Source organism: Budorcas taxicolor, chromosome 3, assembly GCF_023091745.1.
Source record: "Budorcas taxicolor isolate Tak-1 chromosome 3, Takin1.1, whole genome shotgun sequence".
NCBI classification, from domain to species: Eukaryota; Metazoa; Chordata; class Mammalia; order Artiodactyla; family Bovidae; genus Budorcas; species Budorcas taxicolor.
In genome coordinates this window covers 22,648,411-22,772,639 of record NC_068912.1, presented here as the reverse complement: position 1 = coordinate 22,772,639, position 124,229 = coordinate 22,648,411, and the positions used below count along the sequence as shown (strand labels likewise).

The window sequence follows — 124,229 nt, the reverse complement described above, 5'->3', positions numbered from 1 at the left end:
CCTGGTGTCAGCAGACTGGCTTTCCTGTGTGTAGGCAAGTGGACCCAAATTTTGGTTCGGTAATAGATATCTTATTGTTGTTGATTTCCATTTTAACTTTTCTGTGGTTATTAAGAACACATTTCATGTGATTCTAATGCTTTGAAATTGACTACTAGTTTTATGGCTCAGTATATGATATATTTTGTTCATTGTTCCATATGCACTTGGAAAGATGATGTAATCTACAGCTGTTGATACTTGTAGTTTCCTACAAGTATCAGTTAAGTTGCTTGGTATTGTTATTCAAATGTTCTATATCCTTACTAATATTTCGTCTGTTTATTCTATTGATTACTGGGGAGGTATGTTAAAATCTCCAACTCTAATTCTAGGTTTGTCTTTCCCATACAATTCTGTCAATTGTTTGCTTAGTAAATTTTGAAGTTATATTATTAGGTGTGTACACATTTAGGATTATGTATTTCTTCTATGGAATTTATCTTCTAATTATTATGAATTTCTTTTTTTCCCTCTGTTACTTCTTCCTTAACATCTTCTTTGACCATTAATAATATAACTGCTTTAGTTTTCACATAGTTGCTCTTTTCACACAGTATCTTTTTCCGTGTTTTATTTCCAGTTACTTATATTTAAATCAATTATATTTAAAGTCTCTTGTACTCAGGATATTTTTGGGTCCTTTAAAAAAATAGTCTGAAATCTTTTTCTTTTAAAGAGCTATTATTGTTGTTTAGTCACTAAGTGGTGTCTGCTTCTTTTGTGACCCCATGGACTGTATTCCGCCAGACTTCTCTGTCCGTAGGATTTCCTAGGCAAGAACACTGGAGTTGGTTGGCATTTCCTTCTCCAGGGAGTCTCCCCGACCCAGGGATGAAACCTGTGTCTCTTGCACTGGCAGGCAGATTCTTTTACCACTGAGCCACTTGGGACATCCTAAAGAGCTGCTGCTGCTAAGTTGCTTCAGTCGTGTCCAACTCTGTGCGACCCCATAGACGGCAGCTCACTAGGCTCCTCTGTCCCTGGGATTCTCCAGGCAAGAATACTGGAGTGGGTTGCCATTTCCTTCTCCAATGCATGAAAGTGAAAAGTGAAAGTGAAGTCGCTCAGTCGTGCCCGACTCTTAGCGACCCCATGGACTGCAGCCGACCAGGCTCCTCCGTCCATGGGATTTTCCAAGCAAGAGCACTGGAGTGGGGTGCCATTGCCCTCTCCATCCTAAAGAGCAATTAGTCTACTTAAATTCACAATTACTGATATGGTTGGCTTAAAGTATACCATATTTGCCTTTTAATTTTTTCCATCTGTTACTTGTTTTTGTAGTTGTTGTTGTTGTTTCTCCTTTTCAGCTTGCTTTCAGGTTAGTCAAGTATGCTTTAGTTCTCCATTTTCCCTCTTTTATTGTCTTTTTACATATAATATATACTTGCTGCTGCTACTGCTAAGTTGCTTCAGTCGTGTCCGACTCTGTGACCCCAGAGACGGCAGCCCACCAGGCTCCCCCGTCCCTGGGATTCTCCAGGCAAGAACACTGGAGTGGGTTGCCATTTCCTTCTCCAATGCATGAAAGTGAAAAGTGAAAGTGAAGTCGCTCAGTTGTGTCCGACTCCTAGCAACCCCACGGACTGCAGCCTACCAAGCTCCTCCGTCCATGGGATTTTCCAGGCAAGAGTACTGGAGTGGGTTGCCATTGCCTTCTCCAATGTATACTTAGTATTACTCTAATGATTACAACATGCATCCTTTATTTATTACTTTCTATCTTGAAATGGTACTTAATCATTTGACAGTGTACTAAAGCCTTACAATAGTATAATCATAATTTTATTGATCTTTCCTGAATATTGTGTTATCAATGTCATATATGTTATGTCACCATGTTATGAACCTCATGATATATTGAAAGTATTGTTTTAAGCAGCAAATAGTCTTTTAAAAAGAGTATGAAGTGAAAATTTTGAAATGTTACCATTTATACCATATAAAAATATCAAATTCTTGGGAATAAACCTAACAAACGACATACAAATCCTCTATGAAGGAAGTGGAAAAAATATTGGAAGAAATTACAGAAACCTAAATTAGTGGCATAGGATACCATGTTACGAGTCAATATTGCAAGGATGTCAGGTCACTGCAATTCAGTCTTCAGATTCAATGTAGTTCCAATCAGAATCTCAAGGTGTAGAAATGTGTGTGTGTGTCTGTAGCTGATTTTAAAAACTTAGCCTCAGTTTAGTTCAGTACAGTTGCTCAGTCGTGTCTGACTCTTTGCGACCCCATGAATTGCAGCACACCAGGGCCTCCCTATCCATCACCAACTCCCAGAGTTCACTCAGATTCACGTCCATCGAGTCAGTGATGCCATCCAGCTGTCTCATCCTCTGTCCTCCCCTTCTCCTCCTGCCCTCAATCCCTCCCAGCATCAAAGTCTTTTCCAATGAGTCAACTCTTCTCATGAGATAGCCAAAGTCCTGGAGTTTCAGCTTTAGCATCATTCCTTCCAAAGAAATCCCAGGGTTGATCTCCTTCAGAATGGACTGGTTGGATCTCCTTGCAGTCCAAGGGACTCTCAAGAGTCTTCTCCAACACCACAGCTCAAAAGCATCAATTCTTCGGCACTCAGCTTTCTTCACAGTCCAACTCTCACATCCATACATGACCACTGGAAAAACCATAGCCTTGGCTAGACAGACCTTTGTTGGCAAAGTAATGTCTCTGCTTTTCAATATGCTACCTACGTTGGTCATAACTTTTCTTCCAAGGAGTAAGCATTTTTTAATTTCATGGCTGCAGTCACCATCTGCAGTGATTTTGGAGCCCCAAAAAATAAAGTCTGACACTGTTTCCACTGTTTCCCCAACTATTTCCCATGAAGTGATGGGACCAGATGCCATGATCTTCGTTTTCTGAATGTTGAGCTTTAAGCCAACTTTTTCACTCTCCTCTTTCACTTTCATCAAGAGGCTTTTTAGTTCCTCTTCACTTTCTGCCATAAGGATGGTGTCATATGCATATCTGAGGTTATTGATATTTCTCCCGGCAATCTTAATTCCAGCTTGTGTTTCTTCCAGGCCAGTGTTTCTCATGATGTACTCTGCATAGAAGTTAAATAAGCAGGGTGACAATATACAGCCTTGACCTACTCTTTTTCCTATTTGAAACCAGTCTGTTGTTCCATGTCCAGTTCTAACTCTTGCTTCCTGACCTGCATACAGATTTCTCAAGAGGCAGGTCAGGTGGTCTGGTATTCCCAGCTCTTGAAGAATTTTCCACAGTTGATTGTGATCCACACAGTCAAAGGCTTTGGCATAGTCAATGAAGAAGAAATAGATGTTTTTCTGGAACTCCCTTGCTTTTTCATGATCCAGTGGATGTTGGCAATTTGATCTCTGGTTCCTCTGCCTTTTCTAAAGCGATCTTGAACATCTGGAAATTCATGGTTCATGTATTGCTGAAGCCTGGCTTGGAGAATTTTGAGTCTTACTTTACTAGCGTGTGAGATGAGTGCAATTGTGCGCTAGTTTGAGCATTCTTTGGCATTGCCTTTCTTTGGGATTGGAATGAAAACTGACCTTTTCCAGTCCTGTGGCCACTGCTGAGGTTTCCAAATTTGCTGGCATATTGAGTGCAGCACTTTCACAGCATCATCTTTCAGGATTTGAAATAGCTCCGCTGGAATTCCATATGTCATCAGGCAAATGCAAATTAAAATCATGATAAGATAATACTACATATCTATGAGAATGGCCAAAAGCCAAGAACACTGATGACACCAAATGCTGACAAGGCTACAGTGCTACAGATACTCTTTCATTGCTGATGGGAATGTAATATGGTACAACCACACTGCAGGTTTCCTACAAACTATGCATATTCTTACCATGTGTCTGGCAATTATGAGTGTCAGTATTTACTTGAAGGAGGTGAAAACTTTCATCCATACGTAAACTTGCACTCAGATTTCCATGCTGAGCCCCCAGCCTAATTGAGGTATGTGTGTGTGCTTAGTTGCTCAGTCATTTTGGACTCTTTGCCACCCAATGGACTGTAGCCCACCAGGCTCCTCTGTCCCTGGGGATTCTCCAGGCAAGACTACTGGAATGGGTTGCCATGCCCTCCTCCATGGGATCTTCCCAACCCAGGAATTGTACCCAGGTCTCCTGCATTGTGGGTGGATTCTTTACTGTCTGAGTCACCAAGCAATTGAGGTATAATTGACAAATATAAAATTATATATATTTAAAGTATATTCCATAATGATTTGCTGTATTTATACATTGTGAGATGATTACCACAATCAAGTTAATTAAGACTTCCATCACCTGACATAATTACTTTGTATGTGTGTGTGTGTGTGGTGAAGAATGCTTTACATTTACTTCCTTAGAAAATTTCAAGTATCCAATACAGAATTATTAATGATCACATATTATATACATATACCATGCTGTAAGTTAGATCCTCAGGACGTATTCATCTTATAATGGAATGTTTATACCCTTTGACCAACATCTTCACATTTCCTCTATGTTCTAGCCCCTGGTAACCACCATTCTATTCTATTTGTATGAGCTCAACTTTTTTTTTTAGATTCCACATATAATAATTCATGGTATGTGATAGCATACAATATTTATCTTTCCCTTCTGGTGTATTTCACCTAGCATAATGCCTTCTAGGTTCATCTGTGTTGTCAAAAATGACAGGATTCCCTTTTTGTGGTTAAATAATACCCTATTGTTATGTGTATATAACATAGTTTCTCCATTTATATGTTGGCAGACACTTAGGTTGTTTTCATACACAGCCTATGGTGAATAATGCTATAATGAATATGAGCGTGCATGTCTCTTCCAGATACTGGTTTTACTTCCTTTGGATACACATGAAGAAGTGGAATTTCTGGATCTTATCATAGTTCTATTTTTAATTTCTTGAGGAGCTTCCATACTGTTTTCCATAATAGCAGTATGAATTTACATTCCCACCAACAATGTGCAAGAATTCCCTTTTTCCACAACTTTGCCAAAATTTTTTATTTCTTACATATATTTCTTTTGATAATAGCCATTATAACAGGTATGAGGTGATATCTCATTATGGTTTTGATTTGCATTTCCCTGATTGTTATTGGTTCAGTTCAATTCAGTTGCTCAGTCATGTCCGACTCTTTGCGACCCCATGAATCGCAGCATGCCAGGCCTCCCTGTCCATCACCAACTCCCGGAGTTCACTCAGATTCATGTCCATCGAGTCAGTGATGCCATCCAGCCATCTCATCCTCTGTCCTCCCCTTCTCCTCCTGCCCTCAATCCCTCCTAGCATCAAAGTCTTTTCCAATGAGTCAACTCTTCTCATGAGGTGGCCAAAGTACTGGAGTTTCAGCTTTAGCATCATTCCTTCCAAAGAAATCCCAGGGCTGATCTCCTTCAGAATGGACTGGTTGGATCTCCTTGCAGTCCAAGGGACTCTCAAGAGTCTTCTCCAACACTACAGTTCAAAAGCATCAATTCTTTGGCGCTCAGCCTTCTTCACAGTCCAACTCTCAAATCCGTACATGACTACTGGAAAAACCATAGCCTTGACTAGACGGACCTTAGTCAGCAAAGTAATGTCTCTGCTTTTGAATATGCTATCTAGGTTGGTCATAACTTCCCTTTCAAGGAGGAAGCGTCTTTTAATTTCTTTGGTAATGAGCACCTTTTTATATATCTGTGTGGTGTTGGAGAAGACTCTTGAGAGTCCCTTGGACTGCAAGGGGATCCAACCAGTCCATTCTGAAGATCAGCCCTGGGATTTCTTTGGAGGGAATGATGCTAAAGCTGAAACTCCAGTACTTTGGCCACCTCATGCGAAGAGTTGACTCATTGGAAAAGACTCTGATGCTGGGAGGGATTGGGGGCAGGAGGAGAAGGGGACGACAGAGGATGAGATGGCTGGATGGCATCACGGACTCGATGAACGTGAGTCTGAGTGAACTCCAGGAGTTGGTCATGGACAGGGAGGCCTGGCGTGTTGCAATTCATGGGGTCACTAAGAATCGGACATGACTGAGTGACTGAACTGAACTGAACTGACCATTTGTATATTTTCTTTGTAGAAAAGTCTATTTAGGCTCTTTGCCTATTTTAAAAATCAGATTGTCTGTTTCCTTACGATTGAGTTGCATGAGTTTCTTATATATTTTAGATATCAACCCCTTATCAGATACATGGTTTGCAAATGTTTTCACCCATTCTGTAGGTTGTCTTCTCATTTCTTGGTTATTTCTTTGCTGTAGAACTTTTTGGTGTGATGCCATCTGCCGGGAGCCAGTGTGAGGAACTGCCCCCGTGGCAAAGGTCTTGAGGAAGGAGGCTTGGCATACGCAAATGTGGGATCGAGCCTCAGGAGACCCCGTGTTCCCAAGCATCTACCCCCAAAACCAGAATCTGCCTACTTTACTGCTTTATGCTCTCACCTACACCTCTGACTTTACGGGGGGCTATCCCCCACCACCTCTCTCTGTAAAGGAGTTAACTTAGGACTCCAGATAATAAATCTCCTGGGCATGACAAGGGTGTCTCAGGCCAAACCTCTCTGCTGGCAGACTAGCTTGTGTGACAGGATTATCCACACTCTTGCTACTATGTACATGATTATTTACAACCTATCAACCATAAACAGCACAGAGAGTTTGGAGTATTTTCAAAGTCTTAGTTAGCATTGGGTTTTTCTAAAGATAAAACTCATGTTGGTGCAGGGTTTCATTGCTGAGTTAATGATTGCTGCCAGGCCTCCATATCCTTAGGCACCTGGGAGTATGTTAATCAATGTAATTGGAATGTAGAAAAGGAAATATAGTAGTTTTGATGTTAGCAATACTAGACTTTTTGAGTTAGTGAATTTTCTCTTTTGTTATAGATCACTGTACTCCTCTTTCTTTGTTTTAAATCACTGTGTCCTTGCTATGTAAAAATGTAACTTTATCACTATCTTAAGACTAAATGGATCTTAAGGGGAACAAGTTTTCTGATCGATTAACCTTTATCAATAGAAAGAAAGGTGGGGCCATAAAAATGTTAATCGGTCTCCAGACCAGAAGATATTGTAAAACAAATGTAAGACCCTTGTAAGAACAAAGATATGCTGAGAACACATTTATCTCTATGTATAACTAAAAGTATAAAAGTGGATTTGGAAAATAAAGAAACGGATCAGTTCCTGGAAAGACTGGTTTCCCCCTTGTGGTCTTTTCTCATTCTCTTCTTTTCTGGCTGAATTCCCATCTGGAGCGTGGAGGCTCGCCATGTCTACTTACGTGCCCTGGCTTCTAAGACCCACGCGAGAGGGAGCCCAAGGCAGGGCACCCTCCGCTATTCAAGCAGGTGCCGGTGGCCTACGTAGATGGTGCAAACGCCTTGTCTTGGAGTTCTACTGGTTTTTCATGTAAACCAAGTTATTCAGCCTCTTTTCTCCACTTATTCTCCACTACACTATTTCTTTCTAATCTCCCTCCATATCTTTAATTAAGCAATTAATTCCTCAGACGCCGACTCCGTCCCTGCTTCAGATTCCTTGGATCCACCGGGACTGGATCCTGGCAGTCGTCCCAGTTGTTTATTTTTGCTTTTATTGCTTGCACTTTTGGATTATCTAAAAAATCATTGCCAAGACCAATGTCAAGGAGATTCTCCCTATATTTTTTTCAGAGTTTTATGATTTCAGGTCTTCTATTTCAGTCTTGAATCCATTTCAGGTTAGTTTTGTGAATGATATAAGAGAGGAGTCCAATTTCATTCTTTTGCAATGTGGATATCTAACCTTCCCAGCGCCATTTATTGAAGAGAGTAACCATTTCCCATTTTATGTACTGGGCACCCATGTCAAAGATTAGTCAACTGTGTATATGTGAGTTTATTTCTGAGCTTTCTATGCTCTTCCACTGGTCTATGTGTCTCTTTTTATGCCACTACCATTGTGGTTTGATTACTGTCGGTTTTTAAATATAGTTTGAAATCAGGACGTGTAATTCCTCCAGCTTTGTTCTTTTTCCTCAAAGTTGTTTTGGCTATTTGGAGTCTTTTGTGAATACAAGTGTTTATAGCAGCTTTATTTGTAGTTGCTGAAACTTGGAAGCAACTTGGATGTCTTTCAGTAGGGAAATGGATAAATTGTAGTGCATCTGGACAGCAGAATATTGTTTAATTTTAAGAGGAAATTAAATACCAAGCCATAAAAAAGACATGGAGGAAACTGAAATGCATCTTACTAAGTGAAACTAAAATGAAAAGACTACTGTGATGGTTAACTTTATGTCAAATTGACTGGGCTTTAAATAAGGTATACCCAGATAGCTGGTAAAACGTTATTCCTGAGTGTGTCTGTGAGGGTGTTTCTAGATGGGATTAGCATTTGAATTGGCAGATTGGGTAAAGAAGATCACCCTTACCCATGTGGGTGGGCATTATCCAATTCATTGAGGTCTTGAATAAAACATAAAGGTGAAGGAAGGGCAAATTTGCTCTCTCCTTGAGCTGGAATATCCATCTTTTCTTGCCCTCACACATGGGTGCTTCTTGTTCTTGGGCTCTTGGACTGCACTATGGCTTAAATCACTGGGGCTTCCCTGGTTCTCAGGCTTTCAAATTTAGAACTACACCACTGGCTTTCCTATGCTCCAACTTGCATATGGCAGACATTGGGATTTCTCAGATTCCATAGTCAATGAACCAATCCCTCATTATAAGTCTCTTACTCTCTCTCTCTCTCTTTATATATATACATATATATATGCACACATACATACATATATATGTATATTATATACATACGATTAGCTCTGTTTCTCTGGAGAATCCTGGCTAAAACAGCTACATGCTATATGATTCTGACTATACAACATTCTGGGAAATGCAAAAGTATGAAGATACTTAAATGACCTGTGGTTGTCAGGGGTTTGAGGGAAAGAGGGATGAATGAGTGAAGCACAGAGGAGTTTTAGGGCAGTGAAAATACTCTGTGTGATACTGTAATGGTATATCCATGTTATTATATATTTCTTCAAACATATAGAATATACAACACCAAGAGTGAGCCCTAATGTAAACTATGGACTTTGGGTGATAATGATGTGTCAATGTAGATTCTTTGATTGTAACAAATGTACCACTCTGGGGATAGTGATGATGAAGTAGGCTATGCTTGTGTGGGAGCTGGGAGTATAAAGGAAATCTCTATACCTGTTATCAATTTAGCTATGAAGTTAAAACTGCTCTAAAAAAGCAAAGTCTGAAAAAATGGAATCTTAAAAAAATTTTTTTCAGTAGTTCTCTTTGTTTAAAAAAAAGAAGACATGCTGTACTAAACTACAGTTATGTTGTGTTGGTGTAAGAATAGTCATATAGTTGAATAGGACACCATAGAGAATCCAGAAACTGGTTCATGCACATAAAGACATTTGATTTATGATGAAGTTATCACTAGAAAGCAATTGGAAAAGTAGCTATCAATAAATGGTGCTGTGTGGAAAATACCCACAAAACTTGATTCTTATTTCATATTCTACAAAATATTGATTCCAATTTATAGACATAAATGTATTAGAAATCTTAGAAGGTGTAACAAAATAAGAAAAAGAAATGAGAGGTATTTAAACTGAAAGGAGGAAATGTCCCTACTTGCAGAGAACACATTTGTCCATGTAGAGGATTCCAAGGAATCTACACAAAAAGCTACTAGAATCTACAAGTGATTAGCAAGGTCACAGTATTTAAAAGGTCAACATAAAAATATATAGAAATGAAGGTTGATTTTTGTTTAAAATGATTGAAATCGCAAAGTCAAAAACAGCACCAATAGCTCTTCATAAATGAAACAGGTATAATTATAATATAATATATAGGACCTTTATTTCGAAAATAAAAAAAAGAATGTTGATGAAATAAATCAGAAGACCTTAATGAATGGTGAGACATTGAGGCATACCATTTTCAATGACTGAAACATTCGGTATAGTTAAGATGTCCATTCTCCCTAAGTTGATATAATAATTTAATGCAATCCCAATTAAAATCCCAGCAGAATTCTTTGCAAATCTTTACAAAAGATAATTCTAAAGTTCATATGGAAATGTGAAGAAACTAAAGTAGTCAAAACAATTTTGAAAAGCCAGAACACAGTTGGAAGACTCACATTAAGATATATCATGAATCTAAATAGAGAAGACAGTGGTATTGGTAAAAGGAGAGACACATAGATGAGTGGAACAGAACAGATTCCAGAATTTGACCTTTTGTAGTGAGAATTTCTAATAATGTACTTTCACAGCTTTGAGAAATTTCATAGAAATAGCACCTGGAAAAACAGCATATATCAGGAAACTGTATTGATGATCATTTTTCATGTTTTTCTTAGGATAATAACCTTGTTTCAGAACCCAAGGCCAGACTCAGAGGGAGTATGATGGGCATCATGAAAGCACGGAACTTGGAACACTGGGTCAGCGTTAGGTAAGAACACTGCCTACACACTTGCTGATTGTTTCCGAGACTATCCCAAAAGAAAACAGCCTGGGGTAAAAACAAGGAGATCTGGACTATGTCAATGTAGCGTCTTGGGAAAGATGAATCAAAGAAAGTTTTGTAGTCTGCCATTAGGAATAAAAGCTGGACTCAGAGTGGACTCTGAACCTCAGTCCGATAGAGAATGCAGGTCCCCTGACCCATTGCACCAGATTTCATGTTCTGTTTTCATTCTCATTGCTCACTCCTGGACCTTTAGGGCAACAACCTTTGTAAATTCAGTCTATTGATTTTTAGTGAAGGCGTAGAGGCAATTCAATGGAGAAAAGACAATCTTTTGCACAAATGATCCTGGAAAAATGAGGCATCCATATGCAAAAAAAAAAAAAAGTTACCCTTGACCTATGTCTCATAACTTATATAGAAAATGAATTCAAAATGGATAGTAGACCAGATATAAGATATAAAACTCTTAGAGAAAATATTGAAGAAAATCTTCATGACCTTGGATAGGGCAAACATTTCTTGGTTACAAAACCAAAAGCATGATCCATAGAAAAACAAATTGAAAAATTAGACTTTGTTAAAACTTTTTCTCCTCCAAAGACATTAAGTGAATGAAAAGCCATGGACTGGGAGAAAATGTACTGATCATTCATTTGACAAAGAACTTTTACTTGGAATATACAAAGAACTGTTAAAACTTGAAAAAAATATAATTTAAAAAAAGAGGGCAAAAGATTTGAACAGACACTTCCCGAGAGGGCTTCCCTGATAGCTCAGTTGGTTAAAAATCTGCCTGCAGTGCAGGAGACTCTGTTTCGATTCCTGGGTCAGGAAGATCTGCTGGAGAAGGGATAGGCTACCTGCTCCAGTATTCTTGGGCTTCCCTTGTGGCTCAGCTGGTAAAGAATCTGCCTGCAATGCAGGAGACCTGGGTTCAATCCTGGGTTGGGAAGATCCCCTGCAAAAGGGAAAGGTTACCCACTTCAGTATTCTGGCCCAGAGAATTCCATAGACTGTATAGCCCATGGGGTTGCAAAGAGTCGGACATGACTGAGTGACTATAACTCATTCACTTTCACCAGAGGAGATACATGGATGGCAAAAAACACATGATGAACCCATTAGTAATTACATAAATGAAAACTGAAACCAAATGGGAAACTCTTGCATACCTACTATAATGGCTAAATTTTTTTTTAAATGACAATACCCAGTGCTGGTGAGGATCTATAGCAACTTGAACTCTTCTACCTAGCTTGTGAGAATGCAAAATAGAATAATGATTCTGGAAAACAGAATCTGGTTGATAGTTTCTAAAAAAACAAATACCTGCAATGTTACCCAGCAATCCTACTTCTATTAATAAGTATGTATTCTAGAGAAATGAAAACACATATCCACACAAAAATTTGTACACAGGTTCATAGCAGTACTATTCATAACGGCCAAAAACTGAAGACAACTCAAAATGTCCCTCAACAGATGAAAAGATAAACTGTGGAATTGTCATACAATGTAGTGGTACTCATCAGCAAAAAGAAATAAGCTATTAATACACAAACACCATGGATGAATCTGAAATGCATTATGCTAAGTGAAACAAGCCAGTCTCTAAAAGTAACTTAATGTATATTTCCATTTGCATGATATTTTGGAAAAGGTAAACCTATAGTAATGACAAACAGATCAATAGTTTCTAAGGATTAGGGTTGGGTTAAGAAACTGATTAAGGTGTGTTAGAATTGTTCTTTATCCTGCTTGTGGTGGTGGTAGTTATAAGAATCTATATATTATTAAAACTCAAAAAACAGTATACGAAAAAAAAATCTTTATCCATTCATCTGTTGGTGGATGTAAGTGGTAATTAAAAAAATCTAGAATAACCAACTGAATAACTATTTGTACTAAAATGAGTTCAATAAAGTGGCAAAATATATGATGACACAAACATATACAAAAAAAGTGAATTTGCTACGTGTAAACTTTAAAACAATTAATAGATAAATAAGTTGAAATATACTAGAGGTTGGACTCTTCTTGGGTCAAACTGAAAGTCTACATAACCTACAGTTTAATGGGTGGTAGTGCAATAAAATAGGATAGTTGCTATTTATCCATATATTGTGCCCATATCTCTTATTTGTTATCTATAGTTCTGTTAGTCATAGCTGATGCATTCTCACTCTGAAAACAAACTTATTTTACCTTTTAAACCATATACTAAAGGTCACACTAATGTTATAATATTTTTATAAGTGGAATTTTAAACAATTCATTTTTAATTGAAGGATAATTGCTTTTCAATATTGTGTTGGTTTTTGCCATACATCAACATGAATCAGCCTTAGGTATACATAGGTCCCCTCTCTCTCAAACCTCCCTCACACCTCCTACCCCATCCTTCCCCTCTAGGTTGTCACAGAGCCTCGGTGTGAGTTCCTTGGGTCATACAGCAAATTCCCATTGGCTGTCTGTTTTACATAGGGGAGTGTATATGTTTCCATGCTACTCTCAGTTTGTCCCAACTTCTTCCTCTACTGTGTCCACAAGTCTGTTCTCCACATCTGTGTCTCCATTCAAGAAGTGAAGTTGCTCAGTCATGTGCAACTCTTTGCAATCCGATGGACTGTAGCCTACCTGGCTCCTCTGCCCTGCCCTGCAAATAGGTTCATCAGTACCATCTTCTAGGTTCCTTATATATGCATTAATATATGATATTTGTTTTCCTCTTTCTGACTTACTTCACTCTGTATAACAGGCTCTAGGTTCATCCACCTCATTAAGACTGACTCAAATGTATTTTCTTTATGGCTGAGTAACAGTCCATTGTAGATTCATGCCACAGCACAGCTTCTTTATCCATTCATCTGTTGATGGACGTAAATGGTAATTTTTAAAATCTAGAAGAACCTACTGAATAACTATTTGTACTAAAAAGAGTTCAATAAAGGGGCAAAATATACAAATTGGTATTTTTTCTATACATCAATTAAGAAAAGTAAGAGAATAAAAGATCCCATTAACAATAGCAAGAAAAACTAAACATCTCCTAAGAATAAACCAAAAAGTAATATGCAAGATCTATTTGAAGAAAACAGTAAACCTGACTAAAAGACATAAAATATGACTTGAATAAATATCTTGTTCCCAGAGAGGGAGTCTTAGTATTGTAAAAATTATTGTTTGCCTGTCAGCATTAATTGGTAATGTCAAGGCAACCCAGTAAAAATTTCAGTGGAATTTTTCATGGGCCATGATGAATTGATTCTCAAATTTATATTGAATACTAGAAAAGAAAATATTTGAAAAATTAAAAGAAATACAAAAACTGAAAAAAAATATTTAAAAACAAACTAACATTATAGTGGTTGAAGCAGTGTGGTATTACCTGTATAAAAAGATAGCCTCGTGTATAAAAAGGAATTTAGTTTCAATAAAAATGCTATTTCTAATCAATGTAAGAAAAAATAAATTATCAATAAATAATGTTTATTATCTATTTGGGGAAAAAGTTAAAGTTAGGTCCTGATTTTGCACTGTATCAATTTCCAGAGATAGACATAAAACACAAAACTCTAGAAAAATAGGATAAAATATAGGAAAATATTTGTATAACCTGGGAGAAAAGAAAGGCATTCATAAATAAGACATAAAAATCTAAGAACAGTGAAGGAAAAGTCTTACACATGCAAATTGAAAACTATATAAATAATACTAAATAAGGAATTCAGGGATTTCCTAGTGTCCCAGTGGCTAAGACTCTGCATTCCCAATACAAGGGGCCCAGTTTGATCCCTGGTTGGGGAACTAGATTTCACCTGTCATAACTAAGAGTTCATATGCAGTTTTGAGGGATGGGAGAGCTCCCTTGCATCAAGGTTACAACAGTGTCTCAGAATACAGATATGTGTGCAACATGTGTGCTTATTTTTCAAACCCAAGACCCAGCTTTGTTGGGTGAGGGCATGAGATGGCTTTGGGTTCTTGTCAACCACAGCAGAAGGTGGTTCTTAGGACTGTAGCTTCAGGTACCAAGTCCACCGTGTCTAAAGTTACTCATGTAGGCTGAGTCATGAGAAACATTTGACATCATGACTTTATTACTGAGATTTCTTGATGTGACAAAAGTTAAATTCCAGGGTTGGAAAACTTGAAAGACTTTGGGGATTAGCTATGCATAAACATTATACTGCTGGGTGAAGAGCAGGAAGAGTGAAATCACATGTGACTAATTGTATGGCAAAGTATGACAGTCAAAGGACATTTATCAATAACTAAAAAAGAAAATAAACACAGTCCTGTCAACAAAAGATCTGTGGGCAAATTTTAGTGCATGGCTCAAGTTCACAACCTTTAGATTTTGTTCTCAAAGATTTCCTTAATAATAATTTCAGTGTTATTATGCCCTTACCCTTGATAGTAAAGGCTACCAACAATTTTCTGAAGTGACTGGGCAAGAGTCCTGTAAAGTAGACTTACTTTGTTGATATGCTAAAATGTGAAATGTCTTTAATTTATTTCTCCCCCTGGAATTCTGGATTCTATTTTTCTAATTTTATTTATTTAGTTTTCTAACTTTCTATTTTGTATTGGGGTATAGCCAATTAACAATGTTGTGATAGTTTCAGGTGAACAGGGAAGGGACTCATACATATATCCACTCTCCTCCAAATTCCCCTCCCATCCAGGCTGCCACAGAATAGTGAGCAGAGTTCTGTGTGCTATACAGTAGGTCCTTGTTGGTTATCCACTTTAAGTATAGCTGTGCATACATATCCATCACAAACTCTCTAACTATCCCTTCCCTCCATCCTCCTCCCGGTAACCATAAGTTCATTCTGTAAGTCTGTCAGTCTCTTTCTGTTTTGTAAGTTCATTGGTATCGTTTCTTTTTAGATTCCACATAAAAGGGATGTCATAGGATGTTTCTCCTTTTCTGTCTGACTTACCTCACTTAGTATGACACTCTCTAGGTCCATCCATGTTGCTGCAAATGGCATTACTTCATTCTTTTTAATGGCTGAGTAATATTCTGAATTTTTTGTTTACTATGTGTTATTTGCGTCCCTAGTGGCTCAGATGGTAAAGAATCTGCCTACAATGTGGGAAACCTGGGTTCAATCCCTGGGTTGGGAAGATCCCCTGGAGAAGGAATTGGCAACATGTTCCAGGATTCTTGCCTGGAGAATTTCATGGACAGAGGAGCCTGGTGGGCACAGTCTGTGGAATTGCAAAGAGTTGGACATGACTGAGCCACTAACACACACACATTTGATCCCAAAGTTGTATAATTACATTGAAAGGCAAAATATGGTATTTCCTTTCAAGGGAGAAAGGAAACCCAGTCTCTTTCATCCTAGTGCAGTGATTTTTATTTATTTTTTAGTTACTCACTGACCTAATCCTAATCTGGACCCAAAGGTCTAATTCCATGTGCTCAGGAAGAGATCTATCCAGATATTGTCCAGGATCACAACTTTCACTCAGGCTCCATATCTGGCTCATTAGATGCTGCTAGCTGGTGTACTGCTGTGCTCCAACAGAGCAGGGACATATCAGACAGCAGACACAACTTTTTCATAACCTGTATTTGATCAAACATGTTTTGGTAGGGTTGGCATATGCCAAAATCCATCACTGGCATAGTTTGAATATCATTAATCTTTATTGGTTAGCTGTTACCAGAGGTTGTGCCTCCATGGTTTAAACAAAGCATTAATAAGAATACCGTGTTTATAGAACCTGAACTTACATAACTTGAATGAAACAGAAACTGGGGTCACGCTTTATTCTGGAAGTCAACACTGACTCACTGGGAAACATTGCACAAGTTGCCCAAACTCTGTGTGCCTTAGTTTGCACATTGTGAAAGATCCTCTCTATACCTCACAGTTGTAACAATCCCAGGGACCGCAGCCCACCAGGCTCATGCCAGGGATTCTCTAGGCATGAATACTTGAGTGGGTTGCCATGCTCTTTTCCAGGGGATAACAATCCTAGATCCTGGCTTTTAGAACAGGCACCTCATTCAAACATTCAATAATACTTCTTATGTAATAGACACTCTTCTAGGTACAGTCAAATTTTTAACATATCCAAAAGTGATATCATTTTCTTCTCTTCCTCAAACTACCTTTTATCTCATCTATTTTCTGTCTCAGTGGTGGCACTGACATCCATCCAGTTGCCTGAGACAGAAATACCTGGGAGTCAGTCTCAGTGTTTCTCTTTCCCTCTCCTCTATCCAGTCAATGACAGTCCTCTCAAGTGTACCCTCACCAATTAAAAAAAATATTTTACTCCCTTGCTAACCCCACCTCAATGTTTTAGCCCTTGTGGTCTCTCTGCCTTGAACATGGCCCTTCATGATTTCACAGAGCTGGCTTCTCATCATTCAGATCTTAGTGCAAATGTCATCTTGTTGGTGACACGTTCTTCAACTCTTTCTATACAGAGCTGCGCCTCAGCCCTGCTCTTAATTGCATTACCTGTTTTCTTAACCATCTTATTAGCACTAGTACTACCTGATAACTCATTTGTAGCCCCAATTTTGTAGGTCTCCATCACAGAATCTAAGCTCTCTAAGTGCAGGTACATTTTCTGCCTTTGCTGTTGTCGTTCAGTCGCTCAGTCGTGTCCAACTCTTTGTGACCCCATGGACTGCAGCATGCTAGTATTGCCTGTCCTTCACTATTTCCCAGAGTTTGCTCAAACTCATGTGCATTAAGTCAATGATGCCATCCAACCATCTTGTCCTCTCGTCCCCTTCTCCTGCCATCAGTCTTTGCCAGCATCATGGTCATTTCCAATGAGTTGGCTCTTCCCATTAGGGGGCCAAAGTATTGGAGCTACAGCTTTAGCATAAGTCATTCCAATGAATATTCAGGTTTGATTTGGTTTAGGACCAACTAGTTTGATCTCTTTGCTGTACAAGGAACTCTCAAGAGTCTTCTCCAACACCACAGTTCAAAAACATAAATTTTTTTGTGCTCAGCCATCTTTACGGTCCAACTCGCACATACGTACATGACTACTGGAAAAATCATAGGTTTGACTATATGGATCTTTGTTGCCAAAGTAATGTCTCTGCTTTTTAATATGCTGTCTAGGTTTGTCATACCTTTTCTTCCAAGGAGCAAGCATTTTTCAATTTCATGGTGGCAGTCACCATCTGCAGTGATTTTGGAGCCCAAGAAAACTGAGATGCCGTGAGCTTAGTTTTTTTAATGTTGAATTTTAAGCCAGTTTTTTCACACTACTCTTTCACCTTCATCAAGCAGCTATTTATTTCCTCTTCGCCTTCTGCCATATAGGTGGTATTATCTGCATATCTGAGGTTATTGATATTTCTCCCTCAGTTCAGTTCAGTCACTCAGTGGTGTCCAACTCTTTGCGACCCCATGAATCACAGCACGCCAGGCCTCCTGTCCACCACCAACTCCCGGAGTTCACTCAGACTCACGTTCATCGAGTCCGTGATGCCATCCAGCCATCTCATCCTCTGTCGTCCCCTTCTCCTCCTGCCCCCAATCCCTCCCAGCATCAGAGTCTTTTCCAATGAGTCAGCTCTTCGCATGAGGTGGCCAAAGTACTGGAGCTTCAGCTTTAGTATCATTCCCTCCAAAGAAATCCCAGAGTTGATCTCCTTCAGAATGGACTGGTTGGATCTCCTTGCAGTCCAAGGGACTCTCAAGAGTCTTCTCCAACACCACAGTTCAAAAGCATCAATTCTTCGGCACTCAGCCTCCTTCACAGTCCAACTCCCACAGGGCTATGGAAAAACCATAGCCTTGACTAGACAGACCTTAGTCAGCAAAGTAATGTCTCTGCTTTTCAAAATGCTATCTAGGTTGGTCATAACTTTTCTTCCAAGGAGTAAGCATCTTTTAATTTCATGGCTGCAATCACCATCTGCAATGAGTTTGGAGCCCAGAAAAATAAAGTCTGATACTGTTGCCACCATTTCCCCATCTATTTCCCATGAAGTGATGGGACCAGATGCCATGATCTTCGTTTATGAATGTTGAACTTTAAGCCAACTTTTTCACTCTCCACTTTCACCTTCACCAAGAGGCTTTTTCATTCCTCTTCACTTTCTGCCATAAGGGTGGTGTCATCTGCATATCTGAGGTTATTGATATTTCTCCTGGAAACTTTGATTCCAGCTTATGTTTCTTCCAGGCCAGCGTTGCTCATGATGTACTCTGCATAGAAGTTAAATAAGCAGGGTGACAAAATACAGCCTTGACATACTCCATATTTGGAACCAGTCTGTTGTTCCATGTCCAGTTCTAACTCTTGCTTCCTGACTTGCATACAGATTTCTCAAGAGGCAGGTCAGGTGGTCTGGTATTCCCAGCTCTTGAAGAATTTTCCACAGTTGATTGTGATCCACACAGTCAAAGGCTTTGGCATAGTCAATGAAACAGAAATAGATGTTTTTCTGGAACTCTCTTGCTTTTTCCATGATCCAACCGATGTTGACAATTTGATCTCTGATCTCTGGTTTCTCTGCCTTTTCTAAAACCAACTTGAGCATCTGGAAGTTCACAGTTCACGTATTGTTGAAGCCTGACTTGGAGAATTTTGAGCATTACTTTACTAGCATGTGAGATGAGTGCAATTGTGTGGTAGTTTGAGCATTCTTTGGCATTGCCTTTCTTTGGGATTGGAATGAAAACTGACCTTTTCTAGTCCTGTGGCCACTGCTGAGTTTTCCCAATGTGCTGGCATATTGGTTGCAGCACTTTCACAGCATCATCTTTCCGGATTTGAAATAGCTCAACTGGAATTCCATCACCTCCACTAGCTTTGTTCCTAGTGATGCTTTCTAAGGCCCACTTAATTTCACATTCCAGGATGTCTGGCTCTAGATGAGTGATCACACCATTGTGATTATCTGGGTCGTGAATATCTGTTTTGTATAGTTCTTCTGTGTATTCTTGCCACCTCTTCTTAATATCTTCTGCTTCTGTTAGGTCCATACCATTTCTGTCCTTTATCGAGCCCATCTTTGCATGAAATGTTCCCTTGGTATCTCTAATTTTCTTGAAGAGATCTCTAGTCTTTCCCATTCTGTTCTTTTCCTCTATTTCTTTGCATTGATTGCTGAAGAAGGCTTTCTTATCTCTTCTTGCTATTCTTTGGAACTCTGCTTTCAGATGCTTATATCTTTCCTTTTCTCCTTTGTTTTTCACCTCTCTTCTTTTCACAGCTATTTGTAAGGCCTCCCCAGACAGCCATTTTGCTTTTTTCCATTTCTTTTCCAAGGGTATGGTCTTGATCCCTGTCTCCTGCACACTGTCACAAACCTCATTCCATAGTTCATCAGGCACTCTATCTATCAGATCTAGTCCCTTAAATCTATTTCTCACTTCCACTGTATAATCATAAAGGATTTGATTTACATCATAATCTCAATTCCAGTTTGAGCTTCATCCAGCCCAGCATTTCAAAAGATGTACTCTGCATATAAGTTAAATAAACAGGGTGACAATATGCAGCTTGGCATATTCCTTTCCAAATTTTGAACTGTTGTTTGTTCCATGTCCAGTTCTAACTGTTGCTTCTTGACCTGCATACAGGTTTCTCAGGAGACAGGTCAGGTGTTCTGGTATTTCCATATCTTGAAGAATTTTCCATTGTTTGTTGTGATCCACACAGTCAACGGCTTTAACATAGTCAATGAAGCAGAAGTAGATATTTTCCTGAAATTCTCTTACTTTTTCTATGATCCAAAATATGTTGACAATTTAATCTCTGGTTCCTCTCCCTCTTCTAAATATAGCTTGTACATCTGGAATTTCTCAGTTCACATACTGTTGAAGCATAACTTGAAGGATTTTGAGCATTATCTTGCTAGCATGTGAAATGAGTGCAATTTTGTCATAGTGTAAACATTCTTTGGCATTGACCTTTGCTGAGGTCCAGCCTCAGCAGAGTCCAGGGATATCCTCAGGATGGACAACGTTGGCAAATGAAGAAAGATAGAGAAAGAGATAAGGCAAGAATGACACGGGGTGATCAAGCTTCAGTGAGCGAAGCCCATTTTACTTTATTTTCCTTGGGGCTTTTATACCCTGAGTTGTACATACAGCAAGGTGAAAAATGCAGAGTCAACTCAACATTCCATCAGTAATAACTTTTATAGATATCAGGTGCCTTCTTGTAAGAGTCTTATTGTTTGTACATCATCTTCTGTTCCGGAGGCCTGTTGATATTCCATGACCTCTTCTTGATAAATGTTGGTCAGCCAGAACAATAATCTGTCCTTAAAGTGTTTCTTCTTAAATTTTTAGCCTGCGTCACCCTTAAAGTACAGAGGTACATTTTTATGGAGCAAAGATTCAGCAGGTTTCAGCAAAGAAAGAACTTATTAACTCAAAGTCTAATGTTGCTAATGCTAAAGCTACTGCTTGTTATCTTTACATCTTGACTATATGCACTCTCAGGAACACAATGGATAAGGGATGTGAGAACTTGGCAGCAAGCATAGGCTCAACAGTGCTGCAAGAGTCTGGATAAACCTGCCAAGTAAGCTAGAATGCTAACAGAGGGTTTGAAACACTCCTTTCATGCCCAGGAGATTTATTAACTAAAGCCCTAAGTTAACTCTTACCAGAGAAAGGTGGTCGGGGGACCGCCCCCTGCTAATGTCAGAAGAGCTGGTGAAAGACATAAAATAGTAAGACAGACAGATTCTTGTTTGGGGGTAGAGGCTCGAGCAGGTCCAGGGGGTCCGTCAAGTCCTGAGGCCTTGCTTATCAGGACTCTTCCGCATGACCTTGTCATGGGTCGGATGGCCCAGGGAGTCCCTCGAGTCCTGCATGACCTTGTCATGGGTCAGCTCTCCCGTGCTGGCTCCCGGCAGTGGGTAATAAGCTGAAGGGGTTAAGGGGAGAGAAGGGGGAGAATGAGACCTGAGGGCCGAGGAGAAAGGCATGTAGGACCTGTACCCTGGAAGGAGGAAGGGAGAGGAAAGCCTGATGTGATAGTAAGTCTCGGAAGGTGTGTGGAGAACAGACTGTTGAAGGGGCATGTCTAGAGAGTTTATTTGCTTCGGGTACGAGCTCTGTGATAGCAGCCATGGGCTGTATGCAGGGAGGCCAGCCTTTGGTCACCATGTCAAGCTGTTTTGACAGATAGGCTCTGGGAGCCCAGGTGTCTCTGGCCCACTGACATAGAAGTCCCGGGGCGTGTCCTTGGTTGCAATGGGCAAAGAGAAAGAATGGTCTGGTGTGATCTAGCAGGTGGAGAGTTGGCACTCAGAGGATGCTCTGGGTGAGCTGGTGAATAGGATTGGCCAGCAAGAATGGGTTAAAGAGGGGCTCATCCAGACATCCTTTAGTTGCCTCATAGAGCAGCTTTGCAATGAGGGGGAAGTTAAGGATCCAGATATGGGAAAAGTTTTAGGAGGCCGAGGATAGACAGGAGTTCCCTTTTTGTATTTGGAAGTGGACAGTTAATTAAGGCCTGAATTCTATCTGGGGGAATAGTTCTCTGTTGGTGTGATATGGAGAGCCCCAGGTAGGTGACGTTTGTCCATACTTCTTGGGCCTTGGATCAGGACACCCAATAACCCCAGGATCCCAGGGCCTCAAGGAGTTTGGCAGTATGTTGGAGGCAGAGTTTTCAGGCTGGGCTACAAAGGAGGAGGTCATCTATGTATTGGAGGAGATGGCTCAGGGCTAGGTCGAGGGTCTGTAGGTCTTCTGGTAAAGCCTTTCCAAAAAAGTGGGGGCTGTCTCTGAACCCCTGGGGGACAACTGTCCATGTTAGTTGTTGGGAAATGTGAGTCTTGGGGTCTTCCCAGGTGAAAGCGAAAAGGGGTTGGGGGAGAAGGTGGAGGGGGATGGTGAAAAAGGCATCTTTGAGATCTAATACCATGAAGTGGGTTGCAGTCAGGGGTATGGCAGACAGAAAGGTGTAAGGGTTAGGGACTACTGGGAATGTCGATGTGATGACCTCATTGATTTTTCTAAGATCCTGGTCCAGTCTCCAAGAGTTTGGTCCCTTCCTTACTGCCAGAATAGGAGTGTTGTGTGGTGAATGGGTAGGAATTAGGATAGAGGCTTGAAGAAGATGGTCTATGATAGGCTTAAGTCCCTTGTGGGCCTCCGGGGTGAGAGAGTACTGTTGTTGGGTGATTATAGTTGAGGGGTCTTTTAGGGTAATGTGGACTGGGGGATGATGTTTGGCTATGGATGGGTGATCAGTGTCCCAGACTTGGAGGTCTAAGGCAGGTAGATCCAAGGGAAGGTCAGGGGTGAGGGATAGGGACAGTCTAGGTGCCATCTGCATGCAGAATATAGAGACTATATCGAGGGGGGATATGGTAATAAAGACCCCCAGTTTGGGTAACAAATCTCTCCCTACGAGTGCCATCAGGCACTGAGGCATTATGAGGAATGAGTGTATGAGGGTTGATTTTCCAAATTGACAGAGTAATGGAGGGCTGATTTTTGGCTTTAGGGGAACTCCAGAGACCCCCTTGATTGTGAGTTCTGAGTCTTGAGTTGGGCCAGAGTAGGAAGGTAAGAGAGAGAAAGCGGCTCCAGTGTCTACTGTAAAGGAGGTCTTTTTCCCAGCCACTATCCCGTCCACCCTAAGTTCTGAGCTCGTGTCTGGGCCACGGGCCGGGCGCTGGAACTTGGGCCCATCATTGGAACAACTCTTGTAGGGCTGGACTGGGGTTCTGGGGAGAAGTGGAGATCTCCCCCGGCATGCCAGGGTGTCCCTGTGGACACCCCACTCTCCAGGTCTGGAAGGTGGGGACCTCCCCAGGGGTGCCCGGGCATCCTTCGGGACAGTCCATCTTCCCGTGTCCCCTCTGGCCACAGGTCAGGCATGCTTTTGTAGGGGGCCGTGTGTGGGTTTGGGCATGTTTTGCCCAGTATCCTGACTGGTTACATCGGAAGCAGGGTCTGGCGGGGGAGGGTCTTAAGCCCCGGCTTGGGCAGGGGCTGATCTCTTCCTTTAATTGCTGCCGCCGAAAAGGCATATTTAGCTTTTCTCTCACGGTCTTTTTCTCTCTTAGCCTCCTCCTCTCTATTATTGAACACCTTGAAGGCCACTTCTAGAAGGTCTCTTTGGAGGGTCTCAGGACCCTTCTCTAGCTGTCGAAGCTCGCGTCTAATGTCAGGGGCGGACTGGCTGATGAATTGAACACAAAGGTAGAGTAACCCAGCAGGGGTGGTGATATCTAGGTTGGTATACTTTTGGACTGCCTCAATGACGCGTACCAAGAATAAGGCTGGATTTTTGTCTGCCCCTTGGGTGATTTCCCTGACTTTATCATAATTGACATGAATATGAGTATTTTTCTGCATTCCTTCTAGAAGGCAGGTAATCATGTGATTGAATCTCCTGATTCTTGGGTCACCAGGCTGGTACATCCAGTGGGGATCTAATTGAGGCACCGCCTCACCAACAACTGGGCTATCCCGGTCTTGGTTATGCAAGTGATGGGCATGGGCTTTCGCCACTTGCCAGATATGGTCTTTTTCATCTGGGGTGAGAGTGGCATTTAGGATATAATATACATCACTCCGTGTGAGGTTATAGGCCTGGGAGGGTCTCAGGAATTCTTTTCTGTATCTGGTAGGATTTCCAGAAAGTGATCCTAACTTTTCTTCTATCTGGCTCATGTCTGACAGTGAAAATGGCACATGGACTTCGGTGGGGCCCTCTGGTCCTGCCACCTCTCTCAGGGGAAACATGTGTTGGGTATGTGACTGTGACCGTGTGGCAGGGGGGAAGGAAGGGAGGAGGGGGAGTCGGGGAGATGGGGTAGCAGGGTTGAGGGGGAGTCAAGAGAGGTTTCAGAGTCAGTAGGTGAGTTGCATGAGGGGGGAAGAGAGGGATGGCAGGGTGGCAGGTAGGGAGTGGAACTCCAGGGATGCGGAAGGTCGAGATGGGTGGTTAGTTGAAGAAGAGCCCTTTTGCTTGGGAGACAAGGTGCATAGAAGGACCTCATGGGTGGAACAGGCCTTGCATAGGGAGGGCCCTCTCTAAAGGGCCCAAAAGGCTTGGGCATATGGGACCTCCAACCACTTGCCATTCTATTTAAGGAAGTTGGTGAGATTTTGAAGAAATGTTAAAGTCAAATGCCCCGAATTCAGGCAAGCGGTCTTGAGGCCAGATCTATATACAGAGTTGTTTTAAGCAGTTAGCTTTGAGTTCAGTGGGTAAGAGCGATTTGAAATTTTCAAGAACACAGGCCAGAGGGGAATATTTTGGGACAGATTGGCCAGACCCCATAATTGAAAGGCAAGCAGAGGCTCCTACTGAGAGTTTGAGTCATCACTCGTAGTTGCAGTAGGAGTTATGAGAAGAGAGCTCTGTGTTGAGGTGGAATGTTCCCCACCCTCGCCTACAGAGTGGCCTTAGGCTGGGAATCCTGGGGACCCGGAGAGGACTGGGTTCTACAGCGCCTCTAGAACACTGTCCAGATCGTACCTTAATCTAGGGGCTGGCTTGAGTGGAGTGTTGCACGTAGAGCCGTCGAATGGCAAGACTTCCATATTCCAGAGGTCGTCAGAGAGAGGGGGGGGGCAGTGCCGGAGGCCTGGGGGTATGCAAAGCACCAATAAAACCTTAGCACAAGTCTTGCACCGCTCACGAAGGCGCTAGGTGTCCTCGAGGGGAATTTATGAGCCCTGGCAGAAAGTGAGCTCGGTGTGTGTTCCTGTTCCCAGACTCCAGGAAAAGGGAAAACTGAGAGGGAGAAGGAGAGAGAGAGAGAAAGAGACAAGTGCCTCGCCCTCTCTGGGTTTCAGCACCAAGAATAAGTATAAGAATAAGGTATAGCTCCAGCAGAAAAGGGGAGATGACCTCAACGGAGGCAGGTTACCTTTTTTCAGGCAAGGAGGAGTGACAGTCGGCCAAACGACCAGGCTGAGCACGAGAGGGATCAGGGAGGCATCATATTTAAAGGGAGGTTAAGCGATAAGGGAAACGTTAGTCAGGGTGGACATTTTGGGTAATCTTTGGTTGAGATGGCATTTGTAATTGAACAGGGGGTGGGAGGTTTTGGGCAGGGGGTGATAAGTCCCGGGTGGATGCAACAGGCCCAGAGCATCAGGGTGGGACTTAAAGTTCGGTTTTGTTTTCTCTGAAGTTAGATGATTCAGCAAGGGCCTTTGAGACCGTTTTTTTTTTTTTTTTCTAGGCCCAAAGACTCCTTCAACTCTGTTTCTCTTTCAACTTAACATTTATCACTACCTGATTTTATTTGCTTATCACCAATCTCCTCCTTTTAAAACATACCCCCCAGTCATGTCCAACTCTTTGGGACCCTGTGGACTGTAGCCCACCAGGCTCCTCTGTCTATGGGATTCTCCAGGCAAGAATACTAGAGTGGGTTGCCATTTCCTTCTCCAGGGGATCTTCTCGACCCAGGGATTGAACCCAGGTCTCCCGCATTGCAGGCAGACACTTTAACCTCTGAGCCACCAGGGAAGCCCATTCACTTTCTCCTCCTTTTAAAACATAACCCTAATTTAAAATATAAATAATATAATTTACTTAATTGTTCTATAGACGGAATTAGTGGCCTTTGTCTCCAGGGCCAAAAGAGTTCTTGGCACAAAGATGTTCAGTCAGACATCTTTGAGACAGAATGACTCAAGACTCAACATTAGCTTTGTAATGCTTTGAGGATTTTTGTGAATAAATCAACTGGAAAGCATGTCTTTTGTAGCAATTTTCACTCTTTATTTAAAGGAGGTGGAGATGTGGGAAGTGCAACTTTAATCTGTGTTTACTGAAGGTGGAAGCGCCAAGATTAACCTGAATGGGAATTTAGTATTTTTATATTACCCAGAGAATAGTATGTGGGTCCAGCTCTGCTGCTGCTGCTAAGTTACTTCAGTCGTGTCCGACTCTGTGTGACCCCACAGACAGAAGCCCACCAGGCTCCCCTATCCCTGGGATTCTCTGGGCGAGAACAATGGAGTGGATTGCCATTGCCTTCTCCTATGGGTCCTGCTTAGCTTTGTTCTATTACCATTCCAAGTCAGTTTCCTCAGCTGTCATGTAGGGACAATTATGGTACCTATTTATAGGATTATTGGGTGGGTTACATGAGAAAATCACAGAAAGCTCTTAAGGGAGTAACTCTAACTGCATCAATAAATGCAGCAATTTGTACACTACTAATCATGGGAAATAGATGGGGAAACAGTGGAAACAGTGTCAGACTTTATTTTGGGGGGCTCCAAAATCACTGCAGATGGTGATTGCAGCCATGAAATTAAAAGACGCTTACTCCTTGGAAGGAAAGTTATGATCAACCTAGATGGCATATTCAAAAGCAGAGACATTACTTTGCCAACTAAGGTCCGTCTAGTCAAGGCTATGGTTTTTCCAGTGGTCATGTATGGATGTGAGTGTTGGACTGTGAAGAAAGCTGAGCGCCGAAGAATTGGTGCTTTTGAAGAGTGGTGTTGCAGAAGACTCTTGAGAGTCCCTTGGACTGCAAGGAGATCCAACCAGTCCATTCTGAAGGAGATCAGAATTGGTCTCATTGGAAAAGACTCTGATGCTGGGAGGGATTGGGGGCAGGAGGAAAAGGGGACGACAGAGGATGAAATGGCTGGATGGCATCACCGACTCGATGGACCTGAGTTTGAGTGAACTCCGGGAGTTGGTGCTGGACAGGGAGGCCTGGCGTGCTGCGATTCATGGGGTCGCAAAGAGTCGGACACGACTGAGCGGCTGAACGGAACTGAAGTGAACCAAAATTACTACACCTTGCTGCTGCTGCTAAGTCGTGTCAGTCGTGTCCGGCTCTGTGCGACCCCATAGACCGCAGCTCCTCCGTCCCTGGGATTCTCCAGGCAAGAATACTGGAGTGAGTTGCCATTTCCTTAACCAGTGCATTCAATCAAAGCTGACGCTGAGTCTTGGTGACTTGCTGTCTAACACATAGCTTCAATTTGCTCTCTGTAATTCACTTGAGAAATCCACTGTGGCTATGACATTCTTCGTAAGTTTAATTTACTACCATTCAGAGGTTCTGGCCTACAGACTACAGGGAGTAAGTAAGGATTTCAGGGCCCAAACCAATTTATTAATACTGTAAACTGAACTCTACAATGTTGCCGAAAATCGCTGGAGGGCAGAGCTGTAACCCCAGAAGCCAACAGAGCACATTTAATGTTGTTTAAATAACAAGTGAATGACGAGCGTTTCAGGTGATCAGTCGTTTAGAGCGGACATAAAGCGGACACAGAGCGCACCCGTGTGAGCGGCCCCGCGTGCACCCGGCTGCACACATTCAACAGCCCGTAGAGGGCCTTCGAGCACCCAGAACTCAGAGCAGGAGCGCCCTCTGGCGGCGGCGGCGTCCGGGGGTTCTGGCAGAGAGCGTCGGGAAGGAAGCTCGAGGGGCGGGGCGGCGGCGCGGGGCGGTGCAGGGCGGCGCTTCGCCCGGCTGGATGGAGCGTGCGGGCGCTGCGACCCCGGGGGGCGACATGCCCGGCTTTCTTCTGGCTCTTCAGAGCGAGAGCCGAGCCGAGGCGCCGCGGGAGCGGGTGCAGGAGCAGGACTTGCGGCAGTGGGGCCTCACAGGTCAGTGGCTTCAGGCGCACTTCCGCCCACACCGGCCGACTCGTTGGGACTCTCCTCGCCCGGGCCCCTGTACCCGGCGCCAGGAACGGTCCGGCGGCGCCGCGGGTGGACCTTCCCGTCGGTTTCAAACCTACGGACAGCAGGGCCTTCCCTTCCCGCCTGGCGGCGGGGCTGGGCGGAGAGGAACCCCGCCTGGTGCCGGGTGGCCATTGCCCCGCCGGCGCTGCGCGCGCGGCCGGCGGACGCGGGAGAAACGGAACTCCCCGACCGCTGCTCCCGCTACCCGGCGCGCCGGCCCTGGGGAGGGGGAGCTTGTTGAGGCCCCTGTCCCAGAGGTCTCAAGAAGCGGAGACCGTCCTGGCGCCCAAGGTTGTGGGTTTCAAGTTTGTGTTCCGGTGGGTTTGGAGGCCTAGCCTGGGGCGTTTAATTAGTTGCTTCTGTAAAATGATCAGAACCCGTCTCCGAGCTTCAGTTCTCTTTTTCGTTTACCCGGCTCGCACAGTTCTTTCTCCACTGGTTAATTCTCCTCCAACGTTATAACTTGAAATATGCAACTAAGCAAAGTTCATCAGCGCTTTTCCGCGTGTAACTATTTTGTTTGTACTAGCCCTTTCCTAGAACCTTAGAAGCGCAAAGCTTGCATCCCCTTGAGGTCTTCAGGCAGGGAGGCGGAGCGCGTTTCTGGATGGAGACCACAGGATGGAGAGTTGTTTGTTGTTGTTTAGTCGCTAAGTCGTGTGTTATTCTTTTGCGACCCCCTGGACTGTACCGCGCCAGACTCCTCTGTCCGTGGGATTTCCCAGGGAAGAATACTAGAGTGGGTTGCCATTTTCTCTAGAGAACTCTCCCAACCCAGATATCGAACCCATGTCTCTTGCGTCTCCTGCTTTGGTATCCGGTTGCTTTACTACTGAGCCACCCGGGAAGCTCAGCTCTTAAGGAGTGTTATCCATTTAAATGTGAATTTATGGTCTGATGCTTGTGTGTTTGGTGTAAAGTTTATCTGTTTATAAAGCCAAAGTTTATACGTGCTTGTGTGTTTGCCTGTCCTTGCATGTGTTCTTGGGTATGTTATGATGTGTGAGAGAAGGCTAGATCAAATGTGAAGATTGATACTGGACTGTTGATAATTCACCTGGAGAAATATACACATGGACCAGTGCTGTTATAGTAAAATTGAGAAGATAGGTACGAGATTGCAGGTTTACCTGAAAGAATTAGAGTGAGTGAATGAAGAGGTAAATAGACCAATACGAAAGTTTGGTGGTGGGCATGGATAAGTGTGTAGTGTGGAGAAAGGAAAAAGTAGAAAATAAGTATACTCAGAAGAATAACCATTTAATATTGTAACTTGAAATTCCTATTTCTATTTGAATAAATTAATGTTCTGAGAAACTATTCTTTGGTTAAAAATGCTTACTGAATTTTCATTTTTTAATTTTTATTTTTTGTATTTTTAAAAATTCTTTGGTTTTTTTTCTTCTGATTTTTTCCTTTTTGACAGAAGTAGTACATATTTTCTGTAAAACATTTAGGGTAATATTCTATGCATAAAGGAAAACAGTAATATACATAATTCTGTGACATACTATCATGTTTCCTGCCAGTCCTTGGCGTTTGCATGCATGCATATGTTTGTGTATATAATTTCTTTTTCTCTCTCTTTTCCAGGGTGGGGCCAGGACTGAGGGAGAAGTGCAAAAATGGGCTTTCGTTTTAATGAAACCATAAATTTTTTCCTTATTGTCATTTAGTCTTCTTCAATATATTTAGTGCGTACATGGTGCTAAGTCACTTCAGTCATATCCAACTCTTTGTGACCCTGTGGATTGTAGCCTGCCAGGCTCCTCTGTCTATGGGATTCTGCAGGCAAGAACACTGGAGTGGGTTGCATATTTAGTAGGTACAGGCTGATTTTCTCATTTTTTATTTTGGAGATTAATCTCATTATTTATTTCATTTGCAAATATTTTCTTCAATTTTGAGGATTGTTGTTTCATCTCATTTATGGTTTTCTTTGCTGTACAAAAGCTTTTAAGTTTTATTAGGCCCCATTTGTTTATTTTTGTCCTTATTTTCATTACTGTAGAAGGTAGGTCAAAAAAGATCTTGCAGTGATTTATGTGAGTGTTCTTCCTGTGTTTTCCCCTAAGAGTTTTACAGTATCTGGTCTTTAATCCATTTTAAGTTTATTTTTGTGTATGGTGTTAGGGAGTGTTCTAATTCATTCTTTTACATGTAGCTGTCCAGTTTTCCCAGCATCACTTATTGAAGAGACTGTCTTTTCTCCATTGTATTTACATGCTTCCTTTGTCATAGATTAGGTGACCATAGGAATGTGGGTTTATCTCTGGGCTTTCTGTCCTGTTGCATTGATCTAATATTTCTGTTCTGTGTCAGTACCATACTGTCTTGATTACTGTTGCTTTGTAGTATAATCTGAAGCCAGAGAGTCTGATTCTTCCTGCTCCATTTTGTTTTCTCAAGATTGCTTTGGCTATTTGGGATCTTTTATGTTTCCATACAAACTGTAAAATTTTTTTTTTCAATTCTGTGGAAAATGCCATTGGCAATTTGATAGGGATTGCATTGAAGCTGTAGGTTGCTTTGGGTAGTATTGATTCTTCCAAGAACATGGTATATCTCTTACCTGTTTGTGTCATCTTCGATTTCTTTCATCAGTTTCTTAATAGTTTTCTGAGTACCAGTCTTTTACCTCCTTAGGTAGGTTTATTCTTAGGTATTTTATATGTTTTGTTGCAGTAGTAAATGGGATTTTTTTTTTTATTTCCTATCTTTTATCGTTAGTGTGTAGGAGTAACAGAAACTTCTGTGTATTAATTTTGTATACTGCAGCTTTACCAGATTCATTGATTGGCTCTAGTGGTTTTCTGCTGGCATCTTTAGGATTTTCTGTGTATAGTTTCATGTCATCTGCAGACAGTGACACTTTTGCTTCTTTTTCTCCAGTTTGGATTCCTTTTCTTTTTCTTATGAGATTGCAATGGCTAGGACTTCCAAAACTGTGTTGAATAATAGTGGTGAGAGTAGACATCCTTGTCTTATTCCTGATCTTAGAGGAAATGCTCTTAGTTTTTCACCGTTGAGAATGATGTTTGGGGTGGGTTTTTCATATATGACCTTTATGTTGAGGAAGATTCCCTCTATGCCTACTTTCTGGAGGATTTTTATCATAAATAGGTGTTGAATTTTGTCAAAAGCTTTTTCTGCATCTATTGAGGTGACCATATGGTTTTTATTCTTTAATTTGTTAACATGGTATATCATATTGGTTTGCATTTGTTGAAGAATCCCTGCATCCCCAGGATAAAGCCGACTTGATCATGATGTAGGATCCTTTTAATATGTTGTTGTATTCTGTTTGTTAGTATTTTGTTGAGGATTTTTGTGTCTGTGTTCATCAGTGATATAGTCTGTAATTTTCTTTTTTTGTGATATCTTTGTCTGATTTGGGTATTAGGGTGATGATGGCCTTGTAGACTGAGCTTCAGAGTGTTCCTTCCTCTGCAATTTTTTGGAAGAGTTTGATAAGGATGAGTGTTAGCTTGTCTCTAAATGTTTGATAGAGTTTGCCTGTGAAGCCATTCTGGTCCTGGACTTTTGTTTGTTGTAAGATTTTTAATTATAGTTTCAATTTCATTACTGGTGATTGGTCTGTTTACATTTTCTATTGGTTTAGTCTTGTTTCAGTCTTGGAAGATGGTACCTTTCTAAGAATTTGCCCATTTCTTCCATGTTGTCCATTTTATTGGCAAATAGTTGCTTTAAGTAGTCTCTTTTGATCCTTGGTATTTCTGTGGTGTCAGTTGTAATTTCTCCATTTTTCATTTCTAATTTTATTGATTTGAATCTTGTCCCTTTTTTCCTTGATGAGTCTGGCTAAAGGTTTATCAATAGCCAGCTGTAGTTTCATTGATTTTTGCAATTGTTTTATTTCTACTGGGTTGGCCAAAAAGTTAATTCAAGTTTTTCCATAGTATCTTATGGACAGACTCAAAGGAATTCATTGGCCAACTCAGTATTTCATTTATTTCTGCTCTGATTTTTACGATTGGTTTAGGTATAAGGTTAGTTGTTTGAGTTTTTTCTTAGTTTCTTGAAGTAGGATTGAATTGCTATAAACTTCTTAGAACTTCTTTTGCTTCATACGTAGATTTTGGGTCATTGTGTTTTCATTTGTTTCTGTGTATTTTTAAATTTGCTCTTTGATTTCTTCAGTGATGTCTTGGTTATTTTGTATCATTGTTTAGCCTCCTTGTGTTTGTGTGTTTTGTTTTTTTTTTTTTACATCCAGTACTCTTGCCTGGAAAATCCCATGGACAGAGGAGCCTGGTAGGCTGCAGTCCATGAGGTTGCTAGGAGTCGGACACGACTGAGCTTTCACTTTCATGCATTGGAGAAGGAAATGGCAACCCACTCCAGTATTCTTGCCTGGAGAATCCCAGGGACGGGGGAGCCTGGTGGGCTGCCGTCTCTGGGGTCGCACAGAGTCGGACGCGGCTGAAGCGACTTAGCAGCAGCAGCAGCAGCAGCCCCTGTTATTGACTTCTGGTCTCATAATGTTGTGGTCAGAAAAGATACTTGATACGGTTTCAGTTTTTTTAAATTTACTGAGGTTTAATTTGTGACCCATGATGTTGTCTATCCTAGAGAATGTTCCATGTGCACTTGAGAAGAAAGTGTAATATGCTGCTTTCAGGTAGAATGTCCTATAAATAGCAATTAAATCTGCCTGGTCTATATTGGCATTTAAAGCTGTGTTTCCTTATTTTCTGTCTAGGTGATGTAAGTTGGGTGTTAAAGTCCCCCACTATTATTGTGTTCCTGTCAGTTTTCCTTTTTATGGCTGTTAGCATTTTCATTATGTATTGAGGTGCATAAATATTTTTGTGTTATATCTTCTTGGATTTATCCCTTGATCATTATGTAGTGACCTTCCCTGTCTCTTGTAAGTCTTTTTAAGTCTGTTTTATCTAAGTATTGCTATTCCAGCTTTCTTTTGATTTCCATTTGCATGGCATGTCTTTTTCCACCCCCTCACTTTCAGCCTGTATGTGTCTTTAGGTCTGAAGTAAGTCTCTAGTGTGCTGTGTGCTTAGTTGATCCATCATGTCCAACTCTTTACGATCACATGGACTGTAGCCTGCCAGGCTCCTCTGTCCATGGAATTCTCCATGCAGGAGTACTGGAATGGGTTGCCATTTCCTTCTCCAGGGGATCTTCCCAACCCAGGGATCGAACCCAGGTCTCCAGCATTGCAGGCAGATTCTTTACCATCTGAGCCACCAGGGATGAACCATACATTCAGGTCTTGTTTTTGTATCCATTCAGCCAGTCTGTTTCTTTTGGTTGGAACATTTAATCCATTTACATTTAAGGTAATTATCAATATACATGTTCCTATTACCATTTTCTTTATTATTCTGGGTGTGTTTTTGTAGGTCTTTTTGTTCTCTTGTGTTTCCTGCCTAGAGAAGTTCCTTTACTATTTGTTGTAAAGCTGATTTGGTAGTGCTGAATTCTCTTAGCTTTTGCTTGTCTGTAAAGCTTTTGATTTCTCCTTTGAATCTGGATGAGATCTTTGCTAGGTAGAGTAAAGTAGGTTTTTCCCTTTCATTATTTTCAATATATCCTGCCAGTCTCTTCTGGCCCGCAGAATTTCTTCTGAAAAATCAGCTGATAACTTTGTGGAGATTCCCTTGTATGTTATTATTATTATTTTTTTTCTGCATTTCCCTTGCATTAATATTTTTTCTTTGAATTTAGTATTTGTTTGTTTGATTAATATGTGTCTTGCCGTGTTTCTCCTTGGGTTTATCCTGTACGGGACTCTGCTTCTTGAACACGGATGGCTATTTCTTTTCCCATGTTAGAGGATTTTTCGGCTATAATCTCTTGAAATATTTTCTCAGACCCTTTCTCTTTCTCTTTTTTCTTCTGGGATCACTGTCATTCAAACATCAGTGAGTTTAATGTTTCTGAGACTCCTCATTTCTTTCCATTCTTTTTCTTTATTCTGCTCCTTTGCAGTTATTTCCACTATTCTACCTTTTAGCTCACTTATTCATTCTTCTGTCTCAGTTATCCTGCTATTGATTCCTTCTAGTGTATTTTTTATTTCATTTTTATTTATTTTAATTGGACGATAATTACAATATTGTGATGGTTTCTGCCATACATCAACATGAGTTGGCCATAGGTACACTACACACATGTCCTCCCAACCCTGAACCCCACTCCACCCCTCGAGGCTGTTCCAGAGCACTGGCTTTGGGTGCCCCGCTTCATGCATCAGACTCGCACTGGTCATCTGTTTTACATATGGTAATGTATGTATTTCACTGCCATTCTCTCAAATCATCCTTCACTCTCCCTTTTCCCACTGAGTCCAAAAGTCTGTTCTTTACGTCTGTGTCTCCTTTGCTGCCCTGTATGTAGGATCGATCGTCGGTGCCATCTTTTAAAATTCCATATATATATATATACACACACACACATATATGCATATATATATATGCATTAGTATACAGTATTTGTCTTTCTCTTTCTGGCTTATTTCACTGTATCATAGGCTCTAGGTTTATCCACCTCATTAGAACTGACTCAAATGCTTTCTTTTTATAGCTGAGTAATATTCCGTTGTGTATATGTACCACAACTTTCTTATCCATTCATCTGCTGATACATACATAGATTGCTTCCATGTCCTGCTGCTGCTGCTGCTGCTAAGTCGCTTCATTGCGTCCGACTCTGTGCGACCCCATGGACAGCAGCCCACCAGGCTCCCCCGTCCCTGGGATTCTCCAGGCAAGAACACTGGACTGGGTTGCCATTTCCTTCTCCAATGCGTGAAAGTGAAAAGTGAAAGTGAAGTCGCTCAGTCGTGTCCGACTCTTTGCAACCCCATAGACTGCAGACCACGTCCTGGCTATTGTAAATAGTGCTGCAGTGAACACTGGGGTACATGTGTCTCTTTCAATTCTGGTTTCCTCAGAGTATACGCCTGGCAATGGGATTGCTGGGTTGTATGATGGCACCTGACTCCAGTACTCTTGCCTGGAAGACTGCAGTCCATGCGGTCGCTGAGGGTCGGACACGACTGAGCAACTTCACTTTCCCTTTTCACTTTCATGCATTGGAGAAGGAAATGGCAACCCACTGCAGTGTTCTTGCCTGGAGAATCCCAGGGATGGGGGAGCCTGGTGGGCTGCCATCTGTGGGGTCGCACAGTCGGACACGACTGAAGCGACTTAGCAGCAGCAGTAGCATGGCTGTTGTATTCTGAGTTTTTTTTAAGGAATCTCCACACTGTTTTCTATAGTGGCTGTGCTAGTTTGCATTCCCACCAACAGTGTAAGAGGGTTCCCTTTTCACCACACCTTCTCCAGCATTTAGTGTTTACTGTAGACTTTTTGATGATGGCCATTCTGACCAGCTTGAGACGACACCTCATTGTGGTTTTGATTTGCCAAAGATGGAGAAGCTCTATACAGTCAACAAAAACAAGACCAGGAGCTGACTGTGGCTCAGATTATGAACTCCTTATTACCAAATTCAGACTTAAATTGAAGAAAGTAGGGAAAACCGCTAGACCATTCAGGTATGACCTAAATCAAATCCCTTATGATTATACAGTGGAAGTGAGAAATAGATTTAAGGGACTAGATCTGATAGATAGAGTGCCTGATGAACTATGGAATGAGGTTTGTGACATTGTGCAGGAGACAGGGATCAAGACCATCCCCTTGGAAAAGAAATGCAAAAAAGCAAAATGGCTGTCTGGGGAGGCCTTACAAATAGCTGTGAAAAGAACAGAGGCGAAAAACGAAGGAGAAAAGGAAACATATAAGCATTGAATGCAGAGTTCCAAAGAATAGCAAGAAGAGATAAGAAAGCCTTCTTCAGGGATCAATGCAAAGAAACAGAGGAAAAGAACAGAATGGGGAAGACTAGAGATCTCTTCAAGAAAATTAGAGATACCAAGGGAACATTTCAGGCAAAGATGGGCTCGATAAAAGACAGAAATGGTATGGACCTAACAGAACCAGAAGATATTAAGAAGACTTGGCAAGAATACACAGAAGAACTGTACAAAAAAGATCTTCACGACCCAGATAATCACGATGGTGTGATTACTCATCTAGAGCCAGACATCCTGGAATGTAAACTCAAGTAGGCCTTAGAAAGCATCACTAGGAACAAAGCTAGTGGAGGTGATGGAATTCCAGTTGAGCTATTTCAAATCCTGAAAGATGATGCTGTGAAAGTGCTGCACCCAATATGCCAGCACATTGGGAAAACTCAGCAGTGGCCACAGGACTGGAAAAGGTCAGTTTTCATTCCAATCCCAAAGAAAGGCAATGCCAAAGAATGCTCAGACTGCTGCACAATTGCACTCATCTCCCACACTAGTAAAGTAATGCTCAAAATTCTCCAAGCCAGGCTTCAGCAATACGTGAACCATGAACTTCCTGATGTTCAAGCTGGTTTTAGAAAAGGCAGAGGAACCAGAGATCAAGTTGCCAACATTCGCTGGATCATGGAAAAAGCAAGAGAGTTCCAGAAAAACATCTATTTCTGCTTCATTGACTATGCCAAAGCCTTTGACTGTGTGGATCACAATCAACTGTGGGAAATTCTTCAAGAGCTGGGAATACCAGACCACCTGACCTGCCTCTTGAGAAATCTGTATGCAGGTCAGGAAGCAACAGTTAGAACTGGACACGGAACAACAGACTGGTTCCAAATAGGAAAAGGAGTACGTCAAGGCTGTATATCGTCACCCTGCTTATTTAACTTCTATGCAGAGTACATCATGAGAAACACTGGCCTGGAAGAAGCACAAGCTGGAATCAAGATTGCTGGGAGAAATATCAATAACCTCAGATATGCAGATGACACCACCCTTATGGCAGAAAGTGAAGAGGAACTAAAAAGCCTCTTGATGAAAGTGAAAGAGGAGAGTGAAAAAGTTGGCTTAAAGCTCAACATTCAGGAAACGAAGATCATGGCATCTGGTCAAATCACTTCATGGGAAATAGATGGGGAAACAGTGGAAACAGTGTCAGACTTTATTTTGGGGGCTCCCAAATCACTGCAGATGGTGACTGCAGCCATGAAATTAAAAGACGCTTACTCCTTGGAAGAAAAGTTATGACCAACCTAGATAGCATATTGAAAAGCAGAGACATTACTTTGCCAACTAAGGTCCGTCAAGGCTATGGTTTTTCCAGTGGTCATGTATGGATGTGAGAGTTGGGCTGTGAAGAAGGCTGAGCGCCGAAGAATTGATGCTTTTGAACTGTGGTGTTGGAGAAGACTCTTGAGAGTCCCTTGGACTGCAAGGAGATCCAACCAGTCCATTCTGAAGGAGATCAGCCCTGGGTGTTCTTTGGAAGGAATGATGCTAAAGCTGAAACTTCAGTACTTTGGCCACCTCATGCGAAGAGTTGACTCGTTGGAAAAGACTCTGATGCTGGGAGGGATTGGGGGCAGGAGGAGAAGGGGAGGACAGAGGATGAGATGGCTGGATGGCATCACGGACTCGATGGACATGAGTCTGAGTGAACTCCGGGAGTTGGTGATGGACAGGGAGGCCTGGCGTGCTGCAGTTCATGGGGTTGCAAAGAGTCGGACATGACTGAGTGACTGAACTGAACTGAACTGAAAATCACTGAAGATGGTGATTGAGTCGGACTGAGCAACTGAACTGAAATGAATAATGAGTGACATTGAGCATCTTTTCATATGTTTATTAGCCATCTATATGACTTCTTTGGAGAGATGTCTGTGTATGTCTTTTGTCCACCTTTTGACTGGGTTGTTTGTTTTTCAGATACTGAGCTGTGTAAGCTGCCTGTGTATTTTGGAGATTGTCACTTGTTTAGTTTGCTGTTATTTTCTCCCGTTCTGAGGGGTGTTTTTTCACCTTGCGTTTGGTTTCCTTCATTGTGCAAAAGCTTTTAAGTTTAATTAGGTCCCATTTATTTATTTTTGTTTTTATATCCATTACTCTAGGAGGTGAATCATAGAGGATCTTGCTGTGATTTATGATGAACAGTGTTCTGCCTGTGTTTTCCTCCAAGAGTTTTATAGTTTCTGGTCTTACATTTAGGTCTTTAATCCATTTTGCATTTTATTTTTGTGTATAGTGTTAAAAAGTGTTCTAGTTTTATTCTTTTACATGTATTTGACCAGTTTTCCCAGGACCGTTTGTTGAAGAGGCTATCTCTTCTCCGTTATATATTTTTGCCTCCTTTGTCAAAGGTAAGCTCTGGATAGGTGAGTAGATTTAGCTCTGGACTTTCTAGTTGGTTCCATTGATCTATATTTCTGTCTTTGTGCTAATACCATACTGTTTTGATAGTTGTAGCTTTGTAGTATAGTCTTAAATCGGGAAGGTTGATTCCTCCAGTTCCATTCTTTCTCAAGATTCCTTTAGCTGTTCAGGGTCTTTTGTGTTTCAATAAAAATTGTGAAGTTATTTGTTCTAGTTCTGTGAAAAATACCATTGGTAGTTTTGATAGGGATTGCACTGAATCTATAGATTGCTTTGAGTAGTAAATGCATTTTCATCATATTGATTCTTCTAATCCAAGAACATGGTATATTTCTGTGTTTGTATCATCTTTGATTTCTTTCCTCACTGTTTTAGTTTTCTGTATACAGTCTTTTGTCTCTTTCAGTTCAGTTCAGTCGCTCAGTCATGTCCGACATTTTGCGACCCCATGAATTGCAGCACGCCAGGCCTCCCTGTCCATCACCAGCTCCCAGAGTTCACTCAGACTCACGTCTATGGAGTCCGTGATGCCATCCAGCCATCTCATCCTCTGTCCTCCCCATCTCCTCCTGCCCCCAATCCCTCCCAGCATCAGAGCCTTTTCCAGTGAGTCAACTCTTCGCATGAGGTGGCCTAAGTACTGAAGTTTCAGCTTTAGCATCATTCCTTCCAAAGAACACCCAGGGCTGATCTCCTTCAGAATGGACTGGTTGGATCTCCTTGCAGTCCAAGGGACTCTCAACGGTGTTCTGCAACACTACAGTTCAAAAGCATCAATTCTTCGGCACTCAGCTTTCTTCACAGTCCAACTCTCACATCCATACATGACCATTGGAAAAACCATAGCCTTGACTTAGATGGACCTTTGTTGGCAAAGTAATGTCTCTGCTTTTCAATATGCTATCTAGGTTGGTCATAACTTTTCTTCCAAGGAGTAAGCGTCTTTTAATTTCATGGCTGTAGTCACCATCTGCAGTGATTTGGGAGCCCCCAAAATAAAGTCTGACACTGTTTCCACTGTTTCCCCATCTATTTCCCATGAAGTGATTTGACCAGATGCCGTGATCTTCGTTTCCTGAATGTTGAGCTTTAAGCCAACTTTTTCACTCTCCTCTTTCACTTTCATCAAGAGGCTTTTTAGTTCCTCTTCACTTTCTGCCATAAAGGTGGTGTCATCTGCATATCTGAGGTTATTGATATTTCTCCCGGCAATCTTGATTCCAGCTTGTGCTTCTTCCAGGCCAGTGTTTCTCATGATGTACTCTGCATAGAAGTTAAATAAGCAGGGTGACAATATACAGCCTTGATGTACTCTTTATCCTGTTTGAAACCAGTCTGTTGTTCCATGTCCAGTTCTAACTGTTGCTTCCTGACCTGCATATAGGTTTCTCAAGAGGCAGGTCAGGTGGTCTGGTATTCCCAGCTCTTGAAGAATTTCCCACAGTTGATTGTGATCCACACAGTCAAAGGCTTTGGCATAGTCAATGAAGCAGAAATAGATGTTTTTCTGGAACTCTCTTGCTTTTTCCATGATCCAGCAGATGTTGGCAACTTGATCTCTGGTTCCTCTGCCTTTTCTAAAACCAGCTTGAACATCAGGAAGTTCATGGTTCACGTATTGTTGAAGCCTGGCTTGGAGAATTTTGAGCATTACTTTACTAGCGTGGGAGATGAGTGCAATTGTGCGGTAGTTTGAGCATTCTTTGGCATTGCCTTTCTTTGGGATTGGAATGAAAACTGACCTTTTCCAGTCCTGTGGCCACTGCTGAGTTTTCCCAATGTGCTGGCATATTGGGTGCAGCACTTTCACAGCATCATCTTTCAGGATTTGAAATAGCTCAACTGGAATTCCATCACCTCCACTAGCTTTGTTCCTAGTGATGCTTTCTAAGGCCCACTTGACTTCACGTTCCAGGATGTCTGGCTCTAGATGAGTAATCACACCATCATGATTATCTGGGTCGTGAAGATCTTTTTTGTACAGTTCTTCTGTGTATTCTTGCCAAGTCTTCTTAATATCTTCTGCTTCTGTTAGGTCCATACCATTTCTGTCTTTTATCGAGCCCATCTTTGCCTGAAATGTTCCCTTGGTATCTCTATTTTTCTTGAAGAGATCTCTAGTCTTCCCCATTCTGTTGTTTTCCTCTATTTCTTTGCATTTGTCTCTTTAGTTAAATTTATTCTTAAATATTTTGTTCATTTCAGTGCAGTGGTGAATTTGATTTTCTTAATTTCTCTATGATTTTTCAATTTTAGAGTATGGGAACACAATGGATTTCTGTGTATTAACTTTATATCCTATGACTTTTCTATATTCATTTATAAGTTTTAGTAACTTTCTAGTGGCATCTTTAGGGTTTACTACGTAAAGAATCATGTCATCCACAATGAGAGTCGATTCTTTTCCAATGTGGATTCCTTTTATTTTTCTTCTCTGGTAGCTGTGGCCGGGACTCCAAAACTATGTTGAAGGGTAGTAGTGAGAGTGGGCACCCTTCTCTTGTTCCTGCTTTTAGAGGAAATGCTTTCAATTTTTTGCCATTGAGGATAATGTTTGCTGTGTGTTTATCATATATGACTTTTATTATGTTGAGGTGTGTTCCTTCCATGCCTATTTTCTGGAGAATTTTTATCATCAATGGGTGTTGAATTTTGTCGAAGGCTTTCTCTGCCTCTACTGAAATAATCATATGGTTTTTATTTTTAAGTTTGTTGAGATGATGTATCACATTGATTAATTTGCAAATATTGAAGAATCCTTGCATGAGAATAAAGCCCACTTGATCATACTATACGATCTTTTAAATATGTTGTTGGGGTCTGTTTGCTAGAATGTTTTTTAAGGATTTTTATATCTGTGTTCATCAGTGATATTGGCCTTTAGTTTTCTTTTTTTGTGGCGTCTTTGTCTGGTTTTGGTATCAGGATGATGTTGGCCTCATAGAATGAGTCTGGGAGTTTTCCTTCCTCTGCAGTTTTCTGGAAGAGTTTGAGTAGAATAGGTGTTAGCTCTTTTCTAAATTTTTGGTAGACTTCACCTGTGAAGCCATCTGCTCCTGGGCTTTTGTTTGTTGGAAGATTTTTTTATTACAGTTTCAATTTTCATGCTTGTGATTGGTCTGTTCACATTTTCTGTTTCTTCCTGGTTTTGTTTTGCAAGGTTATACTTTTCTAAGAATTTGTCCATTTCTTCCAAGTTGTCCATTTTATTGGCATACAGTTGCTGATAGTAGTCTCTTATGACCTTTTGTATATCTGTGTTATCTGTCTCAATTTCTCCATTTTCATTTCTAATTTCATGGATTTGAGTCTTTTTTTTCCTTGACAAGTCTGGCTAACAGTTTGTGTATTTTATCTTCTCAAAGAACCAGCTTTTAGTTTTATTTATCTTTGCTATAGTCTCCTTCATTTCCTTTTTATTATTTCTGTTCTGATTTTTATGATTTATTTCCTTCTACTAATTTTGGGTTTTTTGTTGTTCTTCTTTTTCTAGTTGTTTTAGGTTTAAGGTTAGGTTGTTTGTTTGATGTTTCTCTTGTTTCTTGAGGTAGGCTTGTATTACTATGAAGTCCCTCTTAGCACTGTTTTTACTAAATCCCATAGATTTTGCATTGTTGTATTTTCATTATCATTTGTTTCTATGCATTTTATTTCCATTTTGATTTCTTCAGTGATCTGTTCGTTGTTCAGAAGCATTTTGTTTAGCCTCCATATGTTTGTGTTTTTTATTCTTTTATTTTTTCCTGTAGTTGATATCTTAACTGTGATCAGAAAAGATGCTTGAAATGATCTCATTTTTTAAAAAATTTACCAAGGCTTAATTTGTGGCCCAGGATGTAACCTATCCTGTAGAATGTTCCACATGCACTTGAGAAAAAGATGAAATCCATTGTTTTTGGTTTTTGAGATATCAGTTAGGACCAGCTGGTCCAGTGTATCATTTAAAGCTTGTGTTTCCATGTTAATTTTCTGCCTGGATGATCTGTCCATCGGTGTGAATGGGGTATTAAAAGTCCCCCACTATTATTGTGTTATTGTTGATTTCCCCTTTAATAGTTATTAGCATTTTGCCTTATGTATTGAGGTGTTCCTATGTTGGGTGCATATATATGTTTACAATTTTTATGTTCTTTTCTTGGATTGATCCCTTGATCATTATGTACTTCTTTGTCAAAGTGTCCTTTGTCTCTTATAACTGTCTTTATTTTAAAGTCTGTTTTATCTGATATGAGTATTGCTACTGCTGCTTTCTTTTGGTCTCCATTTGCATGAAATATTTTTCCTAGCCCCTGACTTTGAGTCTGTATGTGTCCCTAGGTTTGAGGTGGATCTTTTGTAGGCAGCATATAAAGGGGTCTTGCTTTTGTATCCATTTGGCTAGTCTCTGTCTTTTGGTTGGAGCATTTAACCCATTTATGTTTAAGGTAATATTGATAAGTATTAACCTGTTACCATTTTGTTTGGGGTTTGTTTCTATAAACCTTTTTCGGTGTTTCCTGTATAAATAAGATCCTTTAGCTTTTGTTGAAGAGGTGGTTTGGTGGTGCTGAATTCTCTTAGCTTTTGCTTGTCTGAAAGCTTTTGATTTCTCCTTCGAATTTGAATGAGATCCTTGGTAGGCAGAGTAATCCTGGTTATAGGTTTTCCTTTTTATCACTTTAAGTATATCCTGCCATTCCCTTCTGGCCTGCAGAGTTTTTGTTGAAAGATTGACTGTTATCCTTATGGGGAGTCTCCTTGCAAGTTGTTTGCTGCTTTTTCCTTGCTGATTTTATTTTTTCTTTGTATTTAATTTTTGTTAGTTTGATTAATATGTATCTTGGCATGTTCTCCTTGGGTTTATACTGTATGGGATTCTCTGGGCTTCTTGGTCTTTGGTGGCTATTTCCATCCCCATTTTAGGGAATTTTTCAATTATTACCTCCTCAAATATTTTCTCATGCCCTTTCCTTTTGTCTTCTTCTCCTGGGATGCTTATGATTCAAATATTGGGGTGCTTAACGTTGTCCCAGAGGTCTCAGTGACTGTCCTCATTTCTTTCTATTCTTTCATCTTTTTTCCACTCTGCTTCATTTATTTCCACCATTCTGTCTTCCAGCTCACTTACCCTTTCTTCTGCCTCAGGTACTCTACTGTTGGTTCACTCCAGAGTGTTTTTAATCTCGGTCATTGCATTGCTTATTGCTGATTGACTGTTCTTTATTTCTCCTAGATCCTTGCTAAGCATGTCTTCCGTCTTCTCAGTCCATGTGTCTAGTGTGCTTATCTGTATCTCCATTTTGTTTTCAAGATTTGGATCCTCTTTACTATCATTATTCTGCATTCTTTTTCAGATAGACTCTATCTCCTCTTCGGTTTGGTTTGGTGGGTTTTTACATGTTCCTTCACCTGCTGGGTATTTCTCTGGTTTTTCATTTTGTTTGCTGTGATTGTGGTCTCCTTTCTTCTGGCTGGAGGGTTGTAGTTCCTCTTAGTTGTGGAGTCTGCTCCCTGTGGGTAGGGTTGGACCAGTGGCTGGTGAAGATTTCCTGATGGGGTGAACTTATGTGTGTGTTCTGGTCAATGGAGCTGGATCTCATCTCTCTGGAGGGCAGTGCAGTGTCCAGTAGAGAGTTTTGGGGGATCTGTGGATTTGCTGTGGCTTTGGGGAGCCTGTCTGTTAATGTTCAAGATTGTGTTCCGTTTTGCTGGAGGATTAGCTTGGGATGTCTTGCACTGGAGCTTGCTGGCTCTTGGGTGGAGCTTAGACTCAGTGTAGGTATGGAGGGTTTGGGGTGGGCTCTCATGTATTAATGTTCTCTGTTGTCGGGAGTTTTATGATGGTCAGAAGTTCTGGAGTTGAGCCTCCTGCCTCTGGGTTTCAGTCCTGACATCTAACAGTAGCATCAAGACTTCTCCATCCATATAGCATAGAAGACAAAACCTGTAGGTTAATGATGAAACAACTCTCCACAGCCAGGAATACCCAAAGGGAGTCACAGAATTTATATAGAGAAGAGAATAGGGAGAAAGGAGAAAGAGGTGACCAGGAGGAGAAAAAAGGAGTCAAAAGGGAATAGCAATCAAGCCAATAATCAAATCCCTAAGTGAAAATGGGTACTAAAAATTAGGCTCTTAAAGATACAAAATGAATAACAAAAGATAGAAAAGCAAAAATTAAGAACCTGGAATAAAAATTAGACTCTCAAAAGCGCAATGTAAAAATACAGAATTTATTTCAAAATTAAGATTTTTTTTTTTTGTAGAAAGGTGAAAGTAGGCTATTAAAAAAAGCTAAAGGAGTCATAAAGAACTGTATTAGGACAGTATGAGAGAGAAAAAAGAAAAATAAGAGGAGAAGAGAGGAAAAAATAGGAATTGAAATATGAGAAATTAAAAAATAATAAAATTTTTTAAAATTGAAAAATAATAATGAAGAAAGTTTCTTTTAAATATTGCAATAAGAAGCAGAGGGATATATATGGTGGTAGGTAGATGAATGTTCGTGTGATTCCTCTGTGTTCCTGCTAGTCGAGTTGCCTACTCAGAAAGTCCTCCAGTATATCTAGGAATGTCTCTGGAGCTGTTGTGGGCAGTGTGGAGTCAGTTCAGTGTCAGATATTTCCTTGTTCCAGCTGTAGTTGTTCCCAACATGTACAGTTGCCCCTCAAATGCACAGTCTCAGTTTGACAGCGGGGTTTTAATCTTGCACCTGCTACTTCTGGGGCAGTTCCCCCTGCTTTTCTTTGCTTAGGTTGGCCTCCTCTGTTTGCAAGTTTCTCTTTAGTGTCTGATCTCCACCCTGACATGAAGGGGTGAAACTGGCCACTTATTCAGGCTCACTTGAGCTGTGGAGGCGGAAAGTGAAAGTGTCAGTCACTAAGTTGCGTCCAACTCTTTGCGACCCCATAGACTGTACTTCAGTCTCCACTGTCCATGGGATTCTCCAGGCAAGAATACTGAAGTGGGTTGCCATTCCCTTCTCCAGGGGATCTTCCCACCCAACCCAGGGATTGAACCCAGGTCTCCTGCATTGCAGGCAGCTTCTTTACTGATTGAGCCACGAGGGAAGATGTGGAAAGGCAGAGACACTGCAAACAAGCACTGCTGGCGTGTGTGGGGAGCCCTTGAAATGGGTGGATCAGCCAGGGATTGCCACAGTTGAAGGTGGTGTGCGCCTGCCAGGTCCAAGTGCTAGGGCTCCCAAGTGCAAGGTGCACCATGAGGGCACTGTCCCAGATGGGCCATGCGTCTCCTCAGGGGAGTTGGTCTCAGGCTGTGATACCCTCTATAGCTCTGTGGTGTCCAGGATCCTGGGAACATGTGGGTAGCGACTGGTGGCTTGCTCACAGCTTGGGGGAGATGTGGTGTTTGGGGCTGAGATTGCAGCAGCTCCTTGCTTTCTGCCTCTGGCTACTGCTCACCTGCCTCTCTGCCTCTGAGGAGAGTCTTCATTTATTGTGTTGTTCATCACTGTCTATTTGTTCTTTAATTCTTTAGGTCCTTGTTAAACATTTCTTGTATTTTCTCTATCCGTGCCAAGAAATGGGTCCAGCTCTGGAGTTTGCAGGCAGTTGGGTGGAGATGGGCCTTGGTGCTAGGATGAGGACCTCTGGGAGAGTTCACACTGATTAATATTCCCTAGATCTGAAGTTCGCTATTAGTCCAGTGGCTTGGCATTAGTGCCCCCACCACAGGGTCTCAGATCCAAGCCCTGGCCTGGGAACCAAGACCCTGCAAGTCATGTGGCACAGCCAAAAAAAAAAAAAAAGCAATAAACAGAAAAAAAGCAGAACAAAGGACAAAAAATAAGATAAAATTTAAAACATATAGAACAAGAGAACAATAAAAATAAAAGTGGAACAAGACAGAACCACAACAGCAAAAAAATAAAATAAAAAATAATATAAAAATAAAAGATAAAAAAGAAAAAGGATTCCCTGGTGCTTTCTCTAGCCGTGGTGAGCTGTAGCCTACCCCTGCCCCCCAGGAGACCTCAACACCTCTCTGGTTAGGTCTCTGGACTGTCTGTGTCAGCCCCGCCTTTGCGTGTGTTCCTCTCACCAGCATCTGTTCCTGAAGCTGGCCTGGAGCATATGTGCGCGTACAGGCCTCCATATGCATGCTCAAAGGGCTGTTGACCATTTTTTTTCCCCCCCAACACAGCTTTATTAATACCCCAGGCCGACACCAACAATCTTTCCACATGTGAGGTCCCAGGGGTGAGGGGGACCATGGGGCAGGAATTGACCATTTTTTATTGAGGTTTGTTTTTGCTTTGTAGGCTCTTGCTTGCATTGAAAAATTAAATATGTGTCATGTATAATGGGAATATATTTTCTAATGTGTTATTTGTGTTTTGATTTTGTTGCATGTGTGTATGTATATCAATGATGATGTTTAATAATTCTTTGTAGTCAGATCTTAAGTTTTGCCATTAGCATTCTGCTTAGAAAGGACTCGGAGAAGGCAATGGCACCCCACTCCAGTGCTCTTGCCTGGAAAATCCCATGGATGGAGGAGCTTGGTAGGCTGCAGTCCATGGGGTCGCTAAGAGTCGGACATGACTGAGCAACTTCCCTTTCACTTTTCACTTTCATGCATTGGAGAAGGAAATGGCAACCCACTCCAGTGTTCTTGCCTGGAGAATCCCAGGGACGGGGGAGCCTGGTGGGCTGACATCTATGGGGTCACACAGAGTCGGACACGACTGAAGTGACTTAGCAGCTTAACAGTAGAAAGGACTGCTATTCTGAATTTGTACTTAATGGCCTAAATGTTTTTATTCTAGTATAATTTTGGTTTTTCATTTTACATTAAAATTTTCATTTCCCCAGAAATTTATTAGGAGAGAACTTGACTCTATTCCTTTCCCCCAAATATGGAACAAAGTGCCTGCTTTTTGGAAATTGCTGACTTAAATAAGTGTTTTGTTTCGCGGTAAGCAGTCTTCTTCTTAATGGTGTCAGAGATACATCCCATTCATTTGGTGAACTTTAGAAACTCAGAATACGTTGGATCATAAAGGTGTGTTAGGATTGCATTTTTTTTTTTTTTTTTGGAATATGGAGAAAGCTGACAGTTGGCCTCTTGGTTTTTTCCTTCTGGTAATTTATGGCATTTTCCTCTGACTGCTTTTAAGATACTTTTCTTTTAAGTTTTTAGAAACCTAATTATGATGTGTCTTGGTATATATTTCTTTGGGTTTAGATCTTTTGCCAAATTGTGGAAATTTTTCAGCCATTCCTTCTTTGAGTACTTTTTTAGCTCTGTCCCGTTTCTCATCTCTTTCTGGGATGCCAGTGAATGAATGTAGATCTTTTGTTAGAGACTTGCAGTTCCTTGAAGCTCTGTTTTAGTCTGTTTTCTCTCTGTTCAGATTCAGTAATTTCTATGGTTCTGCCTTCCAGTTCACTGGTTCTTTTCTCTTTTCTATTGTGCTATCAAGTCCATCTTCTGAGTTTTTTACTTCGGTTATTGTATTTGTTAGTATATTATTTTTCTTTGTACTTTCTGTTTCTTTGCTGATGCTTTCTATTTTTTTTTTTCAGTTATTTTAATAAGCCTGTTCATAGTTGCTTGTTTGAGGCACTTTTATCATTGCTGGTTTAAAATAAGTGTAACACCTGTGTCATCTTGATGTTGGCACCTCTGGGTTGTCTTTTTTCATTCAGTTTGAAATCTTCCTGGTTCTTGGTATAATGAATGTTTATTAAAACTGGACTTTTTCTTTGTAATTTATTTTAGCTGCACAGGGTCTTCATTGTGGCACATGGGCTTCCCTAGTTGCGGTGTGCAGAGTAAGTTTCTGTATGTGCAATCTTAGTTTCCTCATCAGGGATTGAACCTAGGCTCCCTGCATTGGGAGCATGAAGTCTTATCCCCTGGACCACCAGGGAAGTTCTTACTTTACATATTGAGACTCAAAGTCTCATTTAAACCTTTTGTTCAGTTGTCTGTGCTGCTCTAACAGGGAAAGGTGGTTGCTGCCTTGTTACTACCAGGTGGAAATAGAAATCAGACTTCCCCTCTGAGCTTTTCTTAATACCTGGGAATAGGGAGGGGGTTTGTCCTTACTTCTGGGTGAGAATAAGAGTACTAGCTCCTAATCTGGTCCCCATGGGCACTGTGCTAGGGGTGGTCTCATTAACCCTAGGCAGTGATAAAAATCCTGAGTCTCCACTGCTGCTGCTGCTGCTAAGTTGCTTCAGTCATGTCTGACTCTGTGCGACCCCAGAGACGGCAGCCCACCAGGCTCCCCCGTCCCTGGGATTCTCCAGGCAAGAACACTGGAGTGGGTTGCCATTTCCTTCTCCAATGCATGAGAGTGAAAAGTGAAAGTGAAGTTGCTCAGTCGTGTCCGAGTCTCCACTAGGCCTCCTTTAACACTGTAGGGCCGGTTGGGGAGGGGGCTCATATGATCTAGTAGGAATGTAAGTTCAGGCTTCCTATGTGGTTTCTACTGACACTGCAGGGGAGGGAAAAGTGAAGTGGGATGTTTTCATTATTGGTGAATGGGATGAAGATCCTGACTGCCTGCTTAGCCATCCCTGGTACCTTCCTGCTAGGGGTGATGGGAACTTCATTGAACCTCTTGAGGGTGGAGGTCTAGGCTCCCATTTGGCCTTTGCTGTTGGGGGTGGGGCCACAGATTTTTCCCTTTAGTGTTTGGCTTAACTAGAGTGGTTATTGTCCAAAAGTTATAAGTTCTGTCTCTCTAGGCTGTCTTTTTCCTTTGGCTATGGAAACAGGCATTTTTTAAACTTTTCTTTGCTGTGTACATTGGCATGTCTGGGTGGTTGGTTTCTTCACCTCTAAGTCTGGGCTATATGAGGCAAAAAGAAACCCAGGGAACTCATAACTGTTGTTTGCTGGCTCCCAAGGTTACTAACCAGTCTGCCTTCTTTGACCCCACCTTTTCAGAGTCATCTTATTATGTTCATTTTCTTTGTAATATTCAGAATTTTTAGTTGCATTATCAAGAGGAATGACGAAAAGAACATCTCTATCTCCCCAAAAGCAGAAGTCTCCAAGGTTCATATTTTAATCTTGAAATTTTCTGGATTTTCCCACATACAATATGGGGATGATACCTAGCATGGGATTGTTACCAGCTTTAAATTGGGTAAATTAATGTACATTGTTTACTATTCTCTCTGGTATTTAGTAAGTGCTTAATATAAAAAATAGTAATCCTTTATCTGCCTTACTTGCCATCAGTATCTTTTTTTCACTTGTCATTTGCCTTTTTAAAAAGTTTTGTTTTTGTTTGCGCTGGGTCTTTGTTGCTGCATGCAGGTTTTCTCTAGTTGCAATGCAGTCGCTGGTCGTGGTGCACAGCTTCTTACTGCAGTGCCTTCTCTTTGCAGATCCCGGGCTCTAGGGTGTGTGGGCTTCAGTAGTTGGCAGCACCAGAGTGCTCTCTATAGAGTGCAGGCTCAGGAGTTGTGGCACAGGAGTTTAGTTGCTCTGCACCATGTGGAGTCTCCCCAGACCAGGGATTGAACCCATGTCCCTGGTATTGGCAGGTAGATTCTTAACCACTGGACCACCAGGGAGGTCTGCCTTTTATTTTTATGGAGGGTTTTTTTTTAATGTACTAAATTATTGTTTCTTTTCTAAATAAAAATTACATATATAAAGTAAATATCTTTAGATAAAAATTATAATTATATACCTACATAAAAAATAACTTGTTAATCTTTTAAATGTTTTACAATTATATGTTGCCCAGTTTCTTTTTAAAGGTGATAAGTTCAAACCAGAGTTTTACTTTTGTTAATAGTTTTTCCATAAAGTATGTTTGGGGGTTTCCCCCTTGGGAAGATATGGCTAGTCTCTGAAACTGGGTTTCCTCCCACCCCCACCTCAGAGAAAGAGAGGCAGCAGGAGCTCTGTGGATTTCAGAGGTCTATTTTCTGCTGTCCTTGTACATTGGTAAACACCTCCTGTGCAACACTTTCCATTCTTAACAGCACTGCTTCTGGATTCAAACTTGATTTAGTCTAGTCCTGTCTTGATTTGTTTTTTCCTTTAGCATCTGATGGCAGATTTAAATGGTTGCAGTTAAGCAAGCAGACACGTGTATCACCCATGTGTTGTTGTTTGCTGTTACGTTGCATCAGTAAAACCTCATTTCCTAGAATGGACACTGGCATGAGACTCACGCAGACTGGAGGCCAGATCCCAGATTGATTTTCTCATCTGTCAAGTGGATCCTGTAACACTGACAGGCTGTTTTAGGGCTTTGACTATAGTGGTGGCAAAGTTTGTTCAAAAAATAGTGTGGAAGTCAGCAAATATTTGCATATCTGTAACTTCTCAGCAAAAGATATGGCCAGTAAGTCGTGGGGTATGGGTAATTAGGCAGGGTTCTTTGGTTGAAGGTCTTGAACATAGCCTGTGTGTGTGCTGAAATGTCTGCTCTTCCAACTTGCTGTTTTGTTTTGTTTTGTTTTGTTTCATTTCTAGGAATCCGTCTACGCCCTTACCAGCTGCAGGGAGTCAACTGGCTAGCCCAGTGCTTCCACTGTCAGAATGGCTGCATCCTGGGGGATGAGATGGGCTTGGGTAAGACCTGCCAGGTATGTCACTGTGGAGCGAGTACTGTTTACCTCTACTGAAATACCTCCTTACAACTCATTCCTGTTTTTAGCTGCCAACTATCGGGATGTATTTTTACACTAGGAGGTATACAGGTATTTTTATTCCTGAGCCTTTGTTAATGAGATCATGACCTTGGACTTGGCTTTTCTCATTATGGGGGTAGTTTTGAACTGTCACTTCCTTTGTTTTAATCTAACCCTTGATATATAGAATTACAATTAATGGGCAGGATTTTCTATATAAAGCAAGTATGCCTGTCCCAGGGATCAAATTGGCTCTTCCCTCTTTCGTAATACTTTACTAGTTAAATGGATCACTTTTAATATTAGTCTCCCTCAGTGGTGGGGCTACCTCCCATTTCTCTGGCATGCTAGAGAGTTACAGAGGAGGTACTCTGTTTTCTAAAATGACCTGGCCTTCCAGTGGTAGGAATCAGACCTACCTCCTTGGGTAGAATCAGACGTGACTTCCTTGGGCATGCATTACCAGGTTTTGTCTTGAGGTTGATCCTGCCAGTAGGATAATCACAAGTACAGTTCATGGTGACAGAGGTCAGTGGTAGTCTTGGATTGATGGAAAGTCCAGACACAGATACCCCTTGGGTTCATCACACAAGGTTTATTCCTCTGTAGTGTACCAAAGAAAGTCAGTGCAGTCAGGGTATACAGCAGAGGCAATTGAGCAGAAACCATGGAAGTGTAAGTTTCTTGATTCCAAAGGTTTCATCATTGAACTCACAGAGTGAGTAAAGTTCCCATTAGTCCTTTTAGAAGGACTAACCTCTCCCCTTAAGTCTGACCTCACATAGTAAACATCAACCTGGAACAGTTCTGCTCAGAGTCTGGTCTGACCATGTTGAAAGTGAAAGTGAATGTTGCTCAGTCATGTCCAACTCTTTGCGACCCCATGGACCATACGGTCCATGGAATTCTCCAGGCCAGAATACTGGAGTGGGTAGCCTTTCCCTTCTCCAGGGGATCTTCCCAACCCAGGGATCAAACCCAGGTCTCCTGCATTGCAGGTGGATTCTTTTCCAGCTGAGCCCAAGGGAAGCCCAAGAATACTGGAGTGGGTAGCCTGTCTATTCTCCAGCAGATCTTCCTGACCCAGGAATCGAACCAGGGTCTCCTGAATTGCTGGTGGATTCCTTACCAACTGAGCTATCAAGGAAGCCCCTGAGCTATCAAGGAAGCCCCTAACCTTGTTGGCAATGCCTTAATCTAGATGTACCTCATTGATTTTGGGGTTATTTAGGATAGAGTATGACTTCTGAGCATGGTTCCCCAAGGTAGCTATTTATCACCCTCAGATGTCTCAGGCAGTAATCCTGGTTCTAGTATATTCCTGAACTGAGAGATATGGAACAAAGAGAAGTATCCCAGTGTTTCTGGGAGGCAGGCCAATGGACTCTTATAATTCAGGTACAGAGCCCTCCACGTAGTCTCCTGTGCAGTATCCATTTATCATGGCAAGCTTTTAAAGAAACTTCTCTAGTCAAAAATGTGTACAGCCAGGTCCTAAAATAGGCTATTAGGCTTTACAGAGATTTCCAATTTAGACCCTGACGTGAGTTTATGAGGCATTCTTTATTGTTAGTTTTCCTCACTGGAATGTGTGCCCCAGGAGAGCGAGGAGTTTTGTTTATTTTGTTAACTGTTCTACACCAGAGTTCAGAATAGAGCCTGGTGAATAGAGGGTACTCCTAGTGCATGGGCTTCCCAGGTAGTGCTAGTAGTAATGCAATGCTTAGTCACTCAGTTGTGTTTGACTCTTTGCGAGCCCATGGACCGTAGCCCACCAGGCCTCCTCTGTCCATGGAATTCTCCAGGCAAGAATACTGGAGTGGGTTGCCATGCCCTCCTCATGCTAGTGGTAAAGAACCTGCCTACCAGTGAAGGTAGACATAAAGAGATGCGGGTTTGATCCCTGGGTTGGGAGGATCCCCTGGAGGAGGACACAGAAGCTCACTCCAGTATTCCTGCCAGGAGAATCCCATGGACAGAGGAGCCTGGTGGACTGCAGTCTATGGGGTTGCTGAGCTGGATAGACCAAAGCAGCTTAGCGTGCAAACATGCATGCATAAATCCATGTGGGGGGAGGTTAGGAAGGAAGGAAAACGTCCTCCTTTAGGAGACCTGGCCAACAGCAGAGGCCAGGGTGTGGTTGGTCGTCTTCAGTCGAATCTTGATTCTTCTTAGCATGCATGTTTAGAGCATTCCTGACTTTGTGCCTTGTTTGCATTGTTTTCGTTGATTTCTGTTGTCTGTTCCTGATGCTTTCCTTTGTGTGAAAGGTTCAGTTACATAAAATTTGAGCACTATTGCTGTTGACTGTTGATGTAATTGAGTACCATAAGTGTCTTCGGCAGTTGTATCAAAGCTTACCTGATATCACTCTAGCAATGGATGACTCTCCTAATGTGTGGAAGATTGTACATTATTTGTTTGTAAAGCCAGTCTTGTTTAATAGATTGTGTTTATACTTTATTCTTTTTGATGCAATTATAGGTGTTCTCTGCAAGGTTGTGGGAACTTTATAATTATTTCTCTTGCGGAAAGGTGATCAAAACTGCCTTCTTTTTCTGTGTTCCAGACTATTGCACTCTTCATTTATTTGGCAGGAAGATTAAATGATGAAGGACCATTTCTGATTCTTTGTCCCTTGTCTGTTTTGAGCAACTGGAAAGAAGAGATGGAGAGGTACAGAGTAGATGTAGTTGAAATTTTTTTTTTACTTTTTTTTTTCTGGGTACTATGTGAAATATGATAAAACAACATATTGTCCTAAGCAGTGAGTTTATTTTTTCCAGAAAACTCTGACCTGAGGCAGTGTAGATAAAGAATGAGGGGCAGATGAGGGAGGGTCCAATGGATGTTTTTATTGCCATTTGGCAATTTGAAGGTCAGTACTCATTTTTAGTAAATTTTGCTGAACTGAGGAAGAAACCATCCTTTTCATAGTGATACATCCTTTTCATAGTGATACAGTGACATTTCATAGGAATGTGGAAAAATATTTTTCTTTTAAGAATTAACACAAGGTCCTTTTAGACGTTCATCTGACCCTTCTCCCTCTTCACATGGGGACTTAGTCACCCTTAGGTTTACCCGTTACTCTAGTTGAGGTTTCAGGGTCTCAGGACTCGTTCTGGCTGCAGAGCATCCTGGGGTCTGTACATCTGCAATCCTTCCATGAAATGTCATTTTCCAGACATGCACCCCTTGTCCATGGCTCTGTGTTTGTGTTCATCTACCTCTTTTCTTGGATTCAGATTTGCTCCAGGTCTTTCCTGTGTAACATATGCAGGTGACAAGGACAAGAGAGCCTGCCTACAGCAAGACCTGAAGCAGGAGTCACGTTTTCATGTGCTGCTAACTACCTATGAGGTATCTGTTTGTTTTTCTACAGCCAGAACTCTTAACCTGGGACCTTAGAAGTTGTAGAATCCTCTGGGATTATATTTAGTTTTTTTGAGGGCTCATGTTATTCTAGGAGGAAAGTCTGTTTTCGTTTGATTCTCACAGAGGTCCTGTGAGCAAAGGGAGTGAAAAACTATCGTTAGTTCGATATTTCTCCCTCTCTCTTGGTGGATCAAGGGGGCGGGATTCCCAGGGAGGCAGCACTTGAACTGTCTCTTGGCCGATGAGTAGAAGAACATAGGATAGGCTGAGGCATCATCTGTTACTAGAGGATAGGAAAGGAAGATGAAGATACTTAGTTCCCGTCTCTGCTCTTGTTCTTCAAGCTAATAATGTCCAGACTCCTGTAAGCAAGCCCTTCCACGCGTTCATGCCTCCCTTTGTCTGTAAGATGCCGCCACCCAGAGGTTATGCTCGGAACTCTTTTACATAGTCAATGAATGAGACAGCTAAATCCGATAGTTTAGGAGAGTTAATAAAAGACTAGCTTATTAATGTCAGAAGTATATCAATATCAGCCTTTACAATGTGTCTTCCTTAATTTTTCAGATTTGCTTGAAAGATGCATCTTTTCTAAAGTCGTGAGTATGTTGCACTACTTCAGAAATTGTCCTGAATGTGTCATGAGAGCTATGTCTTTCCTTCACATTTTTTCCCCTGGTTTGTCATCCATGAGTCTTACCGGGTGTGTGGTATGGCAGGAGTCTTGCAGTCCAAGCCCGTACTCCTTAGCTGTGTATGCGTAGATTCCCTAACTTAACCTATGTGAACCTCAGCTTCTCTATCTGTAAAATGAAGACAGCTGCTGTGAGGATTAAGTGAGATAAGCTGTATGTGGTGGGCGGTTAGTAGATACCAGATTCTTTACATCACAACTTGTATAGATGCCTGTCAGAACTGCTGTGTGGAAATTCTACTACAACATAGGGGAATTATTTGAGCTTTTTTTCTGGAAATATCCTAAAATAGCCATCAGTGCTATGAAGTTAACTTTTTGTTTTTTTAATAATTTTATTTATTTATTTTGGCTGTGCTAGGTCTTCGTTGCTGCACAGGCTTTTCTTTTCTCTAGTTGCGACAAGTAGAAGCTACTCTCTAGCTGTAGTGCACACACTTCTCACGTGGTGGCCTCTCTTGTTGCGGAGCACAGGCTCGAGCTGTGGTACACGGGCTTGGTTGCTCTGCAGCATGTGGGACCTTCCTGGCCAGGGGTCAGACCTGTGTCTCCTTCATTGGCAGGTGGGTTCTTTACCACTGAGCCACCAGGGAGGCCCTAAAATTAGCTTTTTAGAAAGGAATTTTTAAGTAAATTTCTTTCCAGTTATTGGCTTAGAGGTCTCAAATCAGCTCATAAAGTATAGGAAACTTAGGTGTAACTCCTGATTCTATCTGGTACTTTATACGGTGGTAGGGAAGCTGTGTTGCAGTATGTGGTTAAGCCAACAGTTACCTTATAAATAAGAGCTCAGTTTTGGGTGAATAAGAAAATACATTGACAGTTTCATTCTCATAGCATGTGTACTTCTGGTTAGGTGCAGTTTGTTTCTTCAATATTCAGAACTTTTACAGAGTGGTTTATCAATATTAGAAATGTTATTTCATACCCAGGCTCTTCTGAGTTGGATTTTTATATTCATCTTATTTTGAAACACTAAAGACTCAGTCATAGATTTCATGACTTCCATGTAGTGTTTTGTTTCATTCGTGTTTCATTTAAGTACGCATATTTACTTTACTTTTCTTCAGAAAAGGATATGCTTTCCCTCTCACTTCTTTTTTATTGTCAATATCCAACTTAATATGTATTAAAGATCTCTCCTCTGGAAAGACATTGTTCTGGGAGTTACCAGCAATACCAGGAAAGTAAACCATACAGTGACCCTTAAGCGAACATAAACTCCAATAGAGTTAATAAGAAGTATACAGATATCCATAATATTAGGCAATATATGGAAAGTCTCAAAAGGCAAGAAGATTAGGACATAGATGTTATTGGGTACTTTCCATAAATTGTGCTATGGAATCAGCATGAAAACCCTAACAAGTAGGTATCGTCATCCATTTTATCGATGAGAATGGTAAGAGATTAGGTGTGACCCATCCCAGGGCACATTGCTAGTAAATGGCAAAGCAGACATCCAAACCCACTTTGTTGTAGAGCTTTTTAAAAGAGAACCTTACAAAGTAAGTGCACTGGAGTTTCACATTTTCAGCAGAAATATAATCTTTCTATATTAGATTATTATCTTAAATCCATTCCAAGTGATTTTAAAAAACCAAGTAGTAAAGGGACATTTATAATGTTTACTCAGTATGACCCCTGAGAACACAGTTGTGTTCTTTTGATGTATTTGGCAAGGTTGTACTGTGTATGACTGTACTGCCTACTGAGAACAGCCTGAAAGTGTAATGCAATCTCAGCCCTAAAGAGGCTTATTAGGGAGGGTTGAGACTGTGCATGTAACAATATGAAAAATAGGAAAATTTTTTGACAATAAACTTATTAAATCTTTGGATCAAGAGGATTAGAAATTACTTTACCCACTCTCCATCCAGTCCTGGAATTCCCTCCACCTCTTCCTGTCCAGGGAGCATCCCTTGGCATGTCCTTTAGAGAGTAATTTGACGACCTTCGGTTACTGAGCCCAAATCCACCTGCTTGTAGTCTTGATTCATTAAACACGCTGTTTATTGGTTGCTTTTGTATGTAAAAACCTGAATATTGAGACTTCCTTGGTGGTCCAGTGGCTAAGAAACCCATGCCTCCATTGCAGGGGTGTGGGTTTGATCCCTGGTTGGGGAACTAAGATCCCACATGCCACACTGTGTTGCAAAATAAATTAAAAGAATAGAAATTTTAAAAAAAATCTGAATATATACTCTTGCTGCTGCTAAGTCACTTCAGTCGTGTCCTACTCTGTGTGACCCCATAGACGTCAGCCCACCAGGCTCCCCCATCCTGGGGATTCTCCCAGGCAAGAACACTGGAGTGGGTTGCCATTTCCTTCTCCAATGCATGAAAGAGAAAAGTGAAAGTGAAGTCGCTCAGTTGTGTCCGACTGTTCGCAACCCCATGGACTGCAGCCTACCAGGCTCCCCTGTCCATGGGATTTTCCAGGCAAGAGTACTGGAGTGGGGTGCCATTGATACCGTAATGATCTTAACAGATTAATACCTAATCTGTGTTGAATGGTAATTTAAACAGGAGCCAGGCACTGTCCTGTAGCCCCTTGAAAAGGGCTCACACCCTTGTCATGCCGTGACCAGTGTCCAAGATCAGCTGGACTCTTACTCCTCATGATCCTTCAGTGCAACTCCTGCTACCTGGCAGGAGTGATCCTGATTTCTGCACCCTCTCGTGGACCCAGTTCTTCCCTCTACCTGCACCACTCAGTAGGTGAATGGGCCTAGCTGTCTGCCTCTGTACCCATTTTCTGGATTTTCTCTGTGGCCTCAGAGGAAGAAGGCTTCCTCCTCTTTTAAGGCCAACCTCTGCTCAAGATCTTCCTCTAATATTTGAGGGATTTTAATTTCCATATATCTTTCCAGTGTTCTGCTTTACTTGTATGTACATTTAGTTGTTTTTAATATGTAAGTATGTATGTATTTTTGGCTGTGTCAGGGTATTGGTCGCAGCCTGCTGGATCTTTCGTTGTGGTGTGCTGGTGCATGGGCTTTTTTTGCGATGCGCAGGCTTCTCTATAGGTGTGGCTCACAGGCTTCAGAGTGTGTAGGCTCTGTAGTTTGCGGCCCTTGGGGTCTCTAGTTGAGGTGCACAGGCTCAGTAGTTGTGGACCATGGACTTAGTTGTCCTGCAGCACGTGGGATCTTAGTTCCCCGCCCAGGAATTAAACCTGCATTGGAAGGTGGATTGTTAACCACTGAACCACTAGGGAAGTCCCCTACATTTAGTTTTTTAAGTATAAGAATAATGTAATGGGATTACAGAACGTTTTCAAATGAGGTAAGAGCCTTATAACTTCCACTTTATTATCTTTTGCATGGTTTTTATTATATAAATATATGTAATATTTATATCTTTTTAAGTTATATAGGCCTTTTAAATTATAATCATATTTATCATTTAAAATGCTATATTTCATCACCCATTATTGGACCTATTATTATTTTCATGTTTTTGCTGTTTTAGATAATGCAGCTTTGAACATATTAATACATACATATTTTAAATTTTTTTGTGGGCAAAACAGCTTCCCAGGAGTATATACAGAGGATATCTTTTTGGGAATTTGTGGTCATAACTATTATGCTACCAAAGGGCACTGGCATAGCCACCAGTGACTTCCATGTTAACAGAGCCAGTGATGTATCTTCCTGTTGTAACATTTGAGCTGTTCACCGTGTCCCCATTCTTTATAATTTATCTAGTTATTGGTTGCACTGGGTATTCCTTGCTGCTTGTTGGCTTTCTCTAGTAGCGGCAAGCAGGAGCTCCTCTTCATTGCAGGGCACAGGCTCCTCATTGCAGCGGCTTCTCTTGTTGCAGAGTGCAGGCTCTCGGCACATGGGCTTCAGAAACGGTGACTTGCTAGAGTGTGGGCTCAGTAGTTGTGGTGCAGGAGCTTAGCTGTTCTGCAGCATATGGGATCTTCCCAGACCAGGGGTTGAACCTGTGTTCCCTGCATTGGCAGGCAGATTCTTTTCTACTGTACCACCTGGGAAGTCTACCATGTCCCCATTTTAAAATCACACTTTTTTTTTAGCTACTATGACATCATTGTGTCTTGACTTTTCTTCTGGGTCTGTATCTTAGTTCTGCCTCATACTAATTTTATGACCTTGACTGAGTCATCTGCCTTTCTGAGCTTTAGTATCCATGTTAGTAAAAAGGGCACAATAGTGTCTACTCATTTTATTTTTTTGGGTTAAATAACATACCTAAAAGCTGCAAGCTTTTAGGTATGTTAAAGTGGCACGTGTAAGTGGTCATAAGTGTTTCCTTTTGCTTTCTGTCTCCAGTGCCTTCTTTTCTACCTTCAATACATCTCAGAAAATCAATTCCCTTAATTTTACTACATTATCCAGATATTGCCTTATGTACTTGGTTGGCTCTTGGAGAAGGCAATTTGGGTGTGTTTCTAACAGAATGGCTTGATATTAGTCTTCCCAGAAAGAGTCTTAGTTTTGTAGTAAGACTTTTGGGTGTGAGATATGTGTTTGAGTTATATAAAACTGAAAACATGGATTTTTCCCTCACAGCTTTCCTTGGAGTGTTCTTGTTGTGGATGAAGCTCACAGGTTGAAAAACCAAAGCTCCTTGCTGCATAAGACTCTTTCAGAGGTAAACTCATAGGATACTTTTAGTTTGTATATCACTCCCTTTCAAAAAATGTTAATATTAGTTTGGTCTGTATAGAGCCAATTAAATTGACACATTTTTTTCAGTGAGATTTCTGCAGGGTTCAATGAACATTTTATGGTGACACAAGTAATACTTAACATGGCCTAATTTCTCTTGTCTTTTACATAGGAGATAATGTTTATTAAAAATCTGGTTGTCAAATGAATAGGACTCTACTCCAGGATAATACATTGTATTTTTGGAAATGTTTCAACTGTCTTTTTGATTTTCAGTTTCTTTAAAAATAATCTTAATGTAGTTTTTCTGTCTGCAATAACAAACATATCTGACATATTTATTGTACAACTCCCCCATTTACCTGTTTAGAAAATTTGACAATTCAGAGTCATGAAGAGACTAATTTCATGCCATTGAATATTCCCTTCAGTCTCACCTGTCTTTGTCATACTTCTCTGAGTATGAAACCTTTGATCTTACTCCATTCACTTCTTTGGCATCATTCTGACAAAGCAGATGAGAAATGTCATTGTAGCCTTAGATTTGCCCTCTTTTCTGAGGAGCCAGTGGAAGAGCTTATGGGTATGAAGTGCCCTTCTTATTGTTGACCTAGTAAAGGCTTGTTAATTCCTGCGACCTGGTGTGCAAATTTCTGGGGTCGTCATTGATTTTGGTCCCTTTCCTATAATAGATCAATTAATGAATTTAAAGGTCATTTGGAGGAAAGTCTTAGATCTGAATTCTTTATTTAGTGGTTAAAAGTTACGGTTTTCAGTGTTTAAGTGCAGATATGGCCACTATTATTATTATTACCCCGAACTCAAAGATTGCTGTCCCCTTGTAGGCCCCCTCTGCTCTGTGGTGTCCTTTGCCTTCTTTTTAAGGACCCTTTAACACAGTCTCTTTCCCAAGAGATTGTCATATCTGGCACCCAAGAGACTCTAAGATACTGCTTCATCAGCTGCTATGCCAGTTTATTGATTTATAGTGGGAGAAGAGAAGCAGGTGTAGTAAAGGAAGCCTGTGTTTGGAGTGGGGAAGCTAAAGTCTGTTGCTGGCTCCAGAGCCTTTTCTTCTTTTTGGTAAGGAAACAGGCTCAGAGGAGATTGTTCTATGTTTCCTGAGTATTCCTTTTTAGGTGAGGTTTGAACTGCAGACAGCTAGTTGGTCAGGAAAAAAACACATTTATTGATTGGGCTGAGAGGTGGGGAGAAGGGTACTGCCTTCTATTTTCTCCTCTTCCAAATACTGTTTTCAGCTTGTTTGTAAAATTTGGAAGAAGCCTAAATGTCAATATAGGAATTGATTATACTGTACAATTTGTGGTATACCCAAACAGTATATTTACAGAGTAAGGCTGTAAAGATTATGAAAGATTATGTAGAAGAATATTTAATAATATAGAAAATATTTGCAAAATATTTTATACAAAAAAGCTTCCAAAATTTTATATATAAGCAGAGATTTGTCTCTAGGCTTCTTTTTCCTGATTATAACTTTTGATGCTGAAATGAACACTGCTTTGAATTAAAATATTAATCCATGTGATAGTGTAATTTCATTTTAGTGATTGACAACCTTGGTTATCCTCATTGACTTCATATTTTTTGGCCATTTTAGTTCTTTGAGCATATTGTAAAAGTGTGATTTAGTTATTGGAAACATTCGTTGTTAACCATTTCCCATACTTGAAATATTGTGAATAGGTTGCACTGCATGCGGCATGAGTGGGTGGGCATTGATAAGACAATTTAAAAAGAAACAAACCAAGTGAAAGTGCTCCCCCCAAAGATTTTGAAAACAGTTCTCATTGATTGTATCATTTCATTTATCACTTTTGATATCTTCTTATGACCCCCTCCAAAATCAAATTATAGAAACACAAGAGGAAAAGTAAAAGCCACCAATAATCCTATTCCACTGTGTATTTTAACATTTGGTATATATGCTGCCACGTTCTTTGCAGCACATGTGTACACCCAAACCTAAATGTATATATGTGTGCATGCTAAGTTGTTTCAGTCATGTCTGACTCTGCGACCCCATGGACTGTAGCCCTCCAGACTCCTCTGTCCATGAGATTCTCCAGACAAGAATACTGGAATGGGTTGCCATTTCCTTCTCTAATATTGTTAAAAAAATAAAAATACATTCAGTTCAGTTCAGTTGCTCAGTCGTGTCCGACTCTTTGCGACCCCATGAATTGCAGCATGCCCGGCCTCCCTGTCCATCACCAACTCCCGGAGTTCACTCAGACTCATGTCCATCGGGTCAGTGATGCCATCCAACCATCTCATCCTCTGTCCTCCCCATCTCCTCCTGCCCCCAATCCCTCCCAGCATCAGAGTCTTTTTCCAGTGAGTCAACTCTTCGCATGAGGTGGCCAAAGTACTGGAGTTTCAGTTTCAGCATCATTCCTTCCAAAGAAATCCCACGGCTGATCTCATTCAGAATGGACTGGTTGGATCTCCTTGCAGTCCAAGGGACTCTCAAGAGTCTTCTCCAACACCACAGTTCAAAAGCATCAATTCTTCAGCGTTCAGCTTTCTTCACAGTCCAACTCTCACATCCATACATGACTGTTGGAAAAACCATAGCCTTGACTAGATGGACCTTACTCATCAAAGTAATGTCTCTGCTTTTCAATATGCTATCTAGGTTGGTCATAACTTTCCTTCCAAGGAGTAAGTGTCTTTTAATTTCAAGGCTGTAATCACCATCTGCAGTGATTTTGGAGCCCAAAAAAAGTAATATCAGAATTCAGTATATATATGTATATATGTGTATATATATGCATATATACACACATAATGTATTGCCATGTATTATACACACACACACACACACACACACACACACACACACACACACACACAGGATACAGCTTTCTCTTTGTGCTGTATTATTTAACTCAAGTAGTATAAGATCTTGTTATGTTAGCTAAGAGATTGTCCTTTGCTTGACCCAACAACTGTTGTTACTGTTTTTCCTAACCTTTACTTCATTAGTCTGTTATTCATGGTGTTGTTATTCCTCTGCTCAAAGTTTAACAAGTGTCTTTCCATTTTGGGCGGTATATAGTCCAGAAATGTCCAGAATTGTTGATGTCTTGCATTGGCTGCACGTGTTAAGTCTTACAAAAGAATGTTTTTTAAAAATATATCTTCTTTCTTGTAGTGGTGGGTCCTGCTGCTGTAGTTTTGGGCTTCTCAAACTGCATGAGTATATGCTGTGTGCTTGAATTTCTGCATAGGTTGCATAACAGTAACCATTTTGAATACTCATCAGTACTTTAGCGTTCACAAAGTGATTTTACTTTATAAATGGTATCTCCTCCACAGGATTATTATCCCCTTCTTATAGTTGAAACTGAAGAGGTATTATTTCCTACATCAAACAGCTATATACATTTGGAACCTGAGTTTTCTGATTTCATGTCCCTGAATTCATTTCATTCAGTCATGCCTCTCTCTGTAAAGGTTGTGATGGGTCATTCAGTCTTGCTTTTCAGCATTATAGATTTTCACTTTATTCATTTGTATATTTGAGTTCTCAGTTGTCTTCAGCCTCCTGCTGACTGGAACACCCATCCAGAACAGCCTCCAGGAGCTCTACTCACTCCTCAGTTTTGTGGAGCCTGATCTCTTTTCCAGGGAGCAGGTGGAAGATTTTGTTCAGCGTTACCAGCACATTGAGAAAGAGTCTGAGTCAGGCAAGTTCCCTTTTTACAAATCATGCCCAAGAGGTCTGGGCCCAGCAACTTCCCTAGGGCATAAGGGTTACAGATAGAAAAGAAGGAGAATCCATAACCAGAGAATCCCTTCTGAGGAAATAAAGAGCCACACAAAAATAAGGTGATGGCAGAGTCCTCTTGTTGTTCCCAGTGCCTGCTGTTCATGATTCTCTTATTTGTTTGTCTAGTGTCTGCTGGTTTGCAGACTTTTATTTTCCCAACATGTAATTTCTGTGAGGACTTGGATAACGTCACATGGTACTTCTTGAGGCAGAGAAATATGTGGGTGCCGTAGTCTGAAACTGTCATTCAGGGTTCCATAGCACTGGTGTTTCTTTTAACACTTTTATCAGTGCATGAGAACCAAAAGTCTGGGCTAGATGGTGGTGGAAGTAAAGGAGGAAGCCATTCTGGTTTGTACAATGGTCATTCGTAGTTTTCCTCTCATGCCTTTGCTCCTCTGCCTTGTAAAATTGTCTGTCTGTCTATGTGATATTATCCCAGGATCGTTATTCAAAATAATTGATGGGCATGCCAACTAGTGGGTCTGTATGTACTAGCTGAGGATAAGTTGGAAAGGCTTCTCACAGCAGAAATCTCCATACCACAGATTGAATTTTATCTGGGGAACCTGCTCTGATTGTCCCCATGTTTAATGTTGCTATTTAAAATATTCCAAGTCAAATATTACACAGGACATACTGATCTTTAAAAAAGCATTTGTTTATCAAATTCAGATTTAACTGGGCACTTGTATTTTTTAATCCTGCGTGCAGTGTAATTCCAGTTTAGGCTAGTTTTCAAAGTTTCTGACAGCTCAGGAAGGAAAAGGGGTATGGAAGTCAAAGAACTAAGTGTGAGTACTAGCACCTTTAGCAGCCAGCTGTATGACTTTGAATAAGGGATTTAACTTCTCTGAACTTCACTTAGTTATTCAAATGAGACAGTGTTACCAACTTGCCTACATTTCTGAGCTATTATGCTGATCAAATGCAAAAGTATCCTGGAAGAAGAATAGCTCTATGCAAATGAGATTATTAGAAAGAAACAGAAGAAGCTGGAAAGAAGAATCCAAGGAAGGACTAAATACTGTGAAAAATTACCTTGCTGGCCTGGAAGGCAGAATTGGTATGAAAATGAGAGACCAAAGTAAACTGTTGTATGTCCTCTAATAGTTCATTGCCTTGGTTTTGCTTTTGTCCCACACTACTTGTGTGTGTTTTTTTCTTGTACAGCAAGTGAACTATACAAACTCTTGCAGCCATTTCTGCTGAGGCGAGTAAAGGCTGAAGTAGCCACAGAGCTTCCCAGGAAGACTGAAGTAGTGATATACCATGGCATGTCAGCACTACAGAAAAAATACTACAAGGCCATTTTGATGAAAGACCTAGGTAATCAGAGGGTACTTGTCCATTTAGAAACTAGTGATTTTTATGCATTTTATAATCACACTCAGTTTGTATAGCAAGAATATGGGATGGGATTTCTTATTCTGAATAGTAGTCAGGTCAGCTAGAGTGAAACTGGCAGAGTACCTTTGCCAGTCAAAGTATAAATCTGGCTTTGTTGTTTGTTGACTTTGTGAGATTTCCTCCCCATCTCCCCTCTCCTGGTTTTCCTTAAGGGCTTCCCCTGGTGGCTCAGATGATAAGGAGTCTACCTGCAATGCAGGAAACCCGGGTTCATTTCCAGGATTGGGAAGATCCCCTGGAGAAGGCAATGGCAACCCACTCCAGTATTCTTGCTGAGAGAGTTTCATGGTCAGAGGAGCTTGGCAGGCTACAGTAGGGTCACAAAGAGTTGGACATGACTGAGCAGCTAACACTTTTACTTTTCCGTCTTAAAACAAGGTGATGGTTAAGAAAACTTCTTATCAGTGTGCTGTTCTTAATGCACTTCAGTGAAATTTGGGAGATACAGATTTGAAAGATACATTATTGAAATGAGTAAGGTTATGTATGGAAACTTGCAGGGTTTTTTGTTGTTGTTCAGTAATCCATCTCTCTCTCTGTTTGTAAAATTTCAGATGCATTTGAAAATGAGATGGTGAAGAAAGTTAAACTTCAGAATGTCCTGTCCCAGCTTCGGAAGTGTGTGGATCACCCATATTTGTTTGACGGTGAGGCAGTGCCCTTTTCTCTCAGCAATACTTTTTGTTGTCATTTTATGGCCAACCTCATAGAAAGTTCTTCAAAAGATTTGTCTGTATTTACTATCTATTTTTCCCCATTTTCTCTTGTTAATTTTTTATGTTGATTATCTAATATATTGTTCATATTCAGATTTCTTCAGTTTTAACCATCCCTTATGACTTTTTCTTTTACATTTTTAAAGTAAATTTATTTTTATTTTAGATACAATGGGAAAACACAGGAGAATTTTAATCAGGGGAGTGATAGGATCTGATCTGCATTTTGTTACCATTTTGAGCTATGGACACTTAAAAAAGAAACAATAGCAAAAACAAAAACAAACACTACAACCCCCAAAACGGCAGGTCCAGAAATGATAGCATATCCATTCCCCCATCCCCTCCCAGCATGAACATCTCTTCCCTCTGCTGGAAGGAGAGTGACATGTTTATCCTCAAGGGCAGAAACTGGAGAATGAGAGAATTCTGTGTAAGTAGACCTCGGTAAGAGCTGGATACGACTGGGCAGCTGAGCGCATGAACAGACCTTGTTAAACATGATTTTCATTTCACTCAGCCTCCTCACATACTGTAGTTCCTTTTCCACAACTGCTTCTCTTTGTTCAGTATAATTGTTGTTTGTTGTTCGGTCACTAAGTCGTATCCCATTCTTTGTGACCCCCACGGACTGCCGCACTCCAGGCTTCCCTGTACTTCATTCACGGAGTTTGCTCAAACTCATATCCATCGAGTCAGTGATGCTATCCAACCATCTCCTCTCTCTTGCCCCCTTTTCCTCCTGCCCTCAACCTTCCCCAGCATCAGGGTCTTTTCCAGTGAGTCAGCTCTTAGCATCAGGTGACCAAAGTATTGGAGCTTCAGCATCAGTCATTCCAATGAATATTCAGGGTTGATTTCCTTTAGGATTGACTGTTTTGATCTCTTTGCAGTCAAAGGGACTCTCAGGAGTCTTCTCCAGCACCACAATTCAAAAGCATCAATTCTTTGGCTCTCAGCTTTCTTTATGGTCCAACTCTCACATCTGTACGTGACTGTTGGAAAAACCGTAGCTTTGACTATACAGACCTTATCGGCAAAGTGATGTCTCTACTTTTTAATACGCTGTCTAGCTTTGTCATAGCTTTTCTTCCAAGGAGCAAGTGTCTTTTAGTTTTGTGGCTACAGGCACCATACACAGTGATTTTGGAGCCCAAGAAAATAAAATCTGTTACTGTTTCCACTTTCTTCCCTTCTGTTTGCCATGAAGTGATAGGACCAGATGTGATGATCTTCGTTTTTTTGAATGTTGAGTTTTAAGCCAGAATTTTCACTCTCGTCTTTCACCATCATCCAGAGGCTCTTTAGTTCCTCTTTAATTTCTGCCATTGGAGTGGTATCATCTGCATATCTGAGGTTGTTATTTCTCCTGGCAATCTTGATTTCATTATGATAGAAAAGCATTTAAATTTTGCCACTTTTCTGGGTCTTCATTTATTTTGGAGAGCTTCCTGTAACTTACGGGAAATCATGTGAATACTTCTCTCCTGTGAATCTGCCTGTGTCCATCTTTGTTCTTTTCAAATTCAAGATCTGGTCAGAGATTTTATGGTGCATTTGTCATGTCTCTTTATTCTCCTGTAATCTAGAAATGCTCCTCAGCTTTTTGTTTTTTTTTTTTACTTTTTCATTAAATTGACAGTTTTGAAGAATCATGGCTCTGTGTTTTATGGGCTATCTCATAATCTGAATTTTTTTTATGATTGGATGTCCCTTTGTCTTGAACCCACTCAGTGAACCTTTTTTGTCACCACCATTCCTAGTTTATCAGTGGTTTCTGTGTGTCTCAACTGACGGTTATCAGTTCACTTTTTTAAATTAATCTCTCAAAACCTTGGACACAGTTGATCACTTCTTGAAACAACGTTTTCCTTTGGCTTCTGGGACAATGCTTTCTCACTTTTCCATCTGCCTTATATCTTCTCCTTCTCTGCCTCCTTTGTGAGGGAATTTCATCTCATGGATGTCTGTAAATTTCCCTCTAAGTAATAATTTAGCTGCATTCTACACATGATATGTAATGTTTTCATTTTCATTCGAATTTTGGTTTTGTTTTTTTTTTTAATTCACTCTGATGGGTAGCCTGTGGGACAGTTCCAGGCATTTTATGCTGTGAGGGCTCTAATATTGATATGATCAATGCAGAGGCTTTTCTGCAGTCATTTGAAGGAAGTCCTTGCCAAGTGGCCATATGAATTGTTTTAAAATGTCACAGAATCTTAATGAGGTGCATGTCAGAGCTTTTCTTTTATGCGGAGAGCTGTTGGGAACATGTAGATTTCGAAAAAAGCCTTCCAGGTTATTTTGCTACCCTCAGCACAAGAATGCCTACTTTATACCTAACCCTATGTCTTGATTTGTTTTCTAGAGTGAGAACCTGAAGGTTTCAATTTTGGGTCTGTTTGGTCTTTAGCATTTCCCTGTGCTTCAGTTTCCCAAAGAGTGCCTTGGGTAAACATTTCTTAGACATATTGGATGTGCCAGGCTCTGTGACTGATGTTGTGTAGTGCTGATATCATAATATAAATAAATAATTATGAAATGCCTCAAAGAGATATGAGACTTGGGCCCATTATCAGTTAGAAGGATCTTGGCTTCTCTGTAGCCTCACCATCAGCTTCTCCATTCAGAGTCTGCCCCAACTGGGAACACATTTACTGGGAGTGGGTTCTTTCTTTTCCAGGTGTGGAACCAGAGCCTTTTGAAGTTGGAGACCACTTGATTGAGGCTAGTGGGAAACTTCACCTGCTGGATAAGCTGTTGGCATTCCTGTATTCCACGTAGGTGATAGGTTCATATTTTCTACCCTGAGCTGGTGATGGTTAAAACCAGAATAATGAGCAACTCACTGATTCCTTGAGACTAATCCCAGTTCTCCTTTTTTTCCAAGACCCTGATTCAGGTTCCACCTTTTCTGCAGCTACGCCCTTAATCCCATGCCATCCACTCTATAATCTTCCTTTCCTTTCCTGAGTTCCTGCAGCACTTAGGATCCTAATCCAGGACTTGGCAACGTCTGCCGTAATCTGCTGTCTGGTTAATTGCTATATTAACTCTGTCACTCCAGCTGTATCTTTTAGTTCTACAAAGACAAAGATACCATCAAACGTTTCTTTTTAAAAGGCCTGCTGGTGTACCTTGCTTTGAATTGACACATATTAAGTACTTAGCAAATATTTACTCTTGTTAACTTGTGGGCTTGATTTGAACTCAGGGAGAACTTGGGGACTCTTTGCCTGAGATGCAAGTTGGGTATTGGAAGAATTAAGCCACCTTTGGGGCCTGTAAATATTTAGCTAAGTGTTCAATGGCCTGGTGTCTGGCCTGTATCTGATCCTCTGGTCCTCGGAGGTATAGAGCAGTCTAGAAAAAAATCCCAGTTTTCCAAGGATTTCTAAATTGTTCCTTAGGGACAACTGACCCAGGAAGGCCTGAACCAACCTAAAACCTCAGATTTGGCAAAAGTGTCCAACATTAGGAATCTGTAAGTCAAACAGCTGCATGCCTGATTATATTTTATAGGCTATGATGTATCTCCTCTAAGTGTCCTAGTGTTGGAGAAGGACCTGTAAATAGCTTCTCTTGGACCTTTTCATTTCACAGGTGATGAAACAGGCCCAGGGAGGCTGAGTGGCTTGTCTGAGGCCACCACAGCCAGCAAATGACAGAAATGGGATTAGATGAGGTTCTAATCTAATGGGATTAGATGAGGATTGGATTTTAAGTTCAATACCTTTTCTACCAATTTGAGGCCAGAGTCTTGAAGGAGTTTGTCGTAATTGTTCATCTACACCTATCGCAAACTCAGATTAAATTAGTTTTCCTAATAGAATGTTGTTTAGACAGTGCCATACAGTACTTCTTTGTTTATGGAAACTTAATAGCTGATAACCGTGGGGTTGTAGGTTTGAACGTGTTTTTTTTTGGCCATACCATGGAGCTTTTGGTTGAACCCGGCCCTTGGCAGTGAAAAGTGCAGAGCCCTAATAACTGGACCACCAGGGAATTCCCTTGAATTTGTCCTTGACCTAATCCATTTTGCCACCTCCTTTCTTCTCTCTTCTCCCTATGTAAGTTTTCTTATGTACCATGTGGGATATGAAATACCACCTGCCTCTTGCTTCTCTAAAGTGATGCTTCTCAAAATTTTCAACCAATAAAGCTATAAATGAAAGGATAGTGACTTTCACCCCAAAGTAGAGAAGAGCTATTGATTCCCAACCACAAGCTCTTTAGGGTCATCAGTTTTTGTTTCATTTTTTGTACATTTGAATTTTGCATTTTTCTCTTCACATATCTTTTATTTTGCTGTTAAAACTGTATGTTTCTTTCCATTTAGTAATTGCCATCCTGGAAAGAAGCACCTTGGTTATCTAGGGTATCTTACACCCTCTGGTGCATTGACACAGACTCCTGGGAATATCCCAACACTTAACAGCACTAGTGAGAAGTGCTATAAGGGCTCAGCTACTGGTGCACTTACATCCTTGTATAAAACATCTCGCATTACTGAAGAAGGCTCTGTAAATGATTGACATTTATATTTCTACTTCAGGATTTCATTTCTTCGTAAACTTGCGTTCTTCGCTAAGTTTCACCTGCAGGAAATCCACCCTAAATACTATTGGAATTGGCAGTTTTTCCTTTTCTTTTTCTTGCCAGAGGCCATCGAGTTTTACTTTTCTCTCAGATGACCCAGATGTTGGATATTCTCCAAGACTACCTGGATTATAGAGGTGACATCCCTTGGCCATTACGTTACTCAAGACTTTTAGACTTAACAGTCCAGATGGGCCTGTGAAGAATTATCTGGGGTGTGGGGATGTTACAGAGAAAAACAGTATAAGAATATTATTCAGAATCAAAGGAAGATGGCTTACAGTAGGGGCATGCCTGTATATGAGAAGAGACAAAGTTGGTGTTTGGTTTTGAGCAGACAGTGTGTTACTCCACAGTGAGTAATTGAAAATGGTTTCTGTTTCTCTGTTTTCTCCCTGTGTGTGAAGGCTACAGCTATGAGCGTGTGGATGGTTCTGTGAGAGGAGAAGAGAGACACTTGGCCATTAAGAACTTTGGACAGCAGCCCATCTTCACTTTTCTCTTGAGTACCAGGGCAGGTAAGCCACATCCCTGCCCGCCACATCCCTACCTTTCATCCCTTGATGAAGGCAGACAAATTAAAGGGCGAAACAGTGCATTTAAATCCTAATCATTAGCATATTTTCCCTTAATTCACTGAAAGGCGAGGTTTTTACTGAGGAGTGTAAAAAAAGGGGTGGGGGGAGTTGAGTTAGGTTATATCAGTTTATCACTGCACTAGACTTCTAGCGTGGTACTCGTTTCTGTCAAACTGATTTAAGCTTTTATCTCATCAGAGAAGTAAGGCTAAAACCTGGGGTTGTTGGAAAGTAATTCTGACCTCTTTACCATTGACCTGTGAACATCCTGGAAGATTTCTATACTTTTGTATAGAAATTTTAGTTTTAGTCATGTTCAATAGAGACAGCTCTCCTTCCAACCATGAATTTGGAAAACGAGATAGCAGCCTGCCTACTAGTTGTTCTTCTGACAGGTAGCTCTGAAAGTGTTGTGAAAGCTTAATAAAAAATCTGCTTTTAAAAAGTGTGATTGTAATGAAATTTCCAGCTCTTTAGAATTAATTGTAACATTGTCCGTATATGACTTAAGTCATAAATATTTTATATGACATTTGTAGTGCGATACCACTTATGGAGTGCTTTAATTTACTTAAATAATGTCAGTTCTTGGAGAAGAAATTATTCTCACGTCATGGAACAAGCAGACCTTAAATTAATTTTGAATTCACAGAATCTTAAGTTTCTTTTTTTTTTCCTCTCTCTCTCTTTTTTTTTGGTAGACCTAAATCTTGATGGAATAGAATTAGGAGCTCTAAAGGGATGTATGTCCTCTATTGTAAAGAGAGATCAGTGTATTCATGAAAAGAGAGTTCAGTCTTATTTCAGTTCAGTTCACTCGCTCAGTCGTGTCCGACTCTTTGAACCATGAATCGCAGCACGCCAGGCCTCCCTGTCCATCACCATCTCCCGGAGTTCACTCAGACTCACGTCCATCTAGTCCGTGATGCCATCCAGCCATCTCATCCTGGGTCGTCCCCTTGTCCTCCTGCCCCCAATCTCTCCCAGCATCAGAGTCTTTTCCAATGAGCGAACTAAGTGCCTGGTACTATAGGGTATTTTTTTTTTTTTTAATATTTTTTCAAAAATAAAAAATACATGTATTATACACATATTCTGTATCCTTTTGACCCTTAAATTCCAGGCTTATTTATTTATTTATTTTTGTTTCTTTTTTTCTTTTTCTTTTTTTATTTTTTGATAAGATACCAACATTTTCATTAAGAAATATTGAATTGCTTACAAAATACAATAGGGGTTATAGTGCTAGATGAATAAAGAACACTAATCTTAACAAACGGCAAAAAATTTTTTGGTGTTATAATTTATATAATACAATAAATAATACTTTATTAATGTGATATCTTGATTGATGATCTAATTTTTCTGGCTTGCTTCCCTACAAATTCATTTCCTAGGCCTTTATTTATTTATTTATTTTTATTTTTTTTTATTTTAAAATCTTTAATTCTTACATGTGTTCCCAAACATGAACCCCCCTCCCACCTCCCACTATAGGGTATTAAAAGTAGTGTTGAATATAATCCTTGACCATAAGGAGATTGTTTTACCTGTGTCTGTCTCATCTCTGTATTACAGAGATATAGTGAAATTCATATGGTCCCGCTTGCTTCTAAGATCGTAGACTGCACCCTCGATCTCAGCCACTTATTCATGTCACAGTTGTCTTAGGGTAGTCTTAGGAGAGACTGATTAGGTAACCTGATAATAAGTGGCTGAGACTGAGGGTGCAGTCTGTGATCTTAGAAGGAGAGCCAACCAGTCCATCCTAAAGGAAATCAGTCCTGAATATGTATTGGAAGGACTGATGCTGAAGCTGAAACTTCAATACTTTGGCCACCTGATGCAAAGAACTGATTCATTAGAAAAGACCCTGACCCTGGGAAAGATTGAAGGCAGGAGAAGTGGATGACGGAGGATGAGATGGCTGGATGTCATCACTGACTCAATGGACATGAGTTTGAGTAGACTCCGGGAGTTGGTGATGGACAGGGAGGCCTGGCGTGCTGTGATTCATGGGGTCGCAAAGAGTCGGACACAACTGAGCGACTGAACTGAACTGATGCCTTATTGATTTCAACACCGTCATACTCAGCAGCATTGTTTGAAACATCTGAAATTAGGAAGAAAGATCTCTGCTTTTCAACTAATCTCCCTGGCGTTCTTGGAATTAGTCAAAACAGAGGGATCTCATAGGAGCCAGAGCAGTCCTGAGCCTTTTCCAAACACCAGCTGTCCTGTTTGCTGTCACATTTTAGTTGTTGATTTGCGTCATTATCATTTATTGAAGATTCTCTCCAACTTTCAAGTATTTCTGATTGAGTCATATTGCCACCAGGTGGCAGTGAGAGCTCATGAATGTCTCAGACAAGTCTGGCTATAGCTTATTTATAAAATATCACCCTTTACTGAAGAAGAGCTGAACTTAACAGTAACCCAAGAAGAAAAAAAAAAAATTTTTATGAAATAAAAATTTCATAAAAAAATTAAAAACACTTCAATGAAATAAGTGCCTGGGAATATTATGGAATAGTGGGTAAAAAACATAGGCTCTGAAGCCAGACCATGTGGTACTGAATCTGGCTCTTTCTCTTCCTATCTCTGCAGCTCCCAGTCATCCCTTAACCTCTCTGTGCTTCCATTGCAACATCTATAAAATGAGTACCCATGATTGTTGCAAGGATTATAGGAGATAGCATATGTAAAGCACTTCAGAATGGTGCCTGCAGAAAGTAAAGCATAACACCTGGGTAGCTGTCATTGTTACTTAGTATATTAGCATCTCGGTAATCAGTCTTTATTATCTGTTTATTCCAACTTTAATCTTATATAAAGGCTTTAATTAGAATGTTCCTGCCTGACTTAAGATCTAGCTTAGAGGCAGTAGCCCATCTCAGAAGTTAGTCCTTAGTTCTGGCTCCTGGAACAAGTCATTTCAGGCTTGCTTGTTTCAGCAACGAGCTATAATGACCCTGGCAAGAGGGAGTCCATTTTGTGCTTGTTTCCACATTAATCAAAGAGAAGGCTGTAATTTGCCTTCATAGTTCTTTTCATTAATTCCTGTAATCCAAGGAGCCTCCAAAGCCCTTTTCCTAAAGAAAGACTGGAAAGTTGTCCCAGGGAGTGTTTTTGTCCTTTGGTTGGTTTGGTTACCTTCTCCTTAATTAATGTGGAGACAAATAACAGAAGAGAATTACTGAAGTCTTCTCCAATCAGAGGGAGATAGCCCCCCTGCTCCTCTAGGGGGTGTAATACATGACATCTCCTCTTCTTATTAACTTGTGTCAGAGCCCGTGCTGCCTGGTTGTAACTTGCGGTGGACATTAAGAGGTCTTCTCTTGGTGCCCACAGCAGACCTCGCTCATATTTAAAACTGTTTCTGAAAGAGCATGTGTCCTTTTCCACAGACTATTCTAAACAAACTTCAGTGAAAATTTTTAAACAGAAGAGATTTAAAATGGATTCAGGGAGCTAACTTAAGTACCTACTTTTGCTCCTTACCCCACTCCACTCATTTCCATTACTTGCAGTTGTTAAACTTTCCCGGTTCAGGTAATAAGAGCCCATGTAGGACTTTTAACCACTACAAAGCTCTGTCTAGAGTTGAGGATGGGGGTGTCAGTTTGAAGGATGAAGCCAGTCATTTTGGCTGCTTTCAATGTATCAATCTGAACGCTGTGGCCTTGTGTCATCCTGGTCTGGTCCTTAGCCCATGTACTTCTGCCAATGTTCTTTTTTGTATTTTTTTCAGGTGGAGTTGGCATGAACTTAACAGCAGCAGATACTGTTATTTTTTTTGACAGTGATTTCAATCCTCAGAATGACTTACAAGCAGCTGCCCGGGCTCACCGAATTGGCCAGAACAAGTGAGAGATTTAAGCATAGCTCTGGTTCCACTTCCTTGGCTCTTCAGTAGTTCTGGGTTTGGGCGGAAGGTGAAGAATGTGGCCTGGTGACAGTTCTAGACTGGGCGGTGAGAGACCAGTAGGTTTTAGCCTATCTCTGTTGCTGACTCCAGAGTAGTACTGGACTGGGGCTTGCTTTGGTAAAAAGAGCAAAAAGTCAAAATGTGAAAGGACTAGGAGGAACTTTGAGAAATTATTTAACATCCTTCCTGAGTTAAGGTGTGATTCAGTTTAAAAATGAAGTTATGGATTTATGGACCTAAGATAAAAAGATAAGTCTTACTCTCTGACCTGGTGATGATTTAGATTAACAGAGGTTTTCCTCTACCACAGATAAGGAACCCCAATCATGACCACCTCGTCATCCCTCCCTTGACTCTTTTGGAAAGGTTCAGTGAGAATTAGAGGCCAGATTCTCTCTAACAAATAACTCAGGTTCACGTACAACAATCCCCCCGTTAGTTGTACCCTGAACGTGGCATTTTAGGTTTGTTTCCTTTTGTGTGTCTTGACCTGGCATGCTTGTGTACTATTTTGCAGACCCTTCTATTTTAGCACATTAGTTTTCTGTGATTTCTCTACAGGTCTGTTAAAGTTATTCGGCTGATTGGCCGAGACACTGTGGAAGAGATTGTCTATAGGAAAGCGGCCTCCAAGCTGCAGCTCACCAACATGATCATAGAAGGGGGCCATTTCACTCTGGGAGCCCAGAAAACTGCTGCAGATGCTGACCTCCAGGTAAGACACACTGTTCTTCACTTTGGTTTTGGTTTTTTTTTAAACTTATTTATTTATTCGGCCTTGCTGGGTCTTGTTTGCAGCATGTGAAATTTTTAGTTGCAGCATGTGGGACCTAGTTCCCTGACCAGGGATCAAACCTGGGGCCCCTGCATTGGAAACATGGAGTCTTAGCCCCTGGACCACCAGGGAAGTCCCTGTTCTTCATATGAGAAGATGTCATGGTTTTAGTCAGTGCTTCCATGGATGAGAAAGTAGATGAATTAACCACCCAGTCTCTCCTGCTACACATCTGTTCCCTAGCCAGATTCCTTCCTGCCATAGGAAGATCCCCTGGAGGAGGAAATGATAACCCTCTCCGGTTTTCTTGCTTGGGAAATTCCATGGACAGAGGAGCCTGGTGAGCTGTAGTCGATGGGGTCACAGAGTCAGACACAACTGAGCATGCATGCACATAATATCTGTACTACATGCAGGCTGCTGTGGGAGTGAAAATGAATATGATAAATAAAGGTAGCAGAATACAGAATAAGGATGGACTTTGGATCCCTTTTACTTGGATTCAGATCCAAGCCTTGTCTCTTACTGGCTGTGTTGCTTTGAGCAGATAGTTTACCCTTTGCTTTCTGAAAATGAAAATACCACAGGTTCCATCAGGGGGCCTTAGGAGAATTAGGTAAAATAAACAACTCAGCATAATAAATAATGATTTATCTTGTACCTCCATCTTAACCCCAGACCCTTTGATCAGTGCTTTGCATCACCTTCTTCACACTCAGGAGGATAGACAGGATCAGGAATTCAGAATTATGCCATAGAAAAAACAGATGAAAGAACTAGAGTTAATTGCTTAAAGGAGGAGACACCAGCTAGGAAGCAGATGCAGGCTTGGAAGATGTTAGAGAAAACTCTTCTGGGAGAGGACTTGGAGATATTCTGTAGCAGCTCTTGGGTTTAAATTAGAACCCATATTATGATATAGCCCAGGTCCTCTCATTTTGACCCAGAGATGAGGGGCTGGAAGCAGAGAGACTGACTTCTAGGATACTGGAAAGATCCAGGCATGAAGTGAGTTGTAAACCTCTGACATGGGCAGTAGCAATGGGAGTGTGTGGCGTGAGCAACGTTACAGAAGAAATGACAGGAGCTGCTGCTTAGAGGTGGGAAGCTAGGGAGAATGAGAAATTTAAAGATGTCTGTAAGGTCTTCAGCCTGGATAATGAGGAGGATAGAAATTAGGAAGCAAGAAGGTTAGGTAGAGATTTAGGAAGAAGAAGATAATTTAGGCTTTAGAGTTTGCAGTAAAAACGTATTAAAAAAATACTGTTAGAGGAAAAGCTCAGAGATAAAAATTTCATTTGCAAAAGTTTGTAAGAGAGTAGACTTTAAAGGGACTAGTTTATCAAACAGAAAATACAACAAGTATTTAAAAGGAAAAATTACTATTAAAAGCAGAATTGCCAAATGTTTGGTTAGTCTGGCTTTTCTCACATGGTTATATCCACAAAGACCAGTGCATATCTTTACACGTCTGCTTTGCAGGAGACAGGGCTCACATTGGTTTTGTTAACTAACGGGAAAGGCTCAAGATTTCATTTATTTTGGAACTTGAACTAGAAAGTAACCCTGGGTTTTGTATGTTTACTTGTTTAGTTCTTGTTTCTCTTAAGGTGCAAAGTGTGGTTTTTTCCCTTGTGTTTTTTTCTTTGGTTCCCAATTGATGTGCTCATGCTTGTCCATGCTGGTGGCAAAGCAGATTGTATGTGTGTTCACATTATCCAGGAGGCAGTTACAAATGTAGATGGCAGCTTGAGAGAAAGCTATGGGCAGACTGCAGAGACTCTTACAGTTCTCCAACCATGAGTTCTCTGTAGAACCTTGTGAATGACAAGTTCAGTATTGGGTCTGGTGAGGGGAATGAATGGCTGAGCCTTGGGGTGCGCACATTCCGGGTGTGGGAGGAGGAGTTGTCAATAAGAAGCTTGAACTCTTTCCCAATTGGGGAGGGGCTCAGGGGATTCGGTGATGGTGTCCCTGTGACGTAGGCTCCTGGGTATGTCCGTGTGATTGTGTAAACATGTCTCTGTGCCATTGGCCAGATCCTAATGGGAACATAGACCCCACCCCCCCTAGCTGTTTGAGAGGGGCTCTGTCAGAATCTCGCCCAGCTCGTGGTTAGTAGATGGTTACTTCTGATTTTTCTCTTACCTACCAAGCCTCTGCAAGTTATCTCTGGTTGCCAAAAGCAAAGATAACACCCCAATGCCCTTATCTCCAGAGAAAGCAGCGTTTGTATAATAAAAAGAGTCCAATAGTCAAAGATGTGACTGTGGTTCAGTAAATCTAAGAAGTACTGGATCATGAAATCCTCAAAGAAGGAAGTGGATTCATTATCCTTCAGGAAGAAAATAATAGGAAACAGAGAGAGGCAGAGGCAGATGGAGTGAACATTTATTGAATGCTCCCTGTGTGCTAAGTATCATATGAAGTGGTTCTTTCCAGTTGTTTCTGTGATATGAATAACAGAAGAATGAGGTAGGCACTCTCCTTATTCCCATTTCAAATAATTTGCCCAAGAATGTTAGTGCATTAAGACTCCAATCCAAACTCTCTAACCTCCAAACACATGCCCTTGCCTTTAATTACTGTAATATATTTCTTCTCGTGGGCTTCCCAGGTGGTGCTTGTGGTAAAGAACCTGCCTGCCAATGCAGGAGACATAAGAGATGTGGGTTCAATCCCAGTCAGGAAGATCCTCTGGAGGAGGGCATGGCAACCCACTCCAGTATTCTTGCCTGGAGAATCCCATGGACAGGGGAGCCTGACGGGCTATAGTCCATAGTATTGTCATGAAAGGGTCAGACGCGACTGAAGCGACTTAGCATGCATGCACATTTCTTCTCTAAAAATACATGTGGTCCCTTGATAACTGAGACACATCACAAGTGAAACGTAGACCAGAGGGAGTATCCCAGTGTGGACCAGTCTTTTTCGTAAATAGTGGCTTCTATTTTTGGTGCCAGTTGTTGAAGTGAAAGTTGCTCAGTCATGTCCAACTCTTTGCGACCCCATGGACTATACAGTCCATGGAGTTCTCCAGACCAGAATACTGGAGTGGGTAGCCTTTCCCTTCTCCAGGGGATCTTCCCAACCCAGGGATTGAACCAGGGTCTCCCAAATTGCAGGCTGATTCTTTACCAGCTGAACCACCAGGGAAGCCCAAGAATACTGGAGTGGGTAGCCTATCCCTTCTCCAGGGGATCCTCCTGACCCAGGAATCAAACTGGGGTCTCCTGCATTGCAGGCTGATTCTTTACCAACTTTCCGTGTAGCTCAGTCAGTAAAGCATCTGCCAGCAATGCGGGAGACCTGGGTTCAATTCCCGAGTCAGAAAGATCCCCTGGAGAAGGAAATGGCAACCCACTCCAGTATTCTTGCCTGGAGAATCCCAGAGGAGCCTGGCAGTGGTTACAGTTCATGGGATGGCAAGAGTTGGATACAACTTAGCACTATTTTTTCTTTACCAACTGAGCTATCCAGGAAGCCAGTTGCCAAAGTCAGTGGTTTTTTGTATATATCAAGGTTAAAAGTAAGTGTATCTAGGTTTGTGCAATTCTTCCAGTGAGCTATCTATATTTTTTTCCAGTTGTTACAGAGTATCGTAAGATTTCCAAGTCATTCACAAAATAAGCCAGGTAGAGATAGCGAACCCAAAAAGACAAGATGCAAATGAGCCGAAGTGTGAATGCAGCTTGGTTCAGAGCCTCAGTTAGCACTTAGGGAAGTATGCAATTGAAAGGAGGAAACTACAGCTAGGAAAGATGATCTGAACTTTTTTAGGTGGTTCCTACAAGCCTAGGGAGAGGCTGAAGGTTCGTTAGAGAGCAGGTAAGAGAAGCAGGGTAGTGCAATGCCAGAGGCATGTCCAGCAAGCAACATTAGAATTGAGAAACGGCTCTCCCATCTAATGGTCAGTTGTCACTGGTCTTTTGTGAAGATGGTTTCCGCTGAGCACTGTGGTAGGAACAAAACTGCCAAAGGAAAGTCACTTAAGAAATATGCTGTGTAGCCTTCTCATTCCAAGAAGTTTGGCAGTAGGAGGGGTAGGAGAATAGCTAACAGGGTCTGTGACGTCTCATGTGACCACTGGGGATGCCTGTGAAAAACTGTGTGAGAAGTGCTAAGATAATGCTGGAAGTGACTGTTATTCTTCAGAACAAAGATTGGAGGGTCAAATTTTCTGTTTATTGAGAATTGTCAAAGTTAGGCACTGACTGTCATTTATCACCTCTCTGCTCATCCATCATCCAACTACAGAACAGCCCTGTTGGTGTTATCTGTCACAGGGAGGGAAGAAAGGCTGAGCGTCAGGACAGGGATGCGCCTGGTGTCTAAGCCACTTCGCAAATCACTGGTGCCCAATGTTTGTTTTCATGAAGGCCAACTGGACTTTCTTGTTTTCTTCATTCAAGTTGAGCGAGATACTCAAATTTGGTTTGGATAAACTGCTGTCCTCGGAGGGGAGCACCATGCATGAACTAGACCTGGAGTCTATCCTGGGAGAAACAGAAGATGGCCACTGGGTCTCTGATGCCATGCCTGCAGCAGCAGAAGAAAGCAGAGAGCCAGAGGAAGGAAGTAAGTGGGGGGGGTAAGAACAGAGCTAATGGCATGGCCACCTACAGCTAGAGCAGGAGATGGTCATTTCTATTTCTGTAGTATTTGGATTTCTGATTTGAAATGTTTTTTTCCACATGGTAGCTTTGTAAGGATGTTCCTAGATGTCTTAGGGTTATTTTGTAATGAATTTATTTGTCTGAACTAGTGGCAACACAAATTCAGTGTGGAATGGGGTGAGAGGTCTGCTAGTCTTACTAGGCTTCTTGATTTGAGAGTACTTTATTCCATTCATGCAGAGAAGGGCAGTTTCTTTACCCAGTGCTGCTTCCTTTGTTTGAGTGAAGAGTAGGTTGGCATGACTTCTCGTTTTGTGATTCTTTTTCTTTTCTGTAGGACCCTGAATTTCCATCACCTGCTTCATTCTTTCCCTTTGCCATCAAACTGTCAAGGCGCGACCTCCGGAAGCGATGCCTTCCCAAATTGCTGCCTTCAAGTACTTTCTAGTCTCTTCCTGTCAGTTCCTTAGCAGTTGCCTCTCTGATCTTCCCGGTTGCAGACCTTTCCTCATTATTTTCCCACTTGGAATGTGTCCTCCTCATGGGGGACAACTTTGATCTACGTCTGATGTTGTTAGAACCCTGCCGCCTCTTTTCCATGCAGTCTCTGCCTGACTCCACTGTGGGCTTGGGAGCTAATTCAGCTCATTTGGGATGTTCATTTCTCTACCTTCCTGCAAACTGAAGTTTGTAGTACTCTCTGACACCTAGCTTTTTAGAAGGTATGGGTTCAGGGTGGCTTTGTTGTCATTGTTATTCCCTATGGTTTTTATAGGATGTTTGGGAAGATCAGAATGTAGACAGCTGGCATTATTCTCTAAGACACTGCTCTTTAACTTTTCTCATTGTTTAGCTTTTACATTTTTGAATATTAGCATCCCGTTTTTATTCTTCAAGAACCCTTTCTGATTCTCTGCTTGTTTTAATTGTGTCCTGTTCTGTTTGCAGGGATAGAATATCCTCTCTGAGGACTTTTATTATAGCTTTTTAAAAAAGTATTCCTTGGCGCCCTGTGTTGTGTATTTGTCTTGTCCTTGTTGGTAGTTTCTCTGAAATACCTGGTGTGCCCTGGCTGTCTGTTCATGTCTGCAGGTGAAATGCAGAGCTGATGGGGAGGTCTGGCCTGAGCAGGTATGTGGATTCCTGGGGCTTATTCCAGCATCACTGGTTGGTGAGCTGGCCTTCTCACTGAAGGGGCCCTCCCAGATGTCTGTATTTGGAGCCTTTTCTCTGGGCAACTCCATTTTTCCAAAGACAAGTCCTTTACTATCTTTCTGGAAGGTGAATAGGGTCTGGAGTAACCTGTTTGCTCAGATTGAGGAGATAATGTGAATGAAGGGGTTCAGGGCGCTCCTGTTACTTTTTTTTTTTTTTAATTGGAGTGTACTTGCTTTACAGTGTTGTGTTAGTTTCTGCTGTAGGGTGAAGTGAATCAGCTACATGTATACATATATCTCTTCTTTTTTAGATTTCCTTCCCATTTAGGTCACCAGAGTACTGAGTTGCCTGTGTCACACAGTCAGTTTTCATTAGTTATCTAAATATTTTATATGTAGTGGTGTATATATGTCAATCCCAATCCATCTCACCACCACCTGCTTACCCTTTGGTATCCATATGTTTTTTTCTCTGTCTCTATCTCTGCTTTGCAAATAAAGATTATCTGTGGCTTTTTCTAGATTCCACATACATGTGTTGTGTGTGCTCAGTTACAACCCCATGGATTATAGCCCGCCAGGCTCCTCTGTCCATGGAATTTTCCAGGCAAGAATACTGGAGTGGATTGCCATTTCCTTCTCCAGGGGATCTTCCCGACCTAGGGATCAAACCTGCACCTTTTGCGTCTCCTGCCTTGCGAGACAGATTCTTTGCCACTGTGCTTCCTAGAAGCATATATGCATTAATATACGATATATTTTTTTAGCTCCTGTTACTTGGTGTGCAGACTTTCTCTCAGTTATCCCTCCCTGCGATTCCTTGTCCATGGAAGTTCTGAGCTTTTGGAGGATTGAAAGGGTCTGTTCTCATAATCATCCCTTGACCAGGCACCTGTGTTTTACTTCCAATGTTCTTTTAGCTCTGTTATCCCTTGAGCCACTTACAGTTTTCTAAAAAGTTGTTGAACTTTTTGTCCACTGTCGTCTCATATATCTTTTTAAAATCTCTTTACTGCCATGTAGGTTTTAGGTGGGAGGAGAAATAGATGTATGTGGTCCTATTTTTAAGTTGCATTTTGATTACATTAAGTACTGAAGCCTGCAGTCATTTCTGCACTCATTTAGATTAATTTCAGCTTATTTTGCTAATGTTTAGTAGAACAAAGTAAAATTTCACTGTTTTCCAGAAAGATAATTATATTTTTCAGTCAGTCCAGCTGCCAAAAAAAATTATATATATTTTTTCAGGCAGTCCAGCTGCCAGGAAAGATTTCCCAGTTGTATTAAAATTTGGAGTTTTGTCTTTGATCAGTGAGTATAGGTCCAGTCTATGGTAGGTGGTTCCATTGGCAGGATATAGATGAGTGTCCATGCCTGTGGTCTCCTACCTTCTCTTGGCTGCAGAGTGAAGACAGAGCATGGTTAAAAGAATGGAAATGAATATGAAAGACTCATAACTACAGCATCCCCTATGAAAGTTAAAAAGCAGAATGGCTTTTATCTTGAATGCCAGGGCCTTTTTTTAAAGCACGTTTGTAAGTTGAGAATCGCATGCAGCTACATATGTGATTATATTTGTCTCTTCTTGGCTCTTTTTTCCTCACTTGTTGATAGAGCACCTCATTGAAAGCCCCCTGCTGATTTAATTAGCAAATGCCAATTAGAATTACAGCTGGTTGGATTTGGGTACAAGTGTGAAGCAGTTGATCTCTTGAGAATGAAAATGTTTTGCTTTTGTACTCTCTAGAGAAAAACATACTTATATTCATAGCTGATTTTATAATGCTCTGAAAATACATTCTTTGGTAACGTGTACTATTATATATGCTTCAATTTAGAATCGTTGTCTTACCTCTCTCTAGTTACTAGGCTTGGCTTGTTATGACTTCTATCATGTGATTCATGGTCTTGGCAAATTACCCTACCTCTTTGAGTCTCTGGGTCCTCATCTGTAAAGTGGTGCAGGTAGTGTATACTTTACCCTTTTACACAGTTGCAAAAATCAGATGTGATTATAAATGTGAAGGTGCTCTGACAGCATAAACTGCTATTCAAGTTCACACTATCACCATTCGTGTTATTACTGTAGTTACTATTTGCTGGCCTGTTATCTTTCCATCCTTCTATAGACACAGTTGTATACTGAAAAGAGCACATTGGCAGCAGACTCAGAAAATCGTGCCTTCTCCACTTATTAGCAATTTGAACTGAGGAGGTGCTTAATAACTCAGTTCAGTTCAGTCACTCAGTCATGTCCGACTCTGCGACCCCATGAATTGCAGCACGCCAGGCCTCCCTGTCCATCACCAACTCCCGGAGTTCACTCAGATTCACATCCATCGAGTCAGTGATGCCATCCAGCCATCTCATCCTCTGTCGTCCTCTTCTTCTCCTGCCCCCAATCCCTCCCAGCATCAGAGTCTTTTCCAATGAATCAGCTTTTCGCATGAGGTGGCCAAAGTACGGGAGTTTCAGCTTTAGCATCTTTCCTTCCAAAGAAATCCCAGGGCTGACCTCCTTCAGAATGGACTGGTTGGATCTCCTTACAGTCCAAGGGACTCTCAAGAGTCTCCTCCAACACCACAGTTCAAAAGCATCAATTCTTCGGTGCTCAGCCTTCTTCACAGTCCAGCTCTCATCCATACATGACCACAGGAAAAACCATAGCCTTGACTAGAGGAACCTTTGTTGGCAAAGTAATGTCTCTGCTTTTGAATATGCTATCTAGGTTGGTCATAACTTTTCTTCCAAGGAGTAAGCATCTTTTAATTTCATGGCTGCAGTCACCATCTGCAGTGATTTTGGAGCCCCCCAAAATAAAGTCTAACACTGTTTCCACTGTTTCCCAGCTATTTCCCATGAAGTGATGGGACCGGATGCCATGATCTTCGTTTTCTGAATGTTGAGCTTTAAGCCAACTTTTTCACTCTCCACTTTCACTTTCATCAAGAGGCTTTTTAGTTCCTCTTCACTTTCTGCCATAAGGGTGGTGTCATCTGCATATCTGAGGTTATTGATATTTCTCCTGGCAATCTTGATTCCAGCTTGTGTTTCTTCCAGGCCAGTGTTGCTCATGATGTACTCTTCATAGAAGTTAAATAAGCAGGGTGACAATATACAGCCTTGACATACTCCTTTTCCTATTTGAAACCAGTCTGTTGTTCCATGTCCAGTTCTAACTGTTGCTTCCTGACCTGCATACAGATTCCTCAAGAGGCAGGTCAGGTGGTCTGATATTCCCATGTCTTGAAGAATTTTCCACAGTTGATTGTGATCCACACAGTCAAAGGCTTTGGCATAGTCAATAAAGCAGAAATAGATGTTTTTCTGGAACTCTCTTGCTTTTTCCATGATCCAGCGAATGTTGGCAATTTGATCTCTGGTTCCTCTGCCTTTTCTAAAACCAGCTTGAACATCAGGAAGTTCACGGTTCACGTATTGCTGAAGCCTGGCTTGGAGAATTTTGAGCATTACTTTACTAGCATTTGAGATGAGTGCGATTGTGCAGTAGTTTGAGCCTTCTTTGGCATTGCCTTTCTTTGGGATTGGAATGATAACTGACCTTTTCCAGTCCTGTGGCCACTGCTGAGTTTTCCCAATGTGCTAGCATATTGAGTGCAGCACTTTCACAGCATCATCGTTCAGGATTTGAAACAGCTCAACTGGAATGCCATCACCTCCACTAGCTTTGTTCATAGTGATGTTTTCTAAGACCCACTTGAGTTCACATTCCAGGATGTCTGGCTCTAGATGAGTGATCACACTATCGTGATTATCTGGGTCTGGGTCATGAAGATCTTTTTTGTACAGTTCTTTTGTGTATTCTTGCCAAGTCTTCTTAATATCTTCTGCTTCTGTTAGGTCCATACCATTTCTGTCCTTTATCGAGCCCATCTTTGCCTGAAATGTTCCCTTGGTATCTCTAATTTTCTTGAAGAGATATCCAGTCTTTCCCATTCTGTTCTTTTCCTCTATTTCTTTACATTGATCGCTGAAGAAGGCTTTCTTATCTCTTCTTGCTATTCTTTGGAACTCTGCATTCAATGCTTATATGCTTCCTTTTCTCCTTTGTTTTTTGCCTCTCTTCTTTTCACAGCTATTTGTAAGGCCTCCCCAGACAGCCATTTTGCTTTTTTGCATTTCTTTTCCATGGGGATGGTCTTGATCCCTGTCTCCTGTACAGTGTCACGAACCTCATTCCATAGTTCATCAGGCACTCTATCTATCAGATCTAGTCCCTTAAATCTATTTCTCACTCCCACTGTATAATTATAAGGGATTTGATTTAGGTCATACCTGAATGGTCTAGCGGTTTTCCCTACTTTCTTCAATTTAAGTCTGAATTTGGTAATAAGGAGTTCATGATCTGAGCCACATTCAGCTCCTGGTCTTGTTTTTGTTGACTGTATAGAGCTTGTCCATCTTTGGCTGTGAAGAATATAATCAGTCTGATTTCAGTGTTGACCATCTGGTGATGTCCATGTATAGAGACTTCTCTTGTGCTGTTGGAAGAGGGTGTTTGCTATGACCAGTGCATTTTCTTGGCAAAACTCTGTTAGTCTTTGCCCTGCTTCATTCTGCATTCCAAGGTCAAATTTGCCTGTTACTCCAGGTGTTTCTTGACTTCCTACTTTTGCATTCTAGTCCCCTATAATGAAAAGGACATCTTTTTTGGGTGTTAGTTCTAAAAGGTCTTGTAGGTCTTCATAGAACTGTTCAACTTAAGCTTCTTCAGCATTACTGCTTGGGGCATAGGCTTGGATTACTGTGATACTGAATGGTTTGCCTTGGAGACAAACAGAGATCATTCTGTCATTTTTGACATTGCATCCAAGTACTGCATTTCGGACTCTTTTGTTGACCATGATGGCTACTGCATTTCTTCTGAGGGATTCCTGCCCGCAGTAGTAGATATAATGGTCATCTGAGTAAAATTCACCCATTCCAGTCCATTTTAGTTCGCTGATTCCTAGAATGTCGACGTTCACTCTTGCCATCTCTTCTTTGACCACTTCCAATTTGCCTTGATTCATGGACCTGACATTCCAGGTTCCTATGCGATACTGCTCTTTACAGCATCGGACCTTGCTTCTATCACCAGCCACATCCACAGCTGGGTATTATTTTTGCTTTGGCTCCATCCCTTCATTCTTTCTGGAATTATTTCTCCACTGATCTCCAGTAGCTTGTTGGGCGCCTACTGACCTGGGGAGTTCCTCTTTCAGTATCCTACCATTTTGCCTTTTCATACTGTTCATGGGGTTCTCAAGGCAAGAATACTGCAGTGGTTAGCCATTCCCTTCTCCAGTGGACCACATTCTGTCAGACCTCTCCACCGTGACCCCCCCTGTCTTGGGTTGTCCTGTGGGTATGGCTTAGTTTCATTGAGTTAGACAAGGCTGTGGTCCTAGTGTGATTAGATTGACTAGTTTTCTGTGAGTATGGTTTCAGTGTGTCTGCCCTCTGATGCCCTCTTGCTTAATAACTCAGGAGTTTTATAATTGTATTTATTTATGGTTGTGCTGGGTCTTCGTTGCTGAACAGGCTTTTCTCCAGTTGTGGTAAGTGAGGGCTACTCTCTAATTCTGGACTAAGGATCAAAGCTGTATCTCCTGCTTTGGCAGGTGGATTCTTTACCATCTGGGAGCCCCCATGGAAGCCCTCAATTTTCTCATTGTCTTAAGTGGGGTTAATTATACCAAGATTGTGGCGAGGCTTATGAAGATGCTTCAGAGCTCTACAAAGAAAGTTGTAAATCTAAGGGATTATTTTTGTGATTATTTCCTCATAGATTTTCTACCTGATCCTTGTAATATTACAGAAAAGGGGGAAGAGCTGAGTGTTAAAAGTCATTTTGCAATTTAAAAAAAATATGCTGTTGGTTGCCTTTATTTAGGAGATCTTAATGTCAGTGAGATGTGTGCTGGGGAATAGTGTGGAATGAATGAGTGATGAGTGATCCTGGACTTGGCAGGCATCAAACTGAGACTTACAGACCACCTGAAGATAGACCAAAAGGGCTTTAGCCACACTCACTTCTTTATAAAGTAAATATATGAAATCCCCAGATGGATCCCAAAGCCATCAGCATTAGTGGGATGGGAATTCCAGTACCTTCATCACAAGCTATTCTTGGCCCATTTAGAATACAGGCCATTCTCTTGTTCACCCTCCTTATTGCTTTGACTAGAATCAATCTAGTTTTCTTTAGTATCTAACATTTCTCTATGTGTTTTATGTTTTTAGAAAACCACATGTACTTATTTGAAGGTAAAGATTATTCTAAAGAGCCTAGTAAAGAAGACAGAGAATCATTTGAGCAACTGGTGAATCTTCAGAAAACCCTTTTGGAGAAGACTAGTCAAGAGGGCCGGTCACTCCGAAATAAAGGCAGTGTAAGAACTGTTAATTTATGTGAGGATAAATTCTTCCAAAGTTTCAGTAACAATGAACAGAAAGTGATGCTGAGAATGATTTGTTAAGAAATAAGAATGTAACTATTTGTTGAAAAAAAGTATAAGAAGATGGCATAAAAATAATAACAAGGAGGTTATATTTTCCCATTAATGCAAGTGATAGTAAGCCACCCTTGAAGGGATCACTGTCTTACATCAAAACACCATACCCTGCTGCTGACAGTCATGACCTATGTCATTAAGGATGGATGGCAATCATAAATGATGTCGGTAATGTCCATAGCATTTAGCAGTTAGTCTGTATACATTAAATGCTAGTTATTGTTAAGGTGATCACGATGTTGGAATATTCTGTTTAAGACTGAATGATAAAATACATTAAGGAATATTTCCATTAAAATTAGTTAAACCTAAAATGGCATCCTTTCAATTAAAAAACAAGTTATTTTCTGAAGTATCCTATTCCTAATGAAATTAATAAAAATGACATATTGCTATACTGACATGCCAGTGCTTTGGTTGAGTTTAGAGCATAGTATCCTGGTTACCATGCCTGCCAGATGTGTAAACTGAAGTATCTTGCCAGCACTTCCCACCACCCATGGTGAAATAGTGTGAAATATTTTTTTGAGCACATTGCTCAATGTGATGACTGAGACTCATGAAGGAACAGGTAGACCCCAGTACCCCTGGTTATGAAGCTTGTTCTTCCTACAGGTTCCCATCCCAGGCCTTGTGGAGGGGTCCACCAAAAGGAAGCGAATTTTGAGCCCAGAAGAACTGGAGGACAGAAGGAAGAGAAGAGAAGAAGCAGCGGCCAAGAGAAAGAGACTGTTAGAGGAGAAGAGGAAGAAGAAGGAAGAAGCAGAACATAAGAAAAAGTACGTGTGTGTTATTTGATGGTATTATTAATAAAGCTGAGGGTCACAGTTGGTAAAGGGATCACTACTACATAGTGAGCCCACGGTCAAACATCACTTTAAAACTGCAGAAAGTGTCTGTAATGCTGGTAGTTCCCACTGGTAATAGAATACTTTTAATAAAGATTAAACTTTCACCTTAGCAGTCCATCTACTTAAGAGAACAGTCCCAAGTACCTCAGGCAGAGAAGATGCATTCAGCTGAAGCGAGAACATTTTAGGACTTGATTGCAGCTGTCTGACAAGAGTAGTTAACTTGAACAGTCCCTTTTAGTCACATGTTCTTAAAAACAGTGACATCTGGTGGCTGCTCATTTTTGAAGTATAGTCAGGAGGCAGTTAGGCTAATCAGTAAGGCTTCTTGTTTATTTACAAACAGGCAGAAGGACAGGGTGAGTTTCTAATTGTATCTCCACTTGGCACTCACCGTTTGTGAATCGTGGCCCAGGATATGCTTTGAGGGAAATGGTGATAGGCCCAGTTAATTCCTCTCCCCTCTGGTTTCTCTAAGGATGGCCTGGTGGGAGTCCAACAATTACCAGTCCTTCTGCCTGCCTTCCGAGGAGAGCGAACCAGAGGACGGGGAAGATGAGAGCTCTGCCCAACTGGAGTATGAGGACCCAGACTCAACCTCCATCAGATATGTAAGCGGTGACGTCACCCACCCCCAGGCTGGAGCGGAGGATGCTGTCATTGTGCACTGCGTAGGTAGGTAGAAGTGGGGGCCTCAATCCTTAAGGTGCCAAGAACTTGGGCAGACAAGGCAGAGCCCTGTCTTAGGGGTGATTACTGAACTTAGGGCAGCCTTGTGTGGTCAAAAGGAGTGTGAACTTTAGAACCAGGAGACTAGGGTTGCTCAACCAGGTAAAGAGGAAAGGTAAGAGTCAAATACAACTTCTCCAGGCCTCAATTCCCTTATCCGTGTAATGGGATAATATCTGCCTTGTTCCCTGCCCAAAGTTTTTAAGAGAATACACAGAGGCTACATCTGTAAGCCAAATAAATCCTTTGAGAAAAAGCAAAACTCCAAACATGTTGTTCCCTCATGAGCTTTGCACTTTTTTTTTTCCAGGCAAGTTCCTCTTCCTGGAATGCTCTTTCCCCACTTAGCCACATAAAGCATTGTTCAGATGTCTACATCTCAGTGAGAGGTCTCCCCTGACTTCCCATACCCCGTACTCACCCCTGTTTTTCTCTATTTACTTTCTTACCTTATTTTACTTGATGACAGATCACTATGTGACATACTATGTATGTATTTGCTTGTTTGTTTCATTGAATGAACAAACAATGAAACAAGCAGATATATGCATAATATATCATGTGGTGTTTCATTGAACTGGGCTTCCCTGGTGGCCCAGACTGTAAAGAATCTACCTGGAATGCAGGGGACTTGGGTTCAATCCCTGGGTCAGGAAGATCCCCTGGAATAGGAAATGGCAACCCATTCTAGTATTCTTGCCTGAAGAATTCCATGGACAGAGGATCCTGATGGGCTACAGTCCAAGAGACTGCAAAGAGTTGGACACGACTAAGTGACTAACACTTCCGTTTTCACGCTTTCACTGAACTAGAAAATTAACTTCATGGGAGCAGAGATTTCCCCCCTTCCCCGACTGGTGTAACCCTAGAGCATAAAAGAGTTCTTGACATATAATGCTGAGAAATATTTATAGTATGATCGAATGAGTGACAATACAGAGTATTAACCAGCTGTGTTAGTACCAGCTTGAATAAGTCATTTAACCTTTCCACTTTCTTCCCTATGAAATGGGAGTTGTAAGCTGTTGTATTATCAATGCTTCAACTCCTTCTGGTTTTATATCTACTGTACATCCTTCCTTAGCCATCTTCCAGGAATTACAGAAGGACTACAGAGCTTCTGCTCTTTCAGAACACTGATTCTTTTGATGCTTTTCTGTTATGATGGCCAGGTATATTCCAGAAAACCTAAACATACTTGACAAGTCCAGTGTGTATACGCTTGGAGATTAGATAGTCGTTTCTGCCCTTTGAAAAATCAAGTATACTTGGCATACCTTTTTTGTTTTTTTAAATTGTGGACTGGATTTTGCCTCCTATAGAAGAAAATCTTCTCTTTCTCCTATCAGATGACTCTGGCCGCTGGGGCAGAGGTGGTTTATTCACAGCTCTGGAAACAAGATCTGCTGAGCCAAGAAAAAGATATGAGTTGGCTGGAAAAATGAAAGGTAAGGAGCAAAGCAGAGAGAAGGGGTAAGGATGGAATAAGAGGGAGAGGACATTAGGTGTATTAAAAGGCACTAGATGAGGAGTCAGAAGAGCTAGTTGGAGTCTGAATTCTGTCATTAGTTAAAGCTAGTTGATACGTGACTTTGAGGCAATCCCTTCCCCTTTTCTGTACCTGTCTTCTCATTTGTAATTTGAAAATAATACTTTTTCCATCCACCTCATGGGACTATAATGAGGATAATGAATGTGTAAGTATTTTGATAAATGTCAGTCCCTGCATGCGTGTTGAAGTATTGGCTTGAAGCTCATTTCATTGTTTACCCAGTTCACTTTATCTTCTTGAGGGAATATCTCCTGGAAATGGCAGACACCAGTGGGAGAGAAATCAGACATACCACTGAAGGGCTAACAGGAGCTGGGTGCTGAGAGGAAGGAGATTGTATTATGAAGTTAGCACAGACTGGGGTGTAACACTCCCGGGAGACAGAAGCAGAGCTGTCTGGGAAAACGAAGGCTGAATGGTGTTCTCTCGGCAGAGAGAAGGGGCTGGGCACCTCCTTTTATGTGTGGAAATCACAAAGTGGCAAGAGGAGTAAAAGGATTATTGTGATTGTTTCCTGTGGAACTTGAGAGGTTAAAGGGTCTTGTCCAATAGAGAAGAGCTCTTCAGATTTCTTCGAGATTGGTTTTTCTGCTCACTTCTCTAACGTAGAAAGGGATGTAAGGACTTAGAGCGAATAGTCTTTCTTCTAAAATACATTACAGGGTTTAATAGTGTTGCCGTGATTAACCCAATCTAGATACTGACTGGGCAGTTTGAAAAGGAGAGAATTCAGGGGAGGCTGGAGCTAGAGATACAGACTGGGGAGTCTCCATTTGGATCCTTGTTTAAAACCCTGAAGGAGAGACGATGGAGAAATGGGAGGGCAGAGAACACACCTCCATTTAGGAAAAGGAAGAAGGAATTGTCAGAAAAATAAGAGAACCTTGACAATGTAGTGTTTTAGGGTACAAGGGAGGAGAGGTGTCAAGAAGTGGTCTGTAGTGTCAGTCACTGAAGTGAGGATGAGCACTGGGAAAAGGCCGCTGTATTTGCCCCCAAGGGCAGTCACATCACCGTGGAGCATTTTGAAGTAAGTGTGAAAAGTAAAACCTGGTGGCACAGAGTTAAGGTGTAAATGGTCAGTAAGGAAACAGATAGGAGTGTGCACTCTTTTCTGAAGGAGAACTGGAATAGGGTAGAGCAGGGTAGATGACTGGAATAGGGTAGAGCAGGGTAGATGACTGGAATAGGGTAGAGCAGGGTAGATGAAATGTGGGCTTGAAGGAAGTCGTGAAAGTTATCTTGGGCCTGGAAGGATGGGTTGAGATTAAATAGGTGGAGAGAAAGGGTAGGAGAGTCCATAACCATATCTCATTCTTCTTGGTGTCTCCTGTAACCCCACCAGTCCCAGTATGGGGTATTGAATGACCCAGGTAGTTACACAGTGAATGTTTTAGGGGAATGGTGTGTAGGCTAGACAGACTAGAGTAGAAAGTTTAGCCTGAGGAATAAAGTTAGGTTTTAAAGAAGAGAAGTTTGGACCACATTATAGAAGACTGCACATGACTTATGACTTGTCCAGGGAGATGGCATTCTAAGGCAGGACCTTATCCAGTGTCTAGACATGGGAGATTTGGGTAGAAGAATGACATAGCAGAGCAAATACTGGGTTGGCCAAAAAGTTTGTTCAGGTTTGTCTATACCATCATATGAAAAAACCTGAACAAAGTTTTTGGCCAGCCTAGTATTTTAGAATGACTTAAAAAGATTGGGGTATGCAGGATGGATTGAGAGGACAAAAGGTTCAAACTGAAATATGCAAGGCCTATTTCACATTAGAGAATTAACACATTTCTCTAGAGAATTTGATTTGGATGAGATAGGAAAATATACAAGTACAAATATGTATAGTAGAATACAGTATTTGAATAATTTAAAACAAACATCAGACTCTTCTAAAGGAATTTTAAGTTCATAGTGACCCACCCCCTCCCAGTCCAGATACTTCTGGGTTTTGCATTCACTCTCCAGTGCCTACAGGAATACTCCGTAGGCAGTGTTTGAGGAGCATTGAAGTAGAAAAGCATAAAAATTCAGGACAGGAGTGAAGGGGGTGACATGGTAGTGAAAGACATTCCTCTTTTTAATGCCTCTTTTTACCCCACGGATTAGACATCCCCACCTGAACAAAAGTGCCTTGGTGGGTCTTTTAGAAGACCCAAGAGGAGTGTCACCCACCACTGTAACTGGTAAGACACAGATAAATCTCCATACAGGCAAGAACCAGCAGAGTGTGAATCTGCCTAGACCCCTCTCACTGCAGTAGGGCAAAAAACAGGTGAGTGTTGCCCTTGCAGGTACTCACACGTGGAACTTGCCGAAGGCCATCCTTCCTGAAGGGAGATCTGGCACATCATTGGAGAAAAGAGAGAAAATATGAGTTTGTTTGCAGCATAGGTGGTCAGGGAACTTTTCCCAGCACCAACCCTGGCCCGCCAAGGAAAACTGCGAGGGGCTGACTTTTCTGGCCGCTACCATCACCAGGTGGAACGCAGCTGGAAAAACCTGTTTCTCTCTGCCAGCATCTGGAGTACTAAGGGGGTAGCTCCCCACCTGGGCGGGGGAAGGATATTGGGAAAGAGGCAGATAAAAATTTCAAATGGTGTGAAAGGCACGTGCTCAGTAGAAAGTTCATGCAAGAGTACCTGAAAATTTCCCTGCAGGTGTGTGGCAATCCCAACACACTAAGTGTTAAACCCACACCTTCCCTCAGCTCTGCTGCCAGCTCCCTGTGCAGGCTCCCTGGTGTATCCATGAAAGTGAACTCTGGTAGACCAGGATCCTATTCAAAACAGGTCATGTTCCGCAGGCAAGGAAGAAACCACAGACTTGAGCTATAGCTCCATCTTCTGGGAAAAAGGTATCCAGCCAGCCTGGTAAATTGTAAAAATCAGAGAATACACAAAAGCTTAAAAACTTGGCCACAATACAGTATTGTAAAGTAAAATAAATAAATAAATAGATGTAATCACCTGATTAAAAAAACAAAAAAATTTGGCCACAAGACAGAGCAAGAAGAGTGGAGCACAAACATACAGAAAAAACTGAGATAATACCAATACTATATAACGTAATACCTGTCTGCTGCTGAAGGTAATGAGCACTGAGTTAAGGATATATCTGCTACTTCAAATGCAAAAGCACCAGTGCATAAGTACCAGGAATATGAAGTCAGGAAATATGGCACCACAGAAAGAAGATGACAGTTCTCCAGCAGCCATGCTCGAAGGCACAGAATATTGTGATCTAACTGACAAAGAATTCAGAATAGCAGTTACGAAGAAACTCAGTGAATTACAAAAAGACTCAAAAAGGCAACTCAATAAAATCAGGAATAAAATATGTTAACATAGTGACTTCTTTTCAAAGAGATTGAAATTTTAAAAACCCAAACTGTAGAGCTGAAGTCAGTGGATGAGATGAAGACTGCAGTAGAGAACGACGTAGGCTTCTCGGGTAGTGCAGTGGTAAAGAACCCACCTGCTAGTGCAGAAGATGCAAGAGACGTGGGTTCAACCCCTGGGTTGGGAAGATTCTCTGGAGTAGAAAATGGCAATCCATTCTAGCATTCTTGCCTGGAAAATCCCATGGACCGAGGAGCCTGGTGGGCTAACGTCCATGGAGTCACAAAGAGTCAGACATGACTGAGCATGCATGCATAGCAGGGGAAACCATATGGAAGAAAGAATAAGTGACTTGTGGGAGATAGGAATTTTGAAATAACAAATTTAAAGAGTGAAGTAAGCCTGCGTAAGCTATGAGACTGAATCAAGAAATCACAGATCAGAATAATTACACTTCTAGAAGGAGAAGGGGAAAAAGAGTTTAAGAAATAGTAGCTGAGAACCTTCCCAACCTGGGGAAAGACAAAACATACATGTCCACGAAGTTAATAGGTCACCCTGTTATCGCAGTGCTAAACGACCTTCTCCAAGACTTTCAGTGATAAAAAAAAATCTTAAAGGAAGCTAGGGAAAAAAGAATATAATGTGCAAAGGAACCCCTATTTGATTATCAGCAGATTTCTTAGCAGAAACAGGTCCTGAGAGTAGAATAACGTATTTGAAGTGTTGAAAGATCAAAATTGCCAACCAAAAATACTTTATACAGCAAAGTTATCTTTCAGCTATGAAGGAGAAATAAAGGCTTTCCCAGCAAACAAAAGCTGAGGGAGTTCACCACCACTAGACTTACCTTGCAAGAAATGCTGAAAGGAGTTCTTCAAGCCAAAATGAAAAGGCATTGATCAGTGATATGAGCACATGTTAAAGTATACAACACACTAGTAAAGGTAAAATATGTACAGTAAGGTTTAGAAAACCAACTTGGTGTTAAGATGGTGTGTGAACCACTCAACTATAATATAAAGCTTAAAGGAAAATAGTAAAAGTAACTACAGCTACTATAAATTGCTAATGAATACACAACATACAAAGAGGTAAATTGTGACATGCATAATATGAAAGGGAGGAGTGAAAGGGTGGAGCTTTTACAGGCAATTGGATATAAGTTGCTGTCCTCCTAAAATACACTGTTCTATCTATACAATGTTTCATGTAAAGCCCCATATTAACCACAGAGTAAAAACCTAGATCAGATCCACAAAAGACAAAAGGGAATCAGAGCATACCACTGTAGAAAATAATCAGTTTACAAAGGTAGGCAGAAACAGAGGGAAAAAGAAACAGTGGAATTACAAAACAACTGGAATGCACATAGTGACATTAGTAAGTCCTTATATATAATTACTTTAAATGTAAATTGATTGAATTCATCAGACAAAAGGCACAGTGTCTAGATGGATAAAAAACAAGACCCAATTATATATCTCAAAGTGAAGGGATGGAAAAACATATTCCATGCAAGTAGAAACCAAAAGAAAGCCGAAGTAGTTATATTTATATTGCAAGAAATAGACTCAAAGCCAAAAATGGTAATGAGACAAAGAAGGTCACTATATAATGATAAAGGGATCAATTCATCAAGAAGTTGTAACAAGTGTAAATATATATGCACCCAGCATTGGTGCACCTAAATATATTAAGCAAATATTAATACATAGGAGGGGAGAAGTAGACAATACAACAATAATAGGGGACTTCAGTACCCCACTGTCAGCAATACATAAATCATCCAGATGGAAAATGAACAAGGAAAGGATGGCTTGAACCAAACAGTAAATCAAATGGACCTAACAGGTATCTATAGAACAGTCTATCCAACAGCAGCAGAATATAAATTCTTCTAAATACACGTGGAACATTCTCAAGAATAGATCATATGATAGGGCAAAAAACAGGTCTTAGCAAAATAAGATAATTGAAATCATACCAAGTAATCTTTTCTGCTCACAATGGTATGAAACTAGAAGTAAAGCGAGGAAAACTGGAAAATCTGTAAGATGTGGAAACTAAACAGTATACTCCTGAACAAACTGAAAGGGAAAGCAAAGAATTATCTCAAAAAAAATATGGAAACACAACATCCCAAAACCTATGGGGCCCTGCGAAAACAGTTCTGAGAGGGAGGCTTACCGCAATAAATGCCAATATTAAGAAATTAGAAAGATCAGAAATAATCAACCTAACTTTAGCCCTCAAGGAAATAGAAAAGAGGAACAAATTAAGCCCAAAGCTAGCAGAAGGAAGGAAATCAAGTTCAGAGGAGAAATAAATGAAGTAGAAACAGAAAAAACAATAGAAAAGATTAATGGAACTAATAGGTTTTCAAAAAGATAAACAAAATTGATAAATCTTTAGTGAGAATAAAAAAGAGAAGACCCAAATAAAACCAGAAAAGAAATTATAACTGACCCTACAGAAATACATAGAATCATAAGAGACTATTATGGATAGTTGTACACCAACAAACTAGATAACCTGGAAGAAGTGGATAAGTTTATAGAATCTACAAACTGTCAAGACTGAGCCAGTAAGAACTAGAGAATCTGAACAGACCAGTGATGAGCAAAGAGATTGACTCAGTAATTAAAAACTTCCCAATACAGGAAACTTTAGGACCAGATGGCTTCACTGGCAGATTCTACCAAACATTTCAAGAATTAATGCCAGTCCTTCTCAAACTCTTCCAAAAAATTGAAGAGGAGGGAACTTTTCCAAACTCATTCTACAAGGCCAGTTTTACCCTGGTATCAAAGCCAGATGACACTACAAGAAAACAAAACTATAGACCAATATCTTTGATAACTTCAATGTAAAAATTCTCAATAAAATATTAGCAGGAACTTATTAAATTCAGGAACTTATTAAAAGGATTGCACACATGGAATTGTCCCTGGAATGTAGGGATGGTTCAACATACACAATAAATGTTATATATCACATTAATAGAATGAAAGATAAAAGCGATCCTCTCAATAGATGTAGAGACAGCATCTGACAAGAGTACAAATTCGTGATGACATACCCTCTGCAGATTGGTTATGGAAGGAACATACCTCAGTATGTTTTTTGTTTCATTGTTCAGTTGGTAAGTCGTGTTCTGGAGTGGGTTGCCATTCCCTTCTCTAGGGGATCTTCCTGACCCAGGGATCAAACCCCAGTTTCCTGTGCATCTTCTGCATTGCAGGCAGATTCTTTTACCACTGAGCCAAAAGCTATATACAACAAGCCCACAGTATGCATTATATTCCACATAACTGAAAACTTTTCCTCTAATATCAGGAACAAGACAGAGCACCACTGTTACCTATACCTGAGTAGCTTTGGAAAAGGCACAGCATAGGGATGATTCAGAGTAGCCCTTCCTCAGGGGCCTCATTCTGTAGTGAACTTTATGTTCTTTCTGTTGCTTCTTGTTTTACCTCAGATTTGAGTTTGGAAGACCCCTTCCTCAGGGGTCTCATTCTGTTGTGAACTTTATGTTCTTTCTGTTGCTGCTTCTTGTTTTACCTCAGATTTGAGTAGTGAACTTTATGTTCTTTCTGTTACTGCTTCTTTTTTTACCTCAGATTTGAGTTTGGGAGGTGTCCTTTTATTTCCTATTGACGATAAAGAGTCAAGAAATGAAGGGCAAGATTTGGTAAGTGAAAAAAACCACATCAATTTATTGGAGCTAAACTTTGACTCCCATCACCTCCTCCGGAAACTGCCCCTGCTCCCACTCAGTAAATGATTGTTCCTCCTAGTTGGCCTTGATTGTGGCTCAGCACCGAGATCGCGCCAATGTCCTGTCTGGCATTAAGATGGCAGCCCTAGAAGAGGCCCTGAAGAAGATATTTTTAGCAGCAAAGAAGAGGAAAGGTAAGTCCTTCCACTTGTGCTCAGGAATAGATTAATTTGTTTCCAAAAGTAGGATGTGATTTTTAAAGAGAGATGAGAAATGCCAAGATCCCATTCAATATGTGTGGTGAAGGGAAGCCCCAGTATGAGAGGCCACACAAGTAACACTCTCCTCATCTTGTATTCTCAAAGCCCTTTTCCTTTCTTGATCACTTCTGTATCCTTTGTCTCTGGACCACCTGCATCCTCTGGGTATTTGTATCATGATTTTACAGATGAGGAAGCAGAGGACCAGAGATGAGGTAGACTGGCCAGATGCTGTTGGGAAACGCTTTTTATCCTGTCCCCTCTTAGAGAGTCACAGTCTACATTAGCAGACAGTTCTCTGCCAGAAGACCTGAGTTTAATTTTATTTCCAAACCCAGCATGTCTTAAGAGTTTGTCAAACTGATTGACTTGTTAAAGAATCTTTGCTTTTTAAATTACATCTCAGTCATCAGTCATATTCAATTCCCATCGTACCTACTTATTACCAGACCCTGTATGTAGGTCCTCATGTTCTATAGAATTAGTTTTCCCATGTTACAGTCACTCTTCATATAATAATCATATGCTTTGAGTGGCACTCACCAAGATTATATACATTTTGTTCATTGGAAACAACAAAGTAACTCAGAATACATTATCATCTCCTATGTATATCTTATACACATTAGTCAATTCGATGAATGAAGAAATCATGAACTTTTTTTTTTAACAGCAAGTGTCCATCTTCCACGCATTGGACATGCCACAAAAGGTTTTAACTGGTATGGTACTGAGCGACTTATTCGGAAACACTTGGCTTCAAGAGGCATCCCAACTTATATGTATCCTTTTATTATCCTAATGGTGTACACTTTCAGCTCAGAAGGGGACAACATCTTGCATTTTTCTGGTGTCATTTTTTTAATCCAAGGCCAAGTCCTCTTCTGCCATGTTTTCCACTTCAATGAGAAAAAACTAAGAAGCATTTTCTACCGTGTATATATCCAAGGAGATAAACACACCCCAGCATTTCTACATGCCAACAGCTGAAAGATGCATGAAGAGGGGAATTAATTGAACAATTGCCATTTGCTCTCATGTTGAATCTGTTTCACATCACTTCTCTGGAGATCCTTCAGGCCCACAGACCAAGGCCTAGTTCTAAGAACTTCACTCTGTTCACTAAAATAAGTAAGCAAACAAGTGACCTATTTTATTTCTGAACCAATTCAGTGTATTGTTAAGCAGTGTGAAATTCATTTTGACCATGAGGGTATAATCTAGTTTTACTAGACTAGTATTTTCTTCCAGTGATCTGCTTGCTGTAAGTTAGCATTGTTTGAACCACAATACTGAATCCAGAATTATTAGAAGAAGCTGAATTTACTAAGTGCTATAATTATACAGAAACTTCCTCCTTTTACTTAATTACTGAAATTAATTCACTTGGTGGGGGTTTATTTAAATCACTGTAAAAACTTAGCAGAGAAGTTAGGTTTTATACATTTGCACAATTCAGACAGTATCAGAAGTGTTTTAGTATATCATCATAATTCTACAGTAATAAGTACTAACAATATTGAAAAGATTTATTATATGGTAAAAGGAAATTAAGGCATATGCCTCTGGAGTGATTATTTCAGTAATTACTAAAGAACTAATAGTTTTAATAAAGTCGATTTTAAAGTGATGAAAAATATTCCTTGACTGCCCTATTCAGCTACTATTTTCCTAGAAGCAAGGCTGCCATCCTTCATCTACAGGCCTCATCTTCATCCTCAGGATAGCTAGTATCTTAACAATCAGCTCAGCATCAGATCTAGCCTTCAGCAACCAACTGAAAAAACTGGGAAAAAAAAAAAAGCTAGTTGCTCAAAACCACTGTAATAGAGTATTTCAACAAGGAATCAGGATCTGGTGGGCCTCTGAGAGACTGTTTTCTGAATTCTACTTTTGTTCTCCTGAATGTGTTACTGGTGTGTAATACCTGTAATACAGCTATGCAAAAGTTATCTGGGAATATCCTTTGGCAGTTTGCCAGTGCCCCAGTATGCATAGCTATTTGTGTAATAATAAATACCCTTTCTCTAAAGATTTCTTTGCTTGCTTTCCCCTCAATCTAGTTTTCTTCCTCTCAGACTGATTTCTTTATGGTGAGAAAGGTAAGTGCATTAAGGAGAAGGGAAATAGAACAGGTTGGCTCTGGGGGAAGGAAATGTCTTCAGTCAGTTCGTGTCTTGGAAAGACAGGTCTCTAGGGGAAAGACTGAGAAGAGAGATTGCTGATCCAGACAACCAGAGTCCCTCCTGCCTTCTGTTCATACAGTTCAGCATTCAGATCCAGAGGAACACATGTGGCTTCAGAGAAACCAAGAATCACCTTTCCCCCTCCCATTAAATTCAGTTCAGCTTCAAGAAATGAGGGGATTGTGAGGACTTCCCTAGTGGTCCGCTGGCTAAGACGCTGCACTCCCAATGCAGAGGGCTTGGGTTCAATCCCTGTCAGAGAACCAGGTCCCACGTGCTACAACTAAGAGTTTGTATGCCACAATGAAGATGGAAGATCCCATGTGCCTCAACTAACACTTGGCACAAACAAATTTTAAAAAAATAAAAAGAAGGGAGTTGTGGAAGTAGCACAAAACTGACAGCAAATGTCAGACTGCAGAGGGCAGGGGGATGAGAACCGCCAGAGAAGGAGCTGTAGGAGGAGATACCATAGAAGCTGTGACTTTTCACATTTTTGTACCTGAAGTCTCAGTCTTGGCTGGCTGTCCTCAACCGACCTGGTTTCTGCTGGTTTGAGGCCCTAAATACCTAGAGAAGCCTCAGGCCGGGGCCCTTGGTTCAGGGAACCTTGAGGGGTCTCAGAGCTGGGGCCATGACCTTCTAAGGAAAGCAGTGCTGATAGCATCTGAGTTGTACTGTTCTATTTGACTTCATCCCTGCCTTCTTCACCCATCAACAATTTAGAATCTGTATTGAAGACCAATTTAGTTGAAGACTAACTTCATGATTCCTGAACTTTTTCTTTTTCAATTTATTTTAGTTGGAGGCTAATTACTTTACTATATTGTGGTGGTTTTTGCCATACATTCACATGAATCAGCCATGGGTGTACATGTGTTCCCCATCCTGACCCTCCCTCCCACCTCCCTCCCCATCTCATCCCTCAGGGTCATCCCAGTGCACCAGCAGTGAGCACTCCGTCTCATACATCAAACCTAGACTGGCAATCTATTTCACATATGATAATATACATGTTTCAATGCTATTCTCTCAGATCATCCCACCCTCACCTTCTCCCACAGAGTCCAAAGTCTGTTCTTTACATCTGTGTCTCTTTTGCTGTCTCGCATATAGGGTCATAGTTACCATCTTTCTAAAGTCTATATATATATGTTAATATACTGTATTGGTGTTTTTCTTTCTGACTTACTTTGCTCTGCATAATAGGCTCCAGTTTCATCCACCTCATTAGAACTGATTCCAGTGCATTCTTTTTAATAGCTGAGTAATATTCCATTCTGTATGTGTACCACAGCTTTCTTATCCATTCGTCTGCTGATGGACATCTAGTGTGCTTCCATGTCCTGGCTATTGTAAACAGTGATGCGATGAAGATTAGGGTACACTTGTCTCTTTCAATTCTGGTTTCCTCGGTGTATATGCCCAGCAGTGGGATTGCTAGGTCGTATGGCAGTTCTAGTCCCAGTTTTTTAAGGAATCTCCACACTGTTCTCCATAGTGGCTGTACTAGTTTGCATTCCCACCAACAGTGTAACAGGGTTCCTTTTTCTCCACACTCTCTCCAGCATTGTTTGTAGACTTTTTGATAGCAGCCATTCTGACTGGCATGAGATGGTACCTCATTGTGGTTTTGATTTGCATTTTTCTGATAATGAGTGATGTTGAGCATCTTTTCATGTGTTTGTTAGCCATCTGTATGTCTTCTTCGGAGAACTGTCTGTTTAGTTCTTTGGCCCATTTTTTGATTGGGTCACTTAATTTTCTGGAATTGAGCTGCAGGAGTTGCTTGTATATTTTTCAGATTGATTCTTTGTCAGTTGCTTCGTTTGCTATTTTCTCCCATCCTGAAGGCTGTCTTTTCACCTTGCTTATAGTTTCCTTCATTGTGCAAAAGCTTTTAATTTTTATTAGGTCCCATTTGCTTATTTTTGCTTTTATTTCCATTACTCTGGGAGGTGGGTCATAGAGGATCCTGCTGTGATTTATGTTGGAGAGTGTTTTGCCTATGTTTTTCTCTAGGAGTTTTATAGTTTCTGGTCTTACATTGAGGTCTTTAATCCATTTTGAGTTTATTTTTGTGTATAGTGTTAGAAAGTGATCTAGTTTCATTCTTTTACAAGTGGTAGACCAGTTTTCCCAGCACCACTTGTTAAAGAGATTGTCTTTTCTGCATTGTATATTCTTGCTTCCTTTGTCAAAGATAAGGTGTCCATAGGTGTGTGGATTTATCTCTGGGCTTTCTGTTTTGTTCCATTGATCTATATTTCTGTCTTTGTGCCAGTACCATCCTGTCTTGATGACTGTGGCTTTGTAGTAGAGACTGAAGTCAGGCAGGTTGATTTCTCCTGTTTGGTTCTTCTTTCTCAAGATTGCTTTGGTTATTTGAGGTTTTTTGTATTTCCATACAAATTGTGAAATTTGTTCTAGTTCTCTGAAAAATACCATCAGTAGCTTGATAGGGATTGCATTGAATCTATAGATTGTTTTGGGTAGTATACTCATTTTCACTATATTGATTCTTCCAGTCCATGAACATGGTATATTTCTCCATCTATTTGTGTCCTCTTTGATTTCTTTCATCAGTGTTTTATAGTTTTCTATATATAGGTCGTTTGTTTCTTTAGGCAGTTTATTCCTAAGTATTTTATTGTTTTTGTTGCAATGGTAAATGGAATTGTTTCCTTAATTTCTCTTTCTGTTCTCTCATTGTTAGTGTATAGGAATGCAAGGGATTTCTTTGTGTTAATTTAATATCCTCCAGCTTTACTATATTCATTGATTAGCTCTAGTTATTTTCTGGTGGAGTCTTTAGGGTTTTCTAGGTAGAGGATCATGTCATCTGCAAACAGTGAGAGTTTTACTTCTTCTTTTCCAATCTGGACTTTTTTTTTTCCTGCTCTGATTGCTATGGCTAAATCTTCCAAAACTATGTTGAACAGTAGTGGTGAATGTGGGCATCCTTGTCTTGTTCCTGACTTTAGGGGAAATGCTTTCAATTTTTCACCATTGAAGATAATGTTTGCTGTGGGTTTATCATATATGTATTTTATTATTTTGAGATATGTTCCTTCTATGCCTGCTTTCTGGAGGGTTTTTTTTTTTTTATCATAAATGGATGTTGAATTTTGTCAAAGGCTTTCTCTGCATCTATTGAGATAATACTATGATTTTTATCTTTCTATTTGTTAATGTGGTGTGTCACATTGATTGATTTGCAATATTAAAGAATCCTTGCATCCCTGGGATAAAGCCCACTTGGTCATGATGTATGATCTTTTTAATATGTTGTTGGATTCTGTTTGCTTGAACTTTGTTGAGGATTTTTGCATCTATGGTCATCAGTGATATTGGCCTGTAGTTTTCTTTTTTTGTGGCATCTTTGTCTGGTTTGGTATTAGGGTGACAGTGGCCTCATAGAATGAGTTTGGAAGTTTACCTTCCTCTGCAATTTTCTGGAAGAGTTTGAATAGGATAGGTGTTAGCTCTTCTCTAAATTTTTGGTAGAATTCAGCTGTGAAGCCATCTGGTCCTGGGCTTTTGTTTGTTGGAAGATTTCTGATTACAGTTTCAATTTCTGTGCTTGTGATGGGTCTGTTAAGATTTGCTATTTCTTCCTAGTTCAGTTTTGGAAAGTTACACTTTTCTAAGAATTTGTCCATTCCTTTCAAGTTGTCCATTTTATTGGACATATAGTTGCTGATAGTAGTCTCTTGTGATCTTTTGTATTTCTGTGTTGTCTGTAGTGATTCTCCGTTTTCATTTCTAATTTTGTTGATTTGATTCTTCTCCCTCGTTTTTTTTTTTTTTAATGAGTCTGGCTAATGGTTTGTCAACTTTATTTATCTTCTCAAAGAACCAGCTTTTAGCTTTGTTGATTTTGGCTATCGTCTGTTTCCTTTGCATTTATTTCTGCCCTAATTTTTATGATTTCTTTCCTCCTCCTAACCCTGAGGTGCTTTATTTCTTCTTTTTCTAGTTGCTTTAGATGTAGAGTTATTTATTTGATTTCTTTCCTGTTTCTTGAGGTAGGCTTGTATTGCTATGAACCTACCTTCCCCTTAGCTCTGCTTTTACTGAACCCATAGGTTTTGCGTTGTTGTGTTTTCATTTTCATTCATTTCTATGCATGTTTTGATTTCTTCTGTGATTTGTTGGTTATTCTGCTGCTGCTAAGTCGCTTCAGTCGTGTCCGACCCTGTGTGACCCCATAGACAGCAGCCCACCAGGCTCCCCCGTCCCTGGGATCCACAAGGCAAGAATACTGGAGTGGGTTGCCATTTTCTTCTCCAGTGCGTGAAAGTGAAGTCGTTCAGTCGTGTCTAACTCTTAGCAACCCCATGGACTGCAGCCTACCAGGCTCCTGCGTCCATGGGATTTTCCAGGCAAGAGTACTGGAGTGGGGTGCCATTGCCTTCTTCGTGTTGGTTATTCAGAAGTGTGTTGTTCAGCCTCCATATGTTTGTATTTTTAATAAGTTTTTTTCCTATAGTTGACATCTAATCTTACCAGATTGTGATCAGAAAAGATGCTTGAAATGACTTCAGTTTTTTTGAATTTACCAAGGCTAGATGTATGGCCCAGGATGTGATCTATCCTGGAGAAGGCTCCGTGGGCTCTTGAGAAAAAGGTGAAATTCATTGTTTTGGGGTGAAATGTCCTATAGATATCAATTAGGTCTAACTGGTCCATTGTATCATTTAAAGTTTGTGTTTCCTTTCTAATTTTCAGTTTAGTTCAGCTATCCATCGCTGTGAGTGGGGTATTAAAGTCTCCCACTATTATTGTGTTACTGTTAATTTCCCCTTTTATACTTGTTAGCATTTGCCTTACATATTGCAGTGCCCCTATGTTGGGTGCATATATGTTTATAATCGTTATATCTTCTTAGATTGATCCTTTGATCATTATGTAGTGTCTTTTGTGTCTTTTCATGGCGTTTACTTCAAAGTCTATATTATCTGATATGAGTATTGCTACTCCTGCTTTCTTTTGGTCTCCATTTGCATGAAATATCATTTTCCAGCCCTTCACTTTCAGTCTGTATGTGTCCCTAGGTTTGAGGTGGGTCTCTTGTAGACAGCATACATAGGGGTCTTGTTTTGTATCCATTCAGCCAGTTTTTGTCTTTTGGTTGGGGCATTCAACCCGTTTATATTTAAGGTAATTATTGATAAGTATGATCCTGTTGCCATTTATTTTGTTGTTTGGGTTCCCATTTTTAAACCTTTGCTGTGTTTCCTGTCTAGAGAAGATCCTTGGCATTTGTTGAAAAGAGCTGGTTTGATGGTGCTGAATTCTCTGAGCTTTTGTTGTCTGCAAAGCTTTTGATTTCTGAATGAGATCCTTGCTGGGTACACTAATCTGGGTTGTAGGTTTTTCCTCTTTCATCACTTTAAGTATGTCCTGCCATTCCCTCCTGTCTGAAGAGTTTCTATTGAAAGATCAGCTGTTACCCTTATGAGGATCTGTTTGTGAGTTATTTGTTGTTTTTCCCTTGCTGCTTTTAATATTTGTTCTTTGTGTTTGATCTTTGTTAATTTGATTAATATGTGTCTTGGGTGTTTCACCTTGCATTTATCCTGTTTGGGACTCTCTGGGTTTCTTGGACTTAGGTGGCTATTTCCTTCCCCATGTTAGGGAAGTTTTCAACTATTATTTCAAGTATTTTCTCATCGCCTTTCTTTTTGTTTTCTTCTTCTGGGACTCCTCTGATTCAAATGTTGGGGCGTTTCACACTGTCCCAGAGGTCTCTGAGGTTGTTCTCATTTCTTTTGATTCTTTTTTCCTCCCTGCTTCATTTATTTCCACCATTCTATCTTCCACCTCACTTATCCTATCTTCTGCCTCAGTTATTCTACTGTTGGTTCCCTCCAGAGTGCTTTTGATCTCAGTTATTGCATTATTCATTATTGATTGACTCTTTTTTATTACTTCTACGTCCTTGTTAAATTTTTCTTGCATCTTCTCAATCCTTGTCCTCAGACTATTCATCTCCATTTTGTTTTCAAGATTTTGGATCATTTTTACTATCATTATTCTGAATTCTTTCTCAGGTAGACTCCCTATATCTCCTCCTCTTTGGTTTGGTTTAGCTGGCTCTTATTGTGTTCCTTTACCTGCTGAATATTCTCTGCCGTTTCATCTTGTTTAGGTTGCTGTGTTTGGGTTGGCCTTTCAGTATGCTGGTAGTCTGTGGCTCCTCTTTCTTGTGGAGGTTCCTCCTTGTGGCTGGGGTTGGATGAGTGGCTTGTCAAGGTTTCCTGGTTAGGGAAGCTTGCATCGGTGTTCTGGTGGGTGGAGCTGCATCTCTTCTCTCTGGAGTGTAATGAAGTGTCCAGTAGTGAGTTTTAAGGTGTCTATGGGTTTGGTGTGACTGTCAGCTGCCTGTATTTTTGTGCTCGGGGTTATGTTCCTGCATTGTTGGAGAATTAGCTTGGTATATCTTGCTCTGAAACTTGTTGGCTCTTGGGTGGAGCTTGGTTTCAGCGTAGGTATGGAGGCTTTTGGATGAGCTCTTATTGGTTAATGTTCCCTGGAGTCAGGAGTTTTCTGGTGTTCTCAAGTTTTGGATTTAAGCCTCCTGCCTCTGACTTTCAGTCTTATACTTACAGTAGTCTCAAGACTTCTCCATCCATACAGCACCAATGATAAAACATTTAGGTTAATGGTGAGAAGAGTCTCCACAGTGGGGGACAGCCAGAGAGGTTCACAGAGTTATTTGGAGAAGAGAAGAGGGATGAGGGAGTTGGAGGTGACCAGGAGGAGAAGAGGAGGAATCAAAAGGGGAGAGAGCAGTCTAGCCAGTAATCAAATCCCTATGTGCTCTCCACAGTCTGGAACACTCAGAGAGGTTCTCAGAGTTCCGTAGAGAAGAGAAGAGGGAGGAAGGAGATAGAGGTGACCAGGAGGAGAAGAATGGGAATCAAAAGGGGAGAGAGCAGTCTAGCCAGTAATCAATTCCCTATTTGCTCTCCACAGCCTGGAACACTCAGAGAGATTCATGGAGTTCCATAGAGAAGAGAAGAGGGAGGAAGGTGATAGAGGTGACCAGGAGGTGAGGAGGGGGAGTCAAAAGGAGAGTGACCAGTCTAGCCTATGATCAGTTGCCTAAGTGTTCTCCACAGCCCAGAACACCCTAAGGGATTCACAGAGTTAAGCAGAGAAGAGAAGGGGGAAGGAGGAGATAGAGGTGACCTGGGGGAGAAAAAGGAAAGTCAAAAGGGGAGAGAGCAATCAAGCCAGTAATCACACTTCTAAGTAAAAATGGATACTAAAGATTGCATTCTTAAAGGTATAGAATTGATACCAAATATAAAAAGCAAAGATTAAAATATATCTAGGAATTTCTCTAGAGCTGTTGAGGGCAGTGTGGAGTCAGTTCAGTTTTGCATAGTTCCTTGTTCCAGCTTATACTTCTCAAGGTCTATAGGTCCCTTCCAGTGTAGCCAATGCTAACTCCAGGGTTTTAATTTGTTGCACCTGTCACTTCCAAACCTCGTCTTTGTTTATTTTGGCTTCTGTTTTCAAGTCTCTTCAGTATCTAACTTCTGACCTGATACAAGAGTGGTCATTTATTTAGGCTCACTTGTTCAGCTGTGCTGCAGGGAGGGAGGAGCACTGCAAACAAGTATCACTGGCGTGTGTGGGGAGTGCTCGCAGCATCTGGGCCACACTGGGTTTGCCCCAGCTCATGGCATATGTGCTTTCCCAGACTACACTGCTCAGGCACCAGGTTGCTCTGCAAGGGAACTGTCTAAGGCGGGCCCTGGGTTGCGTGCACTTCCCAGATGTATACTGCTCAGTTTCTGGTTCTCGGGTACTCCACAAAGGCACAGACTCAGTTGGCCCTGTGTTTTGTGCCTTTCCCAGGTCCGAGCAGCTCAAGCGACCAGGTGCTTGGCCAGTGGTGCATCTTATCACCTCCCCCATCCCAGCCACTTGGTTTCCTGGATGCACAGCGGGAGCACCTTCTCAGGTGTGCTGTGTGTCTCCTCTGGGGAGCTGATCTGGCTGCAACCCTCTTGGCGGATGTCAGCCATCCAGGATCCCAGGATGACTTGATTAGCAACTGGAAGCCTGCTCACAGTTTGGTAGAGGATGCCCCTTGCCTTCCAGCTCTGGCTGTTGCCTGCCTGCCTCCCTGCCTCCAGCAGGGGATGGGCCAGTCCACTGCCGAATAGCTCTCCTGTGGTATCCGCTCAGTCCTTTTTCCTATGAGCAGGCCGGCAGTGCCTTAGGTTAGAGCTTTTTGAGGGAACGTTCTCTCTCTCTCTCTTTCCTCTCTATTTTCCTCTCTCTGGCTATCCCATGGTTTGGGTTGCTCTCACGTTAGCTCCCTCAGATTGCCCTCAGGGCATTCAGGCCTGGTCCTTAAGCGTGCAGCCCACGCGTCCCTGTTCAGCCCCCACTTGCTGGTGGCAGACGTGAGCGTCTGGGCTACTTCTCTGCTGGGAGTTGGAGTTAGGTGCGTAATCTTTGGGCTTTATTTAGTTTTTCCTCCCAGTTCTGTTGCCCTCTGAGATTCCAAAACCCCACAGACCCACCAGTGAGAGGGTTTCCTGGTGTTTAGAAACTTCTCTTTTATGACTCCCTCCCTGGGATGAGTCTCCATCCCTAACTCTTTTGTCTCTCTTTTTATCTTTTATATTTTGTCCTACCTCCTTTCGAAGCCTTTTCTGGGTGCCTGGAGTCCTCCAGCATTCAGAAGCTGTTTTGAGGTATTTGCTCGGCATTCAAATGATCTTTCAATGAATTTGTGGGGGAGCAAGTGGTCTCCCCATCCTATTCCTCTGCCCTCTTAGGATGGCCCCATTCCTTAACATTTTTTTCCTAAAAATTTTATTTTTATTGCCTCCTATCTGTTCCTGTTACTCTACTCCGTATAGTCAATGCTATGGTTTTTGCCAGCAGTCATATATGAATGTGAGAGTTGGACCATAAAAAAGGCTGAGAGCCAAAGAATTGATGCTTTTGAACTGTGGTGCTGGTGAAGATTCTTGAGAGTCCCTAGGACAACTAGGAGTTCAGTCAGTCCCAAAGGAAATCAACCCTAATATTCCCTGGAAGGACTGATGCTGAAGCTCCAGCTCCAGCTCCAATATTTTGGCCACCTGATACAAAGGGCCAGCTCATTGGAAAAGACCCTGATACTGGGAAATATTGAAGGCAGGAGGAGAAGGGAGTGACAAAGGAGATGGTTGGATGGCATCCCCAAATCAATGGACATGAGTTTGAGCAAATTCCAAGCGATCATGAAGGACAGAGAAGCCTGGCATGCTGGAGTCCTTGGGGTTCGCAAAAAGTCAGACATGACTTAGGGATTAAACAACAAGAATCTATTATTCTTACCATCAGTCCTTGACACTTGGGTGATTATAATAACTTTAACCTCTTGACTGGCATCTTATGTCTTAGAAGGAGAACTGGAACTCCAACAAGGGAGAACATAGAAAAATTTAACCTAATGCACAAATAAGCTGCCTGGTGTTCAGAAGCAGCCAAAGTCCAAACAGGTAAGGTATAAGCAGATGCAAAGAAAACTTGATTGTTTGAAAGCTGTATACCCTCCTGAAGAGCTGTACTTCCTTCAGATAGCAGTGTGTAAAGCTAGCCATGGAGGTTTCTGAACATCTGAGAGGGGCATCAGAGCAAGGAACTCACTCCCAAAGGGAGCATAGCTGACCTTTTTCAGGGACACAGGCAATATTTTGAAAAAACGGGCTTCTTTTTCACCCTATACTGTCTCCCTTGCTCCAGCCACATGGGGTTTTTCTCTGGATCAAGGCTCTGGTCATGACTGTCTGCTCCCTGAGGGGAGCAGGAGGGAAACAACACAGAAGTAGATCAGAAAACTCACATAGCATCTTCTCCCTTAAACATGGGCCCCCTGTTAGTGGCACCCCTCCTGGTTTCCCTTTTGACCTCTCCTAGCTCAGAGTCAAAAATGCTGCTCTGCTTTATCTTCGTATGTCTTTCCTGTCTCATCATTCCCTTGCTCTTCTCATCAGATGGTATCACTCTCTGGGAAGGAAGAATAAGAGAAGCTACCTACTTTATTTATCCTAAGAGTTCTGTTCTGTTTCTTCCGCAATGTCTTTGATGCCATCTGGCCCTCCCCTCTGAGGAAGCAACATAGGTCCATGAGGATAATACAAGATTTTGTTCACTGATGAGCTTTTTTGGGGAAGTTTATACCCTAAACATCAATAAAATTCCCTGCTTATTGAGATAGTGAGGAACTTAACTTTGAAATTTACTGTGTGTACCATCTCATGTATTTTCTCAATTTGTTATAAACTTACCTTCACTTTGTAACATGCCTGTGACTTTACTTTTCGTTCCATCAACCTAAACTACATTCTATTAAGTTAATTAATCCTTGAATTAGAGCTTGAATCAGCCATTTTAGACCCCAGCCCATCTCTATGCCAGTGTTTTCTGTATTTTGCTGGCCACTAAGTGAAGAATAAACTCACTCTAGCATTACATGTCTTCCTCCATAATTTAACCTTATTTCCCAAAGACATCCCACAGTTGCTTCCTTGGGCCTTTGCTCATTCTTGGACCATCTTTATCCTCTAAACCTCTTCCCTTATTTCCAGCACCCTATTATCCCCTGTCCAGTCTAATTCTTTAAGAATCCAGAGAAATCAAATCTCTCTGTACTTGAATTACTAATGATAACTGGATTTGTGGCACTTAATTTTTAATCTCATATTTTACTCATTGGTGTATTTATTTAGGTCTCAGCCAAATCCTAAGGCCTTTGAGAAAGGTGATTTTTCATTTATTTTTCATATCACACAAATCAATTAGTAAGTACTCAGATATTGCATTGGAATGGAATGTAACTGTCTAGCAACTTGGGAAGAATATTAGATTTCCTGAATACATTGTAAACTCCAGATGGCTTAAGTACTTAAATATAAAACTTGAGAATGTAGAAACTTGTCATTTTTATGGTGTCTGACTAGCAACTGCCCTTTGAAGCTTCTCCTGACTTCTCACTAAAATATCAATGGCATTAAGGTGAAGACTCACAATCACACTGAAAATAAGACAACCAACCAACCAAACAAATGCCAGAATATGAGAGGAAATGACACTAGTTATAAGGCAAAGCTGAACTGAGACTTCATTTTAGGAAACAAAGATTGCTTAAAAACCTAGGACCTTCACCAGCTAGAAAATGAGCAGCCATCCTTCTATCCTTTCTTTACGTTAAAAAGGTCAACTGCCACACATGCCCGCCCCATCTGTTCTGTGAACTCTGTCCCCACCAGCCTTCTTGATAATATTATCCTACCAATTACTGTCTCTTACATACTCAGTTTCTTCTTTGACTTAGAATGTTTCCATTGTCTTATAAACAAGGTCAAGTCACTCATTAAAAAGAACTCCCTAAGTCCTTATTCCCTCCCTGTCACAGCCAAACCTTAAAAGTGGTGTTCATCTACAGTGTTTCATTTCTTCACCTCCTACTCACTCTTTAACCCAGATCATTTTGACTTTCTGCATCCTCACTCCACCAAGAGTCTGTTTTGATTAGGGCCTATCTTAATAGCCTCACTTTTACTTAATGCCCCTTTAAAGGCACTGTCTACAGAGGAACTAAAAAGCCTCTCGATAAAAGTAAAAGTGGAGAGTGAAAAAATTGGCTTAAAGCTCAACATTCAGAAAACGAAGATCATGGCATCTGGTCCCACCACTTCATGGCAAATAGAACGGGGATACAGTGGAAACAGTGTCAAACTATTTTTCTGGGCTCCAAGATCACTGCAGATGGTGACTGCAGCTATGAAATTAAAAGACACTTACTCCTTGGAAGGCAAGTTATGACCAACCTAGATAGCATATTGAAAAGCAGATACATTACTTTGCCAACAAAGGTCCGTCTAGTCAAGGCTATGGTTTTTCCTGTGGTCATGTATGGATGTGAGAGTTGGATTGTGAAGAAAGCTGAGTGCTGAAGAATTGATGCTTTTGAACTGTGGTTTTGGAGAAGACTCTTGAGAGTCCCTTGGACTGCAAGCAGATCCAACCAGTCCATTCTGAAGGAGATCAACCCTGGGATTTCTTTGGGAGGAATGATGCTGAAGCTGAAACTCCAGTATTTTGGTCACCTCATGGGAGGAGTTGACTTATTGGAAAAGACTCTGATGCTGGGAGGGATTGTGGGCAGGAGGAGAAGGGGACGACCGAGGATGAGCTGGCTGGGTGGCATCACTGACTCGATGCATGTGAGTCTGAGTGAACTCTGGGAGTTGGTGATGGACAGGGAGGCCTGGCGTGCTGCAATTCATGGGGTTGCAGAGAGTCGGACACGACTGAGCAACTGAACTGAACTGAAGGCACTGCTGGCCAGCTCACAGAACAAAGGACTGAGCGAATAGCAGAGAAGAGCTAGCCGGCTGCGGACCGGCCCATTCCCTGCCGGATGTAGGGGGCAGGCGGGTGCCAGCCAGAGCCAGAAAGGGCAAACTTGGCCCCAGAGAGAGCATCCCCTACCAAACTGTGGACGGGCTTCCAGTCTCTAACCAAAGACTTCCTGAGATTCTGGACAATTGACATCTGCCTGGAAGGTCTCAGCCAGAGATCAGCTCCTCAGAAGAGACACACAGCACACCTGAGACTGAGCGCTGGGACCAGGGAGGTGATAAGATGCACTGCACCTGAGGAGAGTGTGCTCACCAAGCACCAGGTCTCCTGAGCTGCTCCAGCTGGGGAAAGGCATAAAGCGCAGGCCCAACCGAGTCTGCGCCTTTGTGGAGTACCCGAGAACCTAACCTGAGCGGCTTAGACCTGGGAAGTGCACGCAACCCAGGGCCTGCTCCCTGCAGAGCAACCTGAAGCCTGAACAGTGTAGACTGGGGAAGCATAAATGCCGTGAACAGAGGCAAACCCAGTGTGGCCGAGATACTGCGAGCACATGCCAGTGATATTTGTTTGCAGTGTTCCTCCCTCCCCACAGCATGATTGAACAAGTGAGCCTAAACAAGAGATCACCTTCACCCTCCTTGTGTCAGGGCGGAAATTAGACACTGAAGAGTTCTGCAAACAGAAGAAGCCAAATAAACAGAGGGAAGTGCTTTGGAAGTGACAGATTAAAATCCCTGTAGTTAACACTGACTACATTGGAAGGAGCCTATAGGTCTTGAGACCTATAAGCTGGAACAAGGAACTATCTGAAACTGAACTGACCCTACACTGTCCACAACAGTTCCAGAGAAATTCCTAGATATATTTGTACTATTATCATTTTTTTAATTTAAAAATTTCTTTTTTTTAATCCTCTATGACTCCTTTAATTTTCATTTTTATAACCTACTACTACCTTGCAAAAAAGAAAAAAGACCCTATTTTTAAAGCAAACTTCATATATATTTCTTATACATTTTATGATTTTTTTTTAAATATTGTATTTTTGAAAGTCTAACCTCTACTCTAGATTTTTTGCTTTATAGTATTTGTTATCAGTTTTGTACACTTAAGAATCTAATCTTCAGTACCCATTTTTACTTTGGAGTGTGATCACTGGCTTGATTACTCTCTCCCCCTTTTGACCCTTTTTCTGCCCCAGGTCACCTCTATCTTCTCCCTCCCCCTTCTCTTCTCAACCCAACTCTGTGAATCTCTGTGGGTGTTCTGGGCTGCTGAGAACACTTAGGGACCAGAGTACTGCCTAGATCTCTCTCCTTTTGATTCCCCCTTTTCTCCTCCAGCTCACCTCTATCTCCTTCCTCCCTCTTCTCTTCTCCATGTAACTCTGTGAACCTCTCTGGGTGTCACTCACAGTGGAGAATCTTTCCACCATTAACCTAGAAGTTTTATTATCAGTGCTGTATGGATGGAGAAGTCTTGAGGCTACTGTAAGAATAAGACTGAAAACCAGAGGCAGGAGGCTTAAGCCCAAAACCTGAGAACACAGGAGAACTCCTGACTTCAGGGAACATTAATTGATAAGAAATCATCCAAAAGCCTCCATACCTACAGGGAAACCAAGCACCACCCAAGAGCCAATAAGTTCCAGAGCAAGACATACCACACAACTTCTCCAGCAACACAGGAACATAGCCCAGAGCTTCAATATAGAGGCTGCCCAAACAGCAAACCCATGGACATCTCAAAACTCACTACTGGACACTTCATTGCACTCCAGAGAGAAGAGATGCAGATCCACCCAGCAGAACACTGACACAAGCTTCCCTAACCAAGAAACCTTGATGAGCCACTCGAGCAACCCCACCCACAGGGAGGAACCTCCACAATAAAGAGGAACCACAAACTGCCAGAAAGAGAAAGGCCACCCCAAACACAGCAATCTAAACAATATGAAAAGGCAGAGAAATACTCAGCAGGTAAAAGAACATGATAAATGCCCACCAAACCAAAGAGAGGTTTACAGAGTTACATGGAGATGAGAAGAGGGAGGAAGGAGATAGAGGTGACCACGAGGAGAAGGGGGGAATCAAAAGGGGAGAGAGCAACCTAGCCAGTAAACAATTCTCTATGTGCTCTCCACAGTTTGGAACCCTCAGACAGGTTCACGGAGTTCCATAGAGAAGAGAAGAGGGAGGAAGGGGATAGAAGTGAGCTGGAGGAGAAAAGGGGGAATCAAAAGGAGTGGGAGTCTGCCTGAAAAAGACTTCAGAATAATGATAATAAAAATGATCCAAAATCTTGAAAACAAAATGGAGTTACAGATAAATAGCCTGGAGACAAGGGTTGGGAAGATGCAAGAAATGTTTAACAATTACTTAGAAGAAATAAAAAAAGAGTCAATTAATAATGAATAATGCAATAAATGAGATAAAAAACACTCCAGAGAGAACCAACAGTAGACTAATGGAGGCAGAAGATAGGATAAAAGAGTTAGAAATTAGAATGGTAGAAATAAATGAAGCAGAGAGGAGAAAAGAAAAAAAGAATTAAAAGAAATGAGGACAACTCCAGGGACCTCTGGGACAATGTGAAACGCCCCAGCATTTGAATCATAGGAGTCCCAGTAGAAGAAGACAGAAAAGCCATGAGAAAATACTTGAGATAATAGTTGAAAACTTCCCTAAAATGGGGAAGGAAATAGTCACACAAGTCCAAGAAACCCAGAGAGTCCCAAACAGGATAAACCCAAGGTGAAACACCCCAAGACACATATTAATCAAATTAACAAAGATCAAACACAAAGGACAAGTATTAAAAGCAGCAAGGGAAAATAAAGCACAAGGGGATTCACATAAGGATAACAGCTGATCTCTCAATGGAAACTCTTCAGGACAGAAGGGAATGGCAGGACATACTTAAAGTGATGAAAGAGAAAAACCTACAACCCAGATTACTGTACCCAGCAAGGATCTCATTCAGATATGAAGGAGAATTCAAAAACTTTACAGACAACAAAAGCTCAGAAATTCAGCACCACCAAACCAGCTCTTCAACAAATGCTAAAGGATCTTCTCTAGACAGGAAACACAGAAAGGGTGTATAAACTCAAACCCAAAACAACAAAGTAAATGGCAATGGGATCATACTTTTCAATAATTACCTTAAATGTAAATGGGTTGAATGCCCCAAAACTTCAAGACAAAGACTGGCTGAATGGATACAAAAACAAGATCCCTATATATGGTGTCTAAAAGAGACTCACATCAAAACAAGGGACACATACAGACTGAAAGTGAAGGTCTGGAAAATGATATTTCACGCAAATGGAGACCAAAAAAAAAAGCAGGAGTGGCAATACTCATATCAGATAAAATTGACTTTAAAATAAAGGCTGTGGAAAGAGACAAAAAAGGACACTACATAATCATCAAAGGATCAACCCAAGAAGAAGATATAATAATTATGAATTATATGCACCCAACATAGGAGCACTGCAATATGTAAGGCAAATGCTAACAAGTATGAAAGGGGAAATTAACAATAACCCAATAATAGTGGGAGACTTTAATACCCCACTCACACCTATGGACAGATCAACTAAACAGAAAATTAGCAAGGAAACACACTTTAAATGACATAATGGACCAGCTAGGCCTAATTGATATCTATAGGACATTTCACCCCCAAACAATGAATTTCACCCCCAAACAATGAATTTCACCCTTTTTTCAAGTGCACACGGAAACTTCTCCAGGATAGATCACATCCTGGGCCATAAACCTAGCCTTGGTAAATTCAAAAAAACTGTAATCATTCCAAGCATCTTTTCTGACCACAATGCAGTAAGATTAGATCTCAATTACAGGAAAAAAACTATTAAAAATGCCAACATATGAAGGCTAAACATACTTCTGAATAACAAATCATAGAAGAAATCAAAAAAGAAATCAAAATATGCATAGAAATGAATGAAAATGAAAACACAACAACCCAAACCTATGGGACACTGTAAAAGCTGTGCTAAGGGGAAGGTTCATAACAATAGAGGCTTACCTCAAGAAACAAGAAAAAAGTCAAATAAATAACCTAACTCTACACCTAAAGCAACTAGAAAAGGAAGAAATGAAGAACCCTAGAGTTAGTAGAAGGAAAGAAATCTTAAAAATTAGGGCAGAAATAAATGCAAAAGGAACAAGAGACTATAGCCAAAATCAACAAAGCTAAAAGCTGGTTCTTTGAAAAAATAAATAAAGTTGACAAACCATTAGCCAGACTCATCAAGAAACAAAGGGAGAAGAATCAAATCAACAAAAATTAAAATGAAAATGGGGAAATCACAACAGAAAACACAGAAATACAAAGCATCATAAGAGACTACTATTGGCAACTATATGCCAATAAAATGGACAACTTGAAAGAAATGGACAAATTCTTAGAAAAGTATAACTTTCCAAAACTGAACCAGGAAGAAATAGAAGATCTTAACAGGCCCATCACAAGCACGGAAATCGAAACTAATCAAAAATCTTTCAGCAAACAGAAGTCCAGGGCCAGACGGCTTCACAGCTCAATTCTACCAAAACTTTAGAGAAGAGCTAACACCTATCTTACTCAAACTCTTCCAGAAAATTGCAGAGGAAGGTAAACTTCAAAACTCATTCTGTGAGGACACCGTCACCCTAATACCAAAACCTGACAAAGATGCCACCAAAAAAAAAAAAAAAAACTACAAGCCAATATCACTGATGACCATAGATGCAAATATCCTTAATAAAATTCTAGCAAACAGAAAACAACAACATGTTAAAAAGATCATACATCATGAACAAGTGGGCTTCATCCTAGGGATGCAAGGATTCTTTAATATTGCAAATCATTCAATGTAATACACCACATTAACAAATTGAAAGATAAAAACCACATGATTATCTCAATAGATGCAGAGAAAGCCTTTGACAAAATTCAACATTCATTTATGATAAAAACTCTCCAGAAAGCAGGAATAGAAGGAACATACCTCAAGATAATAAAAGCTATATATAACAAACCCACAACAAACAGTATCCTCAACAGTGAAAAATTGAAAATATGTCCCCTAAAATCAGGAACAAGACAAGGGTGCCCACAGTCACCACTACTATTCAACATGGTTTTGGAAGTTTTGGCCACAGCAATCAGAGCAGAAAAAGAAATAAAAGGAATCCAGATTGGAAAAGAAGAAGTAAAACTCTCACTGTTTGTAGATGACATGATCCTCTACCTACCTACTACTACTACTAAGTCACTTCAGTCATGCCCGACTCTGTGCGACCCCTTAGATGGCAGCCCACCAGGCTCCCCCGTCCCTGGGATTCTCCAGGCAAGAACACTCTACCTAGGAAACCATAAAGACTCCACCAGAAAATTGTAGAGCTAATCAATGAATATAGTAAAGCTGGAGGATATAAAATTAACACAAAGAAATCCCTTGCATTCCTATACACTAACAATGAGAGAACAGAAAGAGAAATTAAGGAAACAATTCCATTCACCGTTGCAACAAAAACAATAAAATACTTAGGAATATATCTACCTAAAGAAACAAAAGACCTATATATAGAAAACTATAAAACACTGATGAAAGAAATCAAAGAGGACACAAATAGATGGAGAAATATACCATGTTCATGGACTAGAAGAATCAATATAGTGAAAATGAGTATAGTACCCAAAGCAATCTATAAATTCAGTGGACTCCCTATCAAGCTACCAATGGTATTTTTCAAAGAACAAGAACAAGTAATTTCACAATTTGTATGGAAATGCAAAAAACCTTGAATAGCCAAAGCAATCTTGAGGAAGAAGAATCAAACAGGAGAAATCAACCTGCCTGACTTCAGTCTCTACTACAAAGCCACAGTCATCAAGACAGGATGGTACTGGCACAAAGACAGAAATATAGATCAATGGAACAAAACAGAAAGCCCAGAAATAAATCCACACACCTATGGACACCTTATCTTTGACAAAGGAAGCAAGAATATACAATGCAGAAAAGACAATCTCCTTAACAAGTGGTGCTGGGAAAACTGGTCTACCACTTGTAAAAGAATGAAACTAGATCACTTTCTAACACCATACACAAAAATAAAATGGATTAAAGACCTCAATGTAAGACCAGAAACTATAAAACTCCTAGAGGAAAACATAGGCAAAACACTCTCCAACACAAATCACAGCAGGATCCTCAATGACCCACCTCCCAGAGTAATGGAAATAAAAGCAAAAATAAACAAATGGGACCTAATTAAAATTAAAAGCTTTTGCACAATGAAGGAAACTATAAGAAGGTGAAAAGGCAGCCTTCAAAATGGGAGAAAATAATAGCAAACAAAGCAACTGACAAAGAATCAATCTGAAAAATATACAAGCAACTCCTGCAGCTCAATCCAGAAAAATAAGCAACCCAATCAAAAAATGGGCCAAAGAACTAAACAGACAGTTCTCCGAAGAAGACATACAGATGGCTAACAAACACATGAAAAGATGCTCAACATTACTCATTATCAGAGAAATGCAAATCAAAACCACAATGAGCTAACATCTCATGCTGGTCAGGATGGCTGCTATCCAAAAATCTACAAACAATGAATGCCAGAGTGGGTATGGAAGAAAGGGAACCCTCTTACACTGTTGGTGGGAATGCAAACTAGTACAGCCACTATGGAGAACAGTGTGGAGATTCCTTAAAAATCTGGAACTAGAACTGCCATATGACCCAGCAATCCCACTGCTGGGCATACACACCGAGGAAACCAGAATTGAAAGAGACATGTGTACCCTAATGTTCATCGCAGCACTGTTTATAACAGCAAGGACATGGAAGCAACCTAGATGTTCATCGGCAGAGAAATGGATAAGAAAGCTGTGGTACATATACACAATGGAATATTACTCAGCCATTAAAAAGAGTGCATTTGAATCAGTTCTAATGAGGTGGATGAAACTGGAGTGAAGTAACCCAGGAAGAAACACATCAATACAGTATACTAGCACATATGTATGAAATTTAGAAAGATGGTAACAATAACCCTATATGCAAGACAAGAAAAGAGACATAAATGTATCAGTTCAGTTCAGTCGCTCAGTCATGTCTGACTCTGCGACCCCATGAATCGCAGCACGCCTGGCCTCCCTGTCCATCACCAACTCCCGGAGTTCATTCAGACTCACGTCCATCGAGTCCGTGATGCCATCCAGCCATCTCATCCTCTGTCGTCCCCTTCTCCTCCTGCCCACAATCCCTCCCAGCATCAGAGTCTTTTCCAATGAGTCAACTCTTCGCATGAGGTGGCCAAAGTACTGGAGTTTCAGCTTCAGCATCATTCCTTCCAAAGAAATCCCAAGGCTGATCTCCTTCAGAATGGACTGGTTGGCTCTCCTTGCAGTCCAAGGGACTCTCAAGAGTCTTCTCCAATACCACAGTTCAAAAGCACCAATTCCTCGGCGCTCAGCTTTCTTCACAATCCAACTCTCACATCCATACATGACCACAGGAAAAACCATAGCCTTGACTAGACGGACCTTAGTCGGCAAAGTAATGTCTCTGCTTTTGAATATACTATCTAGGTTGGTCATAACTTTTCTTCCAAGGAGTAAGCGTCTTTTAATTTCAAGGCTACAATCACCATCTGCAGTGATTTTGGAGCCTCCCAAAATAAAGTCTGACACTGTTTCCACTGTTTCCCCATCTATTTCTCATGAAGTGATGTGGCCAGATGCCATGATCTTCGTTTTCTGAATGTTGATGCATAGAACAGTCTTTTGGACTCTGTGGGAGAAGGAAAGGGTGGGATTATCTGAGAGAATAGCATTAAAACATGTATATTATCTTATGTGAAACAGATCACCAGTCTAGGTTCGATGCATGAGACAGGGTGCTCAAGGCTGGTGCACTGGGATGACCCTGAGGGAAGGGATGGGGAGGGAGGGGGATTCAGGATGCGGAACACATATAAACCCATGGCTGATTCATGTCAGTGTATGGCAAAAACCACTACAATATTGTAAAGTAATTAGCCTCCAACTAAATTAAATAAATCTTTTTTAAAAAAACGAAAAAATAATAAAGTGTTGAGTTTTAAGAAAAAAGTCTTCTCCAACATCACAGTTCAAAAGCATCAATTCTTCGGCGTTCAGCCTTCTTTATGGTCCGACTCTCACATCCATAATTACTACTGGAAAAACGATAGCTTTGACTATACTGACCTTTGTTGACAAAGGGATGTCTCTGCTTTTTATGCTGTCTAGTTTGGTCATAGCTTTTCTTCCAAGGAGCAAGCATCTTTTAATTTCATTGTTGCAGTCACCATCCATAGTGGTGTTGGAGCCCACAAAAATAAAGTCTCTCGCTGTTTCCATTGTTTCCCCATCTGTTTCCCCTAAGTGATGAGACTGGATGTCATGATCTTCATTTTTTGAGTGTTGAGTTTTAAGCCAGCTTTTTCACTCTCCTCTTTCACCTTCATCAAGAGGTTCTTTCATTCCTCTTTGCTTTCTGCCATTAAGATGGTATCATCTGCATATCTGAGGTTATTAATATTTCTTCTGGCAGTCTTGATTCCAGCCTGTTTTTCATCCAGCCCAGCATTTCGCATGATGTACTCTGCATTTAAGTTAAATAAGCAGAGTGAAAATATACAGCCTTGATGTATTCCTTTCACAATTTTGCATCAGCTGGTTGTTCCATGTCCAGTTCTAACTGTTGTTTCTTGACCTGCATACAGGTTTCTCTGGAGGCAGGTAAGGTGGTCTGGTATTCCCATTTCTTTAAGAATTTTCCATTTTGTTGTGATCTACACAGTCAAAGGCTTTAGCAAAGTCAATGAAGCAGAAAACTGAAAATGAAAGTTGCTCAGTTGTGTCTTACTCTTTGCAACCCCATGGACTATACTGTCCATGGAATTCTCCAGGCCAGAATACTGGAGAGGGTGGCTGTTCTCTTCTCCAGGGGATCTTCCCAACCCAGAAATTGAGCCAGGGTCTCCTGCATTGCAGGTGGATTCTTTACCAACAGAGCTATCAGGGAAGCCAATGAAGCAGAAGTAGATTTTTTTTCTGGAATTCTCTAGCTTTTTCTATGATCCAACGGGTGTTGCAATTTGATCTTTGGTTCCTCTGCCTTTTCTAAATCCAGCTTAAACATTTGACAGTTTTTGATTCACATACTGTTGAAGCCTAGATTGGAGGATTTTGAGCATGACCTTGCTAGAATGTGAAATGAGTGCAACTGTGTGGTAGTTTGAACATTCTTTGGCATTGCCCTCCTTTGGGATTGGAATGAAAACTGATCTTTTCCAGTCCTGTGGCCATTGATGAGTTTTCCAAATTTACTGGCATATTGAGTACAGTGCTTTAACACTACCATTTGTAAAATAGATAGCTAGTGGCTGCTGCTAGATAGGGAAGCTGCTGTATATCACAGGTAGCTTAGCTTGGTGCTCTGTGATGACCTAGTAGGGAGTAGGGCTGAGAGGGAGGCTCAAGAGGGAGGAATTACATGTATACAAAGCTGATTCATGTTGCTGTATAGCAGAAACACAGCCCTATACAGCAATTATACTCCAATAAAAAGAATGTAACTAGAAAGCAAAAACAATTAGAGACATAAGAATTGGAAAAAATGATGTGAGACTATCTATGTTAAAAGGTATTATGAGAGTTTACCTAAATACTCAGTTATGCATAGGTGCATGCATGCTAAGTCGCTTCAGTCATGTCCAACTCTTTGTGACATTTACGACTGTAGCCCTCTAGGCTCCTCTATCCATGGGGTTCTCCAGGGGAAGAATACTGGAGTGGCCTTCCATGCCCTCAAGGGGATCTTCCAGACCCAGGGATCAAACCTGGGTCTCCCATATTACAGGCTGATTCTTTATGATCTAAGCTACCAGATGCAGGTTTATTCAAAAATGTCCTCTGAGAAATTAAATGCAATCCAAATAAAAATACCATGTATTTTCACCTAGAGTTTCATACTGAATTTCACAGTATTTAGTATTTAGTGAAGAAGGCCTAAATAAGAAAATCAAATTTAAACGTATAGGGTAACATTTCTATAAATAAATGTCCTACTGTTCCTTTACAATAGAATTGAAAGTCTAAAAGTAGGTCCTTGAAATATAATGAAAATTTGTATGATTAGAGTAGAATCTCAACTTACTGGAAATGATGAACTTTATAATAAATAGTATTGGTACAAACCAGACAACCATTTGGAAAAAGAAAATTGGAAGCATATCTCACACAAGGAAAAAAAATCAGATCTAGATGAAAAAGACAAATACTGTATGATTTCACTTACATGTGGGATCTGAAAAACAAATGAACAAACATAATAAAGCTGAACCCTTCCCTCTGGCAAACAGATGTGTTACTAGAGGCAGGGGTAGGGGGTGGGGGGTGGGGTGAGGGAAGGGGGAATTGGGTGAAGGGAGTCAAAAGATACACTTTCAGTTATAAGATAAATACTATGGATGTAAGGTTATTGTTTAGTTGCTAAGTTGTGTCTGACTCTATAACCCCATGAACTGCATGCCACCATCCTCTGTCCTCCACTATCTCCCAGAGTTTGCTCAAATTCATGTCCACTGAGTCAGTGATGTTATCTAACCATCTCTCATCCTCTGCCACCCCCTTCTCCTCTTGCCTTCAATCTATCCCAGCATTAATGTCTTTTCCAGTGATTTGGCCATTCACATCAACTGGCAAAAGTATTGAAGTTTCAGATTTAGCATCAGTCCTTCCAATGAATATTTTGGGTTGATCTCCTTCAGAATTGACTGGTTTGATCTCCTTGCAGTCCCAGGGACTCTCCAGAGTCTTCTCCAGCACCACAGTTCAAAAGCATCAAATCTTTGGCACTCGGCCTTCTTTATGGTCCAACTCTCTCATCCCTACATGACTACTGGAAAAACCATAGCTTTGACTATATGGACCTTTGTCAGCAAAGTGATGTCTCTGCTTTTTAATATGCTGTCTAGGTTTGTTATAGCTTTCCTTCCAAGGAACAGGCGTCTTTTAATTCAGCATCTTTTTTTTCAATGATGTAAGGTACAACATGATAAATTTAATTAACGTTGCTGCATGCCATACATGAAAGTTGTTAACAGAGTATCTCCTAAGAGTTCTCATCACAAGGAAAACTTACTATTTCTTTAATTTTGTATCTATATGAGATGAAAGTTGTTCATTAAACTTACTGTGATAATCATTTCATGATATGTATAAATCAAATCATTATGCTGAACACTTTAAACTTACATAGTGTTATATAATAATTACATCTTAATAAAGCTAGAAAAAAATGAAAATAAATAAATACTAGGAAAATGTGAGAAAGTTCCTCTGTAAACTGGGTTTT

General features: G+C 41.0%; 1 protein-coding gene across 2 annotated transcripts; it reads left to right on the top strand.

The window, feature by feature from the left end:
• The first annotated feature begins 27,949 nt into the window (after nucleotides 1–27,949).
• Nucleotides 27,950–100,270, top strand: CHD1L (chromodomain helicase DNA binding protein 1 like). Of its 2 annotated transcripts, none has more exons than XM_052636565.1 (23): nucleotides 27,950–28,082; nucleotides 50,833–50,945; nucleotides 53,560–53,666; nucleotides 54,239–54,353; nucleotides 54,936–54,967; nucleotides 59,607–59,688; nucleotides 63,256–63,418; nucleotides 64,675–64,830; nucleotides 65,466–65,558; nucleotides 68,311–68,407; nucleotides 70,290–70,363; nucleotides 70,634–70,744; nucleotides 74,556–74,670; nucleotides 75,294–75,447; nucleotides 79,920–80,085; nucleotides 87,527–87,675; nucleotides 88,414–88,577; nucleotides 89,128–89,324; nucleotides 90,728–90,826; nucleotides 97,901–97,971; nucleotides 98,078–98,192; nucleotides 98,932–99,040; nucleotides 99,919–100,270. In XM_052636565.1, the coding sequence occupies exons 1-23, from the start codon at nucleotides 27,950–27,952 to the stop codon at nucleotides 99,983–99,985; spliced, it is 2,682 nt and encodes an 893-aa protein (XP_052492525.1). In that variant the 3' UTR covers nucleotides 99,986–100,270. The 2 variants fall into 2 exon arrangements, with proteins under 2 accessions (XP_052492525.1, XP_052492526.1); XM_052636566.1 differs by lacking the exon at nucleotides 27,950–28,082 and adding an exon at nucleotides 50,572–50,701.
• The last annotated feature ends 23,959 nt before the right edge of the window (nucleotides 100,271–124,229 follow it).

Excerpts from the sequence above, each read along its gene's own strand:
- CHD1L (XM_052636565.1), top strand. The coding sequence starts at position 27,950 with ATGGAGCGTGCGGGCGCTGCGACCCCGGGGGGCGACATGCCCGGCTTT. Across the intron at positions 59,689-63,255 it reads TGCATAAGACTCTTTCAGAG|TTCTCAGTTGTCTTCAGCCT; the intron begins GTAAACTCATAG and ends TGTATATTTGAG. Across the intron at positions 74,671-75,293 it reads CACCGAATTGGCCAGAACAA|GTCTGTTAAAGTTATTCGGC; the intron begins GTGAGAGATTTA and ends ATTTCTCTACAG.